The 125,256-nt window shown below is 42.2% G+C and overlaps 5 protein-coding genes across 6 annotated transcripts in view; 2 read left to right on the top strand and 3 right to left on the bottom strand.

Annotated features, from left to right (window-relative positions):
• The first annotated feature begins 4,840 nt into the window (after positions 1-4,840).
• LOC148360261 (TBC1 domain family member 9B-like) lies at positions 4,841-40,248 on the top strand. Its single transcript, XM_088343801.1, is given in 22 exon segments — positions 4,841-5,093; positions 6,791-6,901; positions 7,924-8,042; positions 10,083-10,317; positions 12,065-12,323; positions 13,486-13,693; positions 17,467-17,726; positions 17,728-17,833; positions 20,443-20,593; positions 21,511-21,843; positions 21,952-22,154; positions 23,711-23,793; positions 23,860-23,989; positions 27,342-27,440; positions 27,517-27,585; positions 28,230-28,452; positions 31,429-31,494; positions 32,293-32,361; positions 32,447-32,500; positions 34,583-34,615; positions 34,689-34,768; positions 39,606-40,248. Coding segments are annotated over 22 exon segments (3,372 nt in total). The 5' UTR covers positions 4,841-4,975; the 3' UTR covers positions 39,969-40,248.
• A 1,612-nt stretch (positions 40,249-41,860) lies between these two features.
• On the top strand, positions 41,861-51,009 carry mrnip (MRN complex interacting protein). The gene is made up of 6 exons (XM_088343803.1): positions 41,861-42,306; positions 42,458-42,517; positions 45,888-45,985; positions 47,096-47,138; positions 47,228-47,335; positions 50,468-51,009. Exons 1-6 carry the CDS (start codon positions 42,139-42,141, stop codon positions 50,657-50,659), a joined length of 669 nt encoding a protein of 222 aa, XP_088199929.1. The 5' UTR covers positions 41,861-42,138; the 3' UTR covers positions 50,660-51,009.
• sqstm1 (sequestosome 1) lies at positions 50,681-58,097 on the bottom strand. Its single transcript, XM_088343802.1, has 8 exons — positions 57,796-58,097; positions 57,632-57,727; positions 55,454-55,716; positions 54,678-54,765; positions 54,553-54,609; positions 52,551-52,636; positions 52,338-52,491; positions 50,681-50,905 (listed from the first exon to the last, which is right to left on the bottom strand). Exons 1-8 carry the CDS (start codon positions 57,962-57,964, stop codon positions 50,742-50,744), a joined length of 1,077 nt encoding a protein of 358 aa, XP_088199928.1. The 5' UTR covers positions 57,965-58,097; the 3' UTR covers positions 50,681-50,741.
• Positions 58,098-75,619: 17,522 nt separating this feature from the next.
• tbc1d2 (TBC1 domain family, member 2) lies at positions 75,620-94,897 on the bottom strand. Of its 2 annotated transcripts, none has more exons than XM_088343806.1 (16): positions 94,754-94,897; positions 89,195-91,268; positions 89,016-89,130; positions 88,408-88,513; positions 87,041-87,141; positions 84,166-84,281; positions 83,452-83,703; positions 83,118-83,204; positions 82,945-83,055; positions 82,596-82,877; positions 82,327-82,527; positions 82,059-82,237; positions 80,829-80,949; positions 80,533-80,718; positions 79,141-79,262; positions 75,620-76,222 (listed from the first exon to the last, which is right to left on the bottom strand). In XM_088343806.1, the coding sequence occupies exons 2-16, from the start codon at positions 90,989-90,991 to the stop codon at positions 76,021-76,023; spliced, it is 3,978 nt and encodes a 1,325-aa protein (XP_088199932.1). In that variant the 5' UTR covers positions 90,992-91,268; positions 94,754-94,897; the 3' UTR covers positions 75,620-76,020. The 2 variants fall into 2 exon arrangements, with proteins under 2 accessions (XP_088199932.1, XP_088199931.1); XM_088343805.1 differs by having other exon boundaries at positions 94,615-94,857.
• An 8,660-nt stretch (positions 94,898-103,557) lies between these two features.
• The window catches only part of mid2 (midline 2), a 125,766-nt gene continuing 104,067 nt past the window's right edge, over positions 103,558-125,256 (bottom strand). Inside the window, exons 9-12 of the mRNA XM_088344259.1 lie at positions 125,158-125,256; positions 119,044-119,205; positions 104,190-104,397; positions 103,558-104,066 (exon numbers count right to left, since the gene is read on the bottom strand). The exon at positions 125,158-125,256 is cut by the window's right edge and continues 45 nt beyond it. Of these exons, the coding sequence (XP_088200385.1) occupies positions 103,652-104,066; positions 104,190-104,397; positions 119,044-119,205; positions 125,158-125,256 (884 nt within the window). The 3' untranslated portion in view covers positions 103,558-103,651. The remainder of the gene's footprint in view (positions 104,067-104,189; positions 104,398-119,043; positions 119,206-125,157) is intronic.

Consider the following 125,256-nt stretch of genomic DNA (forward strand, 5'->3'; position numbering starts at 1 on the left):
ATATTCAGAATGACCAAACCACAACCTTTTTAATTTTTGGCGATTGCTGTAGCAGCAAGATGGCTGGCAATCATGTAATGGTAATTTCTATAGGGCTTTTCAAGTCAATAAAGACCTCCCAAAGCGCTTTACAATGTGCTTCACACTTACCCATTCACACACCAATCGGGAGTCAGCCATGCCAGGCGCCGACCTGCTTATTGGGGGTATTAGGGATTCAGTGTCCTGCCCAAGGACACTTGGACATATAACACGGAGGAGCCAGGTATTGAACCTGCGACCTCTTGATCCCAAGACGTTATGCTGACAGCTCCATGCAAACGAGTCTTGTCAACCACTGAGTGCTAACCGTTACATGCTAACGAGTCTTGCTAACGGCTGCATGCTAACGAGTTATGCTAACGGCTACATCCGAACGTGTCATGCTAAGGGATACCCGATAACGAGTTTTGCTAACCGCTACATGCTAAGGAGTTATGCTAGCAGTACATGCTAACGAGTTATGCTAACGGTTACATCCTAACGGCTACATGCAAATGAGTTGTGCTAACGAGTTATAAATGTGAATGTAAATGGTCTGCATATATAGCGCTTTTCAAGTCAATGAAGACCTCCCAAAGCGCTTTACAATGTGCTTCACACTTATCCATTCACACACACACACTCACACACCATTAGCGACCATGCAGCCATGCAAGGCGCCGACCTGCTTATTGGGGGCATTAGGGATTCAGTGTCTTTCCCAAGGACACTTTGACATAGAACACGGAGGAGCAGGTAATCGAACATGCTACCTCTAGATCCCAAGACGTTATGCTGACGGCTACATGCAAACGAGTCTTGCCAACCACTAAGTGCTAACCGTTACATGCTAACGAGTCATGCTAACGGCTGCATGCTAACGAGTCATGCTAACGGCTACATCCGAACGTGTCATTCTAAGGGATACCTGATAACGAGTTTTGTTAACAGCTACATGCTAAGGAGTTATGCTAGCAGTACATGCGCCTACCTGCTTATTGGGGGCATTACGGATTCAGTGTCTTGCCCAAGGACACTTCGACATATAACACGGAGGAGCAGGGAATCGAACCTGCGACCTCTTGATCCCAAGACGAGCAATCTACCTCATGAGCTAATGTCAGCTCCCTCATGTTGTGCCAGATAAATAGCAATTTCTTGGCCTACGAGTATTTAAATCTGCACGTTTATTGGATAGTTTATGTATTTTGCCAGTTCAATTCAATACTGGATTGATATTTTTGATTCACCACTAGGAAGCGCTAACTAATACACACTGTCCCTTTAAATAAAGAATGATATCATTCATGTCACTCACCAAAATGAGCCACGTTTTCAAGATGTTTCTCTCCTCCTTTATCTTTCTTTCTCTATTTCTCTTTTCTCTCTTGTTCAATCTGTCTTTTGTGTTTTCTCTGTTTTCTCACTTTCTCTTGTTCTCTTTCTGTTTTCTTTTCCTATTCTCTCTCTCCTTCCATCCCTCAATCAATCCCATCTGTCTCGTCCTGTCCAGTATCTTGCTCCAGTATCCGGTATGAATCCCGTCTGTCTCGTCCTGTCCGGTATCTTGCTCCAGTATCTGGTACTGATTCTGTCTGTCCTGCCCTGTCCGGTATCTTGCTCCGGTATCGATCCCGTCTGTCCTGTCCGGTATTTGGTATCGACCCCGTCTCTCCTGTCCTGTCCAGTATCCTGCTCATGTAACCAGTATCCGGTATCGATGCCGTCTGTCCCAGCCTGTCCGGTATCTGCTAGTGTATCCTGTATCTTTCTCTGCCTTAATCCTTGAGTCCGTCCCGGGCGAGAGTATCATTTTTCGCCCCCGCCGACCCCAGCTCGACCCAGTTCAGGGCCAAAACGGGAACGGGAGAGGGCGCCCGTCTATCATGGTGTCGCCACACGAGCAAAGCATGGCGTCCACGGGGAATCGAACGCGAGCATCTGCACGCAACGCCGCTAGGGAGCCGAAAACCGCATCGTCCTTTGAAAGTGCTTGAACGTCGGGCAAAGTGCTTGAAACCGTCCCCATCTTTCTCAACGCGTCAGCTTAAATAGCACGCCGACACTGCTCTCTGGTGGCTTGTCTTTGCCATTGCATTTCTTCCGTCGTGATTAACGGCAGCTGGTATTAGTTAGTAGGGCATCGCCCCCCTAATAAGTTCTTTGCATGCAAACACCCACAAAACGTGTGTTCCTATCGATTGTGACCATTTATTATGGGCCTTGCAAACAGTGTTCCCTCTAAGCTGCGCGCGTGCGCAATTGCGCACTGCTCGCACATTCTCAGCGCAAAAATCTAGCCAGCGCACAAAAATGAGGGCTCAAAATTACTCATTAAGAAGCGACTTAAATCAAAGTTACAGTGCATGAAGGTAAAAATACACGGGTTCCCCTGACGTTGTGTCCTAAATGCGGTATTTTGAAGTCGAGTCGAAGTAGAACAAAGTTGAGTAAAGTTAGTAGAGTTTGTCGAGAACCGGCTTCTTCGGCTCGGCTCACTAAAAGGAACCGGCTCTTTTGGGTCCTAAACGGCTCTTCGGGCTGTTTTTGCTTCTTTAATCCCAACATGACCAAATATTATGTAAAATTATGCACAAAATGACTTAAATGAAGGGAGGAATAGAACAAAAAAGAAAAAAATACCAAAATGAAAAAGTAGTGAAAAGCTGAGGAAAAAAAGAAACAAAAGGAAGAGAAAAAAAGAAGGAAAAATTTAGAAAAAAGCCAATAAAATAATAAAAGAAATGTAGGTAAAAACTAAATAGAGAACAAATAGAAAAAAGTAACAGCTCGGAAAAAATAAACACAATGAGATTTTTTTAAAGGAATAAAAAAAAAAAGTAGAAAAAAAACACGGAAAAAAGAAGAAAAAGTTGGTGTTGCATTCAAATAATTTACAATTATATCAAGTCAATCTTGTTGCCAACGTTGTACTTCCCTTAAAAAAATGTGATTAAGTACAGTTGTGCATCTTACAACCGACTAAATAAGCCCCCAAAAATGTTAATATTATGCGACAAAATATATCAGGAAATAAAAAGAAATGGATATCTTGTGAAAGAATTGTAAGAACAAACGACGCTTGTAGGCCGTACACCCTTTGCAATAGTACATGAGTCAATTCATTCAAAATGAAAAATAATTTTGCATTGCCGGAAACTCAGCAAAATGTCAAGTTTTGGACATGTTTGAAAATTAATTATCTTGCCACAGTTGGGATTGCTGTTGCTCACTGTTGTTTCAAGCGTTGCTCACCGACTTTGTGTGAACGCTCAAACCCGTAAAGAAAATTTCAGGGAACATTGCTTGCAAATGCTGAAGCTGACGTTTTCCAGTGATAAATTGTAACAGAACTTCCTGCAACTGAAAATGGAAACTACAAAACACCGTCATTTTTATGTTTTTCAAAATACCGACACACGTATTGTTAATATCCACAAAAATATTCCCGCAAGATCTTTTTGCGGATTTTCTTTGAAAATCGTCTCAAAGTCCTTAGCAGGTGCTAGAATTCATCCATGACTGAAAAACCAGAGAAACGTCCTCTGTTTTGGATTCCTGACGAATCCACTGAAACATTGCGATTTTTTGGCCTACTGTGATACTTTTTCGGATACTTTATACATCGGAACCTCGGTTCTCGACCATAATCCGTTCCAGAACCCTGTTCGAAAACCGATTTGGTCGATCACGGAAAATCGTTTTTCCTATTAAAAGTAATGTAAAATCATTTTAATCCGTTCCAACACCCTGAACGCTTACCATGCACGTAAACATGAAGCTAACCCAGGCTCATCGTACGTTCGCGTTAGCGTAATCTTCCGTACGAAAGATTACGTGAACGTGTCAAAATAAAAAAATCAGGTCGTTTACACGTCATTTAGCACCGGGGTCTCCACAACAAGTGGTGAGCGGTTAAAGGATAAAGAAAAGAATTATGAATAGGATTTCTTACCTTTGAGGTGCTCAGCAGAAGCCATGCTGTATGCATATCAAGATCGAAAACTCGCACACCTTCTTCATATTTATCTATTATTTCTTTCTTAAATGCAATAGTTGTACGCACTACTCTTCTTTTTTCACCTGTAGCAACTTTGCTGCTTGCACCGAACTTCTTCCGAGGCATAATTAGGGGTTAAAACACTGCGTTCACCGATATTAAAAACGAAAGCAAGAAGTTCTTCACGAGGAGTGGGGGCAATCTACACCCGTACGCCGCTCAGCATCGCCCCTAGCGTACCGGCGTTCGAACTCCGATTTTTTTGAACGAAAAGCGAAGCAAGAATTCCTCGAAATTTTTGGTCGAGAACCGATTTGTTCGAATTGAGAGGCGTTCGAAAACCGAGGATCCACTGTAATAATATTATATTTTTGTCGTATTTCTATGGTTTTTTTTTTCAGAATGAAAGCAAATGAATACATTATGTCCCTGTTGTTTGGAACAACATTCGATATTTAGTTTTGTAGTCTGCTTGTAGTATATTTGTAGTATTTATGTAGTCGAATGTTGTTGTTGACACAGAAAGGGACAATAGGTCAAGTCATGTTTATTTGTTCAGTCCGTAATCATGAGAAGTCTTAAAGGGCTGCACAGACTACAGTTGGCCCCCCAAAAAACATTGTTTTTTTCATCGGCAGTACCTCATTTACTGTCATATATATTGTTATTGTATTTGGACCATTTTCAATGGGCGAGCCGAATGAAATCACCCAAAGGTCCGGATCTGGCCCGCGGGGCGTACGCTTGACAAAGTAGGTTTGGTAGAACACGGCGGGCTTGTCAGTGGACACTCTGTGACGTAATCACGTAGAAGGCGTGTCCTCTGCGTCAACCCGGAAGTGATGCGCAGTCAGCAGACTGGGTCTGGAAAAACATAGCTGGCGGGCTGACGGGCGGTCAGGCGGGAAGGCGGTTCCGGCGACTAATTCTCCTTCTTCGCTTCCGAAGCGCACAATGTGGCTCCACCCGGAGGAGGTTCTGCTGGCCGGCCCGCTTTGGGTCTCCGAGCGGGCCAACCCCTTCTTCGTCCTGCAGCGGCGGCGGGGACACGGACGCGGCGGGGGGCTCTCCGGTTCGTCCGTCGCCTTCCTTCCTTCTTTCGTTCTGGTTCTGGTTGCTTCAGTCTGCCTTTATAGTCGTCGTTTTTCTTTTCTCTGGTCTCGGTTCTGCTAAGTCCAACAAGTTGGGGCCGTCCAAACGGACTTGCTCCAAACACACATGTGCGCATGCGCAAGTCCCGACTCCCTGGAACGGCTTCGTTCGACTAGTACCCTTAAAAGGAGTCGCAAATTCTAAAACATATTTGACAGAAATAGTTTGAAAGCTATTTGCGTTATTATGGAGAGAAATATGACACGTTGTGTGACAAAAAACGGGTATTTTAGAGTCCCTTTAAAGGAGAGGATGGACCTCGTGACGTCACCGGACGCGCGTCTTCCTTTGCTGTTGGTGGCAAAAGGTCCAAACACTTTAAAGGGACAGTGTGTAATCACCTCCCAGAGTTTTCCCCCAGCCATTTCGGATATCGTGTCGGTATTGTCTCGTTTCTGAAAAGCGCCCAAAAACGACAGCATGATGAAGGTGCTTCCCTCTTTACTGGTAACCATGGAAACCAGTATGACCATTCTCATGCGGGGGAGCAAACCCCTAACCGAAGAGATTCGTGAACCTCGATCGGTGACAAAAACCTTCACGGATAAAAAACAAAACAATATTGATTCAAACAATAAGCGAAAATACACGAACGGTCATATAAACATGCTAAACACTCGTAGGTCGTGAGTTTAGCACCTATTTGACATAACATGAGCCTCACTTAGAGGGAGCTGACACCATTGTCTGCCGTCTTGCTGCTCCGGGTACCCAAAAACCTCAAATAAAGGCTAAGCAAAAGAAAGACATGATCACTTTGAGTCTCCGTTCTTTGTATTCTTCCTTGCGCTATTCAGCACTTGTTTTCGTTTGCGCTATACGATGCAGCGGCATCCTGTGGTCAAATGATACACGCTGTCCCTTTAAAGCTAGGGTGTCAAACATGGAACCTGCAGGCCAGGCCGGGTCCACCAAGGGTTTGAATGGAAAGGGGTACAAAAGAAAATGGAGATGCAGTTTGAAATATGTCCACTTGATGTCGCTGTGCCCAAAGCATCTCCAGCTGTCTTTCTATCTCTTTTGCTCCCTTTCTTTTTCTCTCTTCTCTCTGCATTTTTCTCTCTCTTTCTCTTCTCTATTTTTCTCTCTTTATCTCTCTCTTCTCTCTCCTCTCCTTTCTCCCCCTCCTTTCTCTTTATATTCTCTTTCTCCTCTTTTCTCCCACTCTCTCGCTCCTTCCTCTCATTCCTCTCTCTCTTTCCCTCTCTCTTTTGGTGTTTCTCACTCCCCCTCTTTCTCTGTCTCTCTCTTTCTCTCCTTTTCTCCCCTTTTTTCTGTCTTTCCCTCTCTGTTTATTTTTCACTTTTTCTCTTTTTTTTCCTCACTCTATTTCTTTTTTCCCCTTGATTTATCTCCCTCTTTTCCTTGAATGTACTAGTCCCATCCCCATGGCAGCCCCCCCCCACACACACACACAGGAGGTGGCCCCTGAGCTCAAAGGAGCGTGACACCCCGGCTTTAAAGGGACGTCGTATATTATTCCGAACCTCCTATCGGTAAAACCAACTCGATTGATTAGGGGTAGAAAAAGCCCTCGGGCAATATTGGCTCCGGATGTGCGAGTGTAGCGGGCGTCTTGTATTCGGAAGTGCTGGAGATGATTTGTGGCCTGCGCAGGTCTCCTGGTGGGGACCATGGACGTGGTCCTGGACTCCAGCGCCAGAGTGGCCCCTTACAGGATCCTCCTGCAGACTGCCGACTCGCAGATCTTCTGGAACCTGGCCAGCGGTGGGTGAGAGCCTTCGTCGGTTGTTGTCCGTCTGTCCGTCCGTCTGTCTGACCCCCACGTCCGTCCACGCTCTTAGTGGGCCCGGGCCAAAGAACCGTAACGAGAAATAGCCTCTTATCATTTTGTCCTGGAAGTGGGGTTAAATAGACTCAGTGAAAGTGAGGGAAATCATTCGGGTAGAAAATGGGAATGAGCCAGCACCGGTGAGCTGTTTTCAAGACAGGTCCACGAGCACCTCAGTTGTCACTAGGGGGCAGCAGGTGGGCACGCCCTGTCCTGGACCAAGCACTCGGGGGACGAGGACCGGCCCGTCGTTTGGCGGGGAACAAAAAATACAATCGAGCGACTCCTCGCTAATGGAAGTCACCGTTAGCCTAGCCACTCAAAGCCTGCCGAAAGAGCGGTAGATGGAGATAGACCCCGGTCCTCGCTCGTTGCGAGCTGTTTCGGCTACTTGGAGTCTGTTAAAAAAAACAGAGCGTCAAACTTTGCCAACCAAGACAGACAATACTGCAAACCACATTTCAAAGAGTATCTCCTGCTAGAATACACTGAAAGAAAAACAATTGAGTTCTGGAGGAGTGCCTGTTGTTCGCGGAAGGTCTGCTAACGGCTAGCTAGCATTTCTCCCTTTTTTTATGAAATGACTACCACGTTAACTCAAACAGTATAAAATCATTCAAAATATTCCCAGGACAACTGTTTCTGAACAAAAGCTAAAAAAGCAGTTATGACTTTAAAATACAAATACTCAAAGTAGCACAAAGTATGTGCTAGCAGTAAGATAGCCCCTTTATTTTGGTCAACATAAGATAAACCTTTTGATCAGCGCTGGATTTCTTCCTTTGAAGGTCCTGGAAAGAATTGGCCTGGAAAGTGCTTACAAAGCGCTTGAATTCTGCCACAAAAAGATGTAGAAAGAGCCAGCTCTTTCGGGCCGCTCGCTCAAAAGAGCCGGCCCGAAAGAGCCGGCTCGCACGAAGAGAGCCGTGACTGTCTCCCCGGCTGTGTTTCGGGTCAGGTTCTTCGCGTAAGGAGATCACGGAGCATTGGGATTGGCTGGAGAGCAACCTTCTGCAGACGGTGGCCGCCTTGGACAACGACCAAGACGTGGTCACCTTCGTCAGGGGAAAGATTTGCGTACGTAAAATCCTTTTTCTACTTCCCAAATCGGCGGGGGCGAGCCGTACGGTGTCTTTCCCATCGTCGTAACTTTGGCTGTTTCGCATAGAATTTTGTGAGACCCCGGCGGGTGGACCGGCTTGTTGGATGCAAAAATAGTTCCACAATTTGAAATGCTTAAAACGTAGAAGTTAAAAGGTACGCTATTGTGACGAGAGTCGTGGCAATTCTACTTCTTTTTAGAGAAGCAGCTCTTTCAGCTTTGGCTCCCAAACACCTCTTCGCCTTTGGAGGTTTCTTTAAACCCATTGTAACCGCGGTGTACCCGTCCCACCAAAGATCCACATTGACGCTGGACTGGATGATGAGGTTTTTATTCAAGTTTCTGCAAATGAAATGAGTCACAACATTAGCTTTTCTGCTGGCTTTGATCTCTTTGATCTCTTTCTGTAGACTGCCCAAAGCATATCCAAGAGCTTTCTTTTCAAATTACATAAAATACTTTTTAGCATATCACAATACATTTTTACATCCATTTTAACAAGATACTTTTAACAAGAGATCGTGTAGTGGCTTTTTAACGTTTACAATGAATTCAACATATTTTTCTTTAGTCTGAATTTTAACCAACATCATCCTTTTTTATATATACGAGAAAATAGAAATAAGAACAATAATGAGTATAAATACGGGTACAATTTACCTGCAAATGAAATGAGTCACAACTTAGCTTTTCTGCTGGCTTTGATCTCTTTGATCTCTACTAGGGGAATTCATATTTTAGTAAAACAGGAACAAAACGAAAATAAACCTAAACAGCTTGACAATATCAATCACATTACTGTGCATGTTGAGAGATTTGTCAACCGTAGTTATAATTTTTAAATTTTACTTTTTTCGTGGAGCACCAAAAGATGTGTCTTACCGTTGGTAGCTCGCTCTGTAGACTGCCAACAAAACCCCGCCTTCCGGTCACATGTCAAAAGCCAAAACAAACCCTACCCCATACCAGCAGGTGGCACTGTTGGACTCATCATTGCTGGACACTTACCAAAAACTATACACATATTTCAGCAGGAATTTCAATAAAACAAAAGTTATTATTACACCCGTTACACCATATACTACCCATAATCATTTGCAAAGGAATGTATTAAGTCAAGTCAAGTCATGTTTATTTGTATAGCCCTTAATCACAAAGAGTCTCAAAGGACTGCACAGATCAAAGACTATTGCAAACTATTATTATTAACTATTATGACACCATCCCCTTATCTAAAACCAACATGAGGGCAAATAATACACATATTATCAACATAAAATTAAATTATTCACAGGGTTGGGTAGGGTTACTTTTACTGGATTACTGTGATTTCTGGACTGTGTGCTTCAATGAATTGGCCGATCGCTGCTTGGCCCTGTGGCTAGGACCTTGACTCAGCCTCTTGGCTGGGAGCAAGTGTCTCGGCCTCTTGGCTTTGTAGCGTATTATGATTTGACCGATAACGGATAATAGATAATTGATAAAGAATATAGAACAATAAACCTTACAAAATTCCTCCCCCCCACTTTCAATGACTTTTGGATGACTCCAATACCAAATATGCTAATAAAAGACGAAAGAAACTAAATATGAATAAAATGATGACTCACAACACGTGGTAAGCTTTCTCTCCTGGCTTTGATCTCTTTGATCTCCGGCAAAACTAACATCAAATGCGACAGAAACAAAATGAAAATAAATCCAAACAGCTTTTTGCCGTTCCATGTATTCCGTTACTCCCCAAGCCTGCACAAAATTTAGTCATTTTATTCATATTTAGTTTCTTTTGTCTTTTATTAGCATATTTGGTATTGGAGTCATCCAAAAGTCATTGAAAGTAATCAAGTTAAAGTAACCCTACCCAACCCTGTTCGCCATCACATTCCTGAAAAGTGATATAAAAGTGAGATAAAACGAGGTAAAAGTGGTGATGGTAGCTAGGGGATGCAAATCTCGGCAGGGATGCATTTCTCAGCATAGCACCGGCTGACTTTCCCCGTGGTCCGCGTGTTCAGGGTCTGATCGCGGAGGAGGGCGGCGACGCGTCGGGCCGGGATCCGGAGGAGGAGGACTGCGGCAAGTTCCAGGAGGCCCAAGTCAAGATGCGAAAGCGTTTCGCCATGCCGCCCGAAGAGAAACTGGTCAACTATTACTCGTGCAGCTACTGGAAAGGCCGGGTGCCGCGCCAGGGTTGGCTGTACCTCTCCGTCAACCATCTGTGCTTCTATTCTCTGCTCCTGGGGAAAGAAGGTAAGGGACAGGACCGGTTTTGTGCCCGCCGGATGACTTTCCGAAAAGATTGGCATTCTGTGAGCTTGTTGGCCACCGAGAGACCAAATATGCTTTCCGTCATAAACGCGTGATAGAGACTTAAAATGGGGGCAGGATTCTGGATGGACTCGTCTTCATTGCAACGTGGTCAACAATATTAGCTGCATACCTGTCAACAGGGTTGGGTAGGGTTACTTTAACTTGATTACTTTCAATTACTTTTGGATGACTCCATTACCAAATATGCTAATAAAAGACAAAAGAAACTAAAGAGGAATAAAATGACAAAATTTTCTGCAGGCTTGGGGAGTAACGGAATATATGGAACGGCAAAAATGATGTTGGCAAGATGTTTGGATTTCTTTTCATTTTGTTTGTCTCATTTTATGTTCGTTTTGCCAGAGATCAAAGCCAGGAGAGAAAGCTTACCACGTGTTGTGAGTCATCATTTTATTCTGGAGCTTGACAGGCAGGGTTGAGTAGGGTTACTTTAACTTGATTACTTTTAATTACTTTTGGATGACTTCAATACCAAATATGCTAATAAAAGACAAAATAAACTAAATATGAATAAAATGATGACTCACAACACGTGGTAAGCTTTCTCTCCTGGCTTTGATCTCTGGCAAAACTACCTTAAAATGCGACAGAAAATAAATCCAAACAGCTTGCCAACATCATTTTTGCCGTTCCATGTGTTCCGTTACTCCCCAAGCCTGCACAAAATTTAGTCATTTTATTCATATTTAGTTTCTTTTGTCTTTTATTCGCATATTTGGTATTGGAGTCATCCAAAAGTAATTGAAAGTAATCCAGTTAAAGTAACCCTACCCAACCCTGCCTGTCAAGCTCCAGGGCTCCATGCCCTTACAAACTGTCGTATTTTCCCTTACAAAATACAAAAAAAAACCTTCCACCATTTTTTTTTCAAACGTGTTGTAGTTTAACATGTTATATTGTACATGTGTTTCGTTATATCATTCTGCACATATTCTTACTAATAAAATAGAAAAAAATGGATTCAAAAAATCAGGAACAATTGTTATCAGAGTAACTAAAATATCCATTAATAACACTTTAAATTTCAATTTGTAAATAAAGATATTTTTGGGAGGAAAAAATTAGTTGGCATTGAGATTGCAGGTTCGATTCCCGGCTCCTCCGTGTTATATGTCGAAGTGTCCTTGGGCAAGACACTGAATTGTATTGTATTGTATTTATTGTATTCAGCCAGTATAGTCAAAACCAAAATAGGTCCAAAAAAGTGATGTGCTACCCTTCTTCGGTGCAAGCTTCGTTTCCTTCTCGTTTGTTGACCCTGGGACTATGTTTACGTAGTCCACCATGACACTCATTGAGCTCACACGGTGGGTATGGCATAGTGTGGCGCTTGCAAACTCTGAATCGCGTTTGTTGGCTTGTGCTGTTATTAAAACGTGCCTCTGATTGGTCAGCGCTTTTAAAACTCAAACAGTAACAATTGTGGTGGGCCAAAACTCCATCACTCACAACAAAACTTTGGAAAACCTGCAGCACTTTGCAGTTTCACAACCGGGCTACGTTCAAACTTCTGACTTCGGACTGCTTTCTTCTTCCTCACCGCCCCCCTAGATCTTTCCACCGCCCCCAGGGCAGCGGTACCACCCACTTTGGGAACCACTGATCTAAATAGTAAAAGCAGCATTCCATCCTTGATTGTAAGGCTTTTGTCGCCCCCTGGTGTTAGTGACGCTGGTGGTGCAATGGACGGAGGTGACGCAGCTGGAGAAGAACGCCACCCTCTTGTTCCCGGAGAGCGTGCGGGTGCGAACGCGGTCCGACGAGCACTACTTCTCCATGTTCCTGGACATCAACGACGCCTTCAAGCTGATGGAGCAGCTGGCCAACATGGCCGTGCGCCACCTGCTGGACAACCAGACCTTCGCCGCTGACCGATCGCTGCCCAAACCCTCCAAGAGCCTCAAGAATGTCTCCGTCCTCAAGAGGTGGGTGAGCGGGCTTTGCCGTTTTTTTGGCACGCCAGCAACATTTGCGTAGAAAATGGCTGTGCTCTTTTGCCCAAATTTATTTCACCTCGTTGGTGTAGACGTTGACACTAGTGTCTTGTGGCTACTATTTAGCGATCAATGTACTCTTGTCACCTGTCTTTCTACTCTGTTTGTGCTGTTCACTGAAGGGAGTAGTACGCACCGTTGTAGGAGAGCTTCAGTTTCTTGGCAGTTTCATTTCTCCGGACAAGAATAGACTGTTTAGTTTTGCATAGAAGTTCGCTTTTCCTGGCCGTTGCAAATGTTACACCACAAATACACTAGTGTCTTGTGGCTACTATTTAGCAACCAATGTACTCCTGTCACCTCTCTTTCTACTCTGTGCTGTTCACTGAAGGGAGTAGTACGCACCGTTGTAGGAGAGCTTAAGTTTCTTGGCAGTTTCATTTCTCAGGACAAGAATAGACTGTTTAGTTTTGCATAGAAGTTTGCTTTTCCTGGCCGTTACGAATGTTACACCCACGAATACACTAGTGTCTTGTGGCTACTATTTAGCGACCAATGTACTCTTGTCACCTCTCTTTCTACTCTGTTTGTGCTGTTCACTGAAGGGAGTAGTACGCACCGTTGTAGGAGAGCTTCAGTTTCTTGGCAGTTTCATTTCTCAGGACAAGAATAGACTGTTTAGTTTTGCATAGAAGTTCGCTTTTCCTGGCCGTTACGAATGTTACACCCACGAATACACTAGTGTCTTGTGGCTACTATTTAGCGACCAATGTACTCTTGTCACCTCTCTTTCTACTCTGTTTGTGCTGTTCACTGAAGGGAGTAGTACGCACCGTTGTAGGAGAGCTTCAGTTTCTTGGCAGTTTCATTTCTCAGGACAAGAATGGATTGTTTAGTTTTGCATAGAAGTTCGCTTTTCCTGGCCGTTACGAATGTTACACCCACGAATGGGATGCTCCAGATACTGGACTAGCTCAAAGGAAGCCCGGTTTTATAGCTTCTGTAAGCAGCTAAACTGTTTATAGCTGCGCACAAATGATCGCACAAGGCATTTGTAATTATCCCTTTGCCTTCTGGTTCACCGCGTTGACAATAAGTGACAATGCTTTTCCTTGAAACGACGGAAACGTCTGCGTTCGTGTTTTGCGGGCAGGGACCTGGACGCCCGCGCCAAGAACGAGCGTTACCGGAGCATGTTCCGGCTGACGTCGGACGAGCGTTTGGACGGGCACACGGACTGCACGCTGTGGGCGCCGTTCGCCAAAACGCACGTGCCGGGACAGCTCTTCGTTTCCAACAACTACATCTGCTTCAGCAGTCGGGAAGAAGACCTCTGCCGGCTCATCATACCGCTCAGAGAGGTCTGTTGGCGGCCGGTGGTGTTGCTCGGAAACGGTTATTAACGCCCGGGCCGCCGGACTGTTTATAAACAAATTCGTGTCCGTACTGTTAGGAATTAAACTATTTTATAGATGTAGCGTTTACCAAATTGTTCGGATTAGTTATCTGACTCCATTAACCAAACACAAACTTTATTCTCCTAACAATGCATGCTCATTTTCTTAATTTTAGGGAAACATTGACAAGAGACAGGCTTTTCCACACGGGGGCAGATTTATTTTCTTAAATTATTTATCAAGTGAATTCCATCGAATTTTGCCGAATTATTGTCGAATTAGTCTAATAAGTCTTGTCGAGCCTCCCATCTTTTTGTCTCTGCTCCCGTCTGTCTCTTTCCATCTTCTGTCTTCTGGCTTTTTGACACGTCGGGGCATCGGCCACCCCCCATTGGCGTGCTGACTCCTCCCCTGGGCGTGCTGACTCCTCCTCCCATGGGCGCGCCCCCGCCTCGCCGGAGGACGTCGCGGATGTTTGCCCTTGTGCGTCTGGCCTTCTCACGTCAGCATTCACAGGAATTGTGTTATCAGAAGACGTCTGATGCATTCCAGACAGCCTAACCTTCTAATGTACCTTGAAGAAAAAGAGTCAGTGAATCTCTCTACTGCATCAAACTGAGTACATGTACTTATTTTGTAGTTAACTTTATAATATCCGTTATAGTCAAATGTATGAAATCTTTCAGTAAGACATCCCCGGTCACTGAAAAGCGTCACGACACATATCGTCGGAAAGCGCAAACTCTTGGGCCTCAATATAGACTCATCAGAGGAACCTCTCCATCAGTCTGAAACAACACACCCTAAAACTAAAAACTAGGCGTAACTCAAATCCCAAACACGTGATTATGCCGACAGGTCAAAAAATCCGCCTCAAAGCATTTCTGCTTCATTGGACGCAAAACTCTCCTTTAAAAATAAACAGACTCGTAAAACGATTTCCAATATAACTTTTTCAATTGACACCACTCTCGCCTGGTTGTTTAAAGGGGGCAATGAAGTTTTCACACGGGGCCAGATAGATTTTGCTTTTTCTCCCGCCTTAATAAATGAAACCAGCGGCCTATCGAGCCAGTAACGGAGCGGAAGAGAGATGGCAACTCAGAGGACAAAAAGGACATTGATCCTTTTTTGGACTCATTCGAATGATAAGAATATATTCAAAGCATTGCGCATAGTCCATCACTGACAGAAGAATGTCAACGGGTCCCTCAAAGTTTAGCACTCAGTCTTCCTAAATGCTCTCGTATTTGTTATACAAACCTCTTTTGATATTTTTGAGAGTTTTTCAGAGGTTCCGTGTTGTTTAACTCGACGTCGGTTACAAGTTGAATTGCAAATAATTAAAAGTCTGGTGTATTTAAAGCTATTACATCGCAGAAGCGTGAATATTTCTCATTTTCTAATTTGTTTTTCAGGGATTCTGTGTTGCTTGACTTGAAAGTTGTTTTGTATAAAAAATGTTCACCTGTTGAGTGAAAAATATAGATGTCAAATACATTCCTTTGCAAATACCGCAAATTCCGGACTATAGAGCGCACCTGGTTATAAGCCGCAGCCACCATTTTTTAGGTGATCTGCTACTTTTGTTCTCACACAAGCCGCACCCATGAATAAGCCGCATACGCCCGCATATAAACTTGTGACTCAATCACAAGTTTAACCCAGACCGGGCTGTAAGCTCCACGATTGTAACCTCATTTTTGGTTTTGGTTTGAACAAATTTATTGACACTAAAAACAGAAAGCAATCATGACAATCTCAACAGCAATCAAGCACATTCACAATATTATATTCCAATATTATGTTTTTAACAGCAAACACAAAGTGAGGTTTGAACAAACCTTCTCGAAAATCTTATTAGCAATCAAACATATTCACAATTTCATTATATAACATCTTTGTTAGTGTCAATAGATCCGTCCAGGCCAAAGTCGATTATCCTCGGTCTGAACAAATCCACCGACACCAACAGCAGCAAAACACAGTCATCAAGCATATTCACAATTTTTTTATATCTGACAATATGACGTGACGATATGACATTTTAACATTTTTTCCTGACGTTTTCAACATCAATTAAACAATTTCAGAGTTATTTTCTTTTAACAGTAGTTAACCAGCGTGTAAAAGGCAATACTATTGTGCAAGGGCATAGCTCTGCCATCCCACCCTCCCAAGCAGCATTCTTCCAGTCCTCTGTGTGGGTCCTCTCCCTTCTGCGTGGGTCCTCTCCCTTCTGGGTTCCACAACCCAGGCCGTTGCTGCCGGGACTCCCACAGTGTAGCTCCGGCTCCCCCCTCCGGGTGGGTGCAGACGAGTCTTCTTTATGGCTGCGTCCTAGGCCCGCCGCTCGCAGATTGTATGGTATCTGCAGCCATTTGGAGCACAGCCACGGGGGGGATCTGCCTGCACCTCCATACCAGCAGGTTTCTGGAGGTCCAGATGGCGTCCTTGATGGCGGTGAGAGTGATTGTAACCTCATAGATAATACACAATCCTAGAGTCACAGTTAGCATCACAAATGGAAAACAATACCCGTAATTAACGTATGATGCAGACTTGTAAAGTCCGGGTCCCGTTGAAAGTAATTCAAGGAAACAAAATGTATATTTCCAAAGTTAAGGGTGGGAAAAATATACATCCACTATTGTCCGCTGCGACAACAGACAGATCTACCGGTAACTCAGCTTTACCCCACTTCCCATCAGCCCGCGTTTGCTCCGCCCCTTCTTTTTGTTTCGCTCGTAGAACACATAACAGAATAAATCTCTAAATTAAATACATTACAAAAATATACAGTTGCAAATACATATTATACATGGTTACACATATTTACGAAGAAAGACGGTACACCGAGAGAGTTTTCAAAGCTTTAATAATAATAATATAACTTTCATCCCAAACCGTTCCTTTGAAAGGTACCAACACGCTAGTAGGATCACGCTCGCAATGCACCAAACGTGTCTGTCAAAAGAAAGCATCCCGTAATTGTGAAATTCACGGTAGATCGTCCTCAACTTCTTCCTCATAACTATCGCCATCAAGGGCGTCTTCCTCATTATCGGAACGTACCTTAACTTTACAGACAATGTATGCTTGAACTTAGAGGTTACAGTCTTTCTTGACGCCCATATTCTACTGGTCTTAATATTACCTTCAATACTCTAGCGCCGCTAGTGGCCGTTGAAAAAATTCCATAAATTGGCCGCTTCACTGAATAAGCCGCAGGGCTGAACATTTAGGAAAAAAGTAGCGGCTTATAGTCCGGAATTTACGGTAATTATGGGTAGTATATGGGTTAAAGAAACCACCAAATGTGAAGAAGTTTTTGGGATCCGGAGCTAAAAAGAAGCGGAATCGCCATCACTAGAAGGTTGCGTGTCCCAATAGCATGCCTGTCGACTCTTACGTTTTTTTTGGATCATTTCAAATTGTGTACGCCCGTAACCATTTTTCTACGTGAAAAGAAAAATGAAACGACTCCTCTTTGTTCTATGCGGGGGACACGCCCCCAGGCACACCATGGACCCCCCTAGACTGCACACCCTCTGGGGTCCCACAAAATTGTATGGGAAAAACCCATGATACATTGTGAGCAAAGGAAGAACAGTTAGCGATCAGAAGATGTTCTTAGTCATCAAGTAGCGGCGGTCGAGTTACAAAATTTGCATTAACGATCCGTTACAATACTCGATACAGAGACAAGTCATTGAGACGGGCGTCTCCTTTGCCAGGTGAGCGTGGTGGAGAAAGCGGACAGCAGCGGCGTCCTGCCTTGCCCGGTCTCCATCAGCACCAAGAACAAAACCAACTTCCTGTTCGCCAACCTGAAAGATCGAGACTTCCTGGTCCAGCGCATCTCCGACTTTCTGCAGAGGACTCCGGATAGCGCCCGGGGGGACGCCGGACCCCCGGCACTTACGGTAAGTCTCGTCTTTGGGCCGGCCCTCCTGCCGAGGCGGCGGCGAGTTTTGAAGAGGATTGTGCCGCCATTAGGCCTCCTCGGACGGGCATCGGGACCGTTCGGAGCTCCCCACGGCCACGCGGGCCCTACTCCAGCTTTACCGCCAAGATGATCCAGAGGACCTGGGACCGAAAGCTGTGAGTACAACGCCAGGCGTGTGACGCCTTACTACGGTTTTGCAGTTTGTTTGCTCACGTCTCAAGTCATGTGATCACAGTCTGTACAGGCCTCTGAGACTTCCTATCCTCTGATCTCAAACCTACATGAGGGCAAGGGAAACCTCAAAAACCTCAGCATGAAAAAATAGCAAGTGAAAGTTGGGGTTACTGACATCAAAATTAGTGGAGTCTCAGGAGCATAATATATTTTCCCTCCCTACCGTATATCCAAAGCCAAACTTACAAGTTTCAAATAAAATACTGAAATCAGGGGGTCCATCCGGTTGAGTGTCATCCGTAGCAAACGGTCGTCAAGGTGTGAGGAGGGGGCGTGGCTTCAACAAGAACAACCCATTGACCAACAGAAAATCAATGGGCAACGCAAGCACAAAATGTTCGGTAAAAGTGTGCTGAATTCAGTCTTTTTATTTGTGAAAATATTTTTGCTATACATCATAACTGGAGAAAACATCTTTGACTAGAAATAGGCTTCAAACCACTGGAAGATCTCCTTACCAGCTCAGTAGCCTAGATGGTAAGGCGCCCGCTTTGAGACTGGGAGGTCGGTGGTTCGCGCCCCGGCCGAGTCATTCCTAAGACTTAAAAAGTGGTCGGCGGCGCCCTCTGTTGGCTGCGGCTGCATCGGCTCGCTACAACGGGTCAGGTGCAATCGACATTTCGTTCTGTGTACATTGTTACACAGAATGACAATACAAGGAAATTATTATATTATTATTATTCTCTAACGAGAAAATGTTCGTTTGCTAAGAAATACGAAGGGTTCGCTGCCTCCACAGGTCGGTGTACAGGCATTTTCTATTTCAACTTTGGGGGGGTTTGCTTCTCTCTAACGAGAGAGGTCATTCCAGTGTAACTTTTCGGGGTCGGTATTCTGGGGGGTTAGATGTGTCTTTGTTGGTAATAGGAATGAGTGGAGAAGTGTTGTGAAAGGATAGTGGGATGTTTGGACACCTTCTAAGGCAGGGGTGTCAAACTCATTTGAACTCGGGAGCCACACGATAGAACAAACATACTCTCGGGGGCCGGACTAGTAGATTAAAGAGAAAGAAAAAGAGAAATAAAGAATTAAGAGAAATAGTGAGGGAAAAGGAGAGGGCGGGACAAAGAAAGAAAAAGAGAGAGAGGGAGAGAGCGTGAGAAACAAAAGAGATAAAAAGTCATGAGAGAGGGGGAAAAGAAAGGGAGAGGAAGAAAGAAATCCAAAGAAAAATAGAAAGACAGAAGGAGAGAAAAGAGAAAAGAAAGCGCGAAGGGTAGGAAGAGAGAAAGAGAAAAGGAATAAAGGAAGTTAGGGCAAAATAAGTTAAAAAGACACAGAGAAAGAGACAAAGAGCAACAAAAGAAGAGAAAAAGAGAGACACAGAGAGTGAAAGAGACAGAGAGTGGGAGAAAAGGGGTGGAAAAGAGAGAGAGGGAGAGAGAGAGAGAAATAAATACAAGTACAATGTCTTTGTTCGAGGCACCTTTCTTTGGCAACATCAAGTTGACATATTTCAACCTGCAGCTTGTTTTTCTCTTGCGCTTCTCTGAGTGTTGTCTCGCGGGCCGGATTCAATCCCTTAGCGGGCCTGATCCGGCCCGCGGGCCGCCTGTTTGACACCTGTGTTCTAAGAGATGGGCAGGGCACCCGTATGATGCGGCAGGGGTAAACCAGTGAAAGCTGTCGGGCCCTGCTGTTGAAGAAAAGAATGTGTTGTGTCAACCTGACTCGAGTGACACGGCCGTTTTCTTGTGTCCCGTTTCATCTGGAGGGACGAAAGCATGACCAACCTGTGTGCCGAGGTGCTTAACTTGTTTGGGTATTTGGGCATTTGGGTTGGCCATGGTCCAAAAATGTTTGTGTTTTTTTTTTGCTACTTTTTCCCTTTTTATTTTCTTTATTTTTGTATGTGTTGTCTTGCTGCCGAGGGATATGACCAGGGTAGATAGATAGATGTGTCACTTTGAATTGAGGCGAATTGTAACTGTAACTCAAGACTGGGACCAGCACTGCACGTCACCCAGCCAGCTTGAATGACTATTTTCTAAAAACCCCAAATTGGCTGTCCATTTGAAAGCTTGCCTCATCAAACATGGCGGATTAAATTGGAAAGGATACTGCGTACGGTGTATGTTCTCCCTTTGGTTAACACGTCACTTACTTGTCCCTTTCCTTCATTTTAGCCGTGAAACCAGCTGACTCAATATTCATTTATGTTCTATTAAATAAATGATTTAAATGTACTTTTTATAATGCAGCTCACGACGTACTTTTAATTCCGTGTACCTTTATAAATGAAAACTATGTCGGGAAAGATTATTTTTGTCGTACTGGCAGGAAAAAAAATGTATTTCTCTGGAGTCACGCGTCCGTCCGGCTGGTATCGGGCACGATCTTCGACTTTTCAGGCAGTGTCCGGCTCCGAATGTCGACCGCCCCGCCTCAAGCGAAGCAAAGTTAGCTTCCGGTCAATTTTTGATCTTTGTCTGCGTGGAGACCACGCGGGAAGGAACCTGGCCGGAAATCTCCTCCAGGATCATTTGCCACGGCCCGCTTCGTTCTCTATGTGTTTTCCTTTGTGCTTCAGATGAAGGAGAAAATGAAGGAGGAAGCCTGGAACATCCACTTCTCCGAGTTTGGCCGAGGGGTCTGCATGTACAGGACCTCCAAAACCAGAGAACTGGTCCTGAGCGGGATTCCCGAGAAGCTGCGAGGGGAACTCTGGCTTCTTTTCTCCGGTGGGTCTCCGAACGCTTTCTGTCGGGCCTTGTTCCGCGGAGGGGCCGTCCTGCCCTCGTTTGGAAAAAATCGAGAGCTACGAGGAGATGTCGTCCGCCACTTACCTAATCCGATGACATCGATGCTATTTCTTCGGGATTTGTTTTGTCGTTTATAGTGCTGTGTATTTTCTCACCAGAGAATGTTATTCAAATGAGGGGGCGTGTCAAAACCGGCTGAGCTCGGATCAACGACTGCACTGATGATTTATTAGATAGATAGATAGATAGATAGATACTTTATTCATCCCCTAAGGGAAATTCACATTTCCAGCAGCATCCCTGAGCTGAGAACAGTACAATAATAAAGCCAAAAGAATACAATATACAAATACCCAGTGTGACGTGCAAATGCCCACTGTAGCGTGTTATATAGAGTAACTAAATAGTGCTACACAGAATACATATTGCAGTAAGATTCGGTAATATCCAATGTAGGTGGTGTGGTTTAATGTGGGCCTTTACTCTGCCGGGTGGAGTTAAAGAGCCTCATGGCATGAGGAAGAAAAGATCTCTTCAGCGGTCAACCTATAGCAGAAGAGATCAGCTCGATTGACTTGCCCGTTTGTTTGTCGCGACAAAGTACACGACGAAATTATGACTGAAGCTGATGACAAAATACATGATCGAATACCCCAAGCAAAATAAAGAAATGACAAAATGGAAAAATACCCGAGAAAGTATGTAGCAAAAAGAGAAAATGCATAAATGAATCAATAAACCGCATTGATGTCCCACGTTCAGATCTCGCGCGATCCATCCATTCGATTGTGTATTTCTATGGCCCGTATTTGTAGCTATTCTTTCTCTGCACGGGGCCAGTCCGTGCCCGGTTGACCTTTTTTACCCCGGACGCCGGTTCGTTTCTTTTGCGGCAGGTGCCCAGAACCAAATGGAGACCCGGGCGGGCTATTACTGGCACCTGCTAGAGCAAACAGAGGGCGTGGGTGTGTCGGCGGCGGAGGAAATCGAACGGGATCTGCACCGCTCCATGCCCGAGCACCGGGCCTTCCAGAACCAGACGGGCATCGCCGCCTTGCGCCGCGTCCTCACCGCCTACGCCTGCCGCAACCCGGGCATCGGTTACTGCCAGGCCATGAATATCCTGGCCTCCGTGATGCTGCTCTACTGCCCGGAGGAAGCCGCCTTCTGGCTCCTGGTGGCGCTCTGCGAACGCATGCTGCCCGACTACTACAACACCCGGGTCGTGGGTATGCGCCTCTTTACGCTCACTACAAATGGGCCTCTTTCACCTCCCGGCGGCGCCGCTGCCGGGGTGGTTTTAGTATTTTGGCAGCTGACGGTTGGTTTTTGGTCAGGCGCTCTCGTGGACCAGGGTGTCTTTGAGGACCTGACGCGGGCCTTCCTGCCTCAGTTGTACGAGCACATGCAGGAACTGGGCGTGATCTCCACCATCAGTTTGTCCTGGTTCCTCACCCTCTTCCTCTCGGTCATGCCCTTTGACAGCGCCGTGCTCCTCGTCGACTGCTTCTTCTACGAGGGCATCAAAGTCATCTTCCAGGTAAGGCCGCCGCCCTCTCCGTTCGCTCTCTACCGTCCATGGGAAGATTCCAGCAGGCCACCAGAATACCCGTAGACTCGGATCGTTCGAAAAAGTAATGAATGCGGGGTTCCTATGGGTGCTTGGATTCTTTCGTTTTCATTTACTCAAAATAATGCCCTTTTATATACTGGACGGGACCCTTTAATCAGCCAATAACAACACCGCTTCGCATGCGTGTCAATCGGCTTCGATATATAGACCGGGCAGGTTCTATTTTATCTCTGAGCCATATGTATCCATGAAAAGAGCCATATATGGCTCACGGGCCATAGGTTTGCAAGCACTGCTGTATCTCATAAGTTGCACATTGCAATAACCTCCTGTAAACCATCGAAGAAGAACCGGCATCCTTTCATAGCAGCAATCCTGCTGATATTCAATACTCTCATTCACTGAATATTATATGTCATCAATTTAAACTCATCCGCAATTTGCTGTGTTTATTTGCCACTACACTGGAACGCTCGTCTCTCTTATGTGGAGGGAGAGGGACACTGGCGGACATATTGGCTGGATGCCAGACTGCTCTTAGCCTGGGCAGATACCGCCGGCGTGACCACAAGGTCCTCTGTGCACTGGCTGACATCTTGGAGCAGAAAAGGCGGAAGAAGCATCTACCTCAACTTACGCTTTCCATCCAGTTCATCAGGGACGGGAAGAAACCATCATCCTCTGAGAAGACCAAGAAGTTCCTCTTGCAGACAGCATGGCAGATGAGAGTAGACCTGGGAAGGAAATGACAGAGACACTGTGATCTGGTCAGAAGAGGCGCAAAAGATCATCCTGATTGAGCTAACAGTACCGTGGGGAGATGGACGCAGCGAAACCCAGGAAAGGAAAGCCACGAAGTATCATGAACTGGTTTAACATTGCAGGGACAAGGGAGGACAGGCCTGGCTATTCCCAGTGGAGGTCGGGGGCAGGGTCTTGCCAACGCTGTCTGTATGAGACACATTGACAGCTCCGGGAATAAGAGGAAGGCAGCCGACAGTAGTGTTGGGGAAGCCGCGGAGAGAGCCTCTGGAATAGGAGGGAGGAGCTTAGCTGGAAACCAGGAGATGGGCAGTGACCGGCCATCACTGCCGGCCCACCAATTTGAGGGCGTTGTGGTCCCGAATCGAAAAGCCCAGCGACACTTGGATACCACCTGATGACATCTTCTACTGGAAAGATAGCAGCAATTCGTAGCGTATGCAATTGTTTTAGCCTAAATAGATGAGCGGCACATTTTTCTCTGTGTGGTTTACCAGGCTATGTGGGTGTGGCTTTACCTTTTATAACGAGCGTATTTAAAATTCAAGAGTTTACGAGGGTGCGCATTGATCACAGATGGAGCTCAGGGGTGGCCGAGCGGAGAGTCACATGTCCTGTATGAGTCAGAGAAGCGAAAGTGGGTCAGCCTCTCCCAATGTAGCGCCTCGATGTTGCTCTAAAAATGCAGCAGATGAATGCGTTTGAATTTAAAAACAGATTTCAAAAAAATTTCTTTGGGAAACACTGAGCGTTTGTCCCAGGTGTCTCTGGCGGTGCTTCACGCCAACGCGGACGCCTTGCTGGCGTGCGTCGACGAGGGCGAAGCCATGACCGTGTTGGGAAGGTAGCGGTACAATATCCGAGCGGGGTCTCTAGGAATCCCCCCCACTAATCGTGCGTTCTCGTGAAGGTACCTGGACCACGTGGTGAACAAGCAGCTTTCCACGCCGCCCGTCCCCCACCTGCACGCCCTTCTCACCGCGGGAGACGAGCCGCCGCCCCAAATCGACATTTTCCAACTCATCAAGTCATCTTACGAGGTAGGTGGGTCAACATTTGGCCGGGGTGCCATCCCGGAGACAATTTCTTTGACAGAATACGGGATGGATGTCGAATCCTTGTACTGGCACATACCTGAGAGCAGTGTTCCCTCTAAGCTGCGCGCGTGCAGAATTGCGCACTGCTCGCACATTCAAAATCTAGCCAGCGCACAAAAATGAGGGCTCAAAATTACTAATTAAGAAGCGACTCAAGTCAAAGTTACAGTCCATGAAGGTAAAAATACACGGGTTCCCCTGACGTTGTGTCCTAAATGCGGTATCTTGAAGTCGAGTCGAAGGAGAACGAAGTTGAGTAAAGTTAGTAGAGTTTGTCGGGGAACCGGCTTCTTCGGCTCGGCTCACTAAAAGGAACCGGCTCTTTCAGGTCCTTTCAGCTCTTTCGGGTTGTTTTTGCTTCTTTAATCCCAACATGACCAAATATTATGTAAAATTATGCACAAAATGAAGGGGGGAATAGAACAAAAAAGAAAAAATACCAAAATGAAAAAGTAGTGAAAAGCTGAGAAAAAAAGAAACAAAAGGAAGAGAAAAAAAGAAGGAAAATTTTAGAAAAAAGCCAGAAAAAAAGAAAAAGAAATGTAGGAAAAAAAGTAAACAGAGAACAAAAAGAAAAAAGTAACAGCTCGGAAAAAACAAACACAATGAATTTTTTTTTTAAAGGAATTAAAAAAAAAAGTAGAAAAAAAACACGGAAAAAAGAAGAAAAAGTTTGTGTTGCGTTCAAATAATTTCCAATTATATCAAGTGAATCTTGTTGCCAACATTGTACTTCCACTAGAAAATGTGATTAAGTACAGTTTTGTATCTTACAACCGAATAAATAAGCCCCCCAAAATGTTAATATTATGCGACAAAATATATCAGGAAATAAAAAGAAATGGATATCTTGTGAAAGAATTGTAAGAATAAACGACGTAGGCCTTTGCAATAGTACATGAGTCAATTCATTCAGAAGAGAAAAATAATTTTGCATTGCCGGAAACTCAGCAAAATGTAACTTGATGTCAAGTTTTGGACATGTTTGATAATTAATTCTTGCCACACTTGGTATTATGGTTGCTCACTGTTGTTCCAAGCGCTGCTCACCGACTTCGTGGGAACGCTCAGACCCGTGGAAAATTACAGGGAACATTGCCTGGGGGTGTTTTTGGTGGTTACTGGTGGAATGGTGTATGGCTAAGTTGTACAGTGGTACCTCTACTTGGTTCTGGAAGGACCTTCGGAACCTGAGACATTTGGAAGTAGGGACGCCTTTTCAATGGAAATGCGCTTATCCATTCTGCTCACCTCATGACTCCCGGGTTGAACTATCTTCTACCGTATCCCCAAAATCTCCCCCCATCACCCCCAGGATTTTTCATCAGGCCAGCCAAACGAAATGGTCGAAATAGTAATGACAATACATATCATAAAGTACTGCTAATTTTTTCCCTTTGTGTGTCTTCTACTGAAATACTACAAAGCAACATAATGAGTATTTTAAATACAGAGACCTAATCTATTATTTTATTTTCATTCTGAAAAGAAAATGAAAAATACTACCCCAGTAATACTTCTGCAGTAATATTACATCTGACATGCTACAAAAATACTGCTGCAGCAATATTATCTGTCTTGTACTACGGACAGACTGAAGAGATCTTTTCTTCCTCTTTAACTCTACCCGGCAGAGTAAAAGCCCACAGTAAACCACACCACCTACATTGCATATTACCGAATCTTATTGCAATATGTATTTTGTGTAGCACTATTCAGTTATTCTATATAACACGCTACAGTGGGCATTTGCACGTCACACTGGGTATTTGTATATTGTATTCTTTTTGCTTTATTATTGTATTGTTCTCAGCTCAGGGATGCTGCTGGAAATGTGAATTTCCCTTCGGGGATGAATAAAGTATCTATTTATCTATCTATCTATCTATCTATCTATCTATCTATCTATCTATCTATCTATCTATCTATTCTTATGATAGAAATACAAAAAAATGCAATTGACACAAATTCTCTTTTTATGTGTTATTATTTTTTTCAAACGCACAGTTGATAAACACTACTAAAGATTAAATCATAGTGGAGGAAATCATAATATCTTCTAAAACAGGGGTCGGGAACCTTTTTGTCTCAAAGAGCCATAAAAGCAAAATATTAAATTTATTTTGGGAAAGAGCCACAACATATATTATGAGACAAATTGACTAAATTGCTAAACCCGCGCCCCAGACAAAAGCTTAGTCTTCAGCACAGTTATTTTTGATGATTTGATAAAAATGATGAAAAGAGAATAATGCCAGAGCCCGTGTCCCAAAATCAACAAACATACCACTTTAAACTTGTCTCTTTCTTGCAATTACTCAAGATCGGTTAAACTCATTTTCACCCTTTTTTTCATACATATTTCAAAACCAGATGCAAGTAGTTATTTTGTAAAAACGTCACAACATTCTGCAAACAGGGAGCCTGATGTGCTTACCTTTGGCGCAGATGGCGTAGGGCGAGAGATGGGAGGGAGTGCTTGCACTTTTTTGCATAGCTCCACCCATCCTTCCCACTCACCCAATCAAATAACTTTAAGTTCTCTTTCTGGTGTTTTGGCGTATTTACAGTTTGTTCTGTGGATTCATCATAAGGTATCTGAACACTGAACACAGATTATATAGTGAGCTTTTATATAAAGGATTCTTTAGCGTTGTACAGCCAAAACGAGTTGTTTTTTTATTTATTTATTTTTTTGCGTGTGACACCTTTACTGTAAATAGTGAAAAACGTGCCCTATATATTTTGCGAAGTACTGCTTTGAAATTCAGCTTTGGTTTGGCTTTGCGTGTATCTGAAAAGGATCAATAGCTCATGTTTTGAACGAGATGGAGAAAATTTGCATGCAATCAAATTTGTCTCTGAGCCACAGGTACTCATAGAAAGAGCCGTATATGGCTCGCGAGCCATAGGTTCCAGACCCCTGTTCTAAAATATAGAATCCTCATTTCATTGTGAGTCACCAAAAACTCCCCATCCCTACATGTAAGGCACTTTTTATGCCATGCATTTACTAGTCTGGCCCCCGTGATAATGCTTTTTCTGCCACATGAGCTAAATGACTTTGACACCCCTAGATTAATCTCAAATAAATCTTAGTGTAAGGAAAAAAACATTTTATAATTGAATCTTCTATGATATTTTTCATTGTGAGACTCCCAAAAATCCCCAACCCTCCAGCAAAGGCACACTTTTTATGCCATGCATTTCCTCGTCTGGCCCCCGGGAGAATGCTTTGACACCCCTGTCGAGAAAATTTTCTGAATTTTGAAGAAATTTGGGGTCTGCTTTTCAGAAATTTGGCGACCTGAGCTCCGACGTCATCGAGCAGATGAGGTTCAAGCAGAGGTTGAAGGTCATCCAATCGCTAGAGGACACGGCTCAACGCAGCGTGGTGAGCTAACGCGGCAAACGTGCAAACATGCTAACCGGCTATCGCTAGCACCGACTGAGCACGCTCGCGTTCGCAGGTACGGGCCTTGGTGACCGAGTCGGCCTTCGCCATCGAGGAACTGGATGAACTCTACTGCCTCTTTAAGGTGGGAGGGGCCCAAGCGTTAACGGCTCCGCCTCTTTTAGGGCACGGTGAACTTTGACCTCAATTGAACTTTCAAATTCATTATACTCAGAAAACAACTCCGAGATGATGGGCGCCTTGGAGCGAGAGAACGTGAGAAAAAGAGACTTAAAGAGAGTGGGAGAGGGACAGAGAAAGAAAAAGAGGGAGAAGGGTAGAGGAAAAGAGAGGGAAAGAAGGAGGGAGACAAAAAGAGAAAGATAGAGGGAAGGCAAGCAAAAGAAAAAGGAGAGGAAGAAAGAGCGAAAGAGAGAGAATTCATTAGATTGGGAAAAAGAGAGAAAGAATGAGAGAGATCTAGAAAATGAGAGAAACAGAAAGACAATGAGGGAGAAAGGGAGGGTGAGAAGAAAAGAGGAAGGAAGAGAGGACACCAAAGAAAGCATGAGAGTGAGAAAGAGAGAAAGAATGAGAGAGATGGAGAAACAGAGGGAGACGGAAAGAATAGTAGCGAAAGATAGAGGAAAGGAAATGGAGAGAAAGTGGGGGAGGAAGAAAGAGATAGATAGAGAGAGAGAGAGACAAAGAAAATGAGGATCAAAGTAAGGAATAAAGGGAGAAAGAAAGAGAGATCAAGAGTTTGAAAGAGGTGTTTTGTTATTCCAGGCCCAGCACACCAGCGGGCGCTATTGGGGCTCGGGCCAGCACCCCAACCCGCCCTACCTGGAGCAGTACGGCGCGGACGCCGGTCAATTCTCTCAGCTTTTTGCCGCCCTGGCCGCCTGGCGATGCCCCGCCCACGCCCACGTCTTGGCCAATCGCCTCTTCCGCCTGCTGGACGCCGACGCCGACGGATTGGTCAACTTCAAGGAGTTTGTGACGGCGCTCAGTGAGTAGCGCAATAGAGACACAGAGATCCCTCGCTATTTCAGTTAGCGCCGCTTCACTCTTTTTTTAAGGCGGAATTCAAAAAAGATTGGCCGGCACCACTCCGAGATCTCGGATGCCGATTGGCCGGTTTATTTCGTACTTTATTGTGAGACGACACCTGCTCTGTAATCCTCTGCATCTCGCTGAGAAGAGTGTCCCGCTCCCTCCATCGTGCCGTCGTGACCAACCCTTTCTACCCTCTCTCGCTCTTTCTCTCTCTTGAATGAATGAAAACTTTATTCCGAACATTAAAATAAAAACAGGACAAAAACAATAACTCAACAACAAAATAATGTTATCATAACATGTTCGAAAAGGGGTAGTCAGAAGCAGATGCTTATTTTCCCTACACCTTTATCTTCCCTATTAAATACATTTTACAAATCCTCTTCTCCTCTTGTGTTTGATATAACAAAATCTCATGGATATACTTATTACATAGGTCAGATATCAATAATTATGATAATTACAATAATCACATATTTTATACACTAATCTTCGTAATATCCTTCCCTCAACGTCATAATGCCACTAGTTACCAAACATCACTGCGGCACCAATGATAATAACAACAATAAAAATAAACATTTATGATATAATAATAGCAACAATAACAACAAGTTAACCATAGTTTTAAACGCAGTATTACCACTCTCACTCATATCCCATTTTCTTCATCTATTTCGCCAGTAATGTTTTTTTATATTTAAATTTGAACACATGAATAGTTGGACATTGTTTGATCTCATCTTGTAAATTATTCCAAAGTTTGACTCCACACACAGACACACACGTACTTTTCCTGGTTGTTCCACCTTTGCGATCATGAATTCACGACAGCCGCTTAAGTTATAATTTCCCTCTTTCTGAATGAATCATTTTTGGATGTTTTCCGGCACTATGTTTTTGTTGACCTTAAATAGCAGTTATAAAGTGAAAAACAGATATAAATAAAAAGTTGTATTGAGTTGGAGCATTGAAGTACTAATAATATACTAAATAATTATAGCTACGTATAGTATTATACAGTAGTGCAAAGAGTGCGAGAGGAGCAGCTAACCAGATGTGCAAAATGGGCAGTCAGGTAAACAAGTTACTATAAAACGAACATTAAAATAATAACAGAACAAAAACGATAACTCAACAACAAAATTATATTACATAATATGTTCGGAAAGGGAGTGTCAGAAGCAAATGCTTATATTCCCTACCCCTTCATCTTCCCTATTAAACACACCAATTATATAACAACAATTGTAATAATAATAATAATAATAACAGTTATGATATAACAATAGCAACAATAACACAAAGTTAACCGTAGTTCTAGACCAGGGGTCGGGAACCTTTTTGACTCAAAGAGCCATAAAAGCAAAAAATATTAATTTTATTTTGGGAAAGAGCCACACCATATATTATGAGACAAATTTACTAAATTGCTAAACCCGCGCCCCAGACAAAAGCTTAGTTTTCAGCACTTTTATTTTTGATGATTTGATAAAAATTATGAAAAGAGAATAATGCCAGAGCCCCTGTCCCAAATTCAACAAACAGACCACTTTAAACTTGTCTCTTTCTTGCAATTACTCAAGATCGGTTAAACTCCTTTTGACCCTTTTTTCATACATATTGGTTTCAAAACCAGATGCAAGCATTTATTTTGTAAAAACGTCACAACATTCTGAGAATAGGGAGCCTTATGTGCTTACCTTTGGCGAGAGATGGGAGGGAATGCTTGTACTTTTTGCATAGCTCCACCCATCCCTCCCACTCACCCAATCAAATGACTAAGTTCTCTTCCGGTGTTTTGGCGTATTTACAGTTCTGTGGATTCATCATAAAGTATCTGAACACTGAACACAGATTATATAGTGAACTTTTAAATAAAGGATTCTTTAGCGTTGTACAGCCAAAACAAGTTTTTTTTCCCCCCTTTTTTTGTCTGACACCTTGACTGTAAATTGTAGTGAAAAACGTGCCCTATATATACTGCGAAGTGTTTCATTTGCATTTAGCTTTGGTTTGGCTTTACGTGTACCTGAATAGGATAGACAATCTCGATTTTGAACAAGATGGAGAAATTTTGCATGCAATCAAATTGGTCTCTGAGCCATAGGTACTCATAGAAAGAGCCATATATGGCTCGCGAGCCATAGGTTCCCGATCCCTGTTCTAGACTCACTATTCCCAATCTCTCCTATCACTCATACCCGATTTTCTTTATCTCTGTATTCTGCCAGGCATGTTTTTTTGTATTTAAATTTGAACAAGTGAATATTGGGACATTGTTTGATCTGGTCCTGTAAATTGTTCCAAAGTTTGACTCCGCACACTGACACACACATACTTTTCCTGGTGGTTCTCACCTTTGGGATTATGAATTAACTACAGCTCCTTAAATTATAATTTCCTTTTTTCCGAATGAATAATTTACGGAGGTTTTCTGGCACTATGTTTTTGTTGACCTTAAATAGCAGTTGTGCAGTGAAAAAAATTACTAAATAACCCAATTTTAATCATTTGGACTGCAGGAATAAAATACGAGTATGATCTCGATATCCTACACTGTGTATGGTTCTAATTGCACGTTTTTGGAGGATAAAAAGGGGCCGTAGTGAACTTTTGAATCGGTAATGCTTTAATCAAGGTGCGCCACAAAAACTAAAACATTGACTAATTTCAAATACGTACTGTTTACCCCTCTCTCTCTCTCTCTCTCTGTCTCTCTGTCTCTCTGTCTCTGTCTCTCTCTGTCAGTAAGTCGGCAAGTCCGCTCTAACGAAGGCCGCCCAAAAACAAAAATTAGAGGTGCAACGCTACTTAGCAGGTTTTTACTTTGGGAGGGTGGTTCTGGTCCCTATAAAGCTCGAAAAGCGAGGGGTCTCTGTACCACGCTAACGTTTGTGCCAAGCTAACGTTGTGTGTGTGTGTGCAGGCGGCACGTACCACGGAGACATGACGGACAAGCTCAAGCTGCTCTACAAGCTCCACGTTCCGCCCGGTAACGACGCCTTGCCCCTCTGTGCCACCAGGGTGGCGATGCCAATCAAGGTTGGCACTCGCGGTGCCGATTGACAGATGCCAATCGCAGCTCCGTTTAGACGATACGCCCTTTAGGTTCGGTTAGCGAAAAAGAGCCGACTCGTGGCAAATCCGGCTCTTTTTAGACAACCGGCTCTTTCGGGTCACTAAAAAGAGTCTTCTGATGGAAATCCTTGTCCTTTTCAGAGAACTGGCTCTTTCAACCGGCTCACTAAAAAGAGCCAGCTCCTTTTGGCTCCTGTACGGCTCTTCAGATTTGTTGTTGTTCCTTCTCGCTTTTGGACCGCCGGACTTTTGAGGAGCGAAGGCGTGGTGACATACCAGTCCCTGCAATCCGTCATGCCCATTATCTTTGGAAAGTGCCAACTCTTGGGATTCCATGAAATTCGATGGCCTCCTTACATCCGCCAGAGTCCAGTGAATCCAACTGTGTCAAACTCCAACACGCGCCATAACTCCCACAGATTAAAAAAAACAAATATAGCTGAAAGCATATCTGCGTTGTTGGACATTCGTTCGTTAAGCTCCAAAACTCCCCGTTAAAAATAAACAGACTCGTCAGATGATTTCCGTTATGGACGTTAGCCCCTGACCTTTTGATGGATGCCACTCTCAGCCAATAGCAGGCTTTTTTTTCACAGTCCCCAGGTTAATCCAATACTACCGAGAATAAAGAAACAACAACACATCACTACGAGAGACTTGTTCTTAGTCCACAAATAAAATTCATCTATTTTTCTGTGTGTTTGCGAATCAGCCTTGTGTCCCGAAGAGGCCGAATCTGCCTTAGAAGCGGCCAACTTCTTCCCTGACCACGCACTGAAAGGTACCCGCACCGACGCGGCGTCCGATCGGCATCAAGAAAACCCTGTCGGCCTCCACCTTTGCCCTTTTTTTCCTTTCGCCCCTAGACGATTCCGCGGCACGTCTACAAGATGCGCTGCAACCAAAGGAAGCGGAAGCAGGTGAGACACTCACAGGCAATGTTCCCTTTAAGCCCAGACCTTCTCAGCGCAGACAAATATCAATCCAGCCCATCCATATCACTAAATGAATTGCGCAGAATGACAGCACAGGCGGGTGAAAACAACGTGGGTTACCTCTGTGTGTTTGGAACGCGGTATTTTGAAGTCGATATCGAGACGAGATCGATGAAACGAAAGTGGGCTCACGTGAGAGATGGAGAGAGAGGCGAGGGTGGGGGTAATGAAAGAGCACGTCCCCGTAGTTGAAGTGGTGGATGCACGTGGACGCTTCTGTCTGACTGTTCACATTGACGTGAAAAATATTCTCTTTCTTGGTTATAGGTTGCCGAAAAATCTGGTGTTACGTTCGAATCGTTTGCAAGTGACTCATTTTGCCATCACGGGTTGGATCCCTTAAGCACATGGTCGGTAGGGGCACCATTTCCTTCGGTGTGTCTTGGGCAAATATAGCCCGGCCGTGCCCATCCCTCTCCAGGTCAACTCGTGTGTCCACCCGGTCTCGCACCGAGGCCCGTCCCGTGTTAGGCCCATGTGCAACAAAACACCTTTGTGTTACATTTCCAATAGCTCATTTAGCAATTCATGAATATGTAAATCAAAATCATGGAGAGGCAGCACGGCGGCACAGTGGTTAGCGCTTGTGCGGCACAGTTTATGTCATGGAAACATGTCGTGGGTTCAAATCCAGCTCCAGACTTCCTGTGCGGAGTTTGTATGTTCTCCCCGTGCTTGTGTGGGTTTCCTCCGGGCACTCCGGTTTCCTCCCACGTTCCAAAAACATGCATTTCAGGTGGATTGGCCGGTCCAAATTGTCCCTAGGTGTGAATGAGCGAATGAGTTGTCTGTCCCTTTGTGCCCTGCGATTGGCTGGCAACCAGTTCAGGGTGTCCACTGCCCGGAGATGGCTGGGATGGGCTCCAGCCCCCCCGCGACCCTAATCAGGATAAGCGGTACGGCTGATGAGATGAGAAAATCATGGAGAATTGCAGGAATCGCAGCAAAATGGAGCTTGATTGTCTGTCATGTTTTGGACATGTTTGCTCATGATTTCGTTGCAGGGTTCCTACAGATCTTTAAGTCTTAGAAGGCATTCAAACGTCTTAAATCCAATTTCCAAAAGTCTTAAAAATGTGAACTCATGAATAAGATTGATATTGATTTCAACCAAAATGATGAAGTACCCTTTATGGATTCTCTTTTTAATCCAATCACCGATTGACTTTGCCGTCAACACGGCATGACTACAATAACGGAATTATCAAAACGGTGATGCGCTTTCAGTCGGAGGTACGTCTTTGGCTTACCCACAATACACATTTGAATTTGGGACTTTTACTTTGGACCGTGCCCGCAAAGAAGAGATTTGTGAAAGGCGAACTATGGCTAAAAACTGTGCCGGCTCATGTGTTCCAGGCGCACTATACACTATTATTGTGTTTGTTTCAACTCGGTCTTCAAAAGGCATTCAAAAGTCTTGAATTGACCCTGCCTCAACCTGTAGGAAGCCCGAGTTGCCATACTCGGGTTCGATGTCGGTCACCGTCAGGGTTGGGTAGGGTTACTTTAACTGGATTACTTTCAATGACTTTTGGATGACTCCAATACCAAATATGCTAATAAAAGACACAAGAAACTAAATAGGAATAAAATAATGACTCACAACACGTGGTAAGCTTTCTCTCCTGGCTTTGATCTCTTTGATCTCCGGCAAAATGAACACAAAATGCAACAGAAACAAAATGAAAATAAATCCAAACAGCTTGCCAACATCATTTTTGCCGTTCCATGTATTCCTTTACTCCCCAAGCCTGCACAAAATGTAGTCAATTTATTCCTATTTAGTTTCTTTTGTCTTTGATTAGCATATTTGGTATTAGAGTAACCCAAAAGTAATTGATAGTAATCCAGTTAAAGTTACCCTACCCAACCCTGCTCACCGTTGTTCCGAACAATGCTCACAGACTTCGCGTCATCGCTCAGACTTGCGGAAACTTGGAGGGAACATTTCTTACACTTGACTTTGAGGACTCGATGATGATTTTGATGTTCGCGGTTGTGCAGGTGAGCAGGAAAGCAGCAGCGAGGAAAAGAAAGGTAAACGTCGGGCCCGACCGAGCATAAGGAACGTAGCGTGGGCCTGAGACCTTTTTGTCTTTTTGTTTCTCAGAGGACTACCGCTACTACCTGCGTATGTGGGCCAAGGAACCCGCCAAGGAATCCATCAAAGATCTTCCCCGGATGAACCAGGTCAGCGTGCCCCGCTCGCCGTAGTCCAGACCTGCCTTCTGCCGCCAATTCCCACATCTTGTTTTTAAACAAGGATTCTTTGAGGAACCGATTTTAAAACATAGTCAATCGCTCTTCTCGGACAAACGTTTTCCCTGCCGCCTTTAAAACGGAGGCTGTGAAGACCCTTCCGAAGAAGAGCAATTTAGACTCCAACGTTTTAAATGATTACTGTCAAGTGTCTTTTTTATAATTGCTCACGAACATTTAAGAAAAACTGGCTGTAGATAGATAGATAGATAGCAAGATACTTTATTCATCCCCGTAGGGAAATTCACACTTCCAGCAGTCTACCCCGTTGTTTATTAACAGATTAACATGATGCCCTAGAGGGGCTTGTTGCAGAGTGGATGACGTCACACGCTAGTCCAAAAGTTCGACATCCCTGCGGCAGATGGAAATCTTTTCTTGTGTCCAGGGATACACCACCTCGTGTTAGCGAGTCCGCCTCCTCTCCGATTCCCCCAGGCTTTCGTGTCTCTGTATAGCGGCGCTGGAGCCGGATTGCTCCGGGTAGCTACGGGTGGCTACACGTTAGCGTCCGGAATGCCAAACGTGAGCCACGTTTCCGCAAAACACAGCAACTGCGCTCCCTGTGCGCTTCGATGTTTTCCACCAGCACTCGTTGGTCTTATTTGGTAGTGAGTTCACATTTACCATGATTACGGATGGTACCGAAGACTTATAACGCCGCTAGCCGCTTCGCTAGCTCCGGCTCTTCTTCCACCATAGGCCCCCTCATCATGCCGGCACGAGAATTCGTCAGGGCAGGGAGTTGATTCCTCGAATAAACGCATTTTTGTGCGCTAAAACCCATGTCCATAGGATAGAAAGTCATCCAAAGTGTAGTTGTCAAACGGGAAGAAAAACACAGAAGATAGGAGCAGACAATAAAACAATAAATGACAAAAAGTGAGAGATAACAGGGCAGCTGCTGGAAAAGGCAGCCGCTCGCTTTGTATCCTTTTTCAGAGTAGCATTTTCAAGATATTCTAGTCTGTATTTAGTATTAGCCACTGTAGAGAGACTGCCCTTTTCAATGGATTTGGATAAACTCACAGTTCTGCTGCTACTGGATCTCAGTGCTGCTTTTGACATACAGGGTCCGTACAGGTGCTTGAAATCCTTGAAAATGCTTGGATTTTAATGTTGTGTTTTCAAGGTCAGGAAAATGCTTGAATTTTGACTGAAAAGGCTTGAAATTGTTGCCATTGTCGTGTTTCTTGGCAGTCTGAATCTATAGACCAGGGGTGGCGAACAAGTTTGACACAAAGAGCTGACATTTTTAACTGTGAGAGTCAAAGAGCCACACCACGCACGGACCTGCCATGACAAACGGACACAAAAAAACACACACAATTAAAAACCTATTATTTCCCACAACACACTCCTCTCCTTACAATACAACAAGTATTGTTCTTCTGTTGATTTTAAGGAAAGTGTCCACCCTCAATACACACAAAAAAACTAAACATGAAACAAGGCAAAGAGCCACAGTATATAGAAAATATGATGAGGCAAAGAGCCGCATTCTTATTGGCCAAGAGCCGCATGCGGCTCGAGAGCCACGTGTTTGCCACCCCTGTTTATAGATGATAAATGGAAATTTTTTATTTTTAAATGTGCGTGAAAATGACGCCGACACGCCTGTTTTAGTGGCTTTTCATTGTGGCCTTGCCATGTGATGCGACAGGAGGACAGCTCTATTTGGAAAACTGGCCAGTTTGGCTCGGCTCCTCAGATTTACTTATTTTTTCTTAGATTTTTTATCAATAATAAAACATTATGCACCAAATTATTTATTAATTAGTAATTTTGTGTGTTTTGCAAGGAATCCCTGCAAAACACATCCAAATATTCCCAGATCTACAAAAACAAATTATATCGCAAACAATTTTAGCGAATGGAAAACAATCAAATATAAATTAGAAATATTACCTCCTCATTGCTGTAAATAAATGATAAAATGCAGAGAAATGAACGATTTACAGTTCTCACCTATTTAGACAAATGTATTTATTTAAATGCGCAAAAGAGGAGCAAACTCTAACATTGTAAGATTGAATGCATTGAATATCATTAAAATGAGTCCAGATTTGGGCTCCTTCTGTTTGTTTATAACAGCCCATTTACAAAAAAATGATCCTGAATCATAGTTAGGAACAGCGCATAATAGCACAAAGTATGTTCTAGCAGCAAAACAGCCACTTTATACAGGGTACAGTGGAACCTCGGTTCTCAACCATAATCCGTTCCAGAACCCTGTTCGAAAACCGATTTGTTTGGTCACCGAAATCATTTTTCCCATTAAAAATAATGTAAATCGTTTTAATTCGTTCCAACACCCTGAATGTTTACCTTGAATGTTTAACGTAAAGCTAACCCAGGCTAATCGTACGTTCGCGTTATCGTAATCTTCCGTACGAAAGATTACGCTAACATGAACGTGTAAAAATAAAAAAATCAGGTCGTTTACAAGTCATTTAGCACCCGGGTCTCCACAACAAGTGGTGAGCGGTTCATTGGAAAGGGGGCTCCGTTCCAACAGCCTGAAAGTTGGGCTCCGTTCCAACACCCTGAATGTTTAACGTTAACATAAAGCTAACCCAGGCTAATCGTACGTTCGCGTTATCGTGATCTTCCGTACGAAAGATTACGCTAACACGAACGTGTAAAAAAAAAAAAAAGGATAAAGAAAAGAATTATGAATAGGATTTCTTACCTTTGTGGTGGTCAGCAGAAGGCGCAGGCAAGATCAGACACTCGCACACCTCCTTCATATTTTGCTATTATTTCTTTCTTAAATGCAATAGTTGTACGCACTACTTTTCTTTTTTCACCTGTAGCAACTTTGCTGCTTGCACCGACTTTCTTTGGAGGCATAATTCGGGGCTAAAACACTCCGTTCACCGATATCTAAAGCGAAAGCAAAAAGAAGTGCGCGCGCACGTCATAGCAGTTCTTCACGAGGAGTGGGGGCAATCTACACCCGTATGCCGCTCAGCATCGCACCCTAGCGTACCGGCGTTCGAACTCCGATTTTTTGAACGAACAGCGAAGCAAGAATTTCTCGAAACTTTTGGTCGGAGTCCGATTTGTTCGAACTGAGAGGCGTTCTAAAACCGAGGTTCCACTGTACTGGAAAAATAAAAAACGGCATCGAAAGCGCTTGAATATGACCAGGAAAAGGGTATACGAAGTCGAGTCAAGTCATGTTTATTTGTTTGGCCCTTATTTACAAAGAGTCTCAAAGGGCTGCACAGATCAAAGACAATTGCAAACTATTATTACAGACTATGATGACACCATCCCCTGATCTAAAACCGACATGAGGGAAAATAATACACAGATATTGTCAGAGTTTATAAAGATATAAACTCTTTGCTGGCAGAATTATTCAGATAAAAGCACTTATTGATTTTTAATCTATTACGTAAATGTAGAGAGGACAGCCCGGTCGCCATCTTGCTACCCGGGCCGAACTGCCTACATCCGGTCAGTAGGCGTGGTTTATTGAGAAGTCGCACATAAACAGGAAATGGAGTCACACATGAGTGTCATATTACATTACAATGAAAATTAGACTGAAAACGTATTACAAATAATAGAAATAGACTGATCTTTGTAACGTGATTATGTGTGTGTGTGATGATTACTTGTATATTAGGAATATAAAAACAGGTTAATTTCATAGCATGGGAGTCTGAGAAATACACAACTAAAAATAGCTAACTTTACAGATATTGTTAACATAAAATATACCGTATTTTCCGCACTATAAGGCGCACCTAAAAGCCTTTATTTTTTTCAAAAGCTGACCATGCGCCTTATAATAAAGTGCGCCTGATATATGGATCAATATTAAGTCGCAAAGTTTTGCAACTGAAGCAAGCAGCCGCCGACTAGATTTTCCCCCGAAGGCGAAGTCGTCCGCGGTGTATGATGGGATTTATATACCGGCGTTTCATTTCCTAACCAATGTGTCAATCATCATTTGAATCAGTCACTATTGGCTAAAGTTATTCGGAGGTAAAGGGGGCGGATCCTTTTTATCATTTACAGGCTCGCATAGGCTAAAGGGGCGAAACAAAGCCTGCAATTGGCCGAAAAAGATGAATGTGAATCACACGTTGGTTGGGTTGCACTACGACATAGAGAAAACATTTTTTAATATTCTGTATTTGTAAATATTTGACTCTCCTGGATTTATTACACTCACGGCTGTAAGAAGACCATGGTTACGTATCATTATTGAAGGTGATGGTTGCAAGAGAACTTAGGTGAGCTACGCGGCTTTATATTTTCCCCGTATCTTGTTTTAGAACGATCTTGATGTTTCTGTGATGAGTCTATTTTTAAACTAAATTCAATTCAAAGTGTTTATTGTCGTATGCACAGTAAAGAACCCCGTTTCCCTGCACAATACAATTCTTACTTTGCTGTCCACACAGTTGCCAGCAAAAAAATAAAATGGAAACTAAGAAATGTTTGTTTGGTGACATCGTACGACACGTATTTGCTTCTTTGCAAGCTTTGGGAATGTTAAGGGGGTAATAAGTTTGACTGAACTATCTGACTGTTTTGTCGACGTTCCCATTGTAGTGCCTTATAATCCGGTGCGCCTTATGTATGGAAAATATAGGACCAAAAACTATTTTTTGGGGGTGCGCCCTATTACCCGGTGCGCCTCATAGTGCGGAAAATACGGTAGGTTATTTGTGGCACCTTGTGAATGTTTTTAGATGGCACTTTGAGTGCCTGAAAAGCGCTTCCCAAGTGAATTCCCATTTGATTTTAGGAGCAGTTCATCGAGCTGTGCAAGACTCTGTACAACATGTTCGGCGAGGAGGAGAGCCGCGAGCAGGAACTTTACCACGCCATCGCCACCGTGGCCAGCCTGCTGCTGCGCATCGGCGAAGTGGGCAAGAAATTCAACAACGGAGGCGCCGGCCGAGAGGAAGAGGCGGGGCCGGCGAGGCGAGGCGGCGCCGCTGACGCCGATTGGTCCATCACTTTCCAGCAGCTGCTGGCGTCCATGTTGACCGAACCGGCGCTGGTGGATTATTTCGAGAGGAAGAGGGACATCGGGGTCCGCGTGGCCCAATGTAAAAGCTGGCGGGCCGACGAGCTCGAGAGAGGCCGCTCGTCTTCTACGCCATAAAAAAAAAAGTATTCCTCCCCAAGACTTTTTCTACTCTCTTTTGATATTGACACGCCGCGGCAGCCTTAGTTGCTCTTTGCCTTGAAGGTTTCATCCTTTCGTCATTTCGTTTTTCCCGGCCACATCGAATGAATTTCGCTGACCCAAGATGCTTTCCTCCATTTGCTCGTCGTTTCTGGTTGAGGCGATTGAGCTTTTACTCTTTGAAATTGACTGAAACTTGACTCATAAATGCTTTATTGTGTATATCAATTTCTATATTAAAAAGCCCATATTGTCAGTCTCGTTTCTTGACCTCGTCGCTGGAACATTCTGTCAACGACTATTATAACGTTCTGCAGTTGTTTTTATTGTTTTTTTCTATTTCAGTGTTTCCTAATTTGTGGGGGCACACAGCGGTAGGTTGTGCTTCAATGGCTGAAAATCCGGACGCTAACCTCCGCCATTTCTATCGGCGTGTATGAGCATTCCTCAGGTCCCTTTCCTCACATGGTTGGTCTGTGCCTTGTCATAATAACATTCTATTTCTGTTACTATCTTTTTTTTAATTGTAATTTAACCATCGTGTGTGTCTGTATCATACCTGTCAAGCTCCAGGGCTCCATTCACTTACAAAATGTTGTATTTTCCTTTACAAAATAATCTTAATCTTGGGCCGGCAGTAGCTCAGGAGGTAGAGCGATCGTTTTAGGATTAAGGGATCCCAGTTCGAATCCCGGCTTGTCCGTGTTACATGCTGAAGTTGAAAGTGAAAACCCAATACCCCCAATAAGCAGGTTAGCGCCTTACATGGCTGCACAGATCATGGCTGCTATTGGGAAATGTGAAGCACAATGTAAAGCGCTTTGGGAAGTCATTGACTTGAAAAGCGCTTTATAAATGCAGATCATTTCATTAAACCATATAATTTTTTCAAACGGGTTTATTTATGTAGTTTAACATGTTATAGTGTACATGTGTTTCGTTATATCATATATATTGTTAACTAACATTTTGTTGTGAGATACTGAGTTGCTCGGCATGAATGGGGTTTATTATAAAAACAGTTCAAAAAGGAATTAGCTTGGACGTTCACTGTAGAAGGAAAAAATACATGCAAATATGAAATGAAATGATCTGCATTTATATAGCGCTTTTCAAGTCAATGAAGACCTCCCAAAGCGCTTAATAGAATTAAGTAAAATAATACATTTTCTTATACAATTTTTAATTCATTTTCTGCATGAAATTATTGTTGGTAATATACTGATTGAAGGAATAACCACAAACCATTCATTTTCTCCTTTTATACTTCCTTTTTTCTTAACTTCTTTATACAACAATAATGATTCGTAATATAATGCATCAAAGCAAGTGAGCCCTTGGAGAGCCGTCTCTCTTTAATGAGTTGAGCCGATAAAGCCGATCCTCTAAAAAGAGACGGACTTCCTTTCACTACAAAACTACCACTGTATGATGCATGATGGAAAATCCCCAGGCGGCAGACGCATGCACACAGTAGCATCAAACCGCTCGCTTCGTTTGCAATGAAAAAAAACGATACCGAGATAGAGGCTACCGCGGCGAATTGGTTTGACTTGATTGATTTGCCGTTTGGTGATAGTCGGTGTAAACCGGATGGTACCCATCATTGACAAATTTGCGTTTTTCCGTACAGATTTTCTTGTACGTCGTACACGTCTTAAAATGCATCATAAACGTACTTTGTACGGCAAAAATGTACAGGTTGACAGGTATGCTGTATGTGGTGTTTCGGGTTCTTGGGTGGGGATTTTATTATACTGTAGTGGGTTTTACATAATTCACCAACGGAACCATTGTTTAGTTAGCGAGTTCCTAGGGGGACTCTTAATTCGGCCGGCTCGAGCCACTCTCATGTTTGTTATGTGATTGCAAGTTTAAATGTCATTAAAGCAGCTTTCGTTGGCACCTTTGTTTGACACTCTGCCTACGACTCCCGTCTCTGCTCGCTACAATACGCTGAATGTTTTTAATACAGCACTTTGAGTGTATCACCTATAAAGTCTGATTTATCGATGCGATTTCGTCGTCGTTTGCCACAATCTGAAAAGTTTCTTCAGAAAGAGAAAGGGGACATTTTAATGCCGTCGAGGAGTTGACTTCTCTGACCAATCAGAAGCAGCCGGAAGCGTTGATTCGCGAGACCCGGATGTTAGACGTCACTACTCAAAGGAAGCCCGCCAAAGAGGACCGCAAATTAAAAGTCAGTTTTAAAACGTTTTTGCGACGTCCCGACAACTTCTCACCGTTGACGACGATGGCACAAACGTTTCACGTTATTAAATGCTTCCGCTGTGACTGTTTCCAAGTGCAACAAGTAAGTAAGCAAGGAAGGAAGGAGTCGCCAAAACGTCCCTATACTGTACTAGCGGCTAACAGTTAGTTAGTTGGATTATTATTAATTTTTTTTTTTTTTTTTTTAGTTTTTTTTGTAAAGCGTCGCTCACTTTCCTTTCTTTTTTTGCCAGGTGAAGAAAGTGAAGAAGTGGACGTGCAAACTCTGCGGGGAAAAGCAATCTTTGCTTAAGGTAACTAGATGACGTCACTATTGACCACTCGCCATCAGAGACATGTAGGAACAAAAACATACCTGTCAAGCTGTACGTTTTTGCCGTACAAAGTACGTTTATGATGCATTTTTTACGACGTACAAGAAAATCTGTATGGAAAAACGCAAATATGTCAATGATGGGTACCATCTTGTATACACCGACTATCACGAAACGGCAAATCAATCAAGTCAAACGAGTTCGCCGCGGCACCCTCTATCTCGGTATCGTTTTTATTTTTTTGTTGCAAATAAAGCGAGCGGTTTGATGCTACTGTGCGCATGCATCTGATACCTCGGATTTCATGTGGTAGTTGTGTAGCAAAAGGAAGTCCGTCTCTTCTTAGAGAACCGGCTTTTTCGGCTCAACTCGTTTAAGAGAGCCGGCTCTCCAATGGCTCACTTGCTTTGATGCATTATATTGCAAATCATTATGTTGTATAAAGAAGTTAAGAAAAAAAAGGAAGTATAAATGGAGAAAATGCAAAAAATACAGGTTTGTGGTATTTCTCCCGTTTAATTAGTATATTGTCAACAATAATTTAATGCAGAAAATGAATTAATAATTTGGATAGGAAAATGTATTATTCTACTTCATTATATTTGCATGTATTTTTTCCTTTTACAGTGAACGTACAAGCGACTTCGTTTTTGATTTTTTTTTTTTATAATGAACCTCATTCATGTCGAGCAACTCAGTACCTCACAACAAAAGTTAATTAATAATATATATGATATAACGAAACACATGTACAATATAACATGTTAAACTACATAAATAAATGCGTTTGAAGAAACAAATATGGTGTAAGATTATTTTGTATGGGAAAATACGACAGTTTGTATTGGCATAGAGCCGTGGAGGTTGACAGGTATGATGTAGGAACAAAAACTTTTCTTTTAGAGGTACCGAATTGTGGGTGTGGAGTTTGCATGTTCTCCCCGTGCTCGCGTGGGTTTCCTCCGGGCACTCCGGTTTCCTCCCACATTCCAAAAACATGCATGTCAGGTGAATTAGTCGGTTCAAATTGTCCCTAGGTGTGAATGCTCTCAAGTCAAGTCGCATTTATTTGTGTAGCCCAGAGAGTCTCAAAAGAATTGCACAGGCCACCATTACAATATCCCCCGATCTGAAACAATCGAGTGGTCAGCTGCAGATTCGGTAACCGTTTTAAATCAAATCCTTCAAACGACCGATCTTTATCGTTTTTAAAGAGTGAGGTTTGTTCTTCCGACTGCGTGCAGTTCATTTCAAGTACCGTAAATTCCGGACTATAGAGCGCGCCTGATTATAAGCCGCACCCACCACATTTCGAGAGGAAAGCCGCACCTGTATATAAACCGCATGCGCCCACATTGAGAAAATGCGACACAAACACAAAATTAACCCATACCCGACACAGTCCAAAAATTACAGCCGGCAAATTGAACGGAAAATGATACCGGTACTTAAGGTTTGATGCAGACCTGCAGAGTCCGGGTGCCCGTTGAAAGTAATCCAAGGAAAAAAGTGTATGTTTCCAAAGGTAAGGGTGGGAAAAATATATATCCACTATTGTCGGCCGCGTCCACAGACGCGTCTCACCTTTACTCCACTTCCCGTCAGCCCGCGTTTGCCCCGCCCCCTACTTCAAAACATATAAAAATAAGTTTCTAAAATAAATACATTACAAAAATATACAGTTGCAAATACATATTATACATGGTTACACACATTTACAAAGAAAGACGGTACACAGAGCGCGTTTTTAAAGCTTTTAATAATATTATAACTTTCATCCCAAACTTTGCCTGTGAAGGGTAGCAAAACGCTATTAGAAACACGCTCGCAACACAGTAGTCTGGTCTATTAAAAAAATCATTCCGTACATGTAGAAACCTCGATAAACCGTCCTCATCAAAGTCGTCTTCCTGCAGTATGGGAAAGAGGCTTTGTCATATAGACGTGATCCTTCTTTATCGGACTGCTCGATTGCGTTTAGCTTGAAAGCTGCGTCGTGTGCCTTTCTTTTTTTCAATTTGCATGACGAGGATATGTCTACGCTAATTTAACTTGTGCAAAGCCAAGAAGTTGCAGTCTTCCTCGGCGCATATATTCCACCGGTCTAAATCTTACCTTTTGTACTCGAGCGCCGCTTACATAATTAAAGTGTACAATGAATATTATGAGCTTGAATGTTACTTAAATCTTACCAAGGCCAGTCAAACTGCTTTGCAAGGTGGACATTTTGGCCAAATCCAGGTTTAAATTGTCCCAGACTTTAGAACACTGGTGTCAAACAGGCGGCCCGCGGGCCAGATCAGGCCCACTAAGGGATTGAATCCGGCCCGCAGACAACACTCAGAGAAGCGCAAGAGGAAAAACGAGCTGCAGGTTGAAATATGTCAACTTGATGTTGGCAAAGCCAGGTGCCTTGAACAAAGACACTGTACTTGTATTTATTTATCTCTCTCTCTGTCTCCCACTCTCTCTCCCACTCTCTGTCTCTGTCTTCCTTTGTTGCTCCTTGTCTCTTTTACTCTCTGTGTCTTTTTAATTTATTTTGCTCTAACTTCATTTTTTCCTTTTCTCTTTCTCTCTTTCTGCCCTTCGCGCTTTCTTTTCTCTTTGGATTTCTTTCCTCCTCTCCCTTGCTTTCCCCCTCGCTCACGACTTCTCTTTTGTTTCGCACGCTCTATCCCTCTCTCTCTTTCTTTGTCTCGCCCTCTCTCTTCTTTTCCCTCCCTCTTTGTCTTATTTCTTTATCTCTCTTTTTCTCTTCCTTTGTTGCTCCTTGTCTTTCTCTGTCTGTGTCTTTTTAACTTATTTTGCTCTAACTTCATTTTTTTCCTTTTCTCTTTCTCTCTTTCTGCCCTTCGCGCTTTCTTTTCTCTTGTCTCTCCTTCTGTCTTTCTATTTCTCTTTGGATTTCTTTCCTCCTCTCCCTTTCTTTCCCCCTCTCTCACGACTTCTCTTTTGTTTCGCACGCTCTATCCCTCATTCTTTGTCCCGCCCTCTCTCTTCTTTTCCCTCCCTCTTTCTCTTATTTCTTTATCTCTCTTTTTCTTTCTCTTTAATGTACTAGTCCGGCCCCCGACAGAGTGTTTGTTCTATCGTGTGGCCCCCCCAAGTATAAATGAGTTTGACACCCCCGTTTTAGAAGTTTTGGCACTTGAAGTTGACTCCTTCATTTCTGTTTAGCGCCTGAGACGGAGAGGCTGTTGTGCATATGGGCTATTCTGAGCAGAGATTATAACCGTTAGTTGGAAAAACGTGTCTGATGACAGTAGTCGCCAATTGAATTCAAGGACCGTGTCTATTATTGTTATTATTTTTACGTGTGCTTTATGGGTATTTTCTCCGACAACAGGAGTTCGGTGGCGGCACCGCGTCGGACTGCAGGCGTCACGTGCAGAAGCTGAACGCCGCCAGGGGCGCCCACTCGGAAGAAGAGAGCCGATCGCTATGGTAAGCCACACACTACCAGGGGGCGGGGGGTTAGGACCAGTGTTCCCTCTAAGCTGCACGCGTGCGCAATTGCGCACTGCTCGCACATTCTCAGCGCACAAGAAAATCTAGCCAGCGCACAAAAAGGAGGGCTCAAAATTACTAATTAAGAAGCGACTTAAGTCAAAGTTACAGTGCATGATGGTAAAAATACACGGGTTCCCCTGACGTTGTGTCCTAAATGCGGTATTTTGAAGTCGAGTGGAAGTAGAACGAAGTTGAGTAAAGTTAGTAGAGAACCGGCTTCTTTGGCTCGGCTCACTAAAAGGAACGGGCTCTTTCGGGTCCTAAACAGCTCTTCAGGTTGTTTTTGCTTCTTTAATCCCAACATCACCAAATATTATGTAAAATTATGCACAAGGAAGGGGGAATAGAACAAAAAAAAAGAAAAAAAATACCAAAATGAAAAAGTAGTAAAGCTGAGAAAAAAAGAAACAAAAGGAAGAGAAAAAAAAGAAGGAAAAGTTTAGAAAAAAAGCCAGAAAAAAAAGAAAGAAATGTAGGAAGAAAGTAAATAGAGAACAAAAATAAAAAAGTAGAAAAAAACACGGAAAAAAGAAGAAAAAGTTTGTGTTGCATTCAAATAATTTTCAATTATATCAAGTGAATCTTGTTGCCAACATTGTACTTCCACTAAAAAATGTGATTAAGTACAGTTCTGTATCTTACAACCGACTCAATAAACCCCAAAAATGTTAATATTATGCGACAAAATATATCAGGAAATAAAAAGAAATGGATATCTCGTGAAAGAATTGTAAGAACAAACGACGTTTGTAGGCCGTACACCCTTTGCAATAGTACATGAGTCAATTCATTCAAAATAGAAAAATAATTTTGCATTGCCGGAAACTCAGCAAAATGTAACGTGATGTCAAGTTTTGGACATGTTTGATAATGAATTATCTTGCCACACTTGGGATTATGGTTGCTCACTGTTGTTTCAAGCGTTGCTCACCGACTTTGTGTGAACGCTCAGACCCGTGGAAAATTACAGGGAACATTGGTTAGGACAGGGGGCGGGGTCCTTGAAGGGGCGTTGCTCTGACGTCATCCACCTGCCACCGCCAGGATGCAGCACACGGAGGCGCCCGAAGGCCAGCGAGAGCCGCCCGTGAGAAAAACACACGCCGGACGGAAAATCCCGGGGATAATGACTTTTTGCCACTTGACGATAACGGTTAAACGAGCGTTTGTGTGTAGATGGAGCACCCGCGGGCGAGCCGCTGGAGCAAATACGTGGAAGCGGCCTCCGTACCCGAGGACCAAGATATACGGAAGGAGGCGGCGGATGAAGATGGCCAATCTCAGGTAACGTATGCAACTTTTGTTGATAAAAAGAACTCATTTGCATGAAACCCTCGTTGCAAGCCAAACTATCCTGTTCAACCCTGTATTGATCGTATTCCCATTTTAAAGCGCTAACCTGAAAGCCTATTCCCAGGTTAATAGAAATAATAAGAAGAAAAATCATGATTGGGTAACCCCTATGCATATTTATACTAGAGTTTGAAACGCAAATCTGAAACCTAAAGCCAGATTAAAACACTAATATGAATTTGAAACTTTATTTGCTTTATCAGCTGTGATTAGCCCAAACCCCAATTTAAAGCCCTAAAAATGGTCTCAAATCCTGATAGGTTTGTTCTATTTTTATTATTGGACAAAGGAGATTTCATGGGATGCCAGTTCCTTATTTTGACTCGCTGTTGCGTCATTGTCACTATTGGCCAATCACGTTGCTGTTTTAAGGGCCGGTCTGTTTCTTAACACCTTGAAGATTTCATAGAAAGAGGGTACTCCTTAGGGGAACTTGAGAAAGGGATGCAATTCTCTTATCTGGAAGCACCTCTCCTGGTCCTCCTCACAAGTTCAAAATCTATTGCCTCATTGAGTGACCACTAAAGTTTCAACTTAACAAAAGCCCAAACATTCATTTTAAACCCTAGTTCGAAGCCTGTGTAAAAGCCACATGAAACTCAAACCCTAAAAGCCCCAGAAGTGGTCTAAAATCCCAAATATGAAACCCAAACCCTAGTTTAAAGCCCTAAAGCTGGTCTATCTCCCTAAAATGAAATTCACACTACCGTATTTTCCGCACTATAAGGCGCACCTAAAATTCTTAATTTTTTTTAAAAGCTGACCATGCGCCTTATAATACAGTGCGCCTTATATATGGCTCAATATTAAACCGCAAGGTCTTTCAACTTACGCAACAGCCGCCGACTCGATTTCCCCCCGAACGTGGAGTAGTCCGCGGTGTATGCTGGGATTTATATACCGGCGTTTCATTGGCTAACCAATGTGTCAATCATCATTTGAATCGATCGCTATTGGCTAAAGTTATTCGGAGCCTCGGATAGGCTAGAGGGCCGAAACAAAGCCTGCAATTGGCCGAAAAAGATGTGTCAATCATCAGTCAAATCGATCGCTATTGGCTAAAGTTATTCGGAGCCTCGGATAGGCTAGAGGGCCAAAACAAACCCTGCAATTGGCCGAAAAAGATGACTGAATAGCAAGCTTGCTAAACTACGCCGTAAAGAAACATGTTTCATTAGTCTGTATTTGTAAATATTTGACTCTCCTGGATTTACTACACTCACGGTTGTAAGAAGACCATGATTGCGTATCATTATTGAACGTGAGAACTTAGGTGAGCTATGCGGCTTTATATTTTCCCGGTATCTTGTTTTAGAACGATCTTGATGTTGCTGTGATGAGTTGAGTGAATTAAACTCAATTCCAAGTGTTTATTGTCATATGCACAGTTAAGTTGCGAGCGAAAAAGAAAATAGAAACTAAGGAATGGTTGGCATTTCTTGAATCCCAAGACTTTAACCTTCCGAATTATATTTGAAATGACGCATTTGAGTTACATCGTACGGACACTGCATCTGCACGTGTCTACGACACGTATTTGCGTCTTTGCAAGCTTTGGGAATGTTAAGGGGGTAATCAGTTGGACTGAATCATCTGACTGTTTTGTCCACGTTCCCATTGTAGCGCCTTATAATCCGGTGCGCCTTATCTATGGAAGATATAGGACCAAAAACTAATTTTTGGGCGTGCGCCCTATAGTGCGGAAAATACGGTAGTTATAAACTCTTAACATCAGATCAAAGACGAAACCCTAGTTTGAAATTCAGACATTCATTTGAAACCCTAGTTTAAAATTAGTATTGGATTTCTGTGAAGACATACCTTGCGACACTTTGGTTTATTTTTTTGTTGTTGCCAAATGAAAAGATTTTTTATTGCTGCTGCTAATTATTGCACGTATTTTCATTACATTATTGTTACGATGCACTTTATTGCTATACGATCATTATTATAATAACTAAGGCCAGTTTTTCTAATCACCATGTTGACTTTTTTTGCCTAGCCATTCAGAGTCTTTTTTTTTTGTCTTAAGTCTTTATATGACATCTTTTACCCTGGAGTGTCACATACAATGTTTCACAACCTTGATATCAATGATCCGTCCATCCATTATCTGCACCGCTTATCCTCAATAGGGTTGCGGGGGTGCTGGAGCCCATCCCAATCATCTTCGGGCAGTGGGCAGGGGACGCCCTGAACTGGTTGCCAGCCAGTCACAGGGCACACTGAGACAGACGACTCACTTGCTCATTCACAGGGTTGGGTAGGGTTACTTTAACTTGATTACTTTCAATGACTTTTGGATGACTCCAATACCAAATATGCTAATAAAAGACAAAAGAAACTAAATATGAATAAAATGACTAAATTTTGTGCAGGCTTGGAATATATGGAACGGCAAAAATGATGTTGGCAAGCTGTTTGGATTTATTTTCATTTCGTTTGTCGCATTTTATGTTAGTTTTGTCGGAGATCAAAGCCAGGAGAGAAAGCTTACCACGTGTTGTGAGTCATAATTATATTAATAATAATATTAATAATATTCATATTTAGTTTATTTTGTCTTTTATTAGCATATTTGGTATTGGAGTAATCCAAAAGTAATTGAAAGTAATCAAGTTAAAGTAACCCTACCCAACCCTGCTCATTCACACCTAGGGACAATTTGGACCAGCCAATTAACCTGAACTGCATGTTTTTGGAATTTGGGATGGAACCGCAGTGCCCGGAGGAAACCCACGCAAGCACGGGGAGAACATGCAAACTCCCCACAGGTGGATCAATGATAAAAGACAATTCTATTCTATTGAATTGACAATTGAATTGTGAATTTCCCTTAGGGGATGAATAAAGTATCTATCTATCTAATTCTAGTTCCAAACCCTAAAGATGGTTTAAAATCCCTAATATGAAACCCCAATCCTAGTTTATGGTCTAAAACTGGTTTGAAACCTACAAATGAAACATGAACCCTAGTTTTAAAGCAAGACAAAATCTTAGTCTTAGAAAAGAGCCTTTGTTGAAAACCCTGCTTTTGATATATATATATTTTTTTGCTGGCAGTTAGTTGTCCCCGCTGAGCGCATTTCGTTGGCGCCTGAAGGCATCGCCGGACACGTGGGCCTCAAAAGCCGAGGGGTGGGGTCCTGCCCCTTCGTCCCTGCTTCCCGCCCTGTTCTCCCTGCGCCCCGCCCCTCCGTCCCTGCGCCCTCCATGTTTGATAGCGGTGAGGATTTTGATGATGTTTGGTTGTGAACAAAGAAAGCAACAGAGGAATAAAGGCCCAACGGCGTGTTTATTGAGTATCCCGACAACAGTGCGGGGGTGAGGGCCACGTTTAGTGCGAGGGGCCCCGGGCTTTTTTGTCGTAGCGTATGGCGTCCAGAGCGGCCCCGATGTCGAAGTCTTTGGTCTGGAGCAGGCGACTCAGCCAGCCTCCCTCGTCTGTGAAGCCCATGGACAACATGTGGGTCAGGGACTCTGCCAAGCGGGGGTCCGCATCTGCAAAGGGGGGCACGCAAAAAATGCCAAAAAATTGTGTTTAGGAAGATGCAAACATGTTACGCAGATGAATCCCACCAAATTAAAAGCAAAATTACATATTAGGTTCTTCTTTTAGGCACTTTATTTGATATTTCCATAGTAGAATTTCTGTACTATTATTTTACTTGTGTGTATATATATATATATATATATATTATATATGCACATGTCGTATTTCTGTTAAACCACTGTAATCGTATTGTTTTTGCAGTATTTTTTTATAGCAGTCTTGCTGTAACACTGTAGTAATTCCTTAGTACTATTTTATACAACTGGGGAAATACCGTATTTTCCGCACTATAAGGCACACCTAAAAGCCTTTATTTTTTTCAAAAGCTGACCATGCGCCTTATAATACAGTGCGCCTTATATATGGATCAATATTAAGCCGCAAAGCCTTGCAACTAAGGCAAGCAGCCGCCGACTAGATTTTCCCCCGAAGGCGAAGTCGTCCGCGGTGTATGCTGGGATTTATATTCCAGCGTTTCATTTCCTAACCAATGTGTCAATCATTTGAATCAGTCACTATTGGCTAGAGTTATTCGGAGGTAAAGGGGGCGGATCCTTTTTAATCATTTACAGGCTCGCATAGGCTAAAGGTGCGAAACAAAGCCTGCAATTGGCCGAAAAAGATGAATGTGAATCACACGTTGGGTTGCACTACGGCATAGAGAAAACATGTTTTACTATTCTGTATTTGTAAATATTTTACTCTCCTGGATTTACTACACTCACGGTCGTAAGAAGACTATGGTTACGTATCATTAATGAACGTGAAGGCTGCAAGAGAACTTAGGTGAGCTATGCGGCTTTATATTTTCCCGGTATCTTGTTTTAGAACGATCTTGATGTTTCTGTGATGAGTCTATTTTCAAACTAAATTCAATTCAAAGTGTTTGTCATATGCACAGTAAAGAACCCCGTTTCCCTGCACAATAAAATTCTTACTTTGCTGTCCACACAGTTGCCAGCAAAAAATAAAATGGAAACTAAAAAATGTTTGTTTGGTGACATCGTACAGACACTGTTTAAGTACATGTCTAAAACACGTATTTGCTTCCTTGCAAGCTTTGGGAATGTTAAGGGGGTAATAAGTTGGACTGAACTATCTGACTGTTTTGTCGACGTTCCCATTGTAGCGCCTTATAATCCGGTGCGCCTTATGTATGGAAAATATAGGACCAAAAACGATTTTTTGGGGGGTGCGCCCTATAACCCGGTGTGCCTTATAGTGCGGAAAATACTGTGCTACAATATCTCTATAGTTTTATATGAATGTTTGTAGCATCAGTCGTATAACTGTAGTTGCACATTTCCAGTATTTCTGTCGTATTACTGTAGCTGGATTTCTGTTGAATTCTTTTGGTTTTTGTACTATTTTAACTATTACCTGGAGGAAGCTGTGGGTACAGCGTTGCCTCCTTCAAGCCCTCTGCAGCTTTCTGGACCTCAGGGTCCTCTTTCTGGTCCAGGGATTGCAGTTCTCCACTGGACGGGTCCACCTCCTTACTGGAGACTTCGGTCCACTCCTCGTCGCTGTCCCCCTGAAGGTCCATACGGTCAGTCAAAATAAATCGCTCGCCAGTCCCGCCCGCAATCATACCTTTCCTGTCGGCGCCTCTTCCGGGTCCTGACCGGTCACCTTAGTCTTCTGGCCCTGGTGCTCCACGTCGATGTCCACGTCGATGCCTGCGTGCAACCGAAGGGGTCATTTTCCGCGGTAAGATCTTTAAATGTCTGAACGGGTCAAAAGAGCGCAGGACTACATTTCCCAAAATGCCCGTCGACGATGCCAGTATAGATGAGTGGGATTGAGTAAACGGAGGCGTGTTCAGGAGAGTGATCAGACATGTAGTCTCTTGATAATCGCTTGCCGCGCACTGCTGAACGTTTTGTAATCGCTCACTGTGATTGCCTTACTGATCCAAAATGGCCGACGACAGTACAATGGATTTCGTTCTACAGCTTGCTTTGAGCGAGTTGGCTGATATGAGCGACAGTTCGCATATTGACACAGTTAAGGTTATCCTAAACGCAGTGGAAGGGTCATACCTGTCTTGCATTGTTCACAAACATTACCAGGCAATGTAAGACGATATATTACATCGCCAACAGCACTCGTCAGGGTGAGATCCTCCATCTTCTGCACTGTCGACGCCATGTTGGAAATCAAAGTAAGCGGTCTTTCTCCCGTGATTACTCGGGCACGCGAGCGCTCAATAATCACTGGCCGTTCAGAAGCTAGCGATAGCAATCACTCACTCTCCTGAACACGCCTCGGATTCTAAAAATGTCGTTTTACAGCCATACATCTACATAAGACATCTCGAGCATCCAACTTGACCCTAAATTGTTTAGAAAACATCTTCCCGATCAGTCCAACAGTAATGGAACATAATGCTGTCATCAAACCATATTGACGCATTAAAAAGCCTGAAACAGGTGACAATACTTTCTAGAGTGGAAGTGTTCAAATGAAGTGATGCCTCGACATACCACATTCATTTGTTCCCATACAGGTTTAGATCAGGAGATGGCGCAAGATGGTCTGTATGACCCTTTCAGACGTTTTGCCATTAAGGGCCAGACAAATGACTATGGAAATACAGTGGAACCTTGGTTTTCGAACGCCTCTCAGTTCGAACAAATCGGTGTTCGACCAAAAATTTCAAGAAATTCTTGCTAAGCTGTTGGGTCAAAAATTCGGAGTTCGAACGCCGGTAATGCGTGAGTGCGTACGCTAGGGTGCGATGCTGAGAGGCGTACCGGTGTAGATCGTGTAGCTCGCCCCCACCCCTCGTGACCAACTTATCACGTGCGCACTTGCCTCTTTTTGCTTTCGCTTTTGATATCGGTGAACGGAGTGTTTTAGCCCCTAACTATGCCTCCGAAGAAGGTCTGTGCAAGCAGGACAGGTGAAAAAGAAAAGTTGTTCGTACAACTATTGCCTATAAGAAAGACATAATAGCTAAATATGAAAGAGGTGTGCAAGATAGGAATACAGCATGCGCCTTCTGCTGACCACCACAAACGTAAGAAATCCTATTCATAATTCTTTTCTTTCTTTTTTTTTTTTTTACACGTTCGTGTTAGCGTAATCTTTCGTACGGAAGATTACGATAACGCGAACGTACGATTAGCCTGGGTTAGCTTTATGATTCGGGGTAAACATTCAGGGTGTTGGAACTGAGCCCAAAATTCAGGGTGTTGGAACGGAGCCCCCTTTCCAATGAAACGCTAGCCACCTGTGGTGCTAAATGACTTGTAAACAACCTGATTTTTTTATTTTTACACGTTCATGTTAGCGTAATCTTTCGTACGGAAGATTACGAAAACGCGGACGTACGATTAGCCTGGGTTAGCTTTATGTTTACGTTAAACATTCAAGGTAAGCATTCAGGGTGTTGGAACGGATTAAAACGATTTACATTACTTTTAATGGGAAAAATAATTTCGGTGATTGAATAAATCGGTTCTCGAACAGGGTTTTGGAACAGATTATGGTCGAGAAACGAGGTTCAACTGTACTACAAAAGTAATCATCTAAAAGTAAAAAATCAACCGAAATGCTCCATTTGTATGCTTAGCGGGTGCCGGCCACTCACCTAACGGGCTCAACATAGCAGCCACACCCTCCCCGACGTTCTTCAGGAAGCACAGTCCTGTTTGGGGGGGCAAATGTCAACACGTGTTGCCCTGACAACCACTTCAACCTATTATAAGGACTGACCGGCTGGGGGGACGCCCGGGCCCCGGGGACATCTCTGGCTCTTGCCGCAGCGCCGCATTTTCATCAGCTTTCCTCGCTGCAACAGAGTCTGAAAGCAAAAACGGGAGTCGCTCGTCATGCAGGCACTGGAAGCCTCCGATTCGACCGCAGAATCCCACACCCCACTCGTTGGGAGCGCGCTCCTGTCGAGATAGTCATGTGGCTTCGGTGAACGTAACGGCTATGAGCCGACTCTTTGAAGTGTACATCGTGACTGTGCCATTCGCAAACATGACGCCCCTTTGAGCTGGCTCTATGAAGTGAACAACGGGAGCCAGCTCCCCCCCACAAATCTGGTGCCAGGTCTCTTCCATATAGTCTACGAGCAGACTTTTGGAATTTGCCGTGTGTATAAAAGTTTAAAATTGTCTTGTAGATCTGGAAATATTTTAATTTCTTTTGCCTGTCTACGTATGTTTCACAAATACATCATATTCGGTAAAATAAAGGATTAAAAAATCTTTTTATGTGTAATGTTACATTTTTATTGGTAATAAATGAACAGGGACCCCAAAGACCTTTTTGTTTCCTGGAATTTTTCCTTTTCGTTTTTTCCCCTTCACATGTTTTTATGGATAGCCTTTCACTTTGCTTACTTTTTAATATTGATTTGTTTGATTCATTACCCACTTTGTAAGACATTTCGTGCATAATGTCACATAATAAAGCAAGAAAAACAATGCGCAAAGACGTTCGCGCCCGCTTCGCTAAAAAGAGTTTGCAGTACTGGGTCTGACCTGCAGGGGGTGCCATATGGGCAACAGTTGGTGCTCGGTGTGCTTTCCCTGCGTCTGGCAGGCCGAGCACAAATCGTAATCGGGGCAAACGCTGCACTTGAATCGGACGCCCACCACCGGGCCTTCGCAGCCGTCGCACGTCACGTTGGCGTGCACGGGGCCCCCGGCCGGGGCCCCTGCGCTTTGGGGGGCCCCTGCCGCAAAGGCGGCGGCGGCGGGAGGAAAGGCGTGAAGCGGGAAGTCGCGCCTGTGTTCCTTCTTCTCTGCAAAAACAAACAAAACAAGAAGCTACTCGTACTTTTTCTCTTGCGAGTTGGAATGGAAAAACTACCAAAAAGGGACAGAAAATGTGAAAAGGGGACCAAAAATGACTTCAACAGTACTGCAAAGTATGGGGAAGGCCAAAAACGATTACTGTACTGAGAAGCTAAAAGGATGGGTAAAGAAAAGAAAACGGTCCTGAAAATAACTAAAAAGTGCAGAAAACGACAAAAGTAGCAAAAACTATATAAAAAAAGGAAATTTAAAAAGGAGAAAAGGCACTGAAGATTATGTAAAAAAAAAAGGACTGATATTATGGAGAACGTGCAAAAAAAGTATGAGAAAAGAGCTGAAAATGGCAAATACTACATAGGCAAAAAGTACTGAAAGTGTTGAAGTGGTGAAAAGCCTTTAAAAGCAGTAAAACAAAAAAAAGGTACAATTTCAATCCAAGTTATAGAAGGACAAAGTCATCAGAAAAGGAAGAAGAAAAAAAAGGAGCAGAGCCAAATTCGATTCGAATCCAAGTAATAAAGGCATCGAGAAAGAACGACTAAAGGAATCCAAACAAACTCGTAGCGACTCGTCACATTGAAAAGAAATTCCTTCATTAAATCAAACAGTCGGCCTCCATTCTAACATACAGTGGAACCTCGGTTTTCGAACGCCTCTCAGTTCGAACAAATCGGAGTTGGGCCAAAAATTTCGAGAAATTCTTGCTTCGCTGTTCGGTCAAAAATCGGAGTTCAAACACCGGTAATGTGTGAGTGCGTACGCTAGGGTGCGATGCTGAGCGGCGTACGGGTGTTTTAGCCCCTTATTATGCCTCCGAAGAAAGTCAGTGCAAGCAGCAAAGTTGCCACAGGTGAAAAAGAAAAGTAGTGCGTACAACTATTGCATTTAAGAAAGAAATAATAGCTCCACCGTCCACCTGCGCCTACTGCTGACCACCACAAAGGTAAGAAATCCTATTCATAATTCTTTTCTTTATCCTTTTTTATTTTTACACGTTCATGTTAGCGTAATCTTTCGTACGGAAGCCTGGGTTAGCTTTAAGTTTATGTTAAACATTCAAGGTAAACATTCAGGGTGTTGGAACGGAGCCCCCTTTCCAATGAACCGCTCACCACTTGTTGTGGAGACCCGGGTGCTAAATGACCTGTTTTTTTTTAATTTTTACACGTTCATGTTAGCGTAATATTTCGTACTGAAGATTACGATAACGCGAACGTACGATTAGCCTGGGTTAGCTTTAAGTTTACGTTAAACATTCAAGGTAAACATTCAGGGTGTTGGAACGGATTAAAACGATTTACATTATTTTTAATGGGAAAAATGATTTCGGTGATCGAACAAATCGGTTTTCCAACAGGGTTCTGGAACGGATTATGGTTGAGAACCGAGGTTACACTGTAGTTTTGAATTTTCTATGGATACAATCATCGAGTCGCAATGGCCGAACCTGAATTAAAACGCCGTAGGTCATTCTGAGTAAATTTAAAATACATGTGGTCTTAAAAAACATCGGATTTTATGTGGTAGTTGTGTAGTGAAAGGAAGTCCGTCTCTTTTTAGAGAAGCGGCTTTTTCGGCTCAACTCATTCAAGAGAGCCGTCTCTCAAACGGCTCACTTGCTGTGATGCATTATATTACGAATTATGATGTTGTATAAAGAAGTTAAGAAAAAAATGAAGTATAAAAGGAGAAAATGAAAAAAAGACAGGTTTGTGGTTATCCATTTAATCAGTATATTACCAACAATAATTTAATGCAGAAAATGAATTCATAATTTGAATAAGAAAGTTATATTTGCATGTTTTTTTCCTTCTACAGTGAACGTCCAAGCGACTTCATTTTTGAACATTTTTTTTATAATAAACCTCATTCAGGTCAAGCAACTCACAACAAAATGTGTACCTCTGATGTAGAGTCTGAAGACGTCGTCTTTGTTCCCGTCCAGGCCCATGGCGAGCTCCTCGTCCGAGGAGAAGGCCACCAGGTCTCCTTCGCAGTCTGCAAAGACAAAAACCGAGGTCGGAAACGGGTCGACGAGTGGACTTATTTGATCGCCGGTTTGGGACCTTTGTAGTAGAGATTGAAGCCTCCTTTCTTGAGTCCCGAAAACAGGCGACAAGTTTTGTCGCAGAGCAGCTCGAAACTCCGAAGGCCGTCCTGCTCCACCAAGAAGCGGCGGATCTCCCGAACCGCTTCCTCCTTACCCAGTAAGTACGCCTTAACCGTGGTCGACATCGCTCGATCTTCTTATTTTTACCGGTTTTGAATCTGTATCTGGTTCCGATTCGAATTTGCGGCAGTTCGCTTGTGACGCAGCTTTTAAACGGAGTCGCTGGATTCTGGGCCGGGACACTTCCGGGGTGGGCGTTACCGGGAGAGGCAATGTTTACGTGTGGCTCTATTGGCTCAGCCTTTAAGACCCGCCTACTAGAACCAATGGTGAGCCGGGAGGATGAGGAAGCTTCTGGAAGGGGCGGGGCTATTGGAAAAACCCGTCTCGTGACTCGTGACTCACCAACTTGCTTGATCATTCTGACGTGGGCAAAAAAAGGCTTATATGGATCAGTTTAGGTCATCTTTTATTTCTTCAAAATCTTTAGATATATACATATTTTTAGTTTTCAACATTTTTCATACAAAAATGGAAATAAAAAACCCTTTAAAAGAGCAGTTTTCATACCTGTCGCGCTCCAGGGCTCCATGCCCTTACAAAATGTCGTATTTTCCCTTACAAAATACAAAATAATCTTACATCATATTTCTTTTTCAAAACGTGTTTATTTATGTAGTTTAACATGTTATATTGCACATGTGTTTCGTTATATCGTATATATTGTTAATTAACATTTTGTTGTGAGATACTGAGTTGCTCGACATGAATGAGGTTTATTATGAAAAGGTTCAAAAATGAAGTCGCTTGGACCTTCACTGTAGAAGGAAAAAAATACATGTAAATAGAATTAAGTAGAATAATAAATTTTCTTATTCAAATTATGAATTCATTTTCTGCATTAAATTATTGTTGGTAATCTCCTGATTAAAGGGATAACCACAAACCTGTTTTCTTCATTTTCTCCTTTTATACTTCCTTTTTTTCTTAACTTCTTGATACAACATAATAAATCGTAACATAATGCATCAAAGCAAGTGAGCCGTTTGAGAGCCGGCTCTCTTTAATGAGTTGAGCCGAAAAAGCCGGTTCTCTAAAAAGAGACGGACTTCCTTTCACTACACAACTACCACATGAAATCCAATGTTGAATGATGCATGATGGGAAATCCCGAGGCGGCAGACGCATGCGCAACAGTAGCATCAAACCGCTCGCTTCGTTTGCAATGAAAAAAACGATACAGAGATAGAGGCTACCGCGGCGAACTTGTTTGACTTGATTGATTTACCGTTTGGTGATAGACGGTGTATACCGGATGGTACCCATCATTGACAAATTTGCGTTTTTCCGTACGGATTATCTTGTACGTCGTACACGTCTTAAAATGCATAATAAAGTATTTTGTGCGGCAAAAACGGACAGGTTGACAGGTATGGATGCTGTCATATAAAAAGCAATAAACAGGCATTCATTGGAAGTGTGGTGCAATACGCTACCAGTACAGAGGCGTCACAGAATCCGGTTGGGACAAAAAAAATAGTTCGGGTTCTCCCCGAGTGCCACGTCTCATCGGCTAGGTCGGCACCGACGACAATAAAGAGGATTTTCTTGGGAGTAAAGGGAGGCGGCTCCGGAAGGCAGCAGGTCAAAGAGGTGGTGACCGGGGTGAGAAAAGTCTTTGATGATGTTTTCTGCTCTGCTGAGGTAGCGAGAGCAGGCAATGTCCTCCAGACTGGGTAGAGAGCAACCAATGATTCTCTGGGCTGTGTTGATGACCTTCTGAAGCGTTTTCCTGTCTGCTGCATGCCACACCGTAATGCAGTATGTCAGAACTCTCTCCGCTGTGGCTTTGTAAAAAGACACCAGCGGCTGCTGTTTCCGATGATTTTTCCTGAGCACTCTCAGGAAATTGAGTCGCTGCACAGGAACGGTGAATTTGTATGAAATGAGCTTTATTTTTTGAAACTGGATCCGTACTTTGGCTTCGACAGTGATCAAAGGTAAAGCCAAAGTCAAGGAAATAAAGTGTGAAATATAAATACGTCGGCATAGCAGTGTTGTTTCTGAACTTTGTACGGCAATAGTTTGTGCGACATTCTAGACTTTGCAACAAACCTTTCCAGTCGCTCCGGTCTGTTCAGTGTGGCCACGCCCGGCGAGGCTTTTTTCTTTCATTGGTAAGACGCCTCAAACAAAGGCTGGGAACCACCTCCAGTGGATCGTATTACTTGTGCCGAATACGTCATTAGAAAACTGTTTCATTCTTTATTTTAATTTCTTTTTTCCTTTTCTCTCCTTTTTTCTTCTTTTGTTTCTTTTCCACACTTGCTTTTTTCTTCTTTTTCCCCACTTCTTTCTTTTTTGTTCTCCATTTTCCTATTTTAGAGTATATTACCTACCGGCGTGATAAGGGGGCCCTAGCGTGGATGAAAAGCCGGCGTTATAAGTCTTCGGTACCGTCCGTAATCATGGTAAATGTGAACTCTCTACCAAATAAGACAGACAAACTGGCTGTGGGAGTGCAGTTTGCTGTGCTTTATGGAAACGTGGCTCACGTCTAGCATCCCGGACGCTAACGTGGAGCTACCCGGCTTCAGCACTGTTAGGACAGACAGAGACACAAAAGCCTGCGGGAAGCGGAGAGGAGGCGGACTCACTATCTACGTGAACACGAGGTGGTGTAACCCTGGGAACAAAGATTTCCATCTGCTACAGGGACGTCGAACTTTTGGCCTAGCGTGTGACGTCATCCACTCTGCTGTTGCTAAACTACAACACAGCACCCCGAGGCCATCCTGTTAATCTGTTAATAAACAACAAAGGAGACTGCTGGAAGTGTGAATTTTCCTATGGAGATGAATAAAGTATCTGTCTATCTATTATTCTTCTTTTGTTTCTTTTCCGAGCGTTTTACTTCGGGGGTTTTTTTTTTGTCGATGCTTTGTTACTATTACTTTTTCTCCTTTTGTTTGTCTTTTTTTAATTCGGACTGCCCTCACCACGACATCCGGTTTGCTTTGTGTGGGCAGAGCCTGTCTGTGGGTTGGCGATTTGGCTTGGACACAGTTAGGGTTCAGTAGATATCTGTACACCACCAGTAGCTCCTCTGGTCAGACGCCTGAATGACACCACAGGGTCGTGTGTTCAATCCCCCGTCAAACCAATAATAACCGGTGTGTGCTTGAAAATGTTGAAAAAACACGAAGGGGTTACGATGTCGAAATTGACGAAAAAACACAAATGTAAAAAAAAAAACACAAAAGGGTTACTATGACGAAAATGTCGAAAAAAACACAAAGGGGTTACTATGACGAAAATGTCGAAAAAACAAAGGGGTTACTATGTCAAAAATGTAGAAAAAACACAAAGGGGTTCTTATGTTGAAAATGTTGAAAAAAACACAAAGGGGTTACTATGTCGAAAATGTCGAAAAAACACAAAGAAGTTACTATGACGAAAATGTCGAAAAAAACACAAAGGGGTTAGTTACTATGTCGAAAATGCCGAAAAAATACAAATATTGAAAATGTCGAAAAAACACAAAGGGGTTATACTATGTCAAAAATGTCCAAAAAACACAAAGGGGTTACTATGTCGAAAATGTCGAAAAAAACAAAGGGGTTACTATGTCGAAAATGTCGGAAAAAAAACAAAGGGGTTAGTATGTCGAAAAAACCCAAAGGGGTTACTATGTCGAAAAAACACAAACGTCGAAAATGTCGAAAAAACACAAAGGGGTTATACTATGTCGAAAATGTCCAAAAAAACAAAGGGGTTACTATGTCGAAAATGTCGAAAAAAACACAAAGGGGTTACTATGTCGAAAAAACACAAACGTCGAAAATGTCGAATAAACACAAAGGGGTTACTATGTCAAAAATGTCGAATAAACACAAAGGGGTTACTATGTCAAAAATGTCGAAAAAAACACAAAGGGGTAACTATGTCGAAAAAAACCACTAAGGAGTTAGTATGTTGAAAAAACACAAAGGGGTTACTATGACGAAAATGTCGAAAAAAACACAAAGGGGTTACTATGTCGAAAATGCCGAAAAAACACAAATATTGAAAATGTCGAAAAAACACAAAGGGGTTATACTATGTCGAAAATGTCCCAAAAAACAAAGGGGTTATTATGTCGAAAATGTCGGAAAAACACAAATGTCAAAAAAAACACAAAGGGGTTACTATGACGAAAATGTCGAAAAAAACACAAAGGGGTTACTGTGTCGAAAATGTCGAAAAAACACAAAGGGGTTATACTATGTCGAAAATGTCCCAAAAAACAAAGGGGTTATTATGTCGAAAATGTCGAAAAAACACAAATGTCAAAAAAAACACAAAGGGGTTACTATGTTGAAAATGTCGAATAAACACAAAGGGGTTAGTATGTCAAAAATGTCGAAAAAACACAAAGAAGTTACTATGACGAAAATGTCGAAAAAAACACAAAGGAGTTACTATGTCGAAAATGCCGAAAAAATACAAATATTGAAAATGTCGAAAAAACACAAAAGGGTTATAGTATGTCAAAAATGTCCAAAAAACACAAAGGGGTTACTATGTCGAAAATGTCGAAAAAACACAAATGTCAAAAAAAACACAAAGGGGTTACTATGTTGAAAATGTCGAATAAACACAAAGGGGTTAGTATGTCAAAAATGTCGAAAAAAACAAAGGAGTTACTATGTCGAAAATGCCGAAAAAATACAAATATTGAAAATGTCGAAAAAACACAAAGGGGTTATAGTATGTTGAAAATGTCCAAAAAACACAAAGGGGTTACTATGTCGAAAATGTCGAAAAAAACAAAGGGGTTACTATGTCGAAAATGTCGAAAAAAACAAAGGGGTTACTATGTCGAAAATGTCGAAAAAAACAAAGGGGTTACTATGTCAAAAATGCCGAAAAAACACAAATATTGAAAGTGTCAAAAAAACACAAAGGGTTATACTATGTCAAAAATGTCCAAAAAACACAAAGGGGTTACTATGTCGAAAATGTCGAAAAAATACAAAGGGGTTACCATGTCGAAAATGTCGAAAAAAAACACAAAGGGGTTAGTATGTCGAAAAAACACAAAGGGGTTACTATGTCGAAAATGTCGAAAAAACACAAAGGGGTTACTATGACGAAAATGTCGAAAAATCACAAAGGGGTTACTATGTCGAAAATGTCGAAAAAACACAAAGGGGTTAGTATGTCGAAAATGTCGAAAAAAATAAAGGGGTTACTATGACGAAAATGTCGAAAAAACACAAAGGGGTTACTATGACGAAAATGTCGAAAAATCACAAAGGGGTTACTATGTCGAAAATGTCGAAAAAACACAAAGAAGTTACTATGTCGAAAATGTCGAAAAAAAACACAAAGGGGTTAGTATGTCGAAAAAACACAAAGGGGTTACTATGTCGAAAATGTCGAAAAAAATAAAGGGGTTACTATGACGAAAATGTTGAAAAAAACACAAAGGGGTTACTATATCAAAATGCCGAAAAAACACAAATATTGAAAGTGTCGAAAAAACACAAAAGGGTTATACTATGTCGAAAATGTCCAAAAAACACAAAGGGGTTACTATGTCGAAAATGTCGAAAAAATACAAAGGGGTTACCATGTCGAAAATGTCGAAAAAAAACACAAAGGGGTTAGTATGTCGAAAAAACACAAAGGGGTTACTATGTCGAAAATGTCGAAAAAACACAAATGTCAAAAAAAACACAAAGGGGTTACTATGTTGAAAATGTCGAATAAACACAAAGGGGTTAGTATGTCAAAAATGTCGAAAAAACACAAAGAAGTTACTATGACGAAAATGTCGAAAAAAACACAAAGGAGTTACTATGTCGAAAATGCCGAAAAAATACAAATATTGAAAATGTCGAAAAAACACAAAGGGGTTAGTATGTCGAATAAACACAAAGGGGTTAGTATGTCAAAAATGTCGAAAAAACACAAAGAAGTTACAATGACGAAAATGTCGAAAAAAACACAAAGGAGTTACTATGTCGAAAATGCCGAAAAAATACAAATATTGAAAATGTCGAAAAAACACAAAGGGGTTATAGTATGTCAAAAATGTCCAAAAAACACAAAGGGGTTACTATGTCGAAAATGTCGAAAAAAACAAAGGGGTTACTATGTCGAAAATGTCGAAAAAAACAAAGGGGTTACTATGTCGAAAATGTCGAAAAAAACAAAGGAGTTACTATGTCAAAAATGCCGAAAAAACACAAATATTGAAAGTGTCGAAAAAACACAAAGGGTTATACTATGTCAAAAATGTCCAAAAAACACAAAGGGGTTACTATGTCGAAAATGTCGAAAAAAAACACAAAGGGGTTACCATGTCGAAAATGTCGAAAAAAAACACAAAGGGGTTAGTATGTCGAAAAAACACAAAGGGGTTACTATGTCGAAAATGTCGAAAAACACAAAGGGGTTACTATGTCGAAAATGTCGAAAAAAATAAAGGGGTTACTATGACGAAAATGTCGAAAAAACACAAAGGGGTTACTATGACGAAAATGTCGAAAAATCACAAAGGGGTTACTATGTCGAAAATGTCGAAAAAACACAAAGAAGTTACTATGTCGAAAATGTCGAAAAAACACAAAGGGGTTACTATGTCGAAAATGTCGAAAAAAATAAAGGGGTTACTATGACGAAAATGTTGAAAAAAACACAAAGGGGTTACTATATCAAAATGCCGAAAAAACACAAATATTGAAAGTGTCGAAAAAACACAAAAGGGTTATACTATGTCGAAAATGTCCAAAAAACACAAAGGGGTTACTATGTCGAAAATGTCGAAAAAATACAAAGGGGTTACCATGTCGAAAATGTCGAAAAAAAACACAAAGGGGTTAGTATGTCGAAAAAACACAAAGGGGTTACTATGACGAAAATGTCGAAAAATCACAAAGGGGTTACTATGTCGAAAATGTCGAAAAAACACAAAGAAGTTACTATGTCGAAAATGTCGAAAAAATACAAAGGGGTTAGTATGTCGAAAAAACACAAAGGGGTTACTATGTCGAAAATGTCGAAAAAACACAAATGTCAAAAAAAACACAAAGGGGTTACTATGTTGAAAATGTCGAATAAACACAAAGGGGTTAGTATGTCAAAAATGTCGAAAAAACACAAAGAAGTTACTATGACGAAAATGTCGAAAAAAACACAAAGGAGTTACTATGTCGAAAATGCCGAAAAAATACAAATATTGAAAATGTCGAAAAAACACAAAGGGGTTAGTATGTCGAATAAACACAAAGGGGTTAGTATGTCAAAAATGTCGAAAAAACACAAAGAAGTTACAATGACGAAAATGTCGAAAAAAACACAAAGGAGTTACTATGTCGAAAATGCCGAAAAAATACAAATATTGAAAATGTCGAAAAAACACAAAGGGGTTATAGTATGTCAAAAATGTCCAAAAAACACAAAGGGGTTACTATGTCGAAAATGTCGAAAAAAACAAAGGGGTTACTATGTCGAAAATGTCGAAAAAAACAAAGGGGTTACTATGTCGAAAATGTCGAAAAAAACAAAGGAGTTACTATGTCAAAAATGCCGAAAAAACACAAATATTGAAAGTGTCGAAAAAACACAAAGGGTTATACTATGTCAAAAATGTCCAAAAAACACAAAGGGGTTACTATGTCGAAAATGTCGAAAAAAAACACAAAGGGGTTACCATGTCGAAAATGTCGAAAAAAAACACAAAGGGGTTAGTATGTCGAAAAAACACAAAGGGGTTACTATGTCGAAAATGTCGAAAAACACAAAGGGGTTACTATGTCGAAAATGTCGAAAAAAATAAAGGGGTTACTATGACGAAAATGTTGAAAAAAACACAAAGGGGTTACTATATCAAAATGCCGAAAAAACACAAATATTGAAAGTGTCGAAAAAACACAAAAGGGTTATACTATGTCGAAAATGTCCAAAAAACACAAAGGGGTTACTATGTCGAAAATGTCGAAAAAATACAAAGGGGTTACTATGTCGAAAATGTCGAAAAAACACAAATGTCAAAAAAAACACAAAGGGGTTACTATGTTGAAAATGTCGAATAAACACAAAGGGGTTAGTATGTCAAAAATGTCGAAAAAAACACAAAGAAGTTACAATGACGAAAATGTCGAAAAAAACACAAAGGAGTTACTATGTCGAAAATGCCGAAAAAATACAAATATTGAAAATGTCGAAAAAACACAAAGGGGTTATAGTATGTCAAAAATGTCCAAAAAACACAAAGGGGTTACTATGTCGAAAATGTCGAAAAAAACAAAGGGGTTACTATGTCGAAAATGTCGAAAAAAACAAAGGGGTTACTATGTCGAAAATGTCGAAAAAAACAAAGGAGTTACTATGTCAAAAATGCCGAAAAAACACAAATATTGAAAGTGTCGAAAAAACACAAAGGGTTATACTATGTCAAAAATGTCCAAAAAACACAAAGGGGTTACTATGTCGAAAATGTCGAAAAAATACAAAGGGGTTACCATGTCGAAAATGTCGAAAAAAAACACAAAGGGGTTAGTATGTCGAAAAAACACAAAGGGGTTACTATGTCGAAAATGTCGAAAAAACACAAAGGGGTTACTATGACGAAAATGTCGAAAAATCACAAAGGGGTTACTATGTCGAAAATGTCGAAAAAACACAAAGAAGTTACTATGTCGAAAATGTCGAAAAAAAACACAAAGGGGTTAGTATGTCGAAAAAACACAAAGGGGTTACTATGTCGAAAATGTCGAAAAACACAAAGGGGTTACTATGTCGAAAATGTCGAAAAAAATAAAGGGGTTACTATGACGAAAATGTTGAAAAAAACACAAAGGGGTTACTATATCAAAATGCCGAAAAAACACAAATATTGAAAGTGTCGAAAAAACACAAAAGGGTTATACTATGTCGAAAATGTCCAAAAAACACAAAGGGGTTACTATGTCGAAAATGTCGAAAAAATACAAAGGGGTTACCATGTCGAAAATGTCGAAAAAAAACACAAAGGGGTTAGTATGTCGAAAAAACACAAAGGGGTTACTATGTCGAAAATGTCGAAAAAACACAAATGTCAAAAAAAACACAAAGGGGTTACTATGTTGAAAATGTCGAATAAACACAAAGGGGTTAGTATGTCAAAAATGTCGAAAAAACACAAAGAAGTTACTATGACGAAAATGTCGAAAAAAACACAAAGGAGTTACTATGTCGAAAATGCCAAAAAAATACAAATATTGAAAGTGTCGAAAAAACACAAAGGGTTATACTATGTCGAAAATGTCCAAAAAACACAAAGGGGTTACTATGTCGAAAATGTCGAAAAAATACAAAGGGGTTACCATGTCGAAAATGTCGAAAAAAAACACAAAGGGGTTACTATGTCGAAAAAACACAAAGGGGTTACTATGTCGAAAATGTCGAAAAACACAAAGGGGTTACTATGTTGAAAATGTCGAAAAAACACAAAGAAGTTACTATGTCGAAAATGTCGAAAAAACACAAAGAAGTTACTATGTCGAAAATGTCGAAAAAACACAAAGGGGTTACTATGACGAAAATGTCGAAAAATCACAAAGGGGTTACTATGTCGAAAATGTCGAAAAAACACAAAGAAGTTACTATGTCGAAAATGTCGAAAAAAAACACAAAGGGGTTAGTATGTCGAAAAAACACAAAGGGGTTACTATGTCGAAAATGTCGAAAAACACAAAGGGGTTACCATGTCGAAAATGTCGAAAAAAAACACAAAGGGGTTAGTATGTCGAAAAAACACAAAGGGGTTACTATGTCGAAAATGTCGAAAAACACAAAGGGGTTACTATGTCGAAAATGTCGAAAAAAATAAAGGGGTTACTATGACGAAAATGTTGAAAAAAACACAAAGGGGTTACTATATCAAAATGCCGAAAAAACACAAATATTGAAAGTGTCGAAAAAACACAAAAGGGTTATACTATGTCGAAAATGTCCAAAAAACACAAAGGGGTTACTATGTCGAAAATGTCGAAAAAATACAAAGGGGTTACCATGTCGAAAATGTCGAAAAAAAACACAAAGGGGTTAGTATGTCGAAAAAACACAAAGGGGTTACTATGTCGAAAATGTCGAAAAAACACAAATGTCAAAAAAAACACAAAGGGGTTACTATGTTGAAAATGTCGAATAAACACAAAGGGGTTAGTATGTCAAAAATGTCGAAAAAACACAAAGAAGTTACTATGACGAAAATGTCGAAAAAAACACAAAGGGGTTATAGTATGTCGAAAATGTCCAAAAAACACAAAGGGGTTACTATGTCGAAAATGTCGAAAAAAACAAAGGGGTTACTATGTCGCAAATGTCGAAAAAAACAAAGGGGTTACTATGTCGAAAATGTCGAAAAAAACAAAGGAGTTACTATGTCAAAAATGCCGAAAAAACACAAATATTGAAAGTGTCGAAAAAACACAAAGGGTTATACTATGTCAAAAATGTCCAAAAAACACAAAGGGGTTACTATGTCGAAAATGTCGAAAAAATACAAAGGGGTTACCATGTCGAAAATGTCGAAAAAAAACACAAAGGGGTTAGTATGTCGAAAAAACACAAAGGGGTTACTATGACGAAAATGTCGAAAAATCACAAAGGGGTTACTATGTCGAAAATGTCGAAAAAACACAAAGAAGTTACTATGTCGAAAATGTCGAAAAAAAACACAAAGGGGTTAGTATGTCGAAAAAACACAAAGGGGTTACTATGTCGAAAATGTCGAAAAACACAAAGGGGTTACCATGTCGAAAATGTCGAAAAAAAACACAAAGGGGTTAGTATGTCGAAAAAACACAAAGGGGTTACTATGTCGAAAATGTCGAAAAACACAAAGGGGTTACTATGTTGAAAATGTCGAAAAAAATAAAGGGGTTACTATGACGAAAATGTTGAAAAAAACACAAAGGGGTTACTATATCAAAATGCCGAAAAAACACAAATATTGAAAGTGTCGAAAAAACACAAAAGGGTTATACTATGTCGAAAATGTCCAAAAAACACAAAGGGGTTACTATGTCGAAAATGTCGAAAAAATACAAAGGGGTTACCATGTCGAAAATGTCGAAAAAAAACACAAAGGGGTTAGTATGTCGAAAAAACACAAAGGGGTTACTATGTCGAAAATGTCGAAAAAACACAAATGTCAAAAAAAACACAAAGGGGTTACTATGTTGAAAATGTCGAATAAACACAAAGGGGTTAGTATGTCAAAAATGTCGAAAAAACACAAAGAAGTTACTATGACGAAAATGTCGAAAAAAACACAAAGGAGTTACTATGTCGAAAATGCCGAAAAAATACAAATATTGAAAATGTCGAAAAAACACAAAGGGGTTATAGTATGTCGAAAATGTCCAAAAAACACAAAGGGGTTACTATGTCGAAAATGTCGAAAAAAACAAAGGGGTTACTATGTCGAAAATGTCGAAAAAAACAAAGGGGTTACTATGTCGAAAATGTCGAAAAAAACAAAGGAGTTACTATGTCAAAAATGCCGAAAAAACACAAATATTGAAAGTGTCGAAAAAACACAAAGGGTTATACTATGTCAAAAATGTCCAAAAAACACAAAGGGGTTACTATGTCGAAAATGTCGAAAAAATACAAAGGGGTTACCATGTCGAAAATGGCGAAAAAAAACACAAAGGGGTTAGTATGTCGGAAAAACACAAAGGGGTTACTATGTCGAAAATGTCGAAAAAACACAAAGGGGTTACTATGACGAAAATGTCGAAAAATCACAAAGGGGTTACTATGTCGAAAATGTCGAAAAAACACAAAGAAGTTACTATGTCGAAAATGTCGAAAAAAAACACAAAGGGGTTAGTATGTCGAAAAAACACAAAGGGGTTACTATGTCGAAAATGTCGAAAAACACAAAGGGGTTACCATGTCGAAAATGTCGAAAAAAAACACAAAGGGGTTAGTATGTCGAAAAAACACAAAGGGGTTACTATGACGAAAATGTTGAAAAAAACACAAAGGGGTTACTATATCAAAATGCCGAAAAAACACAAATATTGAAAGTGTCGAAAAAACACAAAAGGGTTATACTATGTCGAAAATGTCCAAAAAACACAAAGGGGTTACTATGTCGAAAATGTCGAAAAAATACAAAGGGGTTACCATGTCGAAAATGTCGAAAAAAAACACAAAGGGGTTAGTATGTCGAAAAAACACAAAGGGGTTACTATGTCGAAAATGTCGAAAAAACACAAATGTCAAAAAAAACACAAAGGGGTTACTATGTTGAAAATGTCGAATAAACACAAAGGGGTTAGTATGTCAAAAATGTCGAAAAAACACAAAGAAGTTACTATGACGAAAATGTCGAAAAAAACACAAAGGGGTTATAGTATGTCGAAAATGTCCAAAAAACACAAAGGGGTTACTATGTCGAAAATGTCGAAAAAAACAAAGGGGTTACTATGTCGAAAATGTCGAAAAAAACAAAGGGGTTACTATGTCGAAAATGTCGAAAAAAACAAAGGAGTTACTATGTCAAAAATGCCGAAAAAACACAAATATTGAAAGTGTCGAAAAAACACAAAGGGTTATACTATGTCAAAAATGTCCAAAAAACACAAAGGGGTTACTATGTCGAAAATGTCGAAAAAATACAAAGGGGTTACCATGTCGAAAATGTCGAAAAAAAACACAAAGGGGTTAGTATGTCGAAAAAACACAAAGGGGTTACTATGACGAAAATGTCGAAAAATCACAAAGGGGTTACTATGTCGAAAATGTCGAAAAAACACAAAGAAGTTACTATGTCGAAAATGTCGAAAAAAAACACAAAGGGGTTAGTATGTCGAAAATGTCGAAAAACACAAAGGGGTTACCATGTCGAAAATGTCGAAAAAAAACACAAAGGGGTTAGTATGTCGAAAAAACACAAAGGGGTTACTATGTCGAAAATGTCGAAAAACACAAAGGGGTTACTATGTCGAAAATGTCGAAAAACACAAAGGGGTTACCATGTCGAAAATGTCGAAAAAAAACACAAAGGGGTTAGTATGTCGAAAAAACACAAAGGGGTTACTATGTCGAAAATGTCGAAAAACACAAAGGGGTTACTATGTCGAAAATGTCGAAAAACACAAAGGGGTTACCATGTCGAAAATGTCGAAAAAAAACACAAAGGGGTTAGTATGTCGAAAAAACACAAAGGGGTTACTATGTCGAAAATGTCGAAAAAACACAAAGGGGTTACTATGTCGAAAATGTCGAAAAACACAAAGGGGTTACCATGTCGAAAATGTCGAAAAAAAACACAAAGGGGTTAGTATGTCGAAAAAACACAAAGGGGTTACTATGTCGAAAATGTCGAAAAACACAAAGGGGTTACTATGTCGAAAATGTCGAAAAAAATAAAGGGGTTACTATGACGAAAATGTTGAAAAAAACACAAAGGGGTTACTATATCAAAATGCCGAAAAAACACAAATATTGAAAGTGTCGAAAAAACACAAAAGGGTTATACTATGTCGAAAATGTCCAAAAAACACAAAGGGGTTACTATGTCGAAAATGTCGAAAAAATACAAAGGGGTTACCATGTCGAAAATGTCGAAAAAAAACACAAAGGGGTTAGTATGTCGAAAAAACACAAAGGGGTTACTATGTCGAAAATGTCGAAAAAACACAAATGTCAAAAAAAACACAAAGGGGTTACTATGTTGAAAATGTCGAATAAACACAAAGGGGTTAGTATGTCAAAAATGTCGAAAAAACACAAAGAAGTTACTATGTCGAAAATGTCGAAAAAAAACACAAAGGGGTTACTATGTCGAAAAAACACAAAGGGGTTACTATGTCGAAAATGTCGAAAAACACAAAGGGGTTACTATGTTGAAAATGTCGAATAAACACAAAGGGGTTAGTATGTCAAAAATGTCGAAAAAACACAAAGAAGTTACTATGTCGAAAATGTCGAAAAAACACAAAGGGGTTACTATGACGAAAATGTCGAAAAATCACAAAGGGGTTACTATGTCGAAAATGTCGAAAAAACACAAAGAAGTTACTATGTCGAAAATGTCGAAAAAAAACACAAAGGGGTTAGTATGTCGAAAAAACACAAAGGGGTTACTATGTCGAAAATGTCGAAAAACACAAAGGGGTTACCATGTCGAAAATGTCGAAAAAAAACACAAAGGGGTTAGTATGTCGAAAAAACACAAAGGGGTTACTATGTCGAAAATGTCGAAAAACACAAAGGGGTTACTATGTCGAAAATGTCGAAAAAAATAAAGGGGTTACTATGACGAAAATGTTGAAAAAAACACAAAGGGGTTACTATATCAAAATGCCGAAAAAACACAAATATTGAAAGTGTCGAAAAAACACAAAAGGGTTATACTATGTCGAAAATGTCCAAAAAACACAAAGGGGTTACTATGTCGAAAATGTCGAAAAAATACAAAGGGGTTACCATGTCGAAAATGTCGAAAAAAAACACAAAGGGGTTAGTATGTCGAAAAAACACAAAGGGGTTACTATGTCGAAAATGTCGAAAAAACACAAATGTCAAAAAAAACACAAAGGGGTTACTATGTTGAAAATGTCGAATAAACACAAAGGGGTTAGTATGTCAAAAATGTCGAAAAAACACAAAGAAGTTACTATGACGAAAATGTCGAAAAAAACACAAAGGAGTTACTATGTCGAAAATGCCAAAAAAATACAAATATTGAAAATGTCGAAAAAACACAAAGGGGTTATAGTATGTCGAAAATGTCCAAAAAACACAAAGGGGTTACTATGTCGAAAATGTCGAAAAAAACAAAGGGGTTACTATGTCGAAAATGTCGAAAAAAACAAAGGGGTTACTATGTCGAAAATGTCGAAAAAAACAAAGGAGTTACTATGTCAAAAATGCCGAAAAAACACAAATATTGAAAGTGTCGAAAAAACACAAAGGGTTATACTATGTCAAAAATGTCCAAAAAACACAAAGGGGTTACTATGTCGAAAATGTCGAAAAAATACAAAGGGGTTACCATGTCGAAAATGTCGAAAAAAAACACAAAGGGGTTAGTATGTCGAAAAAACACAAAGGGGTTACTATGTCGAAAATGTCGAAAAAACACAAAGGGGTTACTATGACGAAAATGTCGAAAAATCACAAAGGGGTTACTATGTCGAAAATGTCGAAAAAACACAAAGAAGTTACTATGTCGAAAATGTCGAAAAAAAACACAAAGGGGTTACCATGTCGAAAATGTCGAAAAAAAACACAAAGGGGTTAGTATGTCGAAAAAACACAAAGGGGTTACTATGTCGAAAATGTCGAAAAACACAAAGGGGTTACTATGTCGAAAATGTCGAAAAAATAAAGGGGTTACTATGACGAAAATGTTGAAAAAAACACAAAGGGGTTACTATATCAAAATGCCGAAAAAACACAAATATTGAAAGTGTCGAAAAAACACAAAAGGGTTATACTATGTCGAAAATGTCCAAAAAACACAAAGGGGTTACTATGTCGAAAATGTCGAAAAAAAACAAAGGGGTTACCATGTCGAAAATGTCGAAAAAAAACACAAAGGGGTTAGTATGTCGAAAAAACACAAAGGGGTTACTATGTCGAAAATGTCGAAAAAACACAAATGTCAAAAAAAACACAAAGGGGTTACTATGTTGAAAATGTCGAATAAACACAAAGGGGTTAGTATGTCAAAAATGTCGAAAAAACACAAAGAAGTTACTATGTCGAAAATGTCGAAAAAAAACACAAAGGGGTTACTATGTCGAAAAAACACAAAGGGGTTACTATGTCGAAAATGTCGAAAAACACAAAGGGGTTACTATGTTGAAAATGTCGAATAAACACAAAGGGGTTAGTATGTCAAAAATGTCGAAAAAACACAAAGAAGTTACTATGTCGAAAATGTCGAAAAAACACAAAGGGGTTACTATGACGAAAATGTCGAAAAATCACAAAGGGGTTACTATGTCGAAAATGTCGAAAAAACACAAAGAAGTTACTATGTCGAAAATGTCGAAAAAAAACACAAAGGGGTTAGTATGTCGAAAAAACACAAAGGGGTTACTATGTCGAAAATGTCGAAAAACACAAAGGGGTTACCATGTCGAAAATGTCGAAAAAAAACACAAAGGGGTTAGTATGTCGAAAAAACACAAAGGGGTTACTATGTCGAAAATGTCGAAAAACACAAAGGGGTTACTATGTCGAAAATGTCGAAAAAAATAAAGGGGTTACTATGACGAAAATGTTGAAAAAAACACAAAGGGGTTACTATATCAAAATGCCGAAAAAACACAAATATTGAAAGTGTCGAAAAAACACAAAAGGGTTATACTATGTCGAAAATGTCCAAAAAACACAAAGGGGTTACTATGTCGAAAATGTCGAAAAAATACAAAGGGGTTACCATGTCGAAAATGTCGAAAAAAAACACAAAGGGGTTAGTATGTCGAAAAAACACAAAGGGGTTACTATGTCGAAAATGTCGAAAAAACACAAATGTCAAAAAAAACACAAAGGGGTTACTATGTTGAAAATGTCGAATAAACACAAAGGGGTTAGTATGTCAAAAATGTCGAAAAAACACAAAGAAGTTACTATGACGAAAATGTCGAAAAAAACACAAAGGAGTTACTATGTCGAAAATGCCAAAAAAATACAAATATTGAAAATGTCGAAAAAACACAAAGGGGTTATAGTATGTCGAAAATGTCCAAAAAACACAAAGGGGTTACTATGTCGAAAATGTCGAAAAAAACAAAGGGGTTACTATGTCGAAAATGTCGAAAAAAACAAAGGGGTTACTATGTCGAAAATGTCGAAAAAAACAAAGGAGTTACTATGTCAAAAATGCCGAAAAAACACAAATATTGAAAGTGTCGAAAAAACACAAAGGGTTATACTATGTCAAAAATGTCCAAAAAACACAAAGGGGTTACTATGTCGAAAATGTCGAAAAAATACAAAGGGGTTACCATGTCGAAAATGTCGAAAAAAAACACAAAGGGGTTAGTATGTCGAAAAAACACAAAGGGGTTACTATGTCGAAAATGTCGAAAAAACACAAAGGGGTTACTATGACGAAAATGTCGAAAAATCACAAAGGGGTTACTATGTCGAAAATGTCGAAAAAACACAAAGAAGTTACTATGTCGAAAATGTCGAAAAAAAACACAAAGGGGTTACCATGTCGAAAATGTCGAAAAAAAACACAAAGGGGTTAGTATGTCGAAAAAACACAAAGGGGTTACTATGTCGAAAATGTCGAAAAACACAAAGGGGTTACTATGTCGAAAATGTCGAAAAAATAAAGGGGTTACTATGACGAAAATGTTGAAAAAAACACAAAGGGGTTACTATATCAAAATGCCGAAAAAACACAAATATTGAAAGTGTCGAAAAAACACAAAAGGGTTATACTATGTCGAAAATGTCCAAAAAACACAAAGGGGTTACTATGTCGAAAATGTCGAAAAAAAACAAAGGGGTTACCATGTCGAAAATGTCGAAAAAAAACACAAAGGGGTTAGTATGTCGAAAAAACACAAAGGGGTTAGTATGTCGAAAATGTCGAAAAAACACCAACGTCGAAAAAACACAAAGGGGTTACTATGTCGAAAACGGCGAAAAAAACACAAAATTGTTAGTAGGTCGCAAAAGTCGAAAAAAAGACGTAAGGGGTTAGTATGTCAAAAATCATCAAAAAAGACGTAAGGGGTGGTGAGTATGTCGAAAAAAAAACACACAAAAAAATTCAACAGTTTTTTATTACATTTAAACAAAGTGCAATGAAAACAGATATAACGACAGAAAATATCTTAGTAGAAAGAGAAATAAAGAGATAAAGAAAGCAGGACAGTACAAGAAAGAAAGAAAGAAGAGAAAACTGGGGACAGAAAGAGGGAGAGAGCAAGCAAGAGAGAAAAAAAATTAAAAAAAGAGGAAGAATGAGAAAAGAAAGGAAAAAGCTAGAGGAAGAGAGGGAGAGAGAGAGAGAGAGAGAAAGAGAAAGTTGTGTACTACATCATTTGAATAACGCTGGCAATCAATTGTCCAGGATTTCTCCTCCAGAAGGGCATCTGAAATGTTTTCGGATGTCACCGCCGCGTTTCGTTTTTAGAGCAAGTTCGAGTGGGCGGGGCTTTTGAATTCAGCCCGCCTCCTCCTCGTCCTCACTGGCCGATTGGTGGGGGCACCACGTCGGATGGTCGCGCAGCCGGGCGAAGGCCTTGTGCTGTTCCTCCAGTTGTCGCAGCTCCCCCTGCAGGCGCTCCAGGTGAAGGGCACGCCGGCTGCTCAGGAGGCGCCCCGGGAACGGGTTCATGTCGCGGAAGGCCATGGCCGTCAACTTCCTGTTCCGGCACCAATCAGAGAGGAGGAGGCGGAGTTACTAAGTTCCCTAGCCATTGTGTGCAAATGAGTTTGTTCCGCTTGAATTTGTTTTCCGCATTTATTTTGAAGGGGACTTTCAGACAGGAAGCGGGAGCCCTGTCGGTTCGGTCTTTAAATGTTCTAATCAACTAATGTGTCACCCTGCACCATCACAAAAAGAGAAAACAGGGAGAACAGAAAAAACAGAAAGAATAGAGAGAGAGAGAGAGAGAGAGAGAGAGAACAGAAAGAACAGAAAGAATAGAGAGAGAGAGAGAGAGAACAGAAAGAACAGAGAGAGAGAGAGAGAGAGAGAGAGAGAGAACAGAAAGAACAGAGAGAGAGAGAGAGAGAGACAGAAAGAACAGAGAGAGAGAGAGAGAACAGAAAGAACACAGTGAGAGAGAGAGAACAGAAAGAACACAGAGAGGGAGAGAGAGAGAGCGAGACAGAAAGAACAGAGAGAGAGAGCAAGAGAACAGAAAGAACACAGAGAGAGGGAGAGAGAGAGAGAGAGAGAACAGAAAGAACACACAGAGAGAGAGAGAGAGAGAGAGAGAGAGAGAGAGAGAGAACAGAAGGAACAGGGAGAGAGAGAGAACAGAAAAAACAGAGAGAGAGAGAGGGAGAGAGAGAACAGAAAGAACACAGAGAGAGGAAGAGAGAGAGAAAGAGAGAGAGAGAGAACAGAAAGAACACAGAGAGAGGGTGAGAGAGAACAGAAAGAACACAGAGAGAGGGAGAGAGAGAGAGAGAACAGAAAGAACACAGAGAGAGAGAGAGAACAGAAAGAGAAAGAGAGAGAGAGAGGGAGAGAGAGAACAGAAAGAACAGAGAGAGAGAGAACAGAAAGAACTGAGAGAGAGAGAGAGAGAAAGAGAGAGAGAACAGAAAGGAGAGAGAGAGAGAGAACAGAAAGAACAGAGAGAGAGAGAGAGATAACAGAAAGAACAGGGAGAGAGAAAGAGAGAGAAGAATGAAAAGGAGAGAGAGAGAAGAATGATAGGGAGAGAGAGAAGAATGATAGGCAGAGAGAGGGACAAAGAGAGAAATGGAACAAAGAATAAGAGAAAGAACAGAAAAAGAGAGCAAGAGTAAAAAAGACAGACAATAGAGACAAAAAGAGAGTTCAGAGAAAAAGTGAGAGAGTGTGAGTGCGTGAGACAGAAAACAAGGGAGAGGAAAAAGACAGAAAATAAAGATAGAAAGAGAACAGAGAATAAATGAACAGGTAACAGAGACAACGAGAGAGAGAGAATAAGAGGGAAAATTAAGGCAAATGAAAAAGAAAAAGAGAGAGAAGATAGAAAATGAAAGATATTGAAAGAGAGAGTACAAGAGTGAAAAAGACCGAAAAAGGCAAATAAAAAGAGTAAAAATGAAGAGAGAAAGAAAATGAAAGGGAAAAATAGTGAGAGAAAGCAAGAAAGAGAGAGAAAGAAGGAGGAGAGAGAGAGCGATAGAGAACAAAGAGAACGGGAGAGCGAGATAGAGAGAAAAAGGACAAGACAGAGACGCTTTCAACCCCATTGTCTTTTGCCTCTGTTTTGGATGCAAGTGGAGCCTGGACGCCATTCTTGACTCACTTTGGACTGTTGCTGAATTGTCTACTACACAGGTGTCAAACATGCGGCCCAAGGGCCCACGAGATGACCAGAGAAGCACAAGAAAAAAACGAGCTGCAGTTTGAAATATGCCCACTTGGTGATGACAAAGGCACAACTCGCAAGGACACTGCAGCTAGATGACTTTCTTTTTCATTCTCTTGTTTTCTTACTCTCTCTCTTTCCCTCTCGCTTGTTGTCACTCGTTATATCTCGTTTTCTCTCTCTGTACTCTTTATTTTCTTTCTTTGATTGTTTCTTTCTATGTTTCTTTGTTTCTATCTCTTGCTCTCTCTCTTTCTTTTGCTCCATCTATTCTGTTCTTTTTCATGCTGTTTTCTTTCTACCTTCCTTCCTTCCTTCTCATGCTCTTTTCTTTCTACCTTCCTTCCTTCCTTCTCATGCTCTTTTCTTTCTACCTTCCTTCCTTCCTTCTCATGCTCTTTTCTTTCTACCTTCCTTCCTTCCTTCTCATGCTCTTTTCTTTCTACCTTCCTTCCTTCCTTCCTTCCTTCTCATGCTCTTTTCTTTCTACCTTCCTTCCTTCCTTCTCATGCTCTTTTCTTTCTACCTTCCTTCCTTCCTTCTCATGCTCTTTTCTTTCTACCTTCCTTCCTTCCTTCTCATGCTCTTTTCTTTCTACCTTCCTTCCTTCCTTCTCATGCTCTTTTCTTTCTACCTTCCTTCCTTCCTTCTCATGCTCTTTCTACCTTCCTTCCTTCCTTCTCATGCTCTTTTCTTTCTACCTTCCTTCCTTCCTTCCTTCTCATGCTCTTTTCTTCCTTCCGTCCTTCCTTCCTTCCTTCTCATGCTCTTTTCTTCCTTCCGTCCTTCCTTCTCATGCTCTTTTCTTCCTTCCGTCCTTCCTTCCTTCCTTCTCATGCTCTTTTCTTCCTTCCGTCCTTCCTTCCTTCCTTCTCATGCTCTTTTCTTCCTTCCTTCCTTCCTTCCTTCCTTCTCATGCTCTTTTCTTCCTTCCTTCCTTCCTTCCTTCTCATGCTCTTTTCTTCCTTCCTTCCTTCCTTCCTTCTCATGCTCTTTTCTTCCTTCCTTCCTTCCTTCCTTCTAATGCTCTTTTCTTCCTTCCTTCCTTCCTTCCTTCCTTCCTTCCCATGCTCTTTCCTTCCTTCCTTCCTTCCTTCCTTCCTTCCTTTTTGTTTCCCCTTTCTTTCTCTTTCTCCTCTCTCTCATCCTCTTTTGCCCCCTTTTATTCCGGGCCCCCGTGAGAGTCTTTTTCTAGCAGGAGGACCCTCGGCGGACCGATGGTCCTGTACCCGGTATCGGTAACTCAGTACCTGGTATCGGTGACGGTCTTGGTGAAGAAGCCAAGGTATTGGTTGACGTCCACGCCTTCCTGGATCTTCAGGATGTCCTCCTCTTTGTACTTGAAGAGCGCCAGAGCGTACCTGAACATCACCTGAGGAACACGCCACGCCTACTAGTTGTCGTGTACTAGTACTAGTACACTAGTGCTAGGGCTGAAAACTAACATGTAATTACCTCTAGTAAAATTCAGCATGAAACTGAAATATGATATAGCAAATACATTATAGAAATACCACAAAACTACAGGAATACGTCTCCAGAAATAGTACAAAAACTATGGTGATACTTCAAAACGACTAAATAAAGCCCATCACAATAATACTACTACAGTATTCATACAAAAATACTACAAAACGAATATAACAAAAATACTACGATGAGGATATTCAAAAGTATAACTACATTAACACAAAAAAAAATAATTATAGTATCGAGATACTACTACAGTAATACCCCCCAAAAATACAACAGTAACGCTACAAAATGAATACTACAAAAGTAGTATTTCGGAAATACTACTGGGGGGATATTATAAAATACAACTAAGTTAAAACTTCACTCTTTTCAGAAACACATCAAAATACTACAACAGTAATACTACAGAAATACTCCAAGTCTTGGTCCTCCATGTTGATGCTGCCCGGTCGGTCGGTCTCTCTCTCTGTAGGTCTCTCTCTCGGTAGGTCTCTCTCTCTCTCTCTAGGTCTCTCTGTCTCTCTAGGTCTCTCTCTTTCTCTCTCAGTCTCTCTCGGCCTCTCTCTCTCTGTCGGTCTCTGTCGGTCTGTCTCTCTCAGTCTCTCTCTGTTTCTCTATCTCTCTTGGTCTGTCTCTAGGTCTTTCTCTCTTCTGTCTCTCTAGGTCTCTCTCTCCGTCTCTCTCGGTCTGTCTCTCTAGGTCTTTCTCAGTCTCTCTAGGTCTCTCTCTCTCTCTGTCCCTCTCTCTCTCGGTCTCGGTCAGTCTGTCTCTCTCGGTCTATGTCGGGATGACTCTTTAGGTCTCTCTCTCTCTGTCTCTCTAGGTCTCTGTCTCTCTGTCTCTCTCTTTCTGTCCCTCTCTGTGTCGGTCTCTCTCGGTCTCTGTCGGTCTGTCTCTCTCTCTCTCTCTCTCTAGGTCTCTCTCTCTCTTTCGCTCTAAGTCTCTCTATCTCTCTAGGTCTCTCTCTCTCTCTGTCCCTTTCTCTGTCAGTCTCTCTCGGTCTCGGTCGGTCTGTCTCTCTCGGTCTCTGTCGGTCTGTCTCTCTCTCTCTCTCTCTCAGGGCCAACCTCACCCGAGCCCTAGCTTCCAAGGCCTCCCTACTCGATTGCCTTCTAGACCCCCGATGTAAAGTGAAGCGGATCGGACGCAATAAAACCAGCAGGTACCTTAGCGCCCTCGTAGAGGAAGGCGTCCCACAGAGGGAGCAGGATGTCGCTGGGAAGGCTCTCCACGAAAAGCGTCAGGAACCAGTTGAAGGCGACCAAGGACCCGTCCACCTCGAGACGCTCAAAATGCGCCGCTAGCCGAGGAAGCTTTTTTACCAGGAAGTCCTTCAGGACCCGCTGGTCTGCCTGCGGGGTCGGACGGCGATTAACGACCATTCGCTTCCATTACCAGACTTTAACCGCGATTAACTCCGCCACCCTGTGGGCCGCCGGCGGCGAGGCGTTTGGGGGCGGACCTGAGCAGCCAGAAGGTTCTGGGTGTAGTAGTCCTGAGGCATGATGACTTCCACCACAGTCACCAGGCACCAAAAGGCGTCCTCTTCGTTCTGCAAGACCACAAGCGCCAACGCCGCCAACCTGGGGGCCACACGGATTAGCCGCGTTAGCGCTACGCCACTTTAAGTCCCGCAGCGGCAAAACAGTTTCAAGGATAAAAAGAATATATGGAGACAATGTCATGCTCAGAAGTTTATTCATTTCCAAAGCTCATGCTAACGGCTAAATGCTAATGGCCACACGATTAGGAATAGACGCTACCAAGTCATCCTAACGGCTGCATGACAACGAGTAGATGCTAACAAGTCAAGCTAACGGCTTCCTGCTAAAGACTGCGCGCTAACAAGTACATCCCCGAGTCCGGTCCCAACTTCCATTGATTGCAGGAACTTTCTAGTTCTGTTTTTAATATTGGACAAATGCAAAGGAGTTTCCATAGAAAAGGACAGAATTATCGTATGCTACACCTTTCCCCCCTAGTCCTCTTTCCAAATCCAAAATCTACTGATGTCTTCTTGCCTTATTTTGAGTGTCTACTGAAGTTTAAGTCTCATCAACCATGCAAGGGAAGTTATGCTAAATGTCCTACTTAACAGACTGAAACCTCAGGCTGAAAACCCACTAGCCGAAGAAGAGACAGGTTTCAGGGAGGGAAGGAGCACCACGGAACAGATGTTTAATCTGCGCGTCCTATGTTAGAAGGTTCCTCACCACCAGAGAAACTTGTATCAGGTTTTTTGGTGACTTCAATAAGGGCTTTGACAGAGTATGGCAAGCCGCTTTATGGGCCACCATGCGGAAGTACAACATGGGCCAGGAACAAGTTCGCCATTGAAGAACAGTATGCCAATGTCACTCATTACCCATACCGTTGGAGCATGGTTCCCAACCATAGTCGGTGTGAGACAAGGCAAAACAAGCGCCAGGAGCAGCCATACGCAACAACTCGTAGCTTTCACGGAGCCAGGTTCGGCCCAAGAGACCTGACCCCGTTGTCTGCATCTCTGCAGACAACAAAGAAAAGCACTCAATGTTTCTTTTTTGCGCCAAAAACAAAAGGTTTGCTCGTTACAGGTCTTTGACGGGTTTATCGTCCGTTTTTCCCATCGGCGGCTCGAGCGTAGAGTTTAGTGTGCGATCACGGAAGGCTCTCAACTGGCTTTAGGTGATGGTGGAAGAGGGCCCCTTACCTGTTGAGACCCTGGCAGTATCCAATAGACGGGTTGTGCCAGGCGAAGGCCAAGAGGATGCGGCGCAGCTGCTGGCGGGCGGGGCTCGAGGCTGAGGAAAAATGGTAGTTGCTGTTCAGGGTCCGGTGGAGGTCCAACTGGATCTGCCTGGAGGCCGGATGAGGACTTTTGTCGCACAACTGGACAGACACAAGAGGGCGGCGCTCGGTCCAGTTCCAGAAAGCGAGACGGAAATCCGCCAGTCTTGACCCGGAGGCGCTGTACCAACCTGCTGGTATCGCTGAGGGTGCTGCTCTCTGGCGGACCCGGTCCTGACTCGAACCAAGCCACGCCAAACACGCTGACGGTATTCTCGAGGGACACCAGCTCGCAACAGACCTTTGAGTTCTGGCGAAGGGCTGAAGTCATCATCTGAATGTCCGGCGAGGTACTGGGCCCAACAATTCAGCAGGGAGCGCTCGCAACCTTCCTGCCACAAAAAACTGATGTTTGCTCACAGAGCTCGCTGAGTGACCGGAGGCCGGCGTCAGGCAGCACCTGCTGCAAAAGGTAGTGCGAGCGGATCTCCAGCGCTTGGATCTTGGCCAACAGCTTCACATCTTCCGGCTCGTAGTCGGGAGCCATTTGGAAGCCGTAGTGATCATGCAGGCTGCAGGCGGTGGGTTCGGAACGCTCAGCCGGTCCCTGCAGGGCGTCTCTGATCATCCTCTGAATAGTGTCACGCTGGTCCAGATCCAGACTCGCGTTCTCCTGCAGTTTCTGCAGGACTCCAAGGTAGCGACTCTCAGCCTGGCAGTGCCGCGCCTCCAGGTAGGCACACTAGGGCAAAAACAGATCTCGGGCTGAGACCCTAAAAGGGCCAGGCCCCACGCGCCGACTTACCCACCTTGACCACCAGACTCCGCTCTTGCTCCGAGCTTCTACGCCACAGTTTGGTTAGCTGGAAAATTTCAGAGTTCAAAAACTTGTTCTGCGTCTTATAAGCCTCGATGTCATCCTGAAGGAGACACAAAATCAGTCGACGTGCAAACCGTGGAACTCCGGAGCCTGGTTACCGACTTTTAGGTTTTCCACGCGCTCCTCCAGTTGTCTAAACATGTCTGGGGTCGTGCTGGAAGATGTGACACTCGCCAGCTGGACGATCACCTACAGGGACACCAGACCGGAACCAGCTAAGACTGGCACAGGAGGAAATTTATTTTCCTCAACAGTGTAAGGCAGAGGTGGGCAGCCCAGTCCTCAAGGGCCAGATGTCCTACAAGTTTAAGGAGCTTTGAATTTCAATGACACTATGTGTAATGACAACAAAGGCATTTTATCCCATTTCTCTTCTTCGATTCAAGTGATTTTGATGGGAGGGGGGCGTTAGTAGGGCAAAACAGGCAAAGCTAACCTCCTGCTTGGCGCGGTTCTTCTCAGAGAGCTCCCGGACCTGCTTCCGCAAATGCGCCAGTTCCAGGTCCTTCTGGTCCAGACAGCGCCAGGCTGCCTTGGCCTCGGCCTGCCCCGGTCCCAGGCGTGCCAGCAGGTCGGGTCCCTGGTGCTCCCGGTGCTGCTGCTCGCGCTCTGTCGCTACAAAGTCGGCGCTCCGTGGTTTCACCTGCTGGACTTCCCCTAAACCTTTGTGGAGGGGATGCACCAACTCCTACAGGGACATTAGTGATGGCGAGTTCAAGAACGAAACGGCTTTATAAGCCGGCTCTTTGAAGTGAGCAAGGGGAGTCGACTCCCTTTGAAAGTGATGGGTCCTTTGGGAACATAACGGCCTTATGAACCGGAAGCTTTGAAGTGAACGTGGGAGCCAGCGTCCTTCAATAGAGTGATGCGTCAGTGGCGAGCATTACGGCCTTATGAGCCGGCTCTTTGAAGTGAACCATGGGAGCCAGCTCCTTTCTATATAGAGATGTGTCGTTAACAAACATAACAGTTCTATCTTAGTTGTGAATGGCGAGAGCTAGCTCCCTGCCAATCACGAGCCAGCTCCCTTCGATATAGTGATGTGTTGTTGGCAAACATAACAGCTTAATCAGCCGGCTCTTGGAAGTAAACAACGCGTGTCGGTTCCTAACCAATCAGGAGCCGACTCCCATTCAAGATCCCGCCTGACCTCCTGAGCTTTAACTTCTTCCGTCAGCATCTCCTTGTCCTGCCGGAGGAGAGATACTCCCACCGGTGTCCTGGCGCAGGAGCCAAAATTCTTCTTGGTTCTGGTCGCCGTGGCAACTAAAAGAAATGTAAGCGTGTGACTAAATTACCGTATTTTCCGCACTATAGGGCGCACCGGGTTATAGGGCGCACCCCCAAAAAGTAGTTTTTGGTCCTATATCTTCCATAGATAAGGCGCACCGGATTATAAGGCGCTACAATGGGAACGTCGACAAAACAGTCAGATGATTCAGTCCAACTGATTACCCCCTTAACATTCCCAAAGCTTGCAAAGAAGCAAATACGTGTCGTAGACACGTGCGGATGCGGTGTCCGTACGATGTCACTCAAATGCATCGTTCCAAATATCATTCGGAAGGTTAAAGTCTTGGGATTTAAGAAATGCCAACCATTCCTTAGTATCTATTTTCTTTTTCGCTCGCAACTTTACTGTGCATATGACAATAAACACTTGGAATTGAGTTTAATTTAAAAATAGACACTCCATTCCATCCATTATCTGCACCGCTTATCACAGAAACATCGAGTTCAGTCTGAAACAAGATACTGGGAAAATATATAGCCGGAGTAGCTCACCGAAGTCGTTGTGTTCAATAATAATGTGCAACCATGGTCCTCTTATATCCGTGAGTGTAGTAAATCCAGGAGAGTAAAATATTTACAAATACAGAATGTTTTCTTCATGCCGTAGACAACCAAACTTGCTATTCACATTCATCTTTTTCGGCCAATTGCAGGCTTTGTTTTGCCCCTTTAGCCTATACAAGCCTGTAAATGATAAAAAGGATCTGCCCCCTTTACCTCTGAATAACTTTAGCCAATAGTGATCGATTCAAATGATGATTGACACATTGGTTAGCCAATGAAACGCCGGTATATATAACCCAGCATACACCGCGGACTACTCACGTTCGGGGGAAAATCTAGTCGGCGGCTGCTTGCTTTGGTTGCAAGACTTTGCGACTTAATATTGATCCATATATAAGGCGCGCTGTATTATAAGGCGCATGGTCAGCTTTTGAAAAAAATAAAGGCTTTTAGGCGCGCCTTATAGTACGGAAAATACGGTAATAGTTCGGACAGAGCGTGCTAAGCCACGCCCACCACAGTTGCAATATCCATGTATCACGATTGGCCGAAGCAACAGCTAATCCTGATAGCGTAGCCGTATCATTTCCTCCTTTTGAAGCAAAGTTTTCTCAAAAGGCTCTCACAAATTAATGTTCTATTCATGGCATCAAAGACACGAATAACATAGTAAGGGTGGCGATCTATGGGGAAGTGTTCAGTCCCGTACAAACTGAAATGGATTCCGATTTTCACATGTAAAGCAGCGTGATCGTTTTCCCTTCTAAAGGACCTTCATGAGTTTGAGATACGTCACCTCACTCTTATTTCATGCTATCGAAGAAGCAAAGTTCTCTCTGCCTGTCCGGGTTTCGATTTCACGGTAATGAACGTAGCATGCTGCAAGGCCGATGGGGTCCTGTGTTATAACCGACCCAAATGCGGCATGAACCTCAATTTCCTAAACATAAAACACTCACTGTCAATGTTCACACAAAGTCGGTGAGCAGCGCTTGAAACAACAGTGAGCAACAGCAATCCCAAGTGTGGCAAGATCATTAATTATCAAACATGTCCAAAACGTGACATCAAGTTACATTTTGCCGAGTTTCCGGCAATGCAAAATGATTTTTCTCTTTTGAATGAATTGACTCATGTACTATTGCAAAGGTTGTACGGCCTACAAACGTCGTTTGTTCTTACAATTCTTTCACAAGATATCCATTTATTTTTATTTCCTGATATATTTTGTCACATATTATTAACATTTTTGGGGGGCTTTTTTAGTCGGTTGTAAGATACAGAACTGTACTTAATCACATTTTTTAGTGGAAGTACAATTTTGGCAAAAAGATTCACTTGATATAATTGGAAATGATTTGAATGCAACTTTTTCTTCTTTTTTTCCCTGTTTTTCTTCTACTTTTTAAAAATTCCTTTAAAAAAAATCTCATTGTGTTCATTTTTTCCAAACTGTTACTTTTTTCTTTTTGTTCTCTATTTACTTTTTTCCCTAAATTTCTTTCTTTTCTTCTTTTCTGGCTTTTTTTCTAAATTTTTCCTTCTTTTTTCTCTTCCTTTTGTTTCTTTTTTTCTCAGCTTTTCACTACTTTTTCATTTTGGTATTTTTTTCTTTTTTGTTCTGTTCCCCCCTTCCTTTAAGTCATTGTGTGCATAATTTTACATAATATTTGGTCATGTTGGGATGAAAGAAGCAAAAACAACCCGAAGAGCCGTTTAGGACCCGAAAGAGCCGGTTCCTTTTAGTGAGCCGAGCCGAAGAAGCCGGTTCTCGCCCAACCCTACTAACTTTACTCAACTTTGTTCTCCTTCGACTCGACTTCAAAATACCGCATTTAGGACACAACGTCAGGGGAACCCGTGTATTTTGACCTTTATGCCCTGTAACTTTGACTTGGGTCGTTTCTTAATTAGTAATTTCGAGCCCTCATTTTTGTGCGCTGGCTAGATTTTCTTGTGCGCTGAGAATGTGCGAGCAGTGCGCAATTGCTCACTGTAGAACAAATAACTTTGTTCCGGTTCCCATCAATCAATTTCACAAGTCGAACGTTTTGGCGAAAGCATACCTTTATCCATTTCAAACAGGTCTCCATATTTAGTTTTTGGCTGAGGAAAAGTGACAAAGCTCACTTCGACCCATCGTTCCGAAGACACATTTGTTCTCAATGTCGGATCGATCGATCGCTTCGACACGTCGCCACCGGATTGTTCCGGGCCGAACCGCTTACCGGCCTCGTTGTCCAATCGGACGGCGTCCTCGGCCGGCAAATAGAAAACGCTGTTTCCGTGGTCTTGAGACGATCGCTTTCTGAGACTGTGGACGGTGTTCCTGTCACCGGGGTAAAAGAAAAAATGCATGTCGTCGTTAGCATGTAGTCGTTATCATCTAGGCGTTGGCATGTAGTGGTTAGCAGGGTTGGGTAGGGTTACTTTAACTTGATTACTTTCAATTACTTATCTGACAGCTTTTGCTGTGGGCACGGTCCTTAAATGTTGGTGTTAACTGGTTCCTTTAGATTTATTAGTCAGGTGCAGGTGATGAGAAGCAGGCATATTGTCCTTCTGTTTGTCTGTATGTACTATATCCAGGGTTGGGTAGGGTTACTTTAACTTGATTACTTTCAATTACTTTTGGATGACTCCAATACCAAATATGCTAATAAAAGACAAAAGAAACTAAATATGAATAAAATGACTACATTTTGTGCAGGCTTGGGGAGTAACGGAATACATGGAACGGCAAAAATGATGTTGGCAAGCTGTTTGGATTTATTTTCGTTTTGTTTCTGTCGCATTTTATGTAAGTTTTGCCGGAGATCAAAGAGATCAAAGCCAGGAGAGAAAGCTCACCACGTGTTGTGAGTCATCATTTGATTCATATTTAGTTTCTTTTGTCTTTTATTAGCATATTTGGTATTGGAGTCATCCAAAAGTCATTGAAAGTAATCCAGTTAAAGTAACCCTACCCAACCCTGACTATATCCACAAAAAATTGTTTTAAAACTCCAGTGCCATCAAGAGCAGGTAAACATCTGACAGCTTTTGCTGTGGGCACGGTCATTAAATGTTGGTGTTTACTGGTTCCTTTAGATTTATTAGAGTCAGGTGCAGGTGATGAGAAGCAGACATATTGTCGTTCTGTTTGTCTGTATGTACTATAACCAGGGTTGGGTAGGGTTACTTTAACTTGATTACTTTGAATTACTTTTGGATTACTCCAATACCAAATATGCTAATAAAAGACAAAAGAAACTAAATATGAATACAATTTTGTGCAGGCTTGGGGAGTAACAAAATACATGGAACGGCATAAATGATGTCGGCAAGCTGTTTGGATTTATTTTCATTTTGTTTCCGTCGCATTTTTTGTTAGTTTTGCCGGACATCAAAGAGATCAAAGACAGGAGAGAAAGCTTACCACGTGTTGTGAGTCATCATTTTATTCATATTTAGTTTATTTTGTCTTTTATTAGCATATTTGGTATTGGAGTAATCCAAAAGTCATTGAAAGTAATCAAGTTAAAGTAACCCTACCCAAACCTGTGTCATCATTAGCACGTAGTAGTTAGCATGAAGCGGTTAGCATGGGACTCACCGGATGTGCACCAACGGATGCTTGATCGACACGTCGGACAGCGCCGGCGCCGGCTCCGCGGGAGGCCCCGCCCCCGCCCGACTCTCCACTTTGGGCAGGAACTCATCTACAGCCCGAGAAGAAGCTCTCACAGTTCGTATTATTTGAAGGCACCGTTCGTCAAAATCATCGAGCGCGCTCCTTGAAAGGATTTTCTAACGTGAAAGCGAGTGTCAGAATCTTGATGGAGAGCTCGACTTCTATATCTAAATTAAACTTGTGAAGATGCTGCTAGCACTTACTCTGCGTTATTTTGAGCTGTTCTTATCTCTATTTTGTCAATTGGTTGCTATAAACTGATATGAATTCTGCCGTTCTGCTTCAACAACGCATGCGAAGCTTGGCTACATCATAGACCGTGAGAGTTTTTATTTTAGTTTTTCTTCTTTTTTTTTTTAAGAGTCAGGCTGCCAAGAAATATGGCAATGGTAATTTCAAGCATTTTCAAGACCTTGAAAACACCATTTTAAAATTCAAGCACGTTCAAGGATTCAAGCACCTGTATGAACCCCGGAATCAGAAAGTGACCAAAAGGAAGAACAAAAAGAACTGGTACGGCATGGTCCCACCTGCGTCGTCGGTGGTGGTTTCAGGTCTGCCGCAGGTCCAAGACTCCCGCCAGCGGCGCCAGCGTTGATGCTGCAACCGCCGCAGCCAATAAAACATCCCGTCCCGAGTCGCCGCCTGAAAACCGCAGAGCTCAGGTGCAATCACAGTTAGGTGGGGGTGGGTCATGTCAATGGCCTACCTTCAGGGTGTAGGTACGCTCGGGCGTATTGACCTGGAAGGTCCCGGCCTCGGCCGCCGGCGGGAAGCTGAAGGCGGCAGCACAGAGGTCCACACGGCCCAGTGGGAACACGTCCTGTGGGCTGCGGTAGTAGAACATCTGGTTCTGATTCTCTTCACACGTGAACCAGCGCCGCTTCCAAGCCCGAAAAGGACCGGCTTGCTTAAGCAGGTAGCCGCAGAGTTTGGGTTCCTCTGAACCGCAACGAAAATCGAGGGCCTCCTGCCCCGCAGAAAGAGGAGTCTGGTGTGGGTCCGGTTGAGGAGGTGTGGCCACCTGAAAAGAGTCCAGGTGAACAAAAGTCTGATGGGGATTTGGGAGAGCGTGGGGAGAAGATGATAAGTGGTTCTGTCCACAATGTGGATCCGGCTCAGAACCTAGAGGAGCCCGCTTATCATCGATGAGATCAGGAGTGCTTTGATGTTGGTCCAGAAGAGAAAGATTCTGATTGTGGTCCGGGAAAGCGGCAGGAGTCTGGTGGGGATAAACGAGGGTTAGGGAGGGGAACAAAAGGGAGTCTGGTCCAGGATCTGGATCCTTCTCAGCACCAAGAGAACCCTGCTCAACATCAATGGAAGCGGATGCAGCAGTGCTTTGACGTTGGTCCAGAAGACTAAGATTTTGATCTTGGTCCGGAATGGCGCAAACAGTTTGATGGGGGTTACGGGGAGTGTGAGTGGGAGACAAAAGGGGGTCCATATGAGCAGGTTGAAGTGCAGGTCGTGGGTTCAGCTCACCATCAAGAGGAGCCTGCTCATTGTTCATGAGATCAGGAGTGCTTTGACAGAGCTTCCGAAGATTCTGACCGCGGTCCTGAGCCTGGTGGAGATTGGGGAGGGAATGGAAAGGAAACGAAAGGGAGTCTGAGTGAGCGATCTCAGTTGCAGGATGCTTATCCATATCTGCACCGAGAGGAGCCAGCTCTCCACCATTGAGATCAGGACTGCTTTGACGGAAATCCAGAAGATTCTGATGGCGATCAGGGACAGCGACAACACTCTGCTGACGATTCACTTGAGCAGAGATTAAAGTCTGAGGGGATTGCTGGTCCCAATCAACTTGAAGGGTGTCCAGGTCAATGGCAAGAGGAGGAGAAGATGACTGACTAGACATGCGATGAGCCAGAAGATTCTCGTCTAGCTGAGAAGAGCACAGTAGTGCAGAGGAATCCAGGGGGGCAAAAGGAGTGCCTTGACAGAGGTCCATAGGAGTCTGATTGCGCTCCAGGAGAGCAGCAAGAGTATGGTGAGGATTCAGTAGAGCAGAAGCCAAAGTCTGAGAAGGTTCCTGCTCTCTTAAAGCCTGAAGGGGGTTTGAGTCAACAGGAGCATGAGGGTCAAGTTGAGCAGAACACGACTGACTGGATTCGAGATGAGCCATAAGACTCTGGTCTAGCCCAGAAGAGGATGGAAGCGGAAAGGTGCTCAGGGGAGCAAGAGAAGAGCTTCCAAGGAGAGCTAGAGGAGGGCTCACAAGGGAACCTGGAGGACTGGCTTTCTGATCAAGAATCTGATTATCCGACAGACACTCCTGTAGGTTCTGGTAAGGAGTCTGTGAGGGGTCCGGGTGAAGAGCTGGAATTGGGTGAGCACTCAAAAGACATTGAAGGGAGTCCGAGTCAGGAGGAAGACCACACTGAAGACCGGTCACATCAGAAACATTCTGGTGCGCCAGTTCTTCGAAAAGTGAGTCAGTTTCTGCTTTCTTCTCGTCTTGTAAAATGGAATGTAGTTGCTGATCATCTTCCAGTTCCATCATTGGAACCGGTTCACGGAGGAGAAATAAGATGTTAGGGTTTTTTTTCCTTTTTCGGGACTCAGGCGAAGAAGTCTGACGGGCTTTTGGAGATGAGTGAAAGTTTGGAGGACTTTGGAGTGTGTCAGGTGGACTTTGAGTTTCTGGAAAAGTAACTTCTCAGTGGTCAGCTTGCAGTGGACTTTGGTAGGACATTTGGGAATTTTGGTTCCAAATGGGTCATCCGGATGCAATTTGAGCTGGACAGGAAGTGACTCGAAAACTGTCGCTTGTGTTTATCCTGAAGAGGCAAAACCAAAATCAAACAGCTTCTCAAATCATTTTATTATGAACTTTCACTATTTTAGGAATATGAGCATATCTTTTAGAAGCTTATCATTCTAAACAGTGGTCTCAAACTTGAAGCCCAGAGGACAATAGTTTGAGGCCCACGCCTTGATCGGAAATTTTGATATGTACACCTCTGTGCCAAGGCACAGTTCAATAATGGGAAACAATTCACTCACGTCAAGTCAAGTCATTTTTATTTGTATAGCCCTTAATCACAAAGAGTCTCTATGGGCTTCACAGGTTATTACACAGACTATTTTTTCAGACTATTATGACACCATCCCCTGATCTGGAACCAACATGAGGGAAAGGAAAAACTCAAAAACCTCAACATGAGGAAAATGAAGAAAACTTTGAGAATGTGGCATCCCCCTTTCAGGAAGACCAGACCAGACCAGCCTCACAAATGCAGCCACGATAAATAAAAACAGTGGAACCACGGTTCTCGACCATAATCCGTTCCAGAACCCTGTTGGAAAACCGATTTGTTCCATCACCGAAATCATTTTTCCCATTAAAAATAATGTAAATCGTTTTAATCTGTTCCAACACCCTGAATGTTTACCTTGAATGTTTAACGTAAACTTAAAGCTAACCCAGGCAAATAGTACTTTCGCTTTATCGTAATCTTCCGTATGAAAGATTTTGCTAACATGAACGTGTAAAAATATAAAAAAAAAAAGGATAAAGAAAAGAATTATGAATAGGATTTCTTACCTTTGTGGTGGTCAGCAGAAGGTGCAGGCAAGATCAGCAATAGTTGTATGCACTACAGTACTTTTCTTTTTTCACCTGTAGCAACTTTGCTGCTTTCACTGGCTTTCTTCGGAGGCATGATAAGGGGCTAAAACACCCGTACGCCGCTCATCATCGCACCCTAGCGTACGCACTCACGCATTACCGGCGTTCGAACTCCGATTTTTTGACCGAGCGGCAAAGCAAGAATTTCTCTAAATTTTTGGTCGGACTCCGATTTCTTCGAACTGAGAGGCGTTCGAAAACCGAGGTTCCACTGTAAATAGATTGTACAGAGAGCACTAAGCCATGCCCACCGTAGTCACGGTATCCATGTATCACACACCGAGCAAATAGAGCGGCTGCAACAACAAAGAGCGACACTAGTTGCTATTCCTGATAGCATAGATGTATAAATCTCGAAAGGTATCTTCATTTTCCTCATGTTGAGGTTTTGAGTTTTCCCTTGCCCTCATGTCGGTTTTAGATCAGGGGATGCTGTCATAATAGTCTATGGTCTGTGCAGCTCTTTGAGACTCCTTGTGATAAAGGGCTATACAAATAAACATGACTTGACATTCTCCTTACAATGCACGCTCATTTCTTGATGGAGAAGATGAACAAGGGACTGGCATTTCCACACGGGGGCAGATTTAATTTCTTACACAATTTAACTAAGTGAACTCCATCGAATACGGCCGAATTAGTGTCGTTGGAGTCTCTGGGGAACCCTCTCTTCAAGTCCTCTCGCTACTCTCCCCGCCCACGTCTTTCCGCAAGATGGTGTGCCGGCTCCTCCCATGGGCGTGCCAATGAAGCCCCAACGTGGAGCTCCACCACTTCGCCGCGAGCGGAGAGCATTTCTCATAACAATGCCTGCCGTCCTCCGTCATCAGGGCCTTTCTGCGTCGTCGGATGTGCTGATTATCTTATCAGCCTTACGTCCCGTTCCCGCCGTACCTGTAAACAATATTCTCCACTAGGTTGCACTGACCTCGCACCACAGCCCCGCCAGTGGATATCTGTTGCATTAAATGTATTTTGTATTCGATCGTACAAAATCCTTTATAGTCAAATGTATGAAATCCTCCACTGGGAACCAGGTCAAATAATAGCTTGAAGCCTTACTTAGTACCTTGTCAAATTTGATCACAGTCTGTAAAACCCAAATTTGTATTTAATACATTTTTCTAAAGGTATGTCACGGTGTTTCCGAAACGATTCGTAGACGACCGGTTTACAACACTAAAATTTGTATTTTACTTTGGCCAATTTTTTTTTTAGACATTGCGAAAGAGTTGTAAATGTCAGACTTTTCTTTCCGGGAGTAAAATCCGTGAGTGCGCAATAATGGTGCGTAAAAATGAATCACAAACAGCTTTGCACACATTTTATTTCAGCTGTTGGGAATTTCGTTAGCTGACCGATGTGTCAATCATCGGTCCAATTGGTTACTACTGGCGGAAGATATTTGGAGCTACAGGAGGCGATCTCCCTTATATCGAACAGGCCCGATGAGGCTAAATAATGCATACTGTCCCTTTAAGATCAGTCACAGGATCAGATTAAATATTGAAGGATTTTATACATTTGACTACAAAGGATTTTATACAAATGAATACAAATTACATTTAATGCAAAAGATATTCACTGACTGGGCTGTGGTGCGAGGTCAGGGCACCCTAGTGGAAAATGTTGTTTACAGGAACGGCGGGAACGGGACGTAAGGCTGATAAGATAATCAGCACATCCAGACGCTGTTGACGCAGAAAGGCCCTGATGACGTAGAAACGCTCGGTGTTGGTTTGAGTACCCCAGACATCGGGAGATGGTGAAGCCCAGGGGGCTTTCTTGGCGCGCCCATGGGAGGAGTCGGCACACCATTATGCGGGGAGAAGATGGCCAACAGGAGAAAGCGAAAGGACTTGAGAAAAAGGCTTCCCACAGACTCAAACGTCACTAATTCGGCCGTTTTCGATGGAGTACACTTCGTTAAATTGTTAATGAAATTAAATCTGCCCCCGTGTGGAAATGTCGGTCTTTAGTCCATCTTTTCCATCAAGAAATGAGCGCACATTGTTAGGCGAATGTAGGTTGTGTTTGGTTAATAGAGTAAGATAACTAATTCGAACAATTTGGTACGTTTTAATATTTAATTCCCAACAATTCAAAGATGTGATGTGTTGCGTCTTCCTCCTTTATCTTGGATGAATTGATCATGAATTAAAATCAGCCAAAGAGATTTTTCCATTATCCCCACCGCGTATCCTCATTAGGGTCTCGGTTTTTTTTTTTTTTACATTTGCAAAAATATGAAAAATCAATAAAGTTTTGTAGCAAAAGGCTTCGTTCGCAAACAATTACAGTTAACGCAGCCTGGCGTGGAATTGACACGCAAAACAGCACCTTTTGTCACTAATATGGGGGGAAATAACTTTGGTATTAAATAGAGTATTGTATTGTATTATTATTGTTTTGGAAAAGGTAAAAAAAAATCGACAAGTTGAAAAAATGGCGAAGGACGAGCAATAAAGGGAGTGGGGGGCGTGGCCTCGACTTACCTGCCTTCCGGGTTCGGCTTGATTGACAACCGAAGTAAAATCAAAAGAAGTTGTTAACTTCGAACAAAGTTGGCGTTAATTTCGAACAAAGTTGGCGTTAACTTCCAAGATTTTGTACAAGTTCCGACTTCTTTTTTACCTTTTCTTGTTTTCTTCTTTTTGTTTCTTTCAGTCTCGTGAAGGGGGCAAGTCGGCGTTTGTGTACGGTCGCTTCAGCCTCGCCCACCGCAACTTCCGCTTTGGACTACCAAAGTAAGAGCGAAGTTGACCCGTGCCCTTTCACAATAAATGTATTTCTTACATTTTGAATCTGGCCCACAAGACAACGCCGAGAGAAAGCAAAATCGAAAAAAAGGTTGCAGATTTAAATATGTCCACTAGAGGTCCCCAGAGCTGGGCGACACTCTCGAAGCTACTGTAACTCCCGTTCCTTTTCTTCAACACTTCTCTTTTTCTCCTTATCTCCCTTATTTCTCTCTCTCTTTCTTCAACTCTTTTTATTTCCCTGTATCTCAATTCTCTCTCTCCGTCACCCTCTCCCGTTCTCTCTCTCACACTCTCTTTATTCAACTCTTCTTCCTCTCTCTCTCTCTCTCTCTCTCTCTTTTTCTTCAATTATTATTTTTATCTCCCTTCTTTCTTTCTATATATCTACATTCTCTCTTTCTCTCTCTACCACTCTTTTTATTCAACTCTTCTTTATCTCTCCCTCTCTCTTCAACTCTTCTTTTTATCTCCCTATCTCCCTTCTTTATTTCCCTATATCTCCATTCTCTCTCTCTGTCCCCCTCTCCTGTTCTCTCTCCCTCCCACTCTCTTTCTTCAACTGTTCTTGCTCACTCTCTCCCCTCCCTCTTTTTCTTCAATTCTTCTTTTTATCTCCCTTTTTTTCTTGATATCTCCATTCTCTCTCTCTCTGTCCCCCTCTCCTGTTCTCTCTCTCCCATTCTCTTCCTTCAACTCTTCTTTCTCTCTCTCTCCCTCTCCTTTTCTTCAATTATTCTTTTTATTTCCCTATCTCCCTTCTTTCTTTTTCTATAGCTCCATTCTCTCCCTCTCTTTTTCTTCAATTACTCTTTTTATTTCCCTATCTCTCTTCTTTCTTTTTCTATATCTCCATTCTCTCCCTCTCTCATTTTCTTCAATTATTCTTTTATCTCCCTATGTCCCTTTTCTTTCTCTATATCTCCATTCTCTCCCTCTCTGTCCCCCTCTCCTGTTCTCACTCCTTCCCACTCTCTTTCTTAATCTCTTCTTTCTCTCTCTCTCTCCTTCCTTCTCTTTTCTTTCTTTCTCTATTCTTTCTCTCTCTCTTGCTACATACCCCTTTCTCTCGTTTTCCATTCTTTTTCTCGATGTAAATGTCTCTTTCCCTTTTCTCTTTTTCTCTTTCTATCGGTCTCTTTATCTTTGTTCCACGATTTCTTTTTTGCAATTTCTTTATTGCTCTGTCTGTCTATCTGTCTGACTACTAGTCCGGCCCCCGTGACATTTTTTTTCCTACTTTGTGGCCCCCAGCTCAAATGGGTTTCACACCCCTGTCATAGTGTGTGGTTATTTTGGTGACCACGGGAGGGCGCTCGTCTGCATTTATCCCTGCCACTTATATATTTGTTGCGTTTCTGTACTAATAAATTAGGTTCCCGTCTTGGGGCTCTCAATGTGATATTTCGTTTTAGTATTTTTCGTAGTATTTCTGTAGTGCTATTTCTATATTAGGATTTCTGTAGTATTCCTGTAGTATTCTTTTTCTCTTCAGAATGAAAGGTCTTCGTTTTAGCCACTAAATTTGATATTCAGTATTCAATAATTATGTATTATAGTATCATTGCAGTAAAATGGCCTGTAGTATTTCTTTTGGCCACTACATTTGATACCAAGTGGTTGTAGTATTTATGTGGTATGTAGTATTACAGTATCGATATTGTCGTGTTTTGTTGTTGTATTTGTTATTTTATTTCGATAATGGAAGCACGAGAATAGATTGGGGTTCCTATTTTGAAGGCAACGTTGCAGTACAAGCGACGAGCAGCAGAGGGCAGCAACAAGCAAGGAGTCCATTTAGGCAATTCAGATTATTTTTAGAGAAGCGGCTTTTTTGGCTTTTTTGTTTCTTGAATCCATTTATTACCGATTATAATGTAACTTTATGCACGTACAACATCATAATCATTTTTTAAAAATGTATCATAGAAGTAAATGTCATCTTATTTCACTTTTTTAGAACCTTTAGAAACTTAAAGTCAATCGCGGAACAAGCCCTGAAGAAAATAACAACACAATTAAAAATAATTTTTCAATAGAACAACAGATACGAGGTATAAGAAAAAAGTTTGAATTTGTTATGTTAAAAAAGCTACTTAAGACAATTTCCCTGAAAAACACAGGACATGAGGCTTTTTAACTCCACCCGGGGGAGTGAAACCCCACATTTGCATATTACCCTATTTTTATGACAGTGTGTATTTTCCGTAGCACTATTTAAATACTCTATATCAACACGTTATATTGGGTATTTATGTATTCTATATCTTTCATTTTATTATTTTATTTTTCAACACAAGGATACTGCTGGAAGTGTGAATTTCCCTACAGGGATGAAGACATTATCTATCTATCTATATCAGGGGTGTCAAAGTCATTTGAACTCGGGGGGGCACACGATAGAACAAACATTCTGTCGGGGGCCGGACTAGTAGATTAAAGAGAAAGAAAAAGAGAGATAAAGAAATAAGAGAAAGAGGGAGGGAAAAGGAGAGAGGGCGGGACAAAGAAAGAAAAAGAGAGAGAGGGAGAGAGCGTGAGAAATAAAAGAGATAAAAAGTTGTGAGAGAGGGGAAAAAGAAAGGGGGAGGAAGAAAGAAATCCAAAGAGAAATAGAAAGACAGAAGGAGAAAAAGAGAAAAGAAAGCATGAAGAGTAGGAAGAGAGAAAGAGAAAAGAGAGAAAAGGAAAAAGGGAAGTTAGAGCAAAATAAGTTAAGAGAGAGAGAAAGAGACAGAGTGGGAGAAAAGGGGTGGAAAAGAGAGAGAGAAAGAAATACAAGTACAGCGTCTTTGTTTGAGGCACCTGGCTTTGGCAACATCAAGTGGACATATTTAAACCTGCAGCTTGTTTTTCTCTTGCACTTTTCTGAGTGTTGTCTCGCGGGCCGGATTCAACCCCTTTGCGGGCCTGATCTGGCCCGCGGGCCGCCTGTGATCTATATAATTGAACATTTACATCATCACAAAAATCACCAAATACAGAAAAAATATTACCTTTTGTACTCGGCAACATTGAATCCCTAACGTCAGTGAAAATAAAAATAGAGTGACTTGATGGGTGCTCGCTCCTGAGTGGTGGAGAGTCGGCCCCTATAGCCGTATCGTTCGCCGACGACACGTCCCTATCGCAAAGGAACCTGGCTCCTGATGGGTGGTGAGCCGGCTCCCGTCGTTTGCTTCCAACAACCGGCTCCTGCTGCTCGCTGTGCCATCCAGTGCTTCGATATGACACACTGGGGCTTCAAACGCGAACAACACCCCGCGCGCCCGATTCGTAGCAGCAAGAAATGAACGAAAGCGGCTCTTTCGGAACAGACGTTTATTGCAATTCAAGTCACATCGATAAGATTGTGCAGACTGTACATGACGTTGAACATGCGCATTCTCCTTCTTTGTGGCCACCGAATTTTTTGTGCTCTTCCGGAAAGTGCTTCTTTGGATTCGGAGGAAAAACAATATCGCAACGGAGCAAATGCATGATGGGAAACAATTGGCGTTGCTTTTCCAAGCATAGATAGAGAAATAGTCTACCACCTTTCTTTTTTCCTTTTGTTCATCATAAATACATGTAAAATATTTCACCTCCTTCTTGCGAGTGTTGAGGACCTACCACGTATGACCGAACGAGTGGCAAATTGGCGTGGCTAGAGATGGAAACATTCGGGAAAAAAAGGGGAACGTACGTCGAGGTAGGCGAGTGACACCGACGGACAGAGGGAGTCGTATCGATTAGCGGCTAACGATAGCGGCGGGAAAGGAGCTGGAGTGGCTAACGTGAGTGGCTAGAGAAGGAAACATTGGGGGGAAAGTACAGTTGTGTGCTGTAGGGACAAGCGACCATTAAAAATAAAACAAACAACTTGGTTGAGGAAGGCTAGTGACACCGAAGGACAGAGGGAGTCGTATCAATTAGCGGCTAACGATAGTGGCTCATGTGAGTGGCTAGAGAAGGAGACTGTGGGGAAAACGACGGAAATGACAGAATCATGGGACTTGTTTTATTTTTTAGCAGCGTGCGGTACACAAAAACAAACAAAAGGGAAGTCGGACGGACCACAAGACAGGAAGGACGCGTTAAGACCGAGGAAGATTTATTTTTTTAGAAGCTATCAATAGCTGCAGCTAACTGGCTAGAGATGGAAACAGAGGGGAGAAAAGTGATATGCCTAAATGACAGGACTTGGTTGTGAAAGGCAGGGGACACCTAAGGACCAAGAGAGCTTTATTGGGTAGGAGCTAACAATAGCAGCAGGCAGCAAGCTGTAGCCAAGTGGCTAACGTGAGTGGCTAGAGAAGGAAACAGTGGAGGGAAAGTGAAAGACTGGACTCAGCTGTGTGCAGTGGGGGACAAGCTACCATTAAAAACAAAACAAACAAACACCAATCGGGCTTCCATAGTAGCAGGACGGCGAAACAAAGTCTCCTTCATGAGCTTTTAGTTTTTTTTTTTAACATTATTTTAATCCATTATCTTTCATTGAAACGAATAAAGTATTTTGACACCACCAAGGCTTGCCATATACACAAGGGGGTTTTGAAATGAAAATCTTGAAATATTGCTAACACGACTTGGTGGTGTAAAAGGGATAAATGATTTAGCAGTTGGGCTTGTATTTGAGAATGCGAGTGGATTAAAATGTGCGACTGAAAACATTATCACCATTGCATCCCAGTTCCATTACTTTTGGTATTTAACCATTACATACTTTGATGTGGCGTTATGTGTATCCACATATCAGAATGCAGTATTTACTCGCAGTATTCATCGACTCAGTATTTCCTAGCAATGTTGTGCTCCGATGGGTCTACCCCGATCACATCCTAGAACCTGGAAAATCCATCTCGGTTCAGTCCTAACGAAGGTTAAGTTTCAAATTCCACGCCCCTTTCCTATAAGACAATGGCGAGTCATTTTTCGATGTCTTTCGGAGGGCAGACCTTGTCCTGATGAAGTTATTTTACTAACATTATACTATAAAGGATATACATTTTACTATAAAGGATTTTATACGATTAAACACAAGTTACATTTATCGAGCGCGATGAAGATTTTTACTGAGTGGGCTTCAGGTCGCGCTGTTCCAAATTCGGAATGTTTTGCCTGGGGAATTTTGATAACAGGACTCTGACAAAGGAAGGCATTGTTTTGAGTTTCTCCAGACATCGAGGCGAGGGGGTGGACCCCACGTGGGGGCTTTCATTGGCACGCCCATGGGAGGAGCCGGTACACCAGCTTGCGGAAAAAACGTGGGCCGAGGAAGAAGCAGAAGATCGAGAGAGGAGGCTTGACAGAGACACTAATACAGCCATGTATTCGATGGATTTCACTTCGCTAAATTATTTAAGAAAATAAATCTGCCCCCGTGTGGAAATGCCGGTCTCTTCTACATTTTTTCATGCGTCACCAAAAAAGCAAACGTCACGGCAAAAAAAAAAACATCATGCCGTCAACACATGACTCGATTTGAGTGCTACAAAGCGTGTCAGGTAAAAGCAACAACCGACAATGGATGCGTGACAATAGAATCCTTAAAGTAAACTTCTGTCATAAATAACATTTGCATTTTTTCTTCTGATAAAACTCTTATAATACAATAGTCTCTCACGACGTTGACACTAGATGGCGTCGTCGGTCAGAAAAGACGTTTGATGCAAAGAAAGTCTGGAAGAACCTAGAAGAACCTGGAAGAACCCAGAAAATCAAAACCCCAACCAAACAGTCCAAGCTTAAGAGCTCCACGAGATGGCGTCGTCAGTTTCGTCTTCAGTTTCTGGTTTACCAGAAAAGATGCTTGATGCAAAAAAAGTCTGGAAGAACCTAGAAGAACCTAGGAAGAACCCAGAAAATCAAAACCCCACCCAAACAGTTCAAGCTTAAGAGCTCCACGAGATGGCGTCGTCAGTTTCCTCTTCAGTTTCTAGTTTACCAGAAAAGATGCTTGATGCAAAAAAGGTCTGGAAGAACCTAGAAGAACCTAGGAAGAACCCAGAAAATCAAAACCCCAACCAAACAGTCCAAGCTCAAGAGTTCCACGAGATGGCGTTGTCAGTTTCGTCTTCAGTTTATAGTTTACCAGAAAAGACCTTTGATGCTGAGAACGTCCGGAAGAACCCGGAAGAACCCAGAAGACCAAAACCTCAACTTCGGAATCAAAGCTTATGGGTTCAAGTGCCGATGAAGAGTCACAATGTCCACCGTTGACAAGCAATTAGAAAAATAATTTTGGTGTGTGGCGCTTAACTTCAACATCACCGGATAATTTACCAGATCTATTTCGAGATCCTTGATAGTTTCCCAGATATTCAATATCAAAACATGCCCTGAAGATGTGTGGAACACCCTTCAGATCAGGGGTCGGGAACCTCTTGAGCCAAAGAGCCATCAAAGCAAAAATATTTCGAAGTGGAACGAAGTTGAGTAAAGTCAATAGAGTTTTTCGAAAACCGGCTTCTTCGGCTCGGCTCACTAAAAAGAACCGGCTCTTTCGGGTTTCAAACGGCTCTTCAGGTTATTTTTGCTTCTTTAATCCCTACATGACCAAATATTATGTAAAATGATGCACAAAATGACTCAAAGGAAGGGGGGAATAGAACAAAAAAGAAAAAAATACCAAAATGAAAAAGTAGTGAAAAGCTGAGAAAAGAAGAAACAAAAGAAGAGAAAAAGAGAAAAAAGAGCAGGGAAAAAAAAATCAAAAAAAGCCAGAAGAAAAGAAAGACACAAATAAAGGAGAAAAGTTAATAAAGAACAAAAAAAGCAAGAAAAAAAGGAACAGTTAGGAAAAAATAAACACAATGAGATTTTTTTAAAAAAGGAATTTAAAAAAAATATCAGGCGCAAACATTTACTGGCTCATATTTCCATATCGCATATACTTGAATTTGCCTTTTATGATGTTATTATTGTAATCACTAGACTTTTTTGAGTAAATTTAAAATCAAGATTCAAAGAGACAGTGTGTAGTTAGTATTATGGGACAAAACCATGGAATAAAAAGAAATGAAATCTTGTGAAAGAATTGTAAAAACAAATGACGTTTTTAGGCCATCGTACATGAGTCAATTCATTCAAAAGTGAAAAAAAATAATGCATTGCCGGAAACTCAGCAAAATGTAACGTGATGTCAAGTTTTGGACATGTTTGATCATGACTTAGTTGCCGCACTTGGGATTGCCGTTGCTCACTGCTGTTTCAAGCGTTGCTCACCGACTTGGTGTGAACGCTCAGACCCGTAAGGAAAATTACAGGGAAACATTGACGGGGACTATTTAAAACGGTGTCCGATATATTCTGGACCGAATCCCCGAACCGCTCATATTTTCTCGGCTTCGCACGTGCGATACTCGGCCCCGCGTTTAGGAACTTGATGTTATCTCCAAGCCATAGGTTTCCGACCCCTGCCTAGAGCTAGTAAAACAAGTTGTCGAAAAGCCCAATCGGGTCTTCCTGCTACAGTTCATCGGTTGAATTTGGTTCTTATGGACAGGGTTGGGTAGGGTTACTTTAACTGGATTACTTTCAATTACTTTTGGATGACTCCAATACCAAATATGCTAATAAAAGACAAAATAAACTAAATATGAATAAAATGACTACATTTTGTGCAGGCTCGGGGAGTAATGGAATACATGGAACGGCAAAAAGCTGTTTGGATTTATTTTCATTTTGTTTCTGTCGCATTTGATGTTGGTTTTGCCGGAGATCAAAGAGATCAAAGCCAGGAGAGAAAGCTTACCACGTGTTGTGAGTCATCATTTGATTCATATTTAGTTTCTTTTGTCTTTTATTAGCATATTTGGTATTGGAGTAATCCAAAAGTCATTGAAAGTAATCCAGTTGAAGTAACCCTACACATCCCTGGATATAGTACATACAGACAAACAGGATGACACTACGCCTGCTTCTCATCACCTCCACCTGACTCTAATAAATCTAAAGGAACCAGTAAACACCAATATTTAAGGACCGTGCCCACAGCAAAAGCTGTCAGATGTTTACCTGCTCTTGATGGCACTGGAGTTTTAAAACGAATTTTTGTGGATATAGTCAAAGTTGGGTAGGGTTACTTTAACTGGATTACTTTCAATTACTTTTGGATGACTCCAATACCAAATATTCTAATAAAAGACAAAATAAATTAAATATGAATCAAATGACTCAATTTTGTGCAGGCTTGGGGAGTAACGGAATACACGGAATGGCAAAAATGATGTTGGCCAGCTGTTTGGATTAATTTTCATTTTGTTTCTGTCGCATTTTATGTTCGTTTTGCCGGAGATCAAAGAGATCAAAGCCAGGAGAGAAAGCTTACCACGTGTTGTGAGTCATCATTTTACGATACCCTTACGATACCAAACTCTATGTGACATCCTACATGCCGACATTTCTTGTTTAAATATTGTGTAAATTATAACTATAACCTTATCCTCTGTTCCTTTATCTTCTTGGTTTTTTACCTCACTGTGAATGTGTGAAACTGGAGTGTCATGCCCAATTTTGGTGTCACAATATATTAACCCATTTTGACAATAAAGGTATATTCTATTCTATTCTATTCTATTCTATAATTGTATTCATATTTAGTTTATTTTGTCTTTATTAGCATATTTGCTATCGGAGTAATCCAAAACTCATTGAAAGTAATCCAGTTAAAGTAACCCTACCCAACCCTGCTTATGAAATATGTGTTGTGGAAAAAGACCAATTTTTCCCCAACAGAACCTATCCCGGGTTACCCCATCCCGGAGGTGGGAGACCAGCGAGCCGGTCTTCAATGGCAGGCCTTGATGCCGCCCAGGTAGGGCGAGTCCTGCCGGGCGAGGGTGGGCGCGGCCTCCCGTCCGTCGGGCTCCGCCCCGTCGGCAAAGTCGGGCACGGGCAACCCCGACAGGATCATGATAGACTTGTTCCAGATCATGAAGGTGGGCACCACGGGCATCAGGAAGGAGACCCGGAAGGTGTGAATGTGGCGCCAGTTCATGGCGTCGTAGAAGGAGAGCGCATTACCGTCGTAGTCCAGCAGGACGCCCAGACGCCGCAATTGCGGCCCGGCGTCCGCCGTCGCCTCCTTGCCGTCGTGACGCGCCACAAAATTGTTGTGGCAGCGAGACAAAACCCAGGAGGACGAGTTTTTGCCGCTCCACTCGTTCTTGGCCGACGATTTGTAGGACACGCCCACGGCGTACCTGCAAAGGACAAAAACGCGGCGTAGGGAAAATCTGTTGTGAACTGACCCCCGACCCGGTTTCATTCATTAAGGCATTAAAGTTGCGCCCGCCCCCCCGGGACGTCACCGCCCCCATGCTCACCAGGTGGAGGCCCCCAGCAGCACTTCCCAGTAGTGGCATCCGCTATCGATGAAGACGTTGGCGGCGGCGCCGTAAGAGGAGGTCCCTCCGAAGCGTTCCGGAGTGTGGCTCTTCTTCAGGGAGTTCTCGTCCTTCTCCATGCTCAGGCCATCGTTGGACAGACGAAGCTTCTTGTGCGCCGATTTGGGGTCCAGCTTGAAGGGTTGACCTGCCCGACAGGCAACGTTGGAGAAAAGGGGGAGATAGTCACCAGAAATGGAGAAATATTTGACCTCAGAAGAAGAACCCAGATCGATGTGACGATTAGAAGTCGACCGATTATCGGAAGTGCTGATTATTGGCAACGATATTTAGGAATTTGACGGATATCGGTATCGGCATTTTATTCATTCAACGGGTCGATTATTTAGGCTCAGATGCAGCCGAGCCTCTCTACGCTTCTTCTTCCTTCCTCTGTCTCGGATGCTCCACCACCCTAGTCTTGCGATTGGATGAGCAACAAGGGGCGGAGCCACTGAAGCAGGAAGAAGAAGCAAGCCAAGTAAACACCGACAGCTCTGTAACCCCCGACATGCCTGTGAATCGAGAACACTAATAATATTGATATTTAAAAAGGCAGTGAAAAGCGTGCGCTTAATTAAGTGTTAGCATAAAAAGTGTAGCTGACTGGTTTTAGGGAAACACGTTCAGGTGGTGATCGAAATATTAGCTCTTATCATAACATTAGTCGGTCGATCAAGCATGCGTGTTTGCGATCGAAAAAACACATAAAAAGCACGCTAAAGTGGAAGGTTGAGTGATGAGCTGTTATCATAACATGAGTTGGTTAATCTGGAAGAAGAACCTGGATCGATGTGACCATTAGAAGTCGACCGATTATCGGAAGTGCTGATTATTGGCACCGATATTTGACGGATATCGGTATTGGCATTTTTATTCATTCGACGGGTCGATTATTTAGGCTCAGATGCAGCCAAGCCTCTCCACGCTTCTTTCTTCCTCTGTCTCGGACCCACCACCACCCTAGTCTTGCGATTGGATGAGCAACCAGGGGCGGAGCCAATGAAGCAGGAAGAAGAACCAAGCCAAGTAAACACAGAAAGCTCTGTAACTCCTGACATGCCTGTGAATCGAGCCGCTAATAATATTGACATTTGAAAAGGCAGTGAAAAGCGTGCGCTTGATTAAGTGTTAGCATAAAAAGTGTAGCTGACTGGTTTTAGGGAAGCACGTTCAAGTGGTGATTGATATATTAGCTCTTATCATAACATTACTTGGTCAATCAAGCATGTATTTCTGTGATTGAAAAACCACATAAAAAGCAAGCTAAAGAGGAAGGTTGAGTGATGAGCTTTTACCATAACATGAGTCTGTCAATCCGGCTCTAAAATTTACCAGCCCCTTCCATTAAATGTTGATGCCCTTTTGTTTTAAATTTGGTTGCATTGACATTTGTATTCATTTACTGTAAAAAAAATAATAATCAGGGAGCTATTTAAAGTTCTATGTACCGTTGTAAGCCTAATTTCATTTTCCTGCACTGTTCAGTTTTTGGTTTGAGAAAGAATAGTCAGGTTTCTTTTTGTATTATGAAAACTTCCGTTAACCAATTTTTATCGGTTTCCTCTTAATACTAATAATCGGTATCGGTCGAACGTTATATGAAAATGTCGTTTCGTAATTGGGACAGGAGAGTACAATCACTTGTTGCTAATTAGCCTAGCGTTTAAGGACTCTTGGGACTGCACCCAGGGTCCGGTGATTTTCATTTCCTACCGTGTCATCCTGATTTGTGAGGTTTAGTTTTTGTTCCTGGTTCTGACGGATTTGTTGTTGTTTTGGCCGTTTGTTTGTTACTTTATTGACAACTTTGTTACTTTGTTGAGCACCTTGCAATGCGTATTGCTTCCTGCGTTTGGGTCCGCTAGTGAATCATCTTTCTCCAGTCCAAGGTTTAGTTTTTGTTCCTGGTTCTGACGGATTTGTTGTTGTTTTGGGCAGTTGTTTGTTACTTTATTGACAACTTTCTTACTCTTTATTGAGCACCTTGCAATGCGTATTGCTTCCTGCGTTTGGGTCCACTGGAAAATCCTCTTTCTCCAGTCTAAGGTTTTGTTTTTGTTCCTGGTTCTGACGGATTTGTTGTTGTTTTGGCCATTTGTTTGTTACTTTATGGACAATTTTGTTATTCTTTATTGAGCACCTTGCAATGCGTATTGCTTCCTGCGTTTGGGTCCACTGGAAAATCATCTTTCTTCAGTCTAAGATTTTGTTTTTGTTCCTGGTTCTGACGGATTTGTTGTTGTTTTGGCCATTTGTTTGTTACTTTATTGACAATTTTGTTACTCTTTGTTGAGCACCTTGCAATGCGTATTGCTTCCTGCGTTTGGGTCCGCTGGGAAATCGTCTTTCTCCAGTTCAAGGTTCAGTTTTTGTTCCTGGTTCTGACGGATTTGTTATTGTTTTGGCCATTTGTTTGTTACTTTATTGACAACTTTGTTACTCTTTATTGAGCACCTTGCAATGCGTATGCTTCCTGCGTTTGGGTCCACTGGTGAATCATCTTTCTCCAGTCCAAGGTTTAGTTTTTGTTCCTGGTTCTGACGGATTTGTTGTTGTTTTGGCCGTTTGTTACTTTATTGACAATTTTGTTATTCTTTATAGAGCACCTTGCAATGCGTATTGCTTCCTGCGTTTGGGTCCACTGGAAAATCATCTTTCTCCAGTCCAAGGTTTAGTTTTTGTTCCCGGTTCTGACGGATTTGTTGTTGTTTTGGCCATTTGTTTGTTACTTTATTGACAACTTTGTTACTCTTTAATGAGCACCTTGCAATGCGTATGCTTCCTGCGTTTGGGTCCACTGGTGAATCATCTTTCTCCAGTCCAAGGTTTAGTTTTTGTTCCTGGTTCTGACGGATTTGTTGTTGTTTTGGCCGTTTGTTACTTTATTGACAATTTTGTTATTCTTTATAGAGCACCTTGCAATGCGTATTGCTTCCTGCGTTTGGGTCCACTGGAAAATCATCTTTCTCCAGTCCAAGGTTTAGTTTTTGTTCCCGGTTCTGACGGATTTGTTGTTGTTTTGGCCATTTGTTTGTTACTTTATTGACAACTCTCTTACTCTTTATTGAGGACCTTGCAATGCGTATTGCTTCCTGCGTTTGGGTCCGCTGGTGAATCATCTTTCTCCAGTCCAAGGTTTAGTTTTTGTTCCTGGTTCTAACGGATTTGTTGTTGTTTTGGCCATTTGTTTGTTACTTTGTTGACAATTTTCTTACTCTTTAATGAGCACCTTGCAATGCGTATTGCTTCCTGCGTTTGGGTCCACTGGAAATTCATCTTTCTCCAGTCTAAGGTTTTGTTTTTGTTCCTGGTTCTGACGGCTTTGTTGTTGTTTTGGCCATTTGTTTGTTACTTTATTGACAATTTTGTCATTCTTTAATGAGCACCTTGCAATGCGTATTGGTTCCTGCGTTTGGGTCCGCTGGAAAATCATCTTTCTCCAGTCTAAGGTTTAGTTTTTGTTCCTGGTTCTGACGGATTTGTTATTGTTTTGGCCATTTGTTTGTTACTTTATTAACAACGTTGTTACTCTTTATTGAGCACCTTGCAATGCGTATTGCTTCCTGCGTTTGGGTCCACTGGAAAATCATCTTTCTCCAGTCCTAAGTTTAATTTTTGTTCCTGGTTCTGACGGATTTGTTGTTGTTTTGGCCATTTGTTTGTTACTTTATTGACAACTTTGTTACTCTTTATAGAGCACCTTGCAATGCGTATTGCTTCCTGCGTTTGGGTCCACTGGTGAATCACCTTTCTCCAGTCCAAACTGGTTTCTGAGGTGTTTTCTGTTTCATACAGTTTTTGACCATTTGTTTGTTACTTTATTAGCGATTTTGTTATCTAATACCATCTTGCAACGCTCACAGCCTCCTGCGTTTGGGTCCACTGCTAAATGTCAACAAACAGCAGAGAAAAAAAAAAAAGCGCGGGGATGCAAATTCCGGACGACAGCGCCGAGACGGGACGCGTCCTCGGTGATGATCGCTCAACGGTGTGGACGAGACCACAGCTGGATAAAAAAAAAAAAATGGCGCCGGAAGGAGAGGCATCATCTGGCGAGAAGGAGGGAGGTCTTCAAAGCTTTGTGGAAAGGAAAACGGGAGGAGTCGCCGTCCTCCTCTTCTTCACACGGACTCGCAAATGAGCAGAGTTTGCCAGAAGTTGTAACCGACTTTGCAATTCCCACTGAATATTTGCGAGCGTCGAGACGAGAAAAGGCGAAAGAAAAAATAGGTCGCAAGCAATGTTCCTTGTAATTTTCCTTACGGGTCTGAGCGTCCACACAAAGTCGGTGAGCAACGCTTGAAACAACAGTGAGCCACCGTAATCCCAAGTGTGGCAAAATGATTCATTATCAAACATGTCCAAAACTTGACATTTCCGGCAATGCAAAATGATTTTTCTCTTTTGAATGAATCGACTCAACTTTTTATTCTTTTTTTCTGTGTTTTTAAAATTCCTTTTAAAAAAAAATCTCATTTTTTTTTTTTCCAAGCTGTTACTTTATTCTTTTTGTTCTCTATTTACTTTTTTCCTACAATTCTTTTACTTTTTTACTGTCTTTTTTTCTAAATTTTTCCTTCTTTTTTTCTCTTCCTTTTGTTTCTTTTTTTTCTCAGCTTTTCACTACCTTTTCTTCTTTTTCCCTGTTTTTCTCTACTTTTTTTAAATTCCTTTTAAAAAAAATCTTATTGTGTTTATTTTTTCCTAACTGTTATTTTTTTCTTGCTTCCTTTGTTCTTTATTAACTTTTTTCCTTTATTTATGTCTTTCTTTTCTTCTGGCTTTTTCAGATTTTTTTTCGTGCTCTTTTTTCTCTTCTTCTCTTCTTTTGTTTCTTTTTTTCTCAGCTTTTCAGTACTTTTTCATTTTGGTATTTTTTTCTTTTTTGTTCTATTCCCCCCTTCCTTTAAGTCATGTTGTGCATCATTTGACATAATATTTGGTCATGTCGGGATGAAAGAAGCAAAAACAACCCGAAGAGCCGTTTAGGACCCGAAAGAGCCGGTTCCTTTTAGTGAGCCGAGCCGAAGAAGCCGGTTCTCGACAAACTCTACTAACTTTACTCAACTTAATATCGCATTTAGGACACAACGTCAGGGGAACCCGTGTATTTTTACCTTCATGCACTGTAACTTTGACTTGAGTCGCTTCTTAATTAGTAATTTTGAGCCCTGATTTTTGTGCGCCGGCTAGATTTTCTCGTGCGCCGAGAATGTGCGAGCAGTGCGCAGCTTAGAGGGAACACTGGTCGCAACAACATTGGGCTGCTTGTACGGCAAAATTCAAGCTGCTAAACAACACAGCGCTCAATGAAAATGTCGAAATTTCAGGTAAAAATGCGCAAAAAAAAAACTCGGGGGCCACACGATAGAACAAACATTCTGTCGGGGGCCGTCTAGTAGATTAAAGAGAAAGAAAAAGAGAGATAAAAAATAAGAGAAAGAGGGAGGGAAAAGGAGAGAGGGCGGGACAAAGAAAGAAAAAGAGGGAGGGAGAGAGCGTGAGAAACAAAAGACATAAAAAGTCGTGAGAGAGGGGGAAAAGAAAGGGAGAGGAAGAAAGAAATCCAAAGAGAAATAGAAAGACAGAAGGAGAGAAAAGAGAAAAGAAAGCGCGAAGGGTAGGACGCGAGAAAGAGAAAAGAGAGAAAAGGAAAAAAGAAGTTAGAGCAAAAGAAGTTAAAAAGACACAGGGAGAGAAAGAGACAAGGAGCAACAAAGGAAGAGAAAAAGAGAGACACAGAGAGTGAAAGAGACAGAGACAGAGTGGGGGAAAAGGGGTGGAAAAGAGAGAGAGACAGAGACAGAGTGGGGGAAAAGGGGTGGAAAAGAGAGAGAGAGAGAGAGAGAGAGAGAGAGAGAGAGAGAGAGAGAGCGAGAGAGAGAGAGAGAGAGCGTGAGAAACAAAATGAGATAAAAAGTCGTGGGAGAGGGGGAAAAGAAAGGGAGAGGAAGAAAGAAATCCAAAGAGAAATAGAAAGACAGAAGGAGAGAAAAGAGAAAAGAAAGCGCGAAGGGTAGGAAGTGAGAAAGAGAAAAGAAAGAAAAGGAAAAAAGAAGTTAGAGCAAAAGAAGTTAAAAAGACACAGAGAAAGAGACAAAGAGCAACAAAGGAAGAGAAAAAGAGATCACAGAGAGTGAAAGAGACAGAGATAGAGTGAGGGGAAAGGGGAGGAAAAGAGAGAGAGAGAGAGAGAGAGAGAGAAACAAATAAAAGTACAGTGTCTTTGTGAGAGGCACCTGGCTTTGGCAACATCAAGTGGACATATTTCAACCTGCAGCTTCTTTTTCTCTTGCGCTTCTCGCAGACCGGATTCAATCCCTTAGCGGGCCTGATCTGGCCTGCGGGCCACCTATTTGACACCTGTGCTCTAACCCAATCTTGAACCCTACATTCTGTTTAGAACCCTAACAAGAGCTCAAGCTAGTTCTTGACAATAGCCTCAAGCTTCATCGATGGTGCGTCATTCCTTACCGAGCTTTCTGCTTTTTAGCGCTCGAATTTCGGCACCGAACATTTTCCTGGGGGGGCGAACGCGGCGGGTGCCGGGTCAAAAGTGGGGAGGGGTTGGCGGGGGAGGGGGAAATTGCCGAGAGGATAATTCCACGCTGCAGATTAGGAGTGCTCACTGGCAGGAGGTCACTCAGCCAATCAGAAGAGACACCCGGAGGGGCTTAACGAGACACCGCGAGACACCCCCGACCCCGTCCTCGTCCTCCTCCGTCCCCTCTCTCGCCGATAATCCCCCTCGTCGAGTCGGAGAGGACCGCCGGCGTCCAATCAGAGGCAGGCTCCGGTTTCCTTTGAAGTGCTTATCGCTGCCGGCGCAGACCCCCGGTTTGGCAGGGGGGGACCGGGTGGGGGCAACCGGGTGGGGCAGAGGCCCGAGGAAGGCGGGGGCAAGCATTGGTCTCGAACAGTATGATCGTTTGATGAAAATTAAAGGGACAGTGTGTACTATTTTCATTACTATTTCTTCCTCATGCCATGAGGCTCTTTAACTCCCCCCGGCGGAGTAAAAGCCCACATGAAACCCCAGATTTGCATATTACCCTATTTTTATTACAGTGAGTTGGTCTCCAACACGCAGCCCACAGGATGATCGTTTGATGAAAGTTAAAGGGAAAGTGTGTACTATTTTCATTACTATTTCTTCCTCATGCCATGAGGCTCTTTAACTCCAACCGGGGGAGTAAAAGCCCACATGAAACCCCACATTTGCATATTATCCTATTTTTATTACAGAGAGTTGGTCTCCAACTCATAGCCCACAGGATGATCGTTTGATGAAAGTTAAAGGGACAGTGTGTACTATTTTCATTACTATATCTTCCTCATGCCATGGGGCTCTTTAACTCCACCCGGGGGAGTAAAAGCCCACATGAAACCCCACATTTGCATATTACCCTATTTTTATTACAGTGAGTTGGTCTCCAACACGCAGCCCACAGGATGATCGTTTGATGAAAGTTAAAGGGAAAGTGTGTACTATTTTCATTACTATTTCTTCCTCATGCCATGAGGCTATTTAACCCCAACCGGGGGAGTAAAAGCCCACATGAAACCCCACATGAAACCTCTCTCTCTCTCTCTCTCTCTCTCTCTCTCTCTCTCTCTCTCTCTCTCTCTCTCTCTCTCTCTCTCTCTCTCTCTCTCTCTCTCTCTCTCTATATCATAGTCCGACCCCTGTGAGAATGTTTTTTCCGGCGTGTGGCCCCGCCAACCCGAGTTGGACAACCCTGAGTATGGACGTCAGTGGAGCAGAAGATGTAGGAGGCTGACGTCTTCAGACACTCACAAAGAGCAAGTTTCTGTCCTTTCCTGCAGATCCATTACAAGCTTTTCTCACGCCATGGCGGTGCATCGCGGCTTAAATGGAGCGCTACAAGGCACGGTGGTAAAAGGTCACACAAGGCTATACTTAATACATAGATGCTGCGCCTGAAAACTCGGATCTACGATCATAAGGTGACCTGAAAGCCTCACCGAGTCAACTACCACCCAGTTCGATCGAGCGTTACCGTGTTGCGAGCGAACAATCAGTCACGGAAAACATCTCAAGCTTTTCGCAAGAAATCGGTGCGTAGTACAAGCTGGTCTACTAGTGGTACCAAGAGCCAAGAAGAAATTCGTAGGTTGCATCTGCAACCTCAGTAGAAGTGCTTAAAACAGACTTCTGTTCTATAAATAATAAATGCTGTTGAATTTGGAAGCTGTCAAGCGGACATTTTGTGATGACCTACATTTCATGTTGAGGATGTCTGTGTACTGTCTATTCATCCTCCTCATGCTGAGCTTTTTGAGCTAGTCCTTGCCCGTTTCGGAGCAGGACGTATATCGGCCCCCGCCCCAAAACATATGCAACAGAGCAGAGGGAGTTGAAATGAGAGGGGACACGTTGTTTATTTCATCCAAACATTCAGTCGTGTTTTTACAGGGTTGTCCGGGCGACAGTGGCATTTATACTGTGTTCGGTCAGCGATGAAGTGTGTGAAGCTCGATTTGAGTTGCCCTGACCCAGCCAAATTCTTATGAAATGATCTGCATTTATATAGCGCTTTTCAAGTCAATGACTTCCCAAAGCGCTTTACAATGTGCTCCACATTTCCCAATAGCGGCCTTGCAGGCATGTAAGGCGCTAACCTGCTTATTGGGGGTATTAGGGGTTCAGTGTCTTACCCAAGGACACTTCGACATGTAACACGGACGAGCTGGGATTCGAACTGGGATCCCTTGATCCCAAGACGAGCGCTCTACCTCCTGAGCTACTGCCGCCACTTATCAGTTAAGCAAATAGTTGGAGTCCAAATTCTTATCAGTTAAGCAAATAGTTGGAGTCGCCCTGACCCAGCCAAGTCCTGTCAGTTACGCACCTTCCAGATGTTTCTACTTTTATTCCACAATACCCTCATGAAGGTTTCGGATCAGATGGTGTCTGTACAACCCTTAGAGACATCTTGTGATGAATCCCTTAACGTTCCGACGGGCCCGCCTCTGGGCCCCCCGACTTTTGACCAAAAAATAAGTGTCCGTACCATGTCACCAGTCACTGAAATCAGTCAAGTGGTGAAGCCCGGGGGTGGGGGCTTTCTTGGCACGCCCATGGGAGGAGTCGGCACGCCATTATGCGGGGAGAAGATGGCCAATAAGAGAAATCTAAAGGACTTGAGAAAAAGGCTTCCCAGAGACTCCAACGTCACCAATTCGACCGTTTTCGATGGAGTACACTTAGTTAAATTGTTAATGAAATTAAATCTTCCCCCGTGTGGACATGTCGGCTTCCTGTTCATCTTTTCCCTCAAGAAACGAGCGCGCATAAATGCAGTTAATGCAGTCAGATAACTAATTCGAACAATTTGGTAAACGGTACATTTTGGTAATTAATTCCAACAAACCTTAGAAAAATGTGTAAAATATCATGTTTTTCAGATGGTTATCAAATTAGACAAGGTACCAGGTAAGGCTTCAAGCTATCGTCTCAACTGTTTTTTTGATTGCAAAAAATGAATAAATAAGCATTCAATTTACTTTCGTCTTGGATTGGGACTCGAGGCCCATTAGACAGGAAGGTCGAGCGGTTAGGGGTGTCACAAACGAACATGCCTCGACTTCTCTCTTTGCCAGCAGGTGGCGACACCGAAAACGACGGGGGTAACTTTGCTGGAAATGCACTCGTATTAGAATCACGTTTTCTTTATTTGGATTCGGAAAACTTGAAAGGAGAAACTTGAATCAACAGTTGGACTCATGTTGGGTTGGTATTCACTTCGCACTAATCATAAATACCAATGATTAACAGGGTTGGGTAAGGTTACTTTAACTGGATTACTTTCAATTACTTTTGGATGACTCCAATACCAAATATGCTAATAAAAGACAAAAGAAACTAAATATGAATAAAATTATGACTCACAACATATGGTAAGCTTTCTCTCCTGGCTTTGATCTCTGGCAAAACTAACATCAAATGCGACAGACACAAATTGAAAATAAATCCAAACAGCTTTCCGACATCATTTTTGCCGTTCCATGTATTCCGTTACTCCCCAAGCCTGCACAAAATGTACCGTATTTTACGCACTATAAGGCGCACCTAAAGGTCTTCATTTTTTTCAAAAGCTGATCATGCGCCTTATAATACAGTGAGCCTTATATATGGCTCAATATTAAATGGCAAGGTCTCGCAACTTACGCAACAGCCGCCGACTCGATTTTCCCCCGAACGTGGAGTAGTCGGCGGTGTATGCTGGGATTTATATACCGGCGTTTCATTGGCTAATCAATGTGTCAATCATCATTTGAATCGATCGCTATTGGCTAAAGTTATTCGGAGCCTCGGATTGGCTAGAGGGTCGAAACAAACCCTGCAATTGGCCGAAAAAGATGTGTTAATCATCAGTCAAATCGATCGCTATTGGCTGAAGTTATTCGGAGCCTCGGATTGGCTAGAGGGCCAAAACAAACCCTGCAATTGGCCGAAAAAGATGACTGAATAGCAAGCTTGCTAAACTACGCCATAAAGAAACATGTTTTGTCTGTATTTGTAAATATTTTACTCTCCTGGATTTACTTCACTCACGGTTGTAAGAAGACCACGGTTGCGTATCATTATTGAACGTGAGAACTTAGGTGAGCTATGCGGCTTTATATTTTCCCGGTATCTTGTTTTAGAACGATCTTGATGTTGCTGTGATGAGTTGAGTGAATTCAACTCAATTCCAAGTGTTTATTGTCATATGCACAGTAAAGTTGCGAGCGAAAAAGAAAATAGAAATTAAGGAATGGTTGGCATTTCTTGACTCCCAAGACTTTAACCTTCCGAATTATATTTGAAATGATGCATTTGAGTGACATCGTACGGACACCGCATCCGCACGTGTCTATGACACGTATTTGCTTCTTTGCAAGCTTTGGGAATGTTAAGGGGGTAATCAGTTGGACTGAACCATCTGACTGTTTTGTCGACGTTCCCATTGTAGCGCCTTATAATCCGGTGCGCCTTATCTATGGAAGATATAGGACCAAAAACTATTTTTTGGGGGTGCGCCCTATAACCCGGTGCGACCTATAGTGCGGAAAATACGGTAGTCATTTGATTCATATTTAGTTTCTTTTGTCTTTTATTAGCATATTTGGTATTGGAGTAATCCAAAAGTAATTGAAAGTAATCCAGTTAAAGTAACCCTACCCAACCCTGATGATGAAATAAATAAAGCAACAACCCTCACACATATTAAAGGGAAACAAGTCGGCATTAACTGTTGAGGTGGTCATACGAGCCCCGTTGACACGCACCAAGGACAACTAGAGAAGACAAAAGACGACTTTCCCCGTTAAAATGAAACACGGACGCCCAATTTGCATTTGCCACTTTAAACATTTATAGGAGAACTACCCGTAAATCTTTCACCTCCGGAAATTGACGAGGCGCCGGGCGAGTCCATTCCGGAAGATGCAAATCATTAAAGACGCCGGGGTTGTTTTAATACAGATTAAGCGTTCGAGAGCCCGTAAAGATAGACTTTAGTGGCAGGCTGCTTTTCTTTTATGAATAATTAAATCAAGAAGTGTTTGTACTTTGCGACGAGCGCAGGTCCTTTTTTTGGAACACGTCCCTCAGGAGAAAGGAGTGATTACCCATGTTCCCCGCAAGCGTCAATCCCAACTCCGGCATCCGTATCGTTTGCAAACATCTCCAAAACCTGACGTACAATCGAATGACATTCTGCTGGCTTTCTGGCAGCACTTGTTAGCGTTTCAATTGTTAAAGAATCGGCAAATGTCATACCTGTCAACCTGTACGTTTTTGCCGTACAAAGTACAAGAAATAAATAAGACCGACCAACTGGCTGTGCTGGTGAAAAACATCACACCGTACAGGGAGTGCAGTTCGCTGTGTTTTACGGAAACGTGGCTCACGTCTAGCATCCCGGACGCTAACGTGGAGCTACCCGGCTTCAGCGCTGCTAGGGCAGACAAACACAAAAGCCTGCGGGAAGCAGAGAGGAGGCGGACTCGCTATCTACGTGAACACGAGGCGGTGTAACCCTGGGCACAAAGATTTCCACCTTCTTCAGGGACGTCGAACTTTTGGCCTAGCGTGTGACGTCATCCACTCCGCTGTTGCTAAACTACAACACAGCACCCCGAAGCTATCCAGTTAATCAGTTGATAAACAACAAAAGGATACTGCTGGAAGTGTGAATTTCCCTATTTCCCTATCTATCTAACTCATTGGTGATTACAATATTCTTCTTCGTTTCAAAATTCTACTCCAAAAACATGGAATAATTTCAGATGTGCCGCAACTTTTTGTTTGTTTGTCTTTTTGCTGTTTCAAGAAGAGTCCGAAAACTGCGAAGTGGCCCTTAAGCACGACATTTTCTTTCCCCCGTTTCATGTTTCACTTCAAGAGAGATTAAGCTTAATCCGGCGGAGGCGGCTGACGGACGCCCAGAGGAAGCGTCGCCGTCTCCGCTCCGTTTAAGCTTCGCTCAGCCACTTTTTGTGGAACCATTTTGCGTTCTGAGGTTTACTTCTCTGTATGTTCTCGCTCTCTTTCGTTTAACCATACCTTGTTTGGTCACCTACCTACGGGTGCTAATTACCTCCTCACAGCTGTTAGGACTTGTCTTGATTGGTTTCTTCCCTTTGTTAGTACTCTGTCCCCTTTGGTTCCTTGCTATTCTTTGTCTTGATAAGTTTCTTTGCTTAATTCGTACATCTTCTCCTTTAGTTCCTTGCTAGGTTGCTGTCTTAGTTGTTTCTATTCTTTTTATATGTTCTGCTTCCCCTTTGATTCCATGCGGGTTTGTTGCCTTGCTTAATTGCTTCCCTTTATTATTATTTTGTCCCCTTTAGTCCATTGCTATTCTTTGTCTTGATTATTCCCTTCCATTTATCGGTAGTTGTTCCCCTTTGGTTCCTTGCTAGACTGTTATCTTGATTGGTCTCGTTTCTTCTATTAACTTTATTTGTATTCTGCCCCCTTTGTTTCCCTGCTAGTTTGTTGTCTTCCATGTCACGTCCCAAGAACTCTTGTTTTAGGCTTTTAATTTCAGTGTAGCAAACTCTTGCCTACCCTCCCGAATCACGAGTACCGCCTTATGAATTCTTGGAATGTGGCCTTCACTGTTTTGGTTTACTGGACCACCGACCCCTCGCCTGCCTCTTGGATCACGATGGTTGCCTCTGGTGTTTTGGATACTGTTGCCTCGTTACCCCACTTCCCGTTGAAGGATTTTATACATTTGACTATAAGGGATTTTGTACGATCAAATACAAATTACATTTATTGCCAAAGATATTCACTGAGTGTTTTGGCTGCGGAATTTTGATAACGGAACTCTGACGCAGACGCAGGCAATATTTGGAAAACAAAGCCCTAATGACGTGGAAACATTGGGGGATATTTTGACCATTTCAGACATTCGAGGCGAGGGGGCGTTCCTTGAGAAGTTGTTAGAAGTCAAGCCGAAACCTCAGCCCTAGACGAAAGATTCAAAAGAAGCTAACAAAATTGATGACGCTACAAAACGTAAACGTACATGAAAAGCATCGTGGAAAGAGGAGTTCACATGGCTTGTAGGAGACACATAGAAAACACAAGAAAATTGAGAAGTGGTTAGGAGTCAAGCCGAAACCTCAGCCCCAGAAGAAAGATTCAAAAGAAGCTACAAAAATTGATGACGCTACAAAACGTAAACGTACATTAAAAGCATCGTGGAAAGAGGAGTTCACGTGGCTTGTAGCAGACGTTTAGAAATCACAAGAAAAATAGAGAAGTGGTTAGGAGTCAAGCCAAAACCTCAGCCCTAGAAGAAAGATTCAAAAGAAGCAAACAAAATTGATGACGCTACAAAACGTAAACGTAGATGAAAAGCATCGTGGAAAGAGGAGTTCACGTGGCTTGTAGGTGACGTATAGAAATCACAAGAAAAATAGAGAAGTGGTTAGGAATCAAGCCGAAACCTCAGCCCCAGAAGAAAGATCCAAAAGAAGCTAACAAAATTGATGACGCTACAAAACGTAAACGTACATTAAAAGCATCGTGGAAAGAGGAGTTCACGTGGCTTGTAGGAGACGTATAGAAATCACAAGAAAAATAGAGAACTGGTTAGGAATCAAGCCAAAACCTCAAATATTGTTTTTTGTTTTTGATTACCTCCAAGTTTGGTACACCTTATTCAAGGCCTGATTCAAGCACTTTTCATGCACTTTCCAGGCCAATTTTCTATTTTTCCAGTACTTTTCATAGGAAGAAATCCAGCACTGATTAAAAAAACGTTTTGGTTGTTGTTGACTTTAATGATGAAAATAAAGTTGCTATCTTGCTGTTAGCACATACTTTGTGCCATTTTGAGCTGTTCCCATCAAAGATCTAATATTGTTTGATGTCAATGGGCTGTTATAAACCTAATGACTGTTTGTTATTGACAATCTTGCCATTAAATGCCATCTTTGCAATGCTGAATGCTTTCTGCGTTTGGGTCCACTGCTAAATCACAACAACAGCAACTCTGAGAGACAATAAAACATGGGGATGCAAATTATGGACGACAGCGCAGAGACGAGACGTGTCCTTTGTCATGATATGCTCAAATTAGAGTAAAAATGGATTTTATAACAAATTATTTTCCTTTTACACGAATAAAATAATTTTTACGCCATTTTTTTAAAGCTTTTTACAGCAAATGAATATTGGCTCCAAATATCGGTTATCAGCCTTGTCTCAATCCGAAAAACCCCATATCGGTCGATCCTCGGACTAAAGAAAAAAAACGGTACTGACTGTTGGTCTTGAGTCGAGCGGGTTCGCTATCCCGGCTCCCGGCCTGGTTGATGGCCTTAACGAAGAAGACGTAACGGGTTCCGCTCTGCAGGCCGTGAACCGTGTAATGGTTCTGCTTGATGTTGGGCACGATCATCCAGCTGTCCGCCGAGTTGTACAAACCTGAAGATCAGGGAAAAAAATCGGTCATGGCGATATGCACACCGGTCAGGTCGTTTTTGTTTGTGACGCCCTCCATCACGAGATGTGACCCAAGGATTTTATACATTTGACTATAAAGGATTTTATACGATTGACTCATAATGCAATGAAGATTTCAATGACAGGTCAGGCTCTTCCAAATGCAAAACATTTTGTCTAGTTCCGTTGATAACAAGACTCTGACGGAGGACGGAAGGCGTTGTTTTGAGAACAAGGCGCCGACGACGTAAAAAACGCTCGGCGTTGTTTTGAGAAGCCCCACGTTGGGCTTCCTTGGCACGCCCATGGAAGGAGCCAGCACACCATCTTGCAGGGAGATGTGGGCCAAGAAAAAAAGCTAAAGGACTTCAGAAGAGGGCTTCCGGGAGACTCCACGACACGGACGTTTTCGATGGAGTAAACGGGACATTTTGATATTAATTCCCAACATTGTGCACAAAACAGACAATATGTCTGGTTTAGGGTAGCTGTGAAGCTTAATACGTGTCGGTCAGGTACATTTCTCAACTAAGGAACAATATCTTTTTCCCACAGGGTTTCTCCTTTCTTAATAAGAAATGCGAGTTTCTCTAGTCAGCAATGTCCTTTGTTCTTTCTTTTGATTTGATTTTCCTTCTCACGTAAATAAAACATAGTTTGTTCAAATCAAAAACATGCGTTATTTATTCATGTGTTACTATCATTTTCTTTCTGGACTAATCAATCATTATCGGTTTCAATGAACTGAAAATCGATACGCTGAAGCTAAAAAAAAAAAAATGTTTTGAGTAGTGCTTCCTTGATAAATGCCATAAAATATAAGGGTATTTTGAATGAATATTTTTTGGAACCATTTTTAAATGTTTTTATTCTACATATATCTCTGGTGACCACCACAAAGGTAAGAAATCCTATTCATAATTCTTTTCTTTAGCCTTTTTTTAAATTTTTACACGTTCATGTTATCGTAATCTTTCGTACGGAAGATTACGATAACGCGAACGTGCAATTAGCCTGGGTTAGCTTCATGTTTACGTTAAACATTCAAGGTGTTGGAACGGATTAAAACGATTTACATTATTTTAAATGGGAAATATGATTTCGGTGATCGAACAAATCGGTTTTCAAACAGGGTTCTGGAACCGATTATGGTCGAGAACCGAGGTTCCACTGTATCTCAATTCGGATGGGAAACTGTGAGCACCAACTGCTGGCCGAATCGATAACCACCGAATTAAATTCTGAACCGATGAAATATAATACGCAGACGTCATCAACATGAAAGATAACTCATAACAGAATGTGTTTTAAGCTTAGATTTAAACATTTCCAATGAGGTTGCAGATAGAATCTCAGAGGGCAGAGTGTTCCGCAGCACCGGGGCCCCGATGGAGAACGCTCTCGAACTTGGGGATTTCTTCTTGGCTATTGGGATCTCTAGTAGACCGGCGTTTTCAGAGCGAAGGCTCCGGACCGGAACATAGGGGGAAATTCAATCTGAGTGAGCAAGTCCATGCATGATTTGGTATACTACCAACAGAACCTTCAAATCACATCTTAAGCTGACTGGGAGCCAATGCAGGTTAGCTAAAATCGGGGTCATGTGACTAAACTTTCTTGTCTTAGTTAAAAGCCTGTCTGCAGCATTTTGTACCTCTCAAAGTGGCAGAAGGGTTCACGAGCGCAAAAAAAGAAACCCTTTCGGTAAAACTGTCCCCTCGCAGCACTCATCGGGAGCAATCTGGACTGGAAACCCTCGGGGCCAATCAATTATTGAGCTGGTGGCAACAACCTTCGCCCATAAATAAGAGCCGAGCGAGTCGCCTCGTAAATAGAAAGACGCAAATAGGGACGCTCTTAAAATCGCTGCACAGAACAGAACCCGCTCGGGGATTCGAAAGGAACAAATCGGACCAATAGAACTTTGGCTATTTGTTTAATTTTGGGGGGAAAATATGTTACTGTTCGACTATTTTGTTCTGATTTAATTCCAATTCAGGTCTAAGAGCACTCACTACCTTGCGGATATTGCCCATTTCTCTTTTTTTCTTTTACATCTTTGGTTTCTTTTTGTCATATTCTGAAGTTATACAGTGGGACCTCGGCTATCGCGGTTAATGGGGACCAAAACCACCCGCGATAGGTGAAAATCCGCGAAGTAGCGGTGCACCTTCCCAAAAAAAAAAAAAAAAAAAATATATATATATATATATATATATATATATATATATATATAAATATACATATTTATTTTTCATTTTTAATCATTATTTTTTCAACCCGGTTAATGGGGATCAAAACCACCCGCAAAAAGTGAAAATCTGCGAAGTAGCTACGCCTCTTCAAAAAAAAAAATAAAAAAAAATAAATAAATAAATAAAATAAAATAAAATAAAATCTTCTTCTTTTTAATCATTATTTTTTAGACCCGGTTAATGGGGATCAAAACCACCCGCAAAAAGTGAAAATCTGCGAAGTAGCGACGCCCCTTCCAAAAAAAAAAAATAAAAATAAAATATATATATATATATATATATATATATATATATAAATATATATTTATTTGTTATTTTTAATCATTATTTTTTAAACCCGGTTAATGGGGATCAAAACCACCCGCAAAAAGTGAAAATCTGCGAAGTAGCTACGCCTCTTCAAAAAAAATAATTAAAAAAAATAAATAAATAAATAAAATAAAATAAAATCTTCTTCTTTTTAATCATTATTTTTTAGACCCGGTTAATGGGGATCAAAACCACCCGCAAAAAGTGAAAATCTGCGAAGTAGCGACGCCCCTTCCAAAAAGAAAAAAAATAAATAAATATATTTCTATATATATATATATATATATATATATATATATATATATATATATATATAAATATATATTTATTTGTTATTTTTAATCATTATTTTTTAAACCCAGTTAATGGGGATCAAAACCACCCGCAAAAAGTGAAAATCTGCGAAAAAGAAAAAAAAACGTTTTTTTTTTCTTTTTACTATTACAGACCGCAAAGCTCTGAAGCCGCAAACGTCGAAGTGGAGAGTAGCGAGGGCCCACTGTATAATATTTATAGGTTGTTTTATTCCACTTATACTCCAAATACTTATCCTCAGTTTGATCCTCAGCCTTGAGTGGAACATTTTAAAACGCCTGTGCTTTAGAACGTTTTCTTTGTTTTCAGTCTGTGCAGGTAACAATGATTTAATCAACTCGCCTGGGGCCAAGGGCGATGACCTATCACCTTCTCCCGATGCTTCGAAGGACGGTTGGGATGATTGCATCAACACGGCGCGGACCAATCAGCCAGAGGCTTGGTCATGGGGCTGGACATTTGATCGCCATGTGTCACAAAAGTGGGCAACCAGGAAGCCCCTGCTGCTTGCTCTCTTTCTACACACACGATTGTAATATGGCAAGGAAGAAACATGTGTTCAACTCTTGGATTCGGTTAATAAATTAATATGCTCCAACTGTAAGGAATTAGGAGTCAGATTTCAGTTTGATAAATGTTAAAACCTTACAATTACCAGACGTTTTGTCTCATCTACCGGTAAACGGAGTTTTCATCAATGAGAACAAAGACTGTTCCAGTCTCTTGACGAGTTCATTCTGCTTATTTCAGTGACAAGAGATTGCATAGGCTGCCAGTTTTTCATTTGGACTATTATTCCTCTTTGTTTCTCGTTATTTGTAAACTGATCAAACATCCAGTTCGATCCACCATTTCTGTTTGTCCCTCACCCCCCTCATCACCCCACCTCCGGAGGAAGCAGAGCCTATTTACAACAAAGACAACAAAGACAGTTAAAACACGTTCTTTGTTCCTTTATCTCTTTGTTTCATTATCCTCACTGTAAAATGTGGAACTGGAGTCGCCCAATTTCGTTGTTACAATATATCCCATGTTGTAACAATGACAATAAAGGCATCTCATCTCATTAGCTACACCGCTTATCCTCAGTAGGGTCGCGGGGGTGCTGGAGCCCATCCCAGCAAATCATCAGGCAGTGGGCAGGGGACACCCTGAACTGGTTGCCAGCCAATCGCAGAGCACACAGGGACAGACAACTCACTCGCTCATTCACACCTAGGGACAATTTGGACCGGCCAATTCACCTGAAATGCATGTTTTTGGAACGTGGGAGGAAACCGGAGTGCCCGGAGGAAACCCACGCAAGCACGGGGAGAACATACAAACTCCGCACAGGAAGTCTGGAGCTGGATTTGAACCCACGCAGGAGGTTCCCAAGACATGAACTGTGCCACACATGCGCTAACCACTGTGTCGCCGTGCTGCCCTACAATAAAGGCATATTCTATTCTAATCTATTCTATATTTTTCTCATCCAATAAGGTTGCTGTTCTTTGATACCCGCACCTCTTTATGTCTCGTCTGCTTCCTGTTACCAAGGAAATCATTGATAAAAAGAAAGGACTCAGAATAGAGAGGGCTTTTAGAACAGGTTGGAATTTCTTATCTGAGGGTTTGGTACAGTCCCGCCCCGTTTTCCTTGCAAGTTCAGTAGAGCGACATCCACCTGGACCTATCGGATATATAATATAGATCAGGAGTCTTGAACTCAGAGCCGGGGGCCAATTACTGCCCCTGAGATGATATTGAGGCCCCTGCATTAAGGCCCCCAACTCAATTGACTCTGAGACCCCGGTTATAAATACAATATAATATCAAAGATGTCAAGATTAAGAATAAAACAGTTTTATTCCATCTTGGCAAGATTTGGCCCATGCTGTCCCAGTCTTATGCTAAGATTGGAATAGGTGCCTTTGTGAGTTCCCATCTCCATGACTGTAATTTCCTCATCAAGAGCCAGCAGCTGGAACAAAATGCTGCAGCCAGGCTTTTAACCAAGACAAGAAAGTTTGATCACATGACCCCGATTTTAGCTAACCTGCATTGGCTCCCTGTTAGCTTAAGATGTGATTTGAAGGTTCTGTAGTATACAAAATCATGCATGGACTTGCTCCCTCATATCATTCAGATTTAATGTCCCCCTATGTTTTTGCTCGGAAGAACCCGGTTTACCCATGATCCAAGAGCCAAGAAGAAATCCTTAGGTCGAAAAGCAGTCTCCATTCAGGCTTCCTACATTTCTTTCTTCTTTTTTTCAGTTTTTTTCTAAATTTTTCCTTCTTTTTTTCTCTTCTTCTTGTTACTTTTTTTCTCAGCTTTTCACTACTTTTTCATTTTGGTATTTTTTTTCTTTTTTGTTCTATTCCCCCCTTCCTTTAAGTCATTTTGTGCATCATTTTACATAATATTTGGTGATGCTGGGATTAAAGAAGCAACAACAACCCGAAGAGCCGTTTAGGACCCGAAAGAGCCGGTTCCTTTTAGTGAGCCGAGTCGAAGAAGCCGGTTCTCGACAAGCTCTACTAACTTTACTCAACTTCGTTCTACTTCGACTCGACTTCAAAATACCGCATTTAGGACACAACGTCAGGGGAACCCGTGTATTTTTACCTTCATGCACTGTAACTTTGACTTAAGTCGCTTCTTAATTAGTCATTTTGAGCCCTGATTTTTGTGCACTGGCTCGATTTTCTTGTGCGCTCAGAATGTGCGAGCAATGGGCAATTGCGCACGCGCGCAGCTTAGAGGGAACTCTGGTTATGACCGAGATTTCGTGTCGATGATGTCTGTTCGGGATGGATGATCCGCACTGTGTGCACATACTTTTACTCAAGTCCGACAAAACAGTAGTTTGACTCGAGTAACGTACTCCAAAGTGCAGCTTCAGTTATACTTTGGACTCGGTCCCTCAGATCGAGTTCTCGCGTCGGGTTCGGGCCGGTCTTTTGCACCCGTGGGTTGGGTCGGGATACAGTTTTAAGGCCGGGTTTTAGAGTAGAGACTTTTCGCGATCGAGAGTCGAGCAAAGAAACAGGACGCATGGGTGAGAACTGACTGATGAAGTGGGCGTGTCCGGTGAAGATGGTGTACTGCAACTCGTAGGAAGCCACGCTGAACTCGTCCTCGGACGTCCAGTGGACCGTGATGGTGTCGT

This window comes from Urocampus carinirostris, chromosome 9 (genome assembly GCF_059441175.1).
Source record: "Urocampus carinirostris isolate Australia breed hairy pipefish chromosome 9, RoL_Ucar_1.0, whole genome shotgun sequence".
NCBI lineage: Eukaryota > Metazoa > Chordata > Actinopteri > Syngnathiformes > Syngnathidae > Urocampus > Urocampus carinirostris.

What these genes read in the sequence shown, in the direction of transcription:
- mrnip (XM_088343803.1), top strand. Translation starts at nt 42,139, where the DNA reads ATGTTAGACGTCACTACTCAAAGGAAGCCCGCCAAAGAGGACCGCAAA. An exon ending in AAAAGCAATCTTTGCTTAAG is followed by an intron (nt 42,518 to 45,887) that starts GTAACTAGATGA and finishes CTCCGACAACAG; the next exon opens with GAGTTCGGTGGCGGCACCGC. An exon ending in GAAGAGAGCCGATCGCTATG is followed by an intron (nt 45,986 to 47,095) that starts GTAAGCCACACA and finishes TGCCACCGCCAG; the next exon opens with GATGCAGCACACGGAGGCGC.
- sqstm1 (XM_088343802.1), bottom strand. Translation starts at nt 57,964, where the DNA reads ATGTCGACCACGGTTAAGGCGTACTTACTGGGTAAGGAGGAAGCGGTT. An exon ending in CCCGGGCGTCCCCCCAGCCG is followed by an intron (nt 54,610 to 54,677) that starts GTCAGTCCTTAT and finishes CCCCCCAAACAG; the next exon opens with GACTGTGCTTCCTGAAGAAC. An exon ending in TGCTATGTTGAGCCCGTTAG is followed by an intron (nt 52,637 to 54,552) that starts GTGAGTGGCCGG and finishes GGTTGCACGCAG; the next exon opens with GCATCGACGTGGACATCGAC.
- tbc1d2 (XM_088343806.1), bottom strand. Translation starts at nt 90,991, where the DNA reads ATGATGGAACTGGAAGATGATCAGCAACTACATTCCATTTTACAAGAC. An exon ending in AGCGCGTGGAAAACCTAAAA is followed by an intron (nt 83,056 to 83,117) that starts GTCGGTAACCAG and finishes TGTCTCCTTCAG; the next exon opens with GATGACATCGAGGCTTATAA. An exon ending in ACCCTCAGCGATACCAGCAG is followed by an intron (nt 82,238 to 82,326) that starts GTTGGTACAGCG and finishes GTGTCTGTCCAG; the next exon opens with TTGTGCGACAAAAGTCCTCA.